At 33.3% G+C, this 116,819-nt stretch overlaps 1 protein-coding gene across 3 annotated transcripts; it reads right to left on the reverse strand.

Annotated features, from left to right (window-relative positions):
• Nucleotides 1-1,217: 1,217 nt before the first annotated feature.
• Nucleotides 1,218-87,203, reverse strand: LOC142323140 (F-box/LRR-repeat protein 20). Of its 3 annotated transcripts, XM_075362405.1 has the most exons (12): nucleotides 86,876-87,203; nucleotides 76,759-77,727; nucleotides 58,938-59,027; nucleotides 36,831-36,898; nucleotides 33,524-33,653; nucleotides 30,941-31,104; nucleotides 23,024-23,181; nucleotides 18,855-18,994; nucleotides 13,584-13,775; nucleotides 8,993-9,094; nucleotides 3,529-3,741; nucleotides 1,218-1,622 (listed from the first exon to the last, which is right to left on the reverse strand). In XM_075362405.1, exons 3-12 carry the CDS (start codon nucleotides 58,956-58,958, stop codon nucleotides 1,515-1,517), a joined length of 1,296 nt encoding a protein of 431 aa, XP_075218520.1. In that variant the 5' UTR covers nucleotides 58,959-59,027; nucleotides 76,759-77,727; nucleotides 86,876-87,203; the 3' UTR covers nucleotides 1,218-1,514. The 3 variants fall into 3 exon arrangements, with proteins under 3 accessions (XP_075218520.1, XP_075218518.1, XP_075218519.1); XM_075362403.1 differs by lacking the exon at nucleotides 76,759-77,727; XM_075362404.1 differs by lacking the exons at nucleotides 58,938-59,027; nucleotides 76,759-77,727.
• Between the last annotated feature and the right edge of the window lie 29,616 nt (nucleotides 87,204-116,819).

A 116,819-nucleotide genomic window follows, 5' to 3' on the forward strand; every position in this document is an offset into this window, starting at 1 on the left:
AAAACTACTTAAAATGACTTATTCCTGTTTAAAATAATCAAAGCAAAGCATACCCAGTAGAGGGGCTGGTAAAATTTCATCTCTTCTAAGAAATTACACTAAAACCGAATCACAAATATATATTAAAAGATTAAATTTATTAGAATATGATTAAAATGTTAGGTATCATTTAAAAAAGTAATAAACAGAATTAAAATCAATTATATTATATTTTAATACAGTTCTCGTGCAGTACTTTTAAGTCAGGATGTTATTTTACTACAGAAAACTATTGCTACTGTATTATAAAGACAAAATTTTACTAAAAAATGATTTAGAAAGTACAAAAAAATTATTTCTATTTAAGTTTGATCCATTTCTTTCCTGGAAACAAAACTTATTGAACAGATGTACAGTACAGCTGTGTCCACCAAACTGCACAAATATTAAGGATGCAATAACTCGATCAGGTCTCCTTGTCTTCAGCATGAATTTTAATGTGCAGCAAAGGCAACCCATATAACAACCTGAAATCTGGGGAAAAAGGAACACAGGATATAGAAAATCTGTGCATAGAAAGGAAGGAGCAAAGTATCTATCTACCTAAAAGGGTAAAGTATGTCACTGAATCATTGGTGTATACTACTCTTTTATAGTTATTTTTTTTTTTTTTTTATTGAGACAACAGAGAATTCACTACAAGTAAATATAGAACTATGCGTATTACTTGTAGATGATTTCCGATAATTGTTATTACATTATGAACCTACAAAAAACTTTTTTAAGAATTTATATTTAACTGCATCAACTTGTAATATACACATATATGCAACACATTACATGCACATTATTGTACATATATGCAAATAAAAAAGTATGTATGACTGAAGCAAGAAAATTAGAAAAAACTCTTATAACATGCGATAACAGCAATATGATATTATGTGTATACAATAACATAATCCATCTAGCAAAATAAAGAAACAATAAATAAATAAATAAAGGAAAATTTTATAACAAAATAAAACTAATGAATTAAAAATATCATGCAAAAGATAATAATAATCATCACCTAAAAAATTCTACTAATAAAATATAAACACAAAATATACGTTTAAATAGTAAAAATATATCAATTTAAGACATAAACAGAAAATCTTAAAACCTATTTCAATTTTTTTAAAAACAAAATATATATATATATATATATATATATATATATATATATAATAGCTTCTTATCGCAGTTAAAACCCATTAAATAATTTTACTTTAATTCATGCTTTCATTTTGTTATAATTTATGCACATATACGATTAATTTTAAAAACATACTATTTGTTATTTTTACATTCTTATATTTCCGAATGTAAATTATATTTAATGTTATTATAAATAATAATTATATCACACTGAAAACCACTGGCCTGCATCATATAATGAATATAACATTATCATTACTGGTACAAGATTTATTAGGTTTATTATCGATATGAAATAAATGAGAGAAAAAGATAAACAATAAAAAACACAAGGTTCACAATATCACACAGCAGCGACAATATCGTTGTCTAGAACCTCCTGTCGATGGTGGTGGAGTCACTGGTGCAAAATAAGCATGCACTTTGATGTTTGGTAAGTGATTCTGAAAAAAAAATTAAAGACAGAATAAGCAACAATGAAATACTTAAAGTAACAATAATTATTAATCTTCTTTATTCAACCACATATGACCATATGTAATGAAAATTCACTGATAATGTGGTTCCGCCTCTTGTTAATAACAGTCCTGAGCATGTCTCATATTATAAGAATGAAGATCACTATTGCAGTAGGAGTTTTCACTCTAATTTAGTACATAATCCCTACAGTATGAGTCATAAAACAAGAGGTTTGTTTTATAAGCTATAGAATCACCTTATTGAAAAAAACCATTTCTGAGTTATTTTTGGGAGTTTTATTTTATTTGAAGAAAATTTATCAGAATTATGATAATTTATTAATAAAAGGTACCCCATTTTCATCTGTTTTTCTGGTAATGGAATTTCAAATTTCCATAACTTTGTTAAGAGGCTAAAATTAATACAAAAATATATTTATAACAATCTTATCTGTAATTTAAGAATTAAAAAATTTTTTTTCTGATTTTTTTTGTTTTAAATGTGGCCAATTAAAAACAATTGCCATTTATCTTTCAGTAAAGGTAGGTTCTCATTTAAACATACAACATAGTACAGACCTTGCATTTGTATAATATTACAGCTGCTTCAGTGTGAAGCAATGTGAAATGAGTAAGTATTCTTCTAAAACCGTGAGCAGAAATTCCAACCAGTTTTAAAAGAACTTGTTTCCTTCAGTCTGTTTTCCATCACTTTGTTCATTTAAGTTATGAAATTATGTATGTACTGTAACAGTATTATTAAAATATATAACTCAGTGCAAGTAATACACATGTGTGTGTATGTGAATAAATATATAACACAAACATTAACACACTCATAAATATAGTATGAGTAATATTTATATAAACTTCCAATGTGTCTATTCAAAATTTTTCACTATGAGGTTTCATAAAAAAAATAGGCAGAATTCTATTTAGTTTTTCTCAAAAAATCTTTATTTATTCATCGATATTGATTTTGTCACCTTCAAAATTACTCCTTCTTTTCAGATATAATACATTTGTGTTAGTGCTTTTTCCAATCTCTGAAGCACTTCTAGAACGTAATTTCTGGTATGGCATTTAGCTCCTTCAGAGATTTTATGTTTATCTTTTTAATATCAGCAAAACATCATCTTTCACAGTTCTTTTCAGCTTGAGGAATAGGAAGAAGTCACAGAGGGCCATATCTGGTGAATATAGAAGCTGAGACATCATAATGGTTTTGTTTTGGCCAAAAATTCATAAACAAGCACTGAAGTGATATATGTACTTTTGCAAGATCCTGCATCCTCAGTCATGATTGAATTCATTTAATTAAACTGTATATTAAATAAAGATATCAAAAATGTTAAAAGTTAAAAATACTAAAATAAACCATGCACATGGTGTAATAATGTATGCAACAAATGTTACACCAGTACAGTGAGTACAGTTGAGTTATAGTTAATATAGTGAGTTTTCAAAATGGAGTATATCTGAAAAACGTCAACGTATGATTTAATTATGACAAAGCTAAGAAAGGTATTTGAAAGGTAATTGTATTCAAAAAATTACATTATGTGCATGGTTTATTCTATGTTAATATAATGTTTGTAACAAGCAATACACCATTTGCACGCTTTATTTTAGTATTTTTTAATTTTTAACATCTTTATTTAATATGCAGTTTAATTAAACTAATTAATCATGACTGAGGATGCAGGATCTCACAAAAGTATTTTAATGATAAAATTAAGGTAAGATATGTCTTATCTCAATACTCTGTACTAGCTGGTGGTTTATATTAATAGAATTTAAAATATAATTATCTGAACAGTTTGAATATAATACCTATTTATAGTTAGATAGTGATTAGAAAAAAAATTAAAATGTATGGAAAACTTCTTACTCTAAGTCTACGAATACCAGCTCTTGTAATCAACTGACAGTCATATAATTCTACACGTTGAAGATTATGGCAGGATATAAGATGTTCCAAAGAAGCATCAGTAATTAGGGGACAGTTGTCTAGTTCCAATACAGTCAGATGCTCTGCAGCACAAGGAGATGTACCTAACTGGCGAATGCCTTCATCTGTGATTAACTCACAGTGTGATAAAGACTGCAAAAAAAAATTTTCAATTATTAAACAAATACAAATTTTGCATCTTAACTTGATCATTTTGTATCCACTTTCAATAGGGTGAATGACATGATATAGTAAGGTTTATTTATAAGTGTGAGTCATCTTTTTTTTAATAAAAAATGTATAAAAAATCACATTACAGTAACATAATTAATTAATCCATTTTATGAACAAATTTTGACAACATAATAGACTGATACTGTTTGAAACAGAAACTTAAATGATATATTTGGTAGGAATGGTTTGAGAATTAATTTCAAGATAATCAAACTAATGGTATTTTACACAGAGAATGATTTTTATTCTGACCTCAAGATTAACAATGTGGTTATAGAAAGAGCTTTAAATGTAAATATTTGGTTAACTGTGCTTGATATCAGTCCCTTTAAATACACAAGTGTGTAGAAACTGCTAGAACTTGTTTTATAAAACTAATAGAAGATTAATATTGCAACAGCAATATTAACTTTGTCGTCGAATGGCTTCTACGGCACGTGGCACTTTATAACATTATAGTAGCCCTGAGAAGGGCTGTTGTTGTCAATTGGCTTTGATGGTTCATTGTAATTTATTATAACCTTGTGGTAGCCCTGTCCGTTTTTTGTATTAGCTCTGAGAAGAGTTGATGATGGGTCCAAAAACTGGTTTAAGTCGACTTGACTGTAGTCAGGGAGTTGTGGCTCGTCAATCAGACCAGGCTTCCCCTCAGCAGCAGGTGGGTCCCCACTAAAGCGTGGCCCCCAGAGCCTGCAGTGTTGGGTCAGCGTCGGTTGTCTTTTGCTGGCGTGGCCAAGGCGGTTCTTCCCAAGAAATCCCATACAGGGCTGGCTCCTGCTGCTGAGTCTGCCCACCAGGGCAAATGAAGCGGGAAGGTAGTGTCTGCATCCAGTGGCTCTCTTGGTGGGTTGGCCAGGCCTGCTGCTCCGGTGGGGATCTTAGCATCTGCTGGGAGGTCCCATGTTGAGGCAGCCAGAAAACTGCTTCTGTCTTCTTCCACCTTCTTCTTCTTGGTCTTCTCCAGGTGGTGGTCGATGATGAATTAAAAATTCACTCTCGTGCATGCTCTTTTATTGGAGCCTGAGAGTGGTGGGGCTGTAGCACTGCTATGGTAGGAGAACTGCGTGGCCATCTGCGTGGTGGAAGTGATGCTTGTTGCCAGCGTATACGTGTACTGTACTCCTGCTGACATCTGAGCTGCTGCTGTTGCCATCTGCTGATATTAAGTTAGGCATATATGTAGTCACAGTTTATAGATGTGAATTAAACACTATAACAACAAGAAATGAAAACATTGGACATTTTTGAAATGTGAACTCATTGTTGGACAGTTTGGGCAGAAAGGGCACGCAATAATGGTGTTTTAGAGAGGAATTTAGAGAGAATTTATATAGGAATCTAACTGTTTAGCCAAAAAAACTGAATCAAGCTGATTTTGAGAGAAGAGAATATTCTCTTCTTTATTATAAATTCAGAAGTTAAATGGTAAAAGAAGTACCAGGATGAGGAGGAAGAGATTATATCTTGGAAATTTGAGACAGGAGGGTGGTTTCAAAGTTCAACTACATGATTATTTAAAGCAACAATTAATAAAGTTGTGATTATCAGGATTATAATTAACCTTCAATAGTAAATGACATGTAAAATAAAAGAATAGACTTCATTACTTTATGCTGTTATAATAATGCTTAAATATTTATATCTTAATAACTAAATTAAAAAAGATTCAATTCCACAATTAAATTTCAACTGACGCTTTATTAGACTATTCTCATGTAAAAATACTTCCTATAAAATTAAAATATGCAAGGTTGATTTTCATTCTGCATTTTACAGTACAATATAAGTTGATACAGCTATCTCTTATTTTTAAAAACTTCTAAGAATTAAACAAAAATTACCAATAATGCTGATCAACTTCCTAGAAATTATATACAGTTAAACAATTTTTAATCTCTCTGCAAAACTGTACAATTAAACCTGTGCTACATTTTATTTATTGAAAATGGTGTAAAATTATAGTAGATAATAGTAGCCCTTATTGCATTAAAAATAAGTTTTTACTATTACATACAATGACAGAGAAAAAAAAGAATCACATTATTCTAGCAAATGGTTCACAAAATAAAAAATAAGATTTAACAATATTATCTTAAACAATAAATAGTAGACTTCTGAAGATCACAGTCTGTGGTACAGACAAGTCTAATTTTTAATTGTAAAAAACCTATTCCTGATTTTTAACATTTAATACAGTAAAAAGATACAAAAAAAATAATAATTCAACAAATTAAAACAGTAAAAAGTTAGAAATAGTAATAAAAATCCAATTTTGAATTGGAATACTTTTTCAAAAAAATTAAAATGTGTTACTTCCAAAAATATTACTCTTTTATAAATTAAAAATCATTGTCAGAGTAAAATTTATAACCAATCTCTTGGGAGATATCAGACCTTTTCAAAAATTTATTAACTCCATTACTATTTACCAAAATATAAAGAAAAAAGTCCCAACCTAAACATATATAAGAAGAATTTTAGAATCAAAATCTTTTGCATTTTTGGGTTCATGGTATATCAAGACATTGAAAAATTATGAAAGATCTATGGACCATTTGTTTAACTGATAAAGATATGACCCCACTGCTATAGTTTTACCAGCTGGGAAAGTAAAGATTTCTATTTAAGAACAATATGCTAGATTGAATAATACGCTGAAAATTACTGTCCCAATAATCTAAAACAAAACCATCTAAAAGTTTTAAATATGTGCATCAATACTGTATATAATTAGGTTTATTGCTTTAAGAAATGATATCATGCTACAGTATTAAATATTTAAATATTATTTAATAAATATCCATATAAATATTATGGAATCAGAAAAAATGTCAACTGAATGGAAATATACCCTAATTCATTTTTGCATAATAAAGGAGATAAAAAAAATATTAACTGCAAAGGATTTCAAATTTTTCTATCGCATATAAAATATTATAAAAATTAATTTTAAATCTGCTGGATAAAATGTTTGATCCACAGTTAGATGAAAATCAGGATGGATTCAGAAAAGCTTGATCCAGTTTTGAACAATTTACAACACTAAAATGGATTTTAGATGGAATTGGTAAAATAAATAGAAGAATAATCAAAATTTTGTTGATTTTAAAAAGCATATGATTCTGTTGATTGGGACTTTTATTTAACGTTTTGAAAAATTATAAAACAAATAAAAAACGTCTAAACCTAATTAAAGAAATAACTAATGAACATTTTCATTAGTAAAATTTATGTGAGAAATCTAAACCTTTTGAGATTAAAACAGGAAAACTTAACACAAGGAGATGGACTACATCCACTTCTCTTTAACCTAGTTTTAGACTAAACTATAAAAATTTGATAATCAGAATTGAATGAAAGTAAAATAAATTTGACACTGGAAAAATAGTATTGATAATTATTTTGCCTTTGCGGATAATCTTGCAATTTTAAAAACAATGAAAATTCAAATCAATATTTTAAAATAAAATGCAGAGCAAACAGGATTATAAATATAATTAGAAAAACTGAACTTTTCTCTATCAAAAAAGATTTACCATATTACACAAAATATGGAAAGATTTAAAAGGTAAACCGTTTTAAATCATTTTAAATATCTGTGAGAAATAACTCAACTATGATAAAGGCGAAAAAGCTAATAAAATGGAAAATGCATACTTGTTAAAAATGTATTCACAACAAATATTTTTCATCAATTAACAAAATTTAAGGCATTATAACTGTAATAAAATCGGAGAGTTTGTATGCATCTGAATGTTTAATTCTACATAAAGCTGGGCAATTAGAAAATCAAAGATGGGATTTGACTGATGTAATTTACAAAAAAAATATGCTTTTAAGGATATATTTTTCAATCAAATATTAACAAAATGAATGACTAAAAATGCTTTTGATTTCTACAGCACTAAAAGTGTTAAACCGAACTCATTCATAGTAACAAAAAAAGACTGGAAGAATTAAATATTTCTGCTGATGATATTTTACAGAGTTATTTAGGAAAAAGGAGTATAAATTTGAATTCAGTAAAACTGAAAGAAAGAAAATCACAGAACATCAAAAGAAGAAAGACTGAGAATTAAAAACTCAGAAATGCACAGAAAACACTGGAATAAGAAATCATAAATGTATGATTTGATCCAAATTATGGTCCGTTGGCCATAATGTAAAAAAAATGTACATCGAACAAAAGTGAGATTCTATTATCTAAATAAATACTGTACAGCTTATAGTGTACTCTCACCACCTAAAAAATGTTACAAAAAAATAATACAGAATGTCTATGAGAAACACAAAATTAAAAAACTTATATACCAAAATTTATGTCTTGAAGATCACTTTGTGCAAGAGCCCTCCAGCTATGTTTAGACATTCATGGATTTCTTAGGAGCAATTAGTACGAATTGTCATAAAATTTAACCAGAAATTCTGATAATTACTCTTCAAGTCAACTAAAATACACTTTTACTTACGAGATTGCACATTATTAAATGAAAAATCTTGATGTCCAAGGAATTCAACTGTATTCAGATTTACATAAATATATTCAGATGTACACACACACTTTTACAGCAAATTTTTTTTCAACCAGAATGTAAAATTTTTTCAAATTTTAAACACTGCAATATTAAAAATCTACCATATTAATATTATTTCTGCTCAAATTAAAAAATAAATAAATAAAAAGAAATTAAAGCATTACACCAGAACTTAACAATACAAGTCTTGACCATTTATTAGTTATTACAAACAAATCAAAGACATGGAACATTTGAGGGAGATAATACACACTTTGAAAATAATATACTATTTAAATGTTCGCTCTTTTATAGTTGATTATTCACATATCATTTAATTTAATATATGTGTCAAAACAGCTTACTGAATAATAAAATATTAATCATTGTAAAATTTTTAAATGCTAGTTGTGTCACAATAAAACTAGCATTTAAAATGAGAGCTACATTAATACTAAACAAATGTAAAAAGACTGATAGTAATGTAAAACATATTCATGTTTAAGGCAATACAGGGAAGATTGAAATTTGCACAATCATAATCATAAGGTGAAAGTAGTTACTTTTGAATGTAACAGGATAGTAAAAACAGTGTACAAAAAAAAGGCAAAATAACATATAACACTTCTTACACATTATCAATTTAACCTACTCACCAATTTTTCCAGACGAGGACATCCCATTGCTAAATGTATTAAGGTTGCATCCGTTATCAGGACACATTCTTCTAAATCCATTTTTTCTAATAAACGACAGCTCTGTAATAGATATAAAATAATTATTTACATTAAAAAAATCATATATATAAAATTTATTTATTAATTTTTTTTATGACGAACATGCCTGATTTATCTATGTACTGTAATGCTTGATCTTCCATCCAATAATACATTAATCACTGAAGATTTTGTTTTTTCATATATGAGGGGTGTCCAGAAAATAACTTACGTTTTGAAATAAAAAAACAACCAAATAAAAAAAAGAAATTTTATTATATACATTTGAAAGGAACTATCTTAAACTATTTTTCTACAAAGTTGCCATTTAAATTGAGGCACCTACCATAATGATGCACTAGCTTTTCAATTCCTTCTCTGTAGAAATCTACTACCTTAGATTTTTGGCACCCATCTTGCACAAAACTTGTGATAACTAAGCTTGCCCGAAACAATTTCGTGCAGTAAACTTTGTGAAATTTGGGGGAAATGAAATGAGAGTTCCATAATCGTAATGTGGCGATTTTCATGAATTTTATTGTTGATTTGTGTCATCAGTTCATCAGTCACAAGGCTAGGCCGACCATTGCAGCCCTCATCTTGAACACTGGTGCGGCCATTTTTAAATTGAATGCACTACTGCCTCACTCCACCTTCAATTATTATTCCACTCTGTACACCTCACAAAATTGCAGATGAATTCCAATTGGTTTGAGGTTTTTTGCCAGTAAAAACCTAAATACTGAACGCACCTCATAACTCACGGAATTTTCTATTGAAGCACACATTTCTATAATTCACAACGAACAAAGTAGAAAAGTCACAGTACACACACTATGAAAGCTTGATGCGTACTGAGTGTAGAAATGTTTTGACACCAAGATGGGGGCTCTATCCTCACCCATCTCCATGTCAGGCACAAACGTAAGTTACTTTCTGGACTGCTGTCACAGATACATATCATGCAATTTTTGTTTTTGCTTGGTACAATTAAGATTTTAATCAACACAGCAAATTATTTACTAAAAACGAGATAAGTATTTAAATTAACATTTTAATGTTTCACGTTAACATGAAACATTGAACAGATTTAATTCTAGCCCTAAATAATAGTGAAAAAGTAACCAGCAGCCTCTTCAGTTCAATTTTACAGTTGTTTTTTTTTTTTTATTAAAATTAATCTACAAAAAATAGGCAAAATATAATTAAAATTTTTGTTAACATAAAACATCTTCTAAGGGAATCTTGGAGATTGTAAGCTTCCGAGTTCATTAAATCAAATATCAAATTATAAACTCTTTTTTAAAAAAAACATCAAATTTAATAACACAAAAAATTTTAAATTTATATTTTTATTAAAATTTACAAAAATGTACTTACTATGTCAGGATTTGCGAAATAATGTACTAGGACTATGCTGCATATGTTGTTCTCACAAAAATTACAAAAAAAAAAAAAAATATAAAACTCAAAAATAAAGATTAATAATTGTGAAGAATGATACATATAATATCAAAGAAAGTGATAATAAACACATTTGACTCAAAAGTCCCAAAATTTGTCTACTTAGGTTTGTTCGTAGAACCGCTATTGCATAACTACTTGTACACATCAAAAATTAACAAAGTATCTTACTAATATATATAATACTAATGAGTTGGCCAATCCAAGATTAATTTTATTTATAATTTTACACATAATTTTGCCATTTTAACATGTTATAATTTTAATAATAATATTATTTGTTATATATATAAATTTTTTTTTTTAAATCGACAAGTAAAAAATCTAATAACTGAGCGAAGAATGTTCCTTATGGAGTAGCCTTTAATTTAAAGTTTTCATACCTGTGTTCCTTACAGTTCATGATTAGTAAAATTTTATGACCAGTTTTTTTTTCTTTTTTTATATTCACTAACACAATTTATTACAATGAAATCCCGCACAAAACTGACGCTTCTTGATGGTGTCACAGGTCTAACCCCACCACTCTTTCTTCAAATTGTCAAAGTCCGTGTGAGTATGTGTACTCACACAAACGTTACGCTGTTTGTATAGAAAATGTTAGTACATTTTCATGATGTCATGCTTCTTAAAATTCTATTTTAAGAAAGAATTCAATAACAAATGAATCACGCAGCAAATAATTTAACTTTTATGTTTTAATAAATATATCATAAATTGACATATTAAAATATCCTTATAACAAAAATAGTTTAATATAAAATGAATTTCAAATTTTTTTTTTTGTCTTCAGTCATTTGACTGGTTTGATGCAGCTCTCAAAGATTCCCTATCTAGTGCTAGTCGTTTCATTTCAGTATACCCTCTACATCCTACATCCCCAACAATTTGTTTTACATACTCCAAACATGGCCTGCCTACACAATTTTTCCCTTCTACCTGTCCTTCCAATATTAAAGCGACTATTCCAGGATGCCTTAGTATGTGGCCTATAAGTCTGTCTCTTCTTTTAACTATATTTTTCCAAATGCTTCTTTCTTCATCTATTTGCCGCAATACCTCTTCGTTTGTCACTTTATCCACCCATCTGATTTTTAACATTCTCCTATAGCACCACATTTCAAAAGCTTCTAATCTTTTCTTCTCAGATACTCCGATTGTCCAAGTTTCACTTCCATATAAAGCGACACTCCAAACATACACTTTCAAAAATCAAAATTTCAAATATATTCACAAATTTAAATACCTCAATTTAATTTAAATTTAGGTCAGAATTTATAGTGGTTACAAGATCTGCATCAAACCAGTCAAATGATTGAAGACAAAAAAAGACATTTTATCTGTCTTAAAGAACTCTATTACAGTAAATGTGTCAGAAGGGCATATTTCCTTAGTTAATTTGAAAACATACTCAAAAACCCAGTTTTTTTTGGCTCTAACTCTGGCCCGTGTGAATCAATTCACTTGAAAATCAATAGGGTTTTATTCCTGATAGGTTTACATCACCCTATCGATTTTATTAAAATCGCTTAATATTTATGTCTAGTAGAGTGGATGAAAAAATCTTATAAATACATATGTTTATATTATAAAATCGTGTTCAGGAGACTGCAAAATGTAAAGAAATGTTGGTCTCCCTCTCCCCCAACAACCCCTTGTAAAATCTGACCGAGTGCAGTAGCAATTTCTACAAATTCTTTGGAAATCTGCTAAAAAAAACCTCTATTTGGAAAATGGCTTATAACCAATAAGTATAAGAAAACACAACTTTCTACAAATCAGCTCAATTTTTATATATATATATATACTGGACATCTGTTCGTATGAAAACAATAAAATATTAACATTTTTCCTTCTAAATATTATTTAAATTATTACTCATTTCCCTACCTTCAATTAAGAGTGAATAAATCTTCTTGCTTGAGTAAATAGCATTTCTTTATTAAATTTTTGATCTACTTGTAGTTTGTATTTCACTTAACTGACTATTAACTTTCACATTCTAATTAAGACAAGCATGAATTTGTTACAGTAATTTCAGGTAAATCAACATTGAAGTTTTTTCCATGATAGGCTTAACTGATGAAAAAGTCTAACTCTCAGATTCTTTCCCTGCTCCCAATAAGACCTAAGTTTCTGAATGTAATTAAATTGTTTAAAAATCCTAGATAAAATACAATTCAAATAAGAACATAATAAACGTAGTTGGTTTTCAATTATATTACAAAGTAGTCTGTAAGAATGGAAAATCATATAAAATTACAACAATCAGAATAATAGGTAAGAATATCTTCTGAATCATTACCTCTAAGAATGCTACAATCAAAAGAAAAACTACAAACAATTTTAAAATACAATGCTGCATAGCATTATACTACAATTCTAATGTAAATCCACACAATACAATCTTTATCTAGCTAGAGTTGGACCAGTCACAATTTTAAGAAACAGAAAATTCAAGTCACATAAATTCCTAACTCATGTTACTAGCCTTGTGTTGACAACTTAATATTTTCAATCAGAAAACAGATTTATGTGAACGATATATGTATTTGTTATTGTTTTCTTGGTTATATCATCAATTTTGTAATCACTATGGCTGATGGTAATCTCTATAAAATTGATTATTTCTAGATATTTTTAGTAAAAACAGCATATCTGTGCAGATATCTGAAATATTTTAACTGCGTGAAGTGAAAACAAAAATGATGAACACACAAATAACAGCCACTGATGTGTGCACCTATTCCAACAGCAATTAGGTATTTTTATGAAAATCAATAATGGATTCTGAAATTAATGTATTACAACTGTTGACATAATAGAAATATTTATTACTGTAAGTACTAAATAACAAAGCTGATGCCTATTAAGTTCACATCAAATATTTATGTATCTCATATACCATTAATATTTTTCTTTTCAAAAATAACTGAAATCATAATTTTATTTTTAAATTCAAACCACAGAAAATCTTGAAAAAGTCAATTTTTAACTATATTTATACTACATAATAGTGCTGCATCATTTTTTCCCACAGTATTATAAAGAATAAAGATTATTATACCCTTGCTAGAGCCTGAAACCCAGTGTCGGTGAACTGTGAACATCCAGCTACTTCTAATGTGCTGAGTAAGTGGCACTGCTGAGCAAGAACTATTAAAGATGTATCGGTCAGATGTGAACAACCAGACAAACAGAGATAATGTAATTGTGTACAGCGCTCTGCAAGTTTTGTTACAGCTTCATCCTCTAGGTTCTGGAAATTTATCAACAAGAATAGAGAGAATTATCTTTCAGCAAATTTTGATTTACATAAAAATAATTTCAAAGCTTGAATTTGAAAAGAAAACTTGTATTAAATAAAACAATGCTTTAATAATGTATTCTTCTTTGAAAATCATTTAATTAGTTTTTATACAGTGAACAAACAAAGAAACAAAAAAAAAATAAATAAATAAATAAACATCAGAACTAGACTAAGTTGATGTTAACAGTAGAACAGAATGAAATTTCTAATGATTAATGCACAGGAACAACTGGAATTCAACTTACAGGAACCCTTCAACTTACGTGCCACAACTTTGGGGATTAGAAACTGTTTTCCTAACATAACTCTGCGCCTTGTTCTCACATGTTTTTTTTTTTTTTTTAATACTTGGAGGAAAATATATTTATTGTGGAATATATTTTAGCTTGCAAATGCAATAGCTCTGAACATCAATATGGTACACTGATACTGAGTAAAGATCTCCTGTGGAATAGTAGGTAGAATGTGCAGACGTTAGCTAGAGGGACCTCAAGAAGTTCTTTGGGTGGATTTTATCAATTCCTAAGTGGGAAGATCTCCCTGCATGAATCATGAGACCTTACTGTTGGTGAGGGAGCTTGAGTGCTCAGTGATACAGAATAGCTGGACTGAAGGTGCAACCATATCAGAGAGGTATCTGTTGAGAGCCAGACTAAGGAATGATTCCTGAAAGAGGGCAGCAACTCTTTCAGTAGTTGTTAAGAGCATAGGTCAGGACGACTTAAACGGACATATCAACATCACTCAAACCTCTGAGTACTGCGGAGATGAAAGCAATGGAAAACTACAACTGCTATTTTTCCAAGAAAATGTAGCTCTCTGCATTTTCATATAACAATGATGGAGGCACCTTGGTAAAATATTCCGGAGGTAAACTAGTCCCTCGTTTGGATCTCCAGGTGGGGACTACTATGGAAGGGGTCACTAGAAAATTTAAAAATAACGTTCTACGAGTCAGAGCGTGGAATGTTAGAAGTCTAAAAAAGGTTGGTAGGTTAGAAAATTTAAAAAGGGAAATGGATAGGATAAATGTAGATGAAGTAGGAATTAGTGAGGTTCGGTGGGAAGAGGAAAACGACTTTTGGTCAGGTGATTTTAGAATTATTAACTTAGCTTCAAATAATGGGCAGGCTGGAGTAGGTTTCGTAATGAACAAGAAGATAAGGAAGAGAGTAGAGTATTTCAAAATGCATAGCGATAGAATCATTGTAATACGGATAATATCGAAACTTAAACCGACAAGGATTGTTAACGTCTATATGCCTACAAGTGCCCATGATGATGATGAGGTAGAGTGTGTATATGAAGAAATTGACAAAGCAATTAAACATATCATATAAAAGGAGATGAAAATTTAATAATCGTTGGAGGTTGGAATGCAAGCATTGGAAAAGGCAAGGAAGGAAATATAGTGGGTGAATATGGGCTGGGCAAAAGGAATGAAAGAGGGGACCAACTTATATAGTTTTGCACAAAGCATAATTTAGTAATTGCCAATACCCAGTATAAAAATCATAATAGAAGAATATACAAATGGAAAAAACCAGGTAATACTGCAAGGTATCAGATAGATTATCTTTAAGCAAAGATTTAGAAATCAACTCGTCAACTGCAAAACTTACCCTGGAGCAGACATTGATAGCGACCATAATTTGGTGTTAATGAAATGTAGATTGGGGTTTAAAAACCTGAAGAAAAAGTGTCAGATGAATCGGTGGAATTTAGAGAAGCTTGAGGAAGAGGAGGTAAAGAAGATTTTTGAAGAGGACATCTGAGTAAAAATTATAAGGTAGAAAATGTAGAAGAAGAATGTTTTTAAAAGGAAATTCTTAAATCAGCAGAAGTGAACTTAGGCAGAACAAAGAAAAATGGTAGAAAACCTTGGATTTCAGTCGATGTATTGCAGCTGATGGATGAACGTAGAAAATATAAGAATGCTAGCAACGAAGAAAGTAAAAGAAACTATCAACAATTAAGAAATACTATTAACAGGAAGTGCAAACTAGCGAAAGAAGAGTGGATTAAAGAAAAGTGTTCAGAAGTGGAAAGAGAAATGAACATTGGTAAAACAGACTGAGCATACAGGAAAGTTAAGGAAAATTTTGGAGTACATAAATTAAAATCTGATAATGTGTTAAACAAAGATAGTACACCGATTTATAATACGAAAGGCAAAGTCAATAGGTGGGTGGAATATACTGAAGAGTTATACAGAGGAAATGAATTAGAAAATGGTGTTATAGACGAAGAAGAGGAAGTCAAACAGGATGAAAGGGGAGAAACAATACTGAGGTCTGAATTTAAGAGAGCACTAAAAGATTTGAATGGCTCATGGAATAGACGGAATACCTGTAGAATTACTGCTCAATGCAGGTGAGGAAGCGATTAATAGATTATACAAATTGGTGTGTAATATTTATGATAAAGGGGAAATTCTGTCAGACTTCAAAAAGAGTGTTATAGTCATGATACCAAAGAAAGCAGGAGCAGATAAATGTGAAGAATACAGAACAATTGGCTTAACTAACCATGCATCAAAAATCTTAACTAGAATTTTGTACAGAAGAATTGAAAGGAGAGTGGAAGAAGTGTTAGGGGAAGACCAATTTGGTTTCAGGAAAAGTATAGGGCAAGAGAAGCAATTTTTAGAGTTCAGATTAATAGTAGTAGGAAGATTAAGGAAAAACAAACCAACATACTTGGCATTTATAGACCTAGAAAAGGCATTCGATAACGTAGACTGGAATAAAATGTTCAGCATTTTAATTTGCTTACATCAAAAATTAATTTATACATCAGGAAAAAATTTTTGAAAGTATATGTTTAGAGCATAGCTTTAATGGAAGTGAAACTTGGATGATCGGAGTACCTGAAAAGAAAAGATTAGAAGCTTTTGAAATGTGGTGCTACAGGAGAGTGTTAAAAATCAGATGGGTGGATAAAGTGACAAATGAAGAGGTGTTGTGGCAAATCGATGAAGAAAGAAGCATTTGGAAAAATATAGTTAAAAGAAGAGACAGATTTAAACGACATATATTAAGGCATCCTGGAATGGTTGCTTTAATATTGGAGGGACAGGTAGAAGGAAAAAATTGTGCAGGCAGGTAACGTTTGGAATATGTAAAACAAATTGTTAGGGATGTAGGATGTAGGGGATATACTGAAATGAAACAACTAGCACTAGATAGGGAATCTTGGAGAGCTGCATTAAACAGTCAAATGACTGAAGAAAAAAAGTGGGAAGATAGTTCCTTTTCTCTATCCATTTCTTTTCTTTTTCCTCGATACCTTCTACTCTGGGGTGTTCAGTGAGTTTTGGAAGGATGCCCAATGGCTCTGAGCAAAGAATGTGGGGGAGATGTAGATTTTCTGCACACTTTGTATTTGTGTAGTTTGATGGGGCACCTTGACCTACAGAACTGCTACATAGGAATCTATTTTCTACATAGTAGCTGCTCAAAAAGCATAACCTGGTACCGACGTGCTTTTCAGGCAAAGCTGGATCTGGTAGTCCCTCCTAATACATTTAATTATTAAATTACAAAATATGGCTACTGCTAATCAAATGGATATTTTGTATTAATACACAAGTATAATCTTAAATAGAATAAAATGTTTAAATCTATTTTATGATGGGTTCTATCTTGCTTTAATTGGGACACTGCTGTTCTGCACATTCAAATTGTTGAACAAATAAAATCTTTTATGGTTTTAATTTTTACCATTAAAAGATTAAATTAAATTTTTTAGTTTTCAAAAATATTAATAAACAGAAAATTGCAATGTAATATATATATATATTATACTTACGTATAATTCTATTAACAACAACGACACTTTCATGGATGTCCTCCTTAGATAATAAGCTATTACTAAGAAGGGACTTATTAATCACTAATTCCTAAGGGCTGAAAGGGGTAAATATTGATCATGGAAAACATAAGCTTGAAATTCAGCACAAATAACAACTCCAACATTTTATAAAAAAGATCTTGGGGTTTCCTTTTAGATCACCCTAAAAAAGTAAGGCTGGATTCTACAGTTTTTGTACAATTTGCAATCAAATATGATTAAAGCTGTAACTCTGTTTTGAAAGCAACTCCAACAACATCTGAAAAAAAAAAACAATGAACCACCTCTGAGAGGGTCATTTGTAAATCTATGGATCAAATACTTGTTAAGGTTATTAATAAGTTTATTGATTCTGACTTTGGTGACCACTTAAATTTTTTAAGGAATTAAACCCCTGAAGATAAAAAAAATATTCAGTAGTTACACAAGAAACCTGTTTGAGGAAGAACATAAACATTTTATAAGTTTTCTTTACAGGCCTGTAGCAAATTGTAGGACATGCCTCTTCCCAAGGAGCAAACAGAAGATAGTTTTGTATTTCTGAGGACTTGAAATGAAATTGCAAAAGCCAAAGAGTTTAGAGTACATACAGATGAATTCTATATGATTGATTTTGAAATGCAGAAAGCAGCAGCATAAAGTTAAGTAAAACTGGGTACACAATTAAAATAAATACGTGCAAAGTAAGTGGAGAGAATATCATAATAACCATAATAATTGAAATTGTACAAAAAGGGCAATCAAATCAGGAATTAGGCTTCTGTGTTCAATTTTTAAAAGTGTAATAAGAAAGGAGAAGGAGAGAATTTCTAATAACTGAGGATATTTACATGTTCAATAGAAATAAAAAAATTTGGTCCAGACTAACAAGAATTTGGCCTACTATGAAATTTCATGACAATGTATTTAAATTAGTATTTCCACTAGTAAAGGATGGCTATTTCATCTAGTAAGTATATAAAACACTTATTTATATATGAAATAGTGATCATTAATTAAATTTTTAACTAATGAGAAATGTAATTGCAATTTTGCAATTTCATAAAATGGACTTACATTTTAGAGAACATGGTTAGAATTTTTAAGATAATTATATCTCAACACCCAACTCATTAAAAAGGATCTTACATCAAAGAAGTGGAATAAAAAAGAGGGAAAATAATTAGAATTACTTACATTACACCCATGTAGGTTTATTATTTCCAGTTTAGTACAAAATTCCGCTAAACAACTAACTGCTTTATCTGTAATTTGGAGGCAACCTTTAGATATAAACGACTTTAATTTTTTACATCCTCTTGCAAGAGCCTCTACTCCTGTAAAAATAATTTTAAAAAATTTGCTTTTGAATCATAATATAGAAAACAAAATAAATAAATATAAAAAGATTATCTACTACTTATGGAGTGAAGTTTTTGTAATAAATTAGACAATCAATATAATTCTCAAAATATTATTTAAAGTAAAATAAATAATAACTGAGTGAAATTATTACCAATGATAATATAAGAAAAAAGAATATTTAACATAAAACAAAATGAATCATTAAAAAATAAAAAAAATAAACTAGGTTGTAGAAACTTGGAAGCTCAGCAATTGAAGAAAAGAACAAGTAGAAAAATCTCTGTAGTGATTTATATAAAATCATAGTTACAAGGCTGTATCAAAATGTCTTTACAGTAACTTAACTGTCAACAATAAGAATTCATTTTTTATAAAAATGAAATACTATTTTAATAGTTCAAAAGTGAATAAAAATAAAAAAAAACTTTTGGAAAGAGATAAACAAGAAATAAGATCAATATTTATTTTAAACTGCATTATAATATGATAATTAGAAATAGCTACAATCAGGAAACAATTATAAAATAAAAAGAAATTATTATTGAAAGTTTTACGTAAGTTTACAAAATGTTTACTGAAAGAAATAAAATACATTTATACACCAAATAAATCTTTCTCTATGATTTAATAGTTCATAGTTAAAAATATGAGTTATTAAGAAAACCATCAATATTATGACATTTTAAACAACTAAACAAAACAAACAGTTAGTGAATATGAAATAAATGAAAGCACAATATAAGGAAGTTTAAAAATTTAACTCAGATAACTGGTTATCCTAGATAGTATCAAGTGAAGAAGTTATCTTATAATTGATTTAAGTTTACAAATGAGTGTGGCAAGCTTGATTTAACTTTAAGCTAAGACATTTAAATAACAATTCTTAAACAGTGGTTCATGCTTGATCTAGAATTGAATTCTAAGTGTGAATAAGCTTGGGAAAGTAAATAAAAATGCAGTATATATAAATCAACTTGAGTAAGATGGTAAATAATCCTTATCATAGTCAGTCTTCCACTAAAGGTCAGCTGTTTGTTATCTCTACCTTCTCTTTTTCTTAGGTAGATACTATAGAAAATGTGTCAGCTCCCACCCTGAATGTATCAGTGACCAAATTCATAGAACCAACTCTGAGAGACGAGCACATCAGCTGCTTATTTACAGTGACTTAATGGGATTGTATTGATAAAAGGTGTTAAAAAAAAGGAGGACTGGTAGCTCATTTAAATCCAGACCTACTATTACTTCTAAAATCTAAATTTAATTGATAAATATAATTTAAAATAATCTCCCACAATTTAACATCATTAATAATTACTGATGAATAGCAAAATAATTATTAAATGTAACAGAAAAACTTACTGATAAAAAGAAGTTCAGAAAATAAAATAAAGTTATAAATCTGAATTAATACCTAAGTGAGAACTTGAAGGTTTTTGTTTGCTTAGGGAACAGATCAAAAAGAAAACTTTAAAAAAAATTTATTAAGATAATTTAATTTCAGTAATAATTAATACTAATACAGAGACATAAATCTATTTCAGCAAAAGCATGATCATATTTATTTTCAAGATGATTAGTATAAACCTTATTATATAAAAGTCCCCAGAATCTGCAACTTCTATAAGAAATAGAAGGGAAGTAGTGTTTCATAAGTTGGTGGTGTTCATGCTATCAGAATACAACTGATGTATTCTTGTTTCCTCCCTAATAACTGAGTGTTTTATGTGATACGTATATAATATCATCACAGTTCAAAATAGCTGTCTTGAAGAGTACAAAAGTAAAACTTAATATACGGTTTAAGAATAAAAACTGTCATCAGAGACATTAATGTTACTTGAAAAAGAAAAAAATTGAAATGACATGAAAAATACACAAGTTAATAAGAGGCAGAAACTGTTCTGTGAGGGTTGTATTAATGATAATTTGATGATAAGAATTTATCTATAAAAAAAATTAGACTAAAGAGTGATAAGTGATAAAAAGTATCTGTTGAGGAAATAGCATCAGAAGAATATCTAAAAGAGGTGCCCAAAGAATTCTCCACATTGATCTGAAACGCATTGTATCTGTCAATACTCAACTCCAAAATTGTTTTCTGCAGATAGAAACACAAACGACACTGGCAGGAGTCCTTATTACAATGGCTAATCATGAAAAATGTTTCTGAACAAAGTAATCACATGAAGCAAGACAATTTTTTTTTTAATGATTTACAGGCATAACACCAGTTAGAATAGAAATCAATATCATGTTGGACAAAGCAAGGAGAAGTTATGTTAAATTTTTTTTATTCATCTATAAATCTAATTCACTATAAAATCACTCTGGAAGGCCGAGCAGCAAACAAGAAAATGTAGATTGATATTCTTCTCTTCTGTAGTGCAGGAAGTCATCACAAAGTAAAATACTGAAAAATGAAAAAAAAAAAACTGGTTATTTTGCATTCCCAATGAGCTTTCTCTGAAGCATCCTCAATATTCTTCCATTTCACATAACCTGAATTTTCTTTTCTTAAAACTGTATAATCTCTAAGGAAAGTGACATGAGAATGTCAGTGATGTCATTACTGATGAAATGAAGTAGCTGAAATAGATTTCTAAAAATGAGTTCCAGGAATCATTAAGAAAATGTTATTTACATTTGAGTGTAAATACATTACATACAATTGAGTGTAAATGGAAAAATCCATTTTAGAGATGTTGAGTCTATTACAGATTAATTAGTCTATTACAGATTAAAAGTTTATGTTTTATTTGTTCCTAATTGCCTAAAATATATTTAATGTTTATATTATTATATATTAAAAATCACTTAAATCAATTAAAAATGCATGAGTATGCTACATTATTTTATAAATGCAAGTACTGACAAAATTGTATTATTGATTCCCTTAGATAATTTACAAGTAGAGTAGCACAGGTCTCTTGTATCTTTTATGATAAAAATTACCCCATTAGATTTTCTAATGAAAACAAACACCTTGATTTCAGTTACTGTAATTTTTAAAACCAGATTGGTGGGAAAGGCTTTTCCAATATGGCAGTAGTCTCATAGGAGTATATTACAATTATATCAGTGATTCAAGTAGGACTCTTGGCCAGGCATTGTAAATTTTGAATAAGAATTCTGTTCTGATCCTACCAGCATTTCCATATTGCAGCTATGTATGGTTATCATGCTCTTGAAGATTCACTTATAGACCATCCCAAAGCTGTCTGAAGACAATTCTTCTCTGTATCTTACTATGATTGCATTTACCACAACCTGCTTAACATGATTATTAAATGGTTATTTATCTTTATCACTGAGCAGCTAAGGTACTTAATGACTTTGACTTCACTAATCATGAAAATATTATATGGAGATTCCAACTAAAACTTAAATTTGACATGACTTTTAGAAGAGTTTACTTCCTTTTAAATATAATACATTCAAATTTTGGCAACACTACGATGGATAATGCTGTCTACATCTTTTAACCATTGGATGAGTTATTATGCACTATAAATAAATGCTCATCTGTGAAAGCTTGAAAGGTGATACACTCACCTCGTGTAGGAGCCACAAGAAGCAGCTACCAGGTTCCAGATCAAAGGATCCAGAATGAAAACCCTGTGGATTTCCCTGGTGATAGGACTTATTTACAGTTGAGAATGCAGTACTAAAAATTTACTTTGTGATCTGAAGACAATTAAATTCAAGATAAAGGAAAAGCTATATTGTTGCCAATTTTTTTTACACACCTAAATTTGAAATGCAAGAGACTAAGAAAAGATGTTAACATGATCACAGAATTACAACAAAAAAAGAGCACTAAGAGGTAGATAAAATGATTGTAAAAGTTATATTATAATACAAAAACTATGCTATAAAAAGGAAAATTAAATAAATTCAATAACAAATAGAACTGAAGAATAAAGGCCCAATATTAAACAATACATTAGATTATCAGTCGAATTAAATGAAATTAAAAATAAATACCGTGTATAAATTACCATTTTCAGTAACATTATCACACCACGATATATTTATATGTGTTAATTGTCGACAGCCATCAGAAAGTGCTTTTAACGAGAGATCAGTTATTGCACAACATGATCCAAGATCTAATCGCTGCAATTTTTGGCAGTTTTCGCTTAAAGACTGACAAGTGCTGCAATAAAATAAATAAAATATCACTTAAAAAAATATTTAAAATGTATATTTTATAAATATATATACATATACAGTAACTAGATAAGTTAAACTTACCATATTAATTTCCAAGAATCAATTTTCAGGGGATCCCGCATCTTCAGTTAGTGTTGAATTCTACAATTAATTACATTATATATAATTCTTAAAAGATTTTTTATTTATTTTAGATTGTTCTCAGTTAAAAATTTTTTTTTAATATTATTATTATACATATGCAACTTTTGCTGTCCAGTACTGTAATGATGTAATCTTTAAAACTTAGTATTTTTATAAATACAGTGGTTAATATGTTAATGAATTATTTGAATTTTCAAAAAAATTATATGTATATGTATTTTTTTTTTTTTTTTGTCTTCAGTCATTTGACTGGTTTGATGCAGCTCTCCAAGATTCCCTATCTAGTGCTAGTCGTTTCATTTCAGTATACCCTCTACACCCTACATCCCCAACAATTTGTTTTCCATACTCCAAACGTGGCCTGCCTACACAATTTTTCCCTTCTACCTGTCCTTCCAATATTAAAGCGACTATTCCAGGATGCCTTAGTATGTGGCCTATAAGTCTGTCTCTTCTTTTAACTATATTCTTCCAAATGCTTCTTTCTTCATCTATTTGCCGCAATACCTCTTCATTTGTCACTTTATCCACCCATCTGATTTTTAACATTCTCCTATAGCACCACATTTCAAAAGCTTCTAATCTTTTCTTCTCAGATACTCCGATTGTCCAAGTTTCACTTCCATATAAAGCGACACTCCAAACATACACTTTCAAAAATCTTTTCCTGACATTTAAATTCATTTTTGATGTAAACAAATTATATTTCTTACTGAAGGCTCGTTTAGCTTGTGCTATTCGGCATTTTATATCGCTCCTGCTTCGTCCATCTTTAGTAATTTTACTTCCCAAATAACAAAATTCTTCTACCTCCATAATCTTTTCTCCTCCTATTTTCACATTCAGGGGTCCATCTTTGTTATTTCTACTACATTTCATTACTTTTGTTTTGTTCTTGTTTATTTTCATGCGATAGTTCTTGCGTAGGACTTCATCTATGCCATTCATTGTTTCTTCTAAATCCTTTTTACTCTCGGCTAGAATTACTATATCATCAGCAAATCGTAGCATCTTTATCTTTTCACCTTGTACTGTTACTCCGAATCTAAATTGTTCTTTAATATCATTAACTGCTAGTTCCATGTAAAGATTAAAAAGTAACGGAGATAGGGAACATCCTTGTCGGACTCCCTTTCTTATTAGGGCTTCTTTCTTATGTTCTTCAATTGTTATTGTTGCTGTTTGGTTCCTGTACATGTTAGCAATTGTTCTTCTATCTCTGTATTTGAACCCTAATTTTTTTAAAATGCTGAACATTTTATTCCAATCTACGTTATCGAAAGCCTTTTCTAGGTCTATAAACGCCAAGTATGTTGGTTTGTTTTTCTTTAATCTTCCTTCTACTATTAATCTGAGGCCTAAAATTGCTTCCCTTGTCCCTATACTTTTCCTGAAACCAAATTGGTCTTCTCCTAACACTTCTTCCACTCTCCTCTCAATTCTTCTGTATAAAATTCTAGTTAAGATTTTTGATGCATGACTAGTTAAACTAATTGTTCTGTATTCTTCACATTTATCTGCCCCTGCTTTCTTTGGTATCATAACTATAACACTTTTTTTGAAGTCTGACGGAAATTCCCCTTTTTCATAAATATTACACACCAGTTTGTATAATCTATCAATCGCTTCCTCACCTGCACTGCGCAGTAATTCTACAGGTATTCCGTCTATTCCAGGAGCCTTTCTGCCATTTAAATCTTTTAATGCTCTCTTAAATTCAGATCTCAGTATTGTTTCTCCCATTTCATCCTCCTCAACTTCCTCTTCTTCCTCTATAACACCATTTTCTAATTCATTTCCTCCGTATAACTCTTCAATATATTCCACCCATCTATCGACTTTACCTTTCGTATTATATATTGGTGTACCATCTTTGTTTAACACATTATTAGATTTTAATTTATGTACCCCAAAATTTTCCTTAACTTTCCTGTATGCTCCGTCAATTTTACCAATGTTCATTTCTCTTTCCACTTCTGAACACTTTTCTTTAATCCACTCTTCTTTCGCCAGTTTGCATTTCCTATTTATAGCATTTCTTAATTGCCGATAGTTCCTTTTACTTTCTTCATCATTAGCATTCTTATATTTTCTACGTTCATCCATCAGCTGCAATATATCGTCTGAAACCCAAGGTTTTCTACCAGTTCTCTTTATTCCGCCTAAGTTTGCTTCAGCTGATTTAAGAATTTCCTTTTTAACATTCTCCCATTCTTCTTCTACATTTTCTACCATATCTTTTTTACTCAGACCTCTTGCGATGTCCTCCTCAAAAATCTTCTTTACCTCCTCTTCCTCAAGCTTCTCTAAATTCCACCGATTCATCTGACAACTTTTCTTCAGGTTTTTAAACCCCAATCTACATTTCATTATCACCAAATTATGGTCGCTATCAATGTCTGCTCCAGGGTAAGTTTTGCAGTCAACGAGTTGATTTCTAAATCTTTGCTTAACCATGATATAATCTATCTGATACCTTCCAGTATCGCCTGGCTTTTTCCAAGTGTATATTCTTCTATTATGATTTTTAAATTGGGTGTTGGCAATTACTAAATTATACTTCGTGCAAAATTCTATAAGTCGGTCCCCTCTTTCATTCCTTTTGCCCAGCCCATATTCACCCACTATATTTCCTTCCTTGCCTTTTCCAATGCTTGCATTCCAATCTCCAACTATTATTAAATTTTCATCTCCCTTTACGTGTTTAATTGCTTCATCAATCTCTTCGTATACACACTCTACCTCATCATCATCATGGGCGCTTGTAGGCATATAAACGTTAACAATCGTTGTCGGTTTAGGTTTTGATTTTATCCTTATTACAATGATTCTATCGCTATGCGTTTTGAAATACTCCACTCTCCTCCCTATCTTCTTGTTCATCACGAAACCTACTCCTGCCTGCCCATTATTTGACGCTGAGTTAATTACTCTAAAATCACCTGACCAAAAGTCGCCTTCCTCTTCCCACCGAACCTCACTAATTCCTACTATATCCACATTCACCCTATCCATTTCCCTTTTTAAATTTTCTAGCCTACCAACCTTTTTTAAGCTTCTAACATTCCACGCTCCGACTCGTAGAATGTTATTTTTTAATTTTCTGGTGACCCCTTCCTTAGTAGTCCCCACCCGGAGATCCGAATGGGGGACTATTTTACCTCCGGAATATTTTACCAAGGAAGGCGCCTCCATTGTTGCTATGTGAAAATGCAGAGAGCCACATTTTCTTGGAAAAAAAGCAGCTGTAGTTTTCCATTGCTTTCAGCTGCGCAGTACTCAGAGGACTGAGTGATGTTGATACGGCCGTTTAAGTCATTGTGACTCACGCCCCTAACAACTACTGAAAGAGCTGCTGCCCTCTTTCAGGAATCATTCCTTAGTCTGGCTCTCAACAGATACCTCTCCGATATGGTTGCACCTTCGGTCCAGCTACTCTGTATCCCTGAGCACTCAAGCCCCCTCACCAACAGCAAGGTCTCATGATTCATAGAGGAGGTATATGTATATATATATATATATTTTTTTTTTTAATATTCAAATAATTTATTGACATATTGACTGACCACTGTATTAATAAAATTTAGTAAGTTTTATGAAATACAAACCACTAAAACACAGTAATTAGATAAGTTAAACTTACCAAATTAATTTCAATAATAGATTTCAATAATCACATGACTCGAACCTTCAATTAGTATCAAATTCTACTGTCAAATTTTAAATATTATAAACATACACATATTTGTGCTGTCCAGTGCTGCAATAATTGAATCTTTAAAATACGTAGCATTTTCCTTTATTGTATTGTCATTATTACCAACTATTAGATTGTATTTTTATTATATTGTTAATCAAATCATCACTGAATGTGATCTGATGGTTAATCATTTCATATTTTTGTTTATATTTATAAATGTAATATTTCTCGAGTACATTTTTTATCATTATCATAAATCTCCAAAATCTCTAAATCATTTCTGCAATTGGTAAATAATACTATGTTGGCATTCTAACAGATAGTTAGCTTTAGATAGCATTAGATATTCCTCTTTTTTATATATGTATGTTGTCTAATGTTCTACAAATCTTCTTTTAAATGATCTATTGGTTTTACGTACATAGATATTGTTACATTCGTTGTATTTAATTTTTATCATATACACTAATAGGGAATCTTGGAGAGCTGCATCAAACCAGTCAAATGACTGAAGACAAAAAAAAATACACTAATAATTTTTTATATTATTTTATTTGTGTAATTGTATTTTAGGTAAACTATTATTAATCTTTGTGTTATTTTTTGTTTTTGTACTTTGGTGAAAATTATCTTCGCATTTCTCATTCTGTTTTTTATAAATTTTTTTTCTATAATTTCTCCATTAAATAATGCTAGTTGTTTTACTTTGTATAATCAACAATTAATTATTTTTTATAATATAATATCAATCTAAGAAACATAAAACATATTTCAAATTTTTAAATCAACTAACAATAAAAAGTTATTTTATAAATGCATTTTTTAAATACATTTATACATTCCTGTTTCATTCTAAATTCTCAAAAAATAATTTCAGATATGTTACTTTAATAAAAAAGCAGATAATTCATGTCAGGGATAGCAAAATATTGAATTAAAAAAAAACAATGTATTATTGAAAATAATTGCAATTAAAAAAGTATTATTGTTTCATTTAACAAATATAGATTACAAACATAACAAAACATATAGGAAACAAATTAACTGGAACTATTAAAGAAATTTAGCATGAAGGCTAAAATTGCAAAAAGAAAATTAGGATTTCATTTGAAATATATGGATGTTTGTATATATGAGTGTCAACTTTCAGTATAACTCTGGTACCAGTGAATACATACTCATGAAATTTGGTTAACAATTTCCGCAAAGAAGAAATTAATGAAATTAAATTTTTATCAAAATCAGACAAAAGGTTGGGCTAACTCCCCTTTAACCAATGGCTATGTTCTCACAGCTGGTGTGTTTTGTTAAAAATTTCTTTACGAAACTATTGAAATATGAACTATAAATATAAATATAAATATTGAACTATTTTCCAGGATGTTATTTCCTGAAATGTTCCAGTTTTTGTGGAACCAACAGGTCATAACAGGGTTGTTACTAGTTAAAAATTATAACATTAACTGCTTCCAAACTACAATTCATTTCATCTCAAGCTGTAATACCAGAACATTACATGTCAAGAAAGCAATAATTATATCAATAAATAGCAACAGTGAACAAATTATGTTAGTTTTTGTAGAACCACTTTACTAAGTCTGTTCTTAAACATAAAACATGTTTGAGAAGTTCTGAAACTTTTTATTTACATCAAAACTGAAGTTACTTAAATTGTAAACCTATTAAAAAAAAGTTACAGAAAAGTGCAGTAATTATTTGTAAGAAAACATATGTATAAACTAAGAAATTTCTGACTGAGTTAAACAAGCAGTGCTACCTTTCAGAAAAGGTTGATGAATTTTCAAAAATAGTCAACTCCAAACATATATAAGGATATTGTTTTTATAAAAAATTTAACATAAAAATATAATCCGGCCTGAACTGGAGTGGAATGGTGATCTCAATGCACCGGTTCTAAATTTCAAACAGTTGCCCATCTCCTGCCTACGGAGGAGGCTTTACAGCCTCGCGATGGAATCATGGCAGCAAGAATGGCATGCCACAACTAAGGGAAGGTCCTTGTATAGATTTATAAAGGGTCTGGGGAGATGATATGCCTCTCCTTCGTTTTTAAGGGCAACGAGAGCCCGAGTGCTCTCCAACCATGTAAATTTAAATCAATATTTGTTTCGGTTCCACCTGGCAGCTGATGAGCTGTGCGTCTGTGGGGAGGTCCAATCGAACGAACACATGATGTTCAATTGCCCAGCTCTTGGGGGGGCCAGAATTCAAGCCACTCTGGTCAAGGGGAAAATTGGTCGCTCACAAGCGGCGAGTCAATGTGGCGAGAGCCGCATTGTTGTACCGTGTGGGAGTTCCTTGATGCGACTGCTTTGTTCAACCGACATCAGTAATTTACCTAAGGGAAAAGACTCCTACCGCGCTGCTGTAGGAAACTAACCAAGAGATATGACTGGCTACCACGCAGATTAAGGCTCTAAGCGCTTTAATGGTGGACAGGTACTTGCTGGCATTCAGTGGCCTAGGCATGGCAGCGAATTGTTGTCTTTGACAAGATAAATTAATTATTGATAGTCATATATGTTTTAGTAGTTGACGGGGTGCGCGTACCCATTTTAGTGATAAATGACAAGTGGGTGGTGGGACACGCAAGTGAGTGGTGTATGGTACCACGCTTATTCCGCTCACGCTTTTAGGTTAGTTCTAGGAGCTAGTTAGGACACTGGTTGCTAAACTGTTTCGTGGCTCAGTAGCTGTTTGTGGCATAGACATTCGGTCTTATGCTTTAGGGCGACTCATAGGGTGGTGGCTTTTAGGCCACCACCCTATGCTTTAGAGTGGTGGCAGGAGAAATGCCAAGCAAACCAATCAATCAAAATAAAATAAATACAGAAACTAGAAACTTACATCCAAGTGTTATGTGTAGTTAAAAAAAAGAAAAAAGAAAAAAAAGGAAATACCCAGTTTTGATACATGACTGTGGCATAATGAACAAGTTAAAAAATACTTATTTAAACCACTGAAAAGATTATCTACTCCTCATTAGCTTCACAAATTGTACATTAGCTTACTATGATTTTATCTCTTTCTTTAATATTATATATATTTTGGTCTCCAATATGGGATTTTTCATTTAAGTTAAAAGTAACAGATTTAAAAAAAAATACCAACACTAGCAAACCAGGACCAAAGTAGAGTGTTTATAAATAAAAAGATTTACAATTAGTAGAAAAATGAAAACATAATTAAAAAATTGATTCATAGCAATTAAATAAAATAAAAGACTATCGATTTAAAATTGACAATTTTTTTCTGTTTTTAGAAAAATAAATATTTTACATAAATAGATTTAAAAGAAAATATCCTGGTTCAAACTGTGACAACGGGTGCTGTAATATATAAGCATTATAATCAATTACTTAGCCGATGAGGATTTTTAATGGAGAAGAGTAAAATATTCAACTTGGGTATTAATCATAGAAAGAGAAGTATTTTACCTATAATAATGTACTTTGTTTAAATTAATTCTTGGTGAACAACTTACTTTGAACCAAAATATTCATAAAACTGAACAAAATTTCATAATTATTGGATGAACTGCTCCGTAAATATCAGTATACTTACCAATTCTATAGTGCATTCAATTATAATAAAAATAAACACTCATTAAAAGAAAAATTTATTAAATTTAAAATTAAAAAGAGCTGACACCTTCTAACTTAACCTAGTATCTACTAGATACTACTAGTAGTAGTATCTAGTAGTATCTAGTAGTATCTAGGTACTAGATTAATCTAGTACCTAGTATTAATCTTCCATAATCTCTATGGAAACAGCTTTTTTGAATGATGTTTAAAATAAAGGAATAAATTAAATAAAAACATAATTATGAATACTTAACTAGCTTTGTACATCACATTATTACAAATAAACTGACCTGTCTGTAATTTTTTTACAACCATTAAGGTTAAGGTCTTCTACATTAACACAAAGTTGAGCTAATGTTTTCATAGAGCCATCTGCTATTGACTGGCAACCTCGAAGGCTTAATTTTCTTAAAAATCCACCACATCGCTTAGATAAATTTTCTATCACCGATCCCTAAGATAAAAAAAAACAAAAACAAGTTATTATTCCTCTCTCTAGAGTAAAAAACCCACTCTGTATTAAGTCAGACATCTAAAAATAAATACAAAAAATATAAATCTATACAAAGAATATTAATCTATTAAAAAAATCTGCTGCTACATATCTACAGCAGCAGCATTTTTTTTAAAAGCTACAATCCCAAAAATTTAAAGAATGTGATGTTAAATATTAAGCACCTAGGAAATTTTAAAAAAAAACTATTAGTATTCAATTTTAGGAAATACAGTCTGTCATGTATATTTATATTTTGAACTAGCTCAAAATCAGCTGTATAAATTTTCAATATGCAATTATCTTAACCCAAGTTAAATGAATTTAATGTCAAGAAGAAAAAAGTAACAAAATTTGAATAAAAAAAAGAAAAGATGCACCATTTGATCAAAATTATGGGGACTGAATAATAAAAAAATATAATTCATAGAGTTGAGGCATCATATAGCTGAGCTGTTTTACAACAGAAACGGGTAAATTAATATGTTAGGGGTTACAGTATCTGTCACAGTCTTTCTTACAATCAATGTAGCTGAGGTACAAGAGGCAGTAGTCAGAATAGCTTTTTCTGAGAGTAATGATGTTCATTATACATTCAACCACAGTGAAGGTGCTACAAATAGAATAGAATATAAACTACATTTTAGTGAACTTGGCCTGCTGATATATAATACAATAGCACATTTGACTCTGATCAGAGCAGTTGAGAAACCACTTTACTCATACACTGTTTTTTTTTACAAAATGGGTATGGTGTTTTTGAGAGTATTTTATAACTCATGTCAGATGGTCTACAACCATTAAAGTTAATATACAATATTATACACTTTTAATCATCTAAGACAGATATTCTACTCATATTTTACAGAATACAACATAAGTTTATTAGAATACCTAAAAAAATCAAAATGTATGATTTACATGAAATATAAAGCTGCAAACAAAACTAATATACTGTAATTAAATTTTTATTTCAAATTTCTACGTAAGTCTAAATTTAATATAAGTACTAGTTAAATAATGTTAAACGGTAGTATACTTTTGCATTAGAATTTTCCTGGGGCTGCACTCTTGTCTTGGTAAAGGATTGTTTTATAAAAAATTTTCTTATTCAGGAACTTTTACGGAGCAACATACAAGGCAAAAATTAAAGCCTGTAAGTTTTTATCAATTCTTATATAAATATAAGTATTCAAAAAGTAAAAATACAAGGAAAGAAATAAGAAAATAAATTTCTTCACAGCTGACATTAACACTGTGTTCTTCAGGGTTTTACATAAAGAGTGTACCTGGATTCAATTGAAAGAACATTGTGCTTGCAATGAATTTTTAAAGTGGAAGTGACTATTTTAAATTCCACAGAGTGATTCTTTTGCAAGAAAGAATGAAAAACTAATGAAGTGAACTGCCATCTTGTTCCTCTTTTCGGTAAACAGATTATGAATAGGCAAATGCATGAATCGTAAATTTGTTTGAAAAACTTTCTTCATATTTTTTAAAAACCTTTTCTCAAATTTATCTGTGAAAATATTTAGTACTGCTGACGATATACATAAGACAGAATTTTACTGATGTTATGCTGCCAATGCCTAGACTGTGATAAGTATAAGAATATTTTTTTATGGCTACAAAGGGGGGGGGGGAAACATACTGCGATAAAAAATAAACATATAAAGCATTAATAACAGTTCAAAGTGACATATGAGTAGAGTAATGTAACTCAATATATTAGCATAACTATTATTATGATACATTACAATTAGAGAAGTAAGTGAACTACAGACCACAAAAAATTAACAAGTGTGACAAGACCAATTAATGGCAGTTTTATCCATACAGATCAAGGTGGTCATTAGAAGAGGTTTTATAATATATAAATCTGATGTGAATAAAAAAGTCTCTAACCTTGAAAATAAATGCAGACATCATTTTCATAATGTAAAGGGTATGGTATTGACAAATACCATACCCTACCATACCATACCATACAAGGGTATGGTATAAAGTAAATTCAAAAGACCATTGTAGCTAAATCAAAACAAAAACAACCCAGAAATGGAAAATATTTAAATAAAACTGCATTAAAAAAGATAACAATAGACATTTTTCAATTAACATAAACTATTCACTGAAAGATAAAAAATGTTAATTTTGAACCCATTTCATACTGAAACTTATCGCAAGAAAAAAATATTTGCTAAGAAATAAAGACACATGTGGTATGAAGAAAAAAACAGAACACACAGTGAAGCCTAGTGTTACAATTACAGAAAAATCCATTCCAGACTGAATAAAAACAAAAATCATCTGGAAATAAAACTAATCTAGAAATTACAATTTTGTAAATGGAAGAGACTTTTAATAAAAAATATAATTTTACCTCAACATCTCTTTGGAAATCAAAAAGGTCAATTCGCTGCCAATTGCTTCCATCAAGTGCAAGAACATTCCACGCACGGGATACTTGGGCACATCGACAAAGTGATACCACATCCAAATATGAAAATATCCTGGAATTGCAAAAATATGTATTGTTACGTACCTACAAAGGATATCTCTAAAGTAAAGACCACTGGGAAATTTTTATCCTTACGGTTGATGAACCTGTGTCATTCATGGACATGCTAGTAATGTACACACTGCATTGTTGTCTACAAGTTGTCGTGTTGTAGTATCTTTGATTACGTGTAGGTTACTATGTTATAAAATGAATAGGAAAATCGATGTTGCCACTGACTGTGAAATATGTGGAGTCATACGTTTTTTAAACCATCAAAGCATTAAGCCAGCTGAAATACATAGGCAGTTTGGTTTCTGTATATGATGATAATGTAATGAATGACAGAAACTTCCGAAAATGGTGTGAAAGGTTTAGAAATAACAGAATTAATGTGCATGAAGAAGAATGTTCGGGGGCCTTCGATAATCAACGAGGACTTGTTGAAAAATGTTGATGATGAAATCAGAAAAGATTGTCACTCAACGATTTCCAACCTGGCCTTATTTTCCTGATGTTTCAAGAGCTGTTATTGGTTGCATTGTTCATGACCATTTAGGTCTCACAAAGTTTTGTGCTGCACATCTTAACGGAACGTCACAAAAAAATCTGAATTGGATCTGCTTTGGAATTTTTGATGTGCTACACAGAAAAAGGTGATGAGTTCCTTAATTCAGTTGTTACCGGCGATGAAACATGGATTTTGTATTACACGTCAGAGAGGAAATGGCAGTCAAATGAATGGCATCATCCTCAATCACCAACCAGACCAACAAAGGTCAAGCCATTTGGACGCTAACTGATGGTCACAGTCTTTTGGGATCGGTTTGGCATACTGCTGATCAATTTTATGCCACGTGGAACAACTATAAATGCAGAAGCCTACTGCGAAACTCTACGTAAGTTAAGATGCACCATTCAAAACTGGCGACATGAGCGAATGATCGATGGCACCGTCCTGCTGCACGATAATGCACGTCCACATGTTACGGATCCAACACGTGATTTACTGAGAACATTTGGATGGGAAATTTATGTTCACTCACCATATAATCCAGACTTAGCTCCTCCAGATTACCATTTGTTTGGGAAATTGAAAGAATTTTTGAGTGGAATTCGCAGGTGACGATGAACTTAAAAGTGCTGTTAATCAGCGGCTAAATGGACTGGTGGCAAAAGATTATGACAAGGGTATATTGAAGCTGGTGTATCACTACGATAAATCTCTTAATTCATGTGACGATTATATAAAGAAGTAGTATAAGGTATATAATTTAAGAGAAATAAAAAAAATATTTATTAAGTTTTCAGAATATACTTTTTATAATGAAACGTTCTTTACTTTAGAGATAACCTCTCATACATGAATCATAATTTGAAAAGAACACATGTAAAGTACAATTTACTTTAATCGACATCACAGTTTGTCTACTTCAAATGATTCAACTAATGTTCTGGGATGTTGATGCAAAGATGTACATTTAACAATCAGTAACAAGTCAAAATTAATTAAATAATACACATTTAATAAACAAAAACTTTCCTTCTGCAGTTTTTCTGATTTTACAAAGAGATTAACTTCATATCTACCATTATTTCATGTTGAAAAACTCAATAATTCATTGTGTAGTAAATGAATAAAAGTATTTCTGACATCTAACACTATTTATGTTATGTTGTAAAAATAGGTTGGAATTACATGAATAGAATGTTTTATCTTTGCCAGTTTTTGCCCATGACAAGACAACGATGAAAAGTAAAACTATCACTATTTAAACAAAATACCAAACCAGATTTAATACACAGTTTTTAAAAGTCACATCATAATTCTTTCTGTCACTATTGTGTCCATCTTCAATGACTTATTTGTCATCAACAGTGATTGAAAGTGTTATGATGTGTTTTAAAAAACTCTGTAATTAACAAATTTGGTTTGTTGTTTAATTAATAGTTTTAAAGAATTTTTCTGTAAAAAAATATAACACCTAAAGTAAAATTTATAATAGTGTATACTATTAAATGTATAGCGAACCATGCACATCATGAACATTAAGTTACACAATGCTAAAGACTTCAACTGCTCATGTATATCCCTCTAAAATTTCCCATTATACATTTATTTATAGGCAATTCATCACTTTTTGATATGCAGCTGCCGCCTCATAGACATAATCCTTAGAACAACTTTACACTTTAGAATATTCAAAACATCTGAACCAACACTCCAATTTCAGACCATCAGAGTTTTATTTGTTTGGTCCTCTTAGAGTTTTCCACGACCCCAAGTTTGGCAACAATGGGTGGGGTCAAAAATGTGGTAAAAGAATGGCTCAGACACCAAAGTGAACAATTATTTAAAACTGGAATAAGAGAGCTCACAGAAAGATGGGGCAAGTGCCAAAATGTAGCTGAGGATATGTTGAAAAGTACCATTAGTTTCATAATAGTTTGAATAAATAATTTTTTCTAATCATTTCTCTTTAATTATTGAATGACCCTCATAATTGCATAAAACTGTTTTTTGCTTTTTTTTTTGGAAAAAATTTTAGTTTTACAAGCTGCAATATTTTTCCGGACGCCAGTCAAATTGCAAACGATAATCATTGTAAATAATAAAAATCAGTCTACGACGTTATCATCTTCTGGGTTCTGCCTGTCAGGTCCCTTACGCCAATGCTGTCTCCATCTATTTCTGTTCCAAGCCTAATCATTTATCTGAGATGATAAATCATTACATATAAATGACATTATATGTCTTATACAGTTATAAAAAAACAATTGCTAATTAGAGAAATTGTAATTTAAGTAAACATTTTTTTCTTTATATTTATCAATAAATTCAAACAAATTAACAATTCTTAATACTAACTTAATTAAAGCATTTAAGATATTTTTATTAGTCATCAACAAAATGTCATTAATTTTTATCACATACATAAATATTATCATGAATTTTAATTATTTCATATTTATATCCGTAATGAAATAATGAATAAAAAGGTAAATTACACATAAAGGTCAAAGATATCTCAATATGCAGTAATTTTTAATTAATTTTGTGTGATTTAATGTACATATGTACTAGTACATTTCTTAACATTAAAATACTTAAATTTCTTAATTATTAATTGCTTAAAAATAATTTACCAAATTATACACATATATATAAATTATAAAATGATTTTCATACCTAAGCAACAGTTCTTTTGGTAATTTTTTATTAATCTGAGCATCGTCTTCTAGTAATACTCTTGTTAACTGAAACAGACAAAACTGAATGTTACTTTGTAATTGTAATTATTAAATAATATGACGTCCTATCAATACTATAAAGAGAGGGGAGTTTTGAGGGCTGCAACTTCTTGTTAAGACTGATAAATTGCAACTTGTACAGAAAAGTTTTACAATGCAATGAACAAAATCCCACTCTGAAGAGAAGTTCTTGGTACAGCTCTGTTACTGAAAAGTAAATATGATATGCCTATTTAACATTTTTAATCCTAAGTTGAAAGAGATGATTTCGTTTCAGTATTAAAATAACAACTAACTTCACTCTTCTGATATTGAAACAAGATTATTTAACAAGTTGAAGAATATGAAGTAAGAATGCACCGTTAACAATCAAAATTACATTTAATAAACTACTTCCAGTAGACCATTGAAGTTGAACAATGTTGGGTACAGTTTCACTGAATGCAATCAGCATTCACTGGTAATTACAATAGTAATTGATGCCACTTAAAATTTATAAAATAAAAAAGCATTTTAAACATGACATAGAACTTCTGCATTTTGAACTATGAGGGAAGAACAAATTTTTATAAACTGACTACAGAAAGAAGTTTTTTTAAATAAAATAAGAAAAAGGATTTTTATTTTTATTTTCCTAGTCAAAAATATAGATTTTGAAATTTGGAAACTCCTGGAATTATATATGTTCTTCATCATTTAAATAATTCTATTAAACACTTATCAGTATCAGAAAATCTATGGGTTTTTTTCTTATGATCTAAATTTCCTAAAAATTTTGAGAAAAAATCAAATTATCATTTGTTAATATCAAGGAAAGAGGATTAATTTGCAGAATGAAATAAAAAATTATTTACATGAATTGCTTTTTAATAAGAATGAACGAGTTTGTTTTATGAGAAATAATTACACCTTTTTTACAGTCATTGTAGTACATAAGAATACAGTAGAAACAATTTTAAAAATTTAATACATTACAAAAAAAGTAGAAATTTCAAAGTAATAAAATGTAAATATTGCATGTAAAACAATTAAGTCTCTATCCAGAAATCTATACACAAACAAGTTAATAAATTACACAAAACAAAATTTTAAAACATAAACTTTGCTGATTTTTTTTCTTTTGTTAATATAAGGTAACTGATCAATCAGTTATAATTACACGTCAACAGTCTGGGTAAGTGTAAAAAACATAATTTTTATGAAGAATTCATTAACAGAAAATTTTATTGCTTGAAGTGTAAAGGTGAAATTTATGAATAAGCAGTGTAAAGCTTTCTGAGCATTACTTGTGAAGAGTATATTTTTATGGCATCTAATTTTGCTGAAAACCTTAATTTTATTTTAAAAATATTATGGTAAATTTTTAGAAAAGTTTAATTGAAGCATTAAAATTCTAATAAATGAAAATACTAAACTTAAAAGCCACTAATTCAAGACTGAGAAATGTATTCGTACAAACTGAATTAAAAAAAAAATTCACATGAGTTTATAGATAATGAGTTTGCTGGAATATCTAATGGATATTATAATAGATCCTCAATGTAAATACAAAGCGAGAGAATTCATTGAATGAATGTTATTGTCCAGAAAGAATTCTTCTAAACGTAAATTTTAGCCTCTTTTCTAGTTCCTTTGATAGTCTGTTAATTTTTAAACTGATCAATTACTGACAAGAGGTTTTTGTTGAGTATATTCTATATATTAAACTGTAATAATAATTAAATTGTTGTTTAACTTAATTTTATATACAGTGTATCATAAAATTCTCTTAGAATTTTCATAACCTATTCTACTTGCGAAAATAATGGAAAATCTTCATATAAACGTGTCCTAAAATACTTCATTTGGTTGTTACGACTAGTGAAAGATTTTGCTTGGATTTCAGCTATGCTGGTGAAATGACGTTGTACTGAAACTTTTAGTTTGTTAACTACGTAAGGAACAGAATTAGTGATTTCTTAAGATTTTGACCTGAAAAATGGAATAAAATAGGTCACAGAACCGTACATGCAATAGTTTTTCAGAATTCTGGGATAAAAACAAATAAATCGGGGTAAATAACCCTGTTTTTTTATGTTGATGTACAATAACTTTGTTAAATAGGTGATAACACATAAAACATTTAAACAAAACCTGTAGAAAATATAATTCTAACCAAAATGGTATAAGATAAGTTGAATTTCTTGACGTGCCAAGAAATGTGTTGAAAATGGCAGGCTCATTTTTGAACGTTTATTATAAACTGGTATGTGATCACTTTTGTCTAGTGTACTGTTTTTAAATAAAATTCAAATTTTTCTAACTTTTCTTTGTTTTATTAAATTTATACTATATTGTTGAGAATTCAATTCTCTACAAGATTTGTTTAAAAGTTTTATGTGTTTATTACCTATTTAAGAAATTATTGCACATCAAACATGAAAAACAAGGTCTTTAACCCCAATTTATTTGTTTTCACTACAAATTTCTAACAAACTACTGTAGATATGGTTCTGGGACATATTTTATTCAATTTTTCAGGCCAAATACCATAAGAAATCACTAATTTTGTTCCTTAATTAACATCCTAAAATTTAAGTATGACCTTGTCTACCAAGGTTGCTAAAATCCGAGCGAAATCTTTCACTAGCCATAACTCGCAAAGGAAGCATTTTAAGGATACATGTTTATATGAACATTTTCCATTATTTTCATAAGCAGAATAGGTTATGAAAATCCTGGGATTACTTCGTGATACACCTGGATTTGTTAGATGTTTCAGACAAGAGTAAAAAAAAATTCAACGTTCAATAAAAATGAATTAAAAATATGTTTAAAAAAAAATTATATATATATATATATATATATATAAAACTGAACTATTCTCCTGCTTATTTTCAATTATTAGAAGTTTTTTTTTTTTTTAAGGAAAGCTGATTAAATTTTGAATCTAACAGCTTTTCAAAACTTCTTTAAGGTTTTACTACATATAAAAGGCCAATGCTGTAAACATGGACAATGTGTAGCTAATATTTCTGTTATAAAAACTAAATTGTCACCAATTTAAATCTTGCTTATCTATCCAGTGCTTAATAAGAGAAATTAAAAAAAAATTAAAAACATAAAGATTATTCAGAAGTGTTAGCATATTTATTATTGTAACAAGTGCTTGTGTGTAAAAAGTCAGGGTGTGCACATTATTTTAGGAATTTGTGAAGAAAAGGAAAATCCACATCATCATAATTATATACTTTTACAGTTGCAAGCAGAAATGGTTTCATAAATAAAACCAGATGATAATGATAAAAATTAAGCTGAAACTGTTTACTGCACACCAATACCAACTATGTGATGTCAGTATGGTAATGACTTATCAAACCAACCACCCAGCCAATATGGCATTGGCTGGGTGGTTGGTTTTTTGTAATTACCACCCAGCCAATATGGCATTGGCTGGGTGGGGTAATTACAAAAAAAAAATATATATAACTGATAAAAGATGTGACTAATTGTCACCTTTAAGATCGTTGACTATTCACTCCCGTTAGTACTTACTAGCCAACAAACACCTTACATTAACATACATTAAGATGTGAGAATTTTTATTTTTTTTTCTGTTTAGCCTCCAGAACCACCGTCAGGATTACTTCACAGGAAGAGTGAAGATGATATGTATGTGAGTGTACAGTCTCCAGTCGACCATTTCTGACATGTGTGGTTAATTAAAACCCAACAACCAAAGAACATCGATCTAGTATTCAAATCCGCCTTTACTAGGATTTGAACCATAGAACTCTTGATTTTGAAATCAGCTGATTTGCAAAGAAAAATTCACCACTAGACCAACCCGGTGGGTTAAGATGTGAGAGTTAAGATAGAATAAGCCCACTGCAGAATTATTCCTATCATATCCTTATGATGCTACCACTATAGTCTGAGACTATTTTCTTGGTGAAACCAAATTTGCAGCTAATCTCCATATTTAGGGATCACTTGCTAACCACCAACTGTGATCCTCCTGTTAGCTGAAACTCACTTTGGATAAATATTATAAAACTTGGTCGTTTTACATTTGTTAATAACATTAATAATATTGCAGTATTTTATAATAAAATAAAGTATTTTATATTTTTAACTTTCCATGAACTGTTACGGAAGTAGAGATAAAATACACAAAGCAAAAAACATACTACCGTTTTAATGTTATAATTTTGTTGGACATGCTTGTATGTTTCTTTCGCTGTACTTCGATTACAAGGAATGAGATTAGCTGTAACTGTACTGTTATTTGATTCAAAAAATAGTCTCACAATGTTCTAAAATGTAATAATTGACTACAAAGTATTTAATAAATAATTAAGAATAATTTCATTAATTAAAACTGAAAAGTTAAAAGCAACTAATTTTATTAATTAAAACTGAAAAGGTAAAAGCAACCCACATACATATTGCTTGAACAACATAATGTTTTGAAATGCTACCTATTCCAAAATTCCCATTGAAACAATGCCCATATCAAACTGAATATTTCTGCTGATTCTTGCAATATTAAATTATAGTAAATGAAGTAAAAAGTAAATTATAGTAATCAGTAGAATTTTCTCTTATCCCAAATGATATACATGTATATACAACTAAAAAAATACAATATCCTTTTAAAAAGATAGGAAATACAAAGATTTTACACCATATAGCTTTACATCTTTAGAATGAACCAATACTTATATTAATCTGTAAGATGTCTAACTTAATCAGTTGGGATTATATACATTATGTAGTGGACACCAATGTTATATATATAATTCTTTCCTCATGAATCAGTATTATCATTTCACAAAGTTCTAAAAAAGTTGAACTATTAATAATAATTATTATTTAGCCATTAATACTCTACCTTAAAAAATAAAAACCAAAATTCATAACCATTAAAATAAACAGAATTAGTTTTCAAAAATCTAGATAGCACTTAAATAATAATCACTTACTTTATCTCAAAACTTCATTTCATTAAACAATCTTACACAGCCCTCAAATAATTTTTTAATATAAAGTTTTTATTAATAAAACAATATTTTTCATATTTCTGGAATACTCAATATATTTCTGCCTATCTCAATATTGAGACTTATAGCGTAATTTTAAAAAATGCTGGGTTTATTAAAGAAATACATAATGATAACTTATAATTAATTTTTCAGTAAGCAAGTATGCAATAAATTGTAAAGAATATTGATAGATACATTTAATTGTGAAGGGACTATAGAATTAAACATTTCATTTCTTTTATTTATGTATGCGATATATAAAACAATAACAAGGTTCACTTTCAAATTATTAAGTACTGTGTTTCTTCCCAGATGCATTTTTTTACATTTTGCTCAGTGAAGATATCTTATAATTTCTGAATCTGGCATCTCTAAACAGAGTTATTTGAATGTTAAGAGATTTCAATAATTTTTATGTTTTCAGAATTAGTTAACTGAGATTATATTCATTACGTAGTGGGCATCAAACTTTTATGTATATATATATTTTAAACACTAAAACACACCAAATAGATAAGTTAAATTTAACAAATTATACAAGAATTGATTTTCGCAGAATCACTCATTTTCAATTGGTATTTAATTCTACTAAAAAAAATTGTTTAAAAATTTAGAAATTGCTACTGTTTAATCTTGGATTTTTGTTACGGCAAACATGCAACTCTGCTGCCCACTACAGGGATGATGTCTACTAATGGAATGTATCATTACAGTAGTGGGCAGCAGAGTTTGGTTTAAATTTTCATTTAATATATATATATCTGAACATAAGGTTGAGAATCATACTTTGTAACTGTTCTCCATAATAACAACTTTATCAAAGGTCAGATTGAGTCTCTATGAGGTGCACCTGGATATATCCGAAACAAATAGGAGAAATTTGTCCAGTGAACTGAATCTAAACAAACTTCACAGCTTCATTTATCATCAAACCACACCTCACTACATCACAACTAGAGTTGTAACTCGGAACCTAGTCCCATCACAGGTTACCACTTGACAGTCAACCATGAAAGATCTTTTTAGTAATATTCCACTGGCTGAATCAAGCATCACCAGAGTTCAGAGAAGTCAGCAGTTGGATACGGTGGGCTGCCACTAAGACGATAACATGCAATCGTAAGCATTGGAATGCTTCTGATTGCATGATGCTTCCGATTGCGGAATTATACACATGAACAAGAAAAATAAAAATTTCAAAATCAAATGAAAGCAAATCACCTACATTTACACACAATGTACTTGCTCAAGCAGACTGGTAAACTGCTCAAACAATAATAACTGGCCTAATGGACCAATACAAAATTCTCATCATGGGTCTGCAGGAAATAAGGAATAACAACCAAGATACCATGGAATCTCAAGGCTCTACAAAGGTATACCTGGGAAGACAGTAATGAAAAATGTCCCACAATTTGGAACAGGCTTTTTAGTCAACCTCAAAATAATAAACTCCACACAAGAATTCAAATCACAATCCCCAAGAATCTCAACACACTCTAAAAGCATCTAATAAAATCTACACTACAATAAATGTCCATGCACCCACTAATAAAATTAACTCTCCCAGAGACCAGTAAAGAAACAGAAAAGTTCTGGTTCTATGTCAGGTTGCTGACCTGACTATAAATAACATCCCCAAAAACCATGTTTAACAATTAATTGGAGACTTCAATGCTCAACTAAGCAGAGAAAGAAGATACTACGACACCATTGGAAATTGGCCTCAAGAGAAAACCAACAAAAATGGACAGAGACTCGTTGATCTCTGCAGAAACCCCAACCAAATATCAAAATTCATATATTTCAAGAGGAAACCTCAAAAACTGGAAGCATCCTCACTACACTAAAGGAGAATGGCAACCAGACCATGTCTTCATGGACAAACATAACCACAAGATCTAAAACGTAAAAGTCCTCCTAGGAGTAGACACTGGCTCAGATCTCTATGTAGTCAAAATTAAAATTAAATTTACTACCCAAAGAAAGCAACAAAATCAAGCTCCTAAAACTAAAAGAAAAATAGATCCTACCCAACTAATCAAGAATGAAAATTACCAAAAAGCAACTGAAAAATAACAATCACGGATAAACTCGAAGATCCAGTCAACAACCTTAAACAAATTGCAGAATTAGCCCCAATAAAATACCGTAAATACATCAATGGTGGAAAAGTGAATGTGACAAAACAGTGGAAAAAAGTCATCAAGCATGGCTATTTAAGCAATCCCAAAAAAACAGAAACATCCTTTCCGAATCTAGTAACACAAAGAAAAAACCACCTGAACCCTAAGGGGAATAAAAAGACAACTCCATAAAGACACACTGAAGTCAACAGAAAAAGAATTCACTAAAACAATGTCAAGAGACTACAACAAAACCTTAAAAAATCAGCTCCAACAACAGGAACCCCCAACCCTACTAATAAAAAATGAAAATGGTAAACTAGTCCATAAAAGTAAAGATGATGCGGAAATCCTAGCTAAATATTTCAACAAATTCCCAAATTTCAAAGAACTGACAGAATTCCTAAATTTCAACACCAACAACCCAATAACAACACCACCAGAAAACATCAGCCCTCCTACAATAAAGAAGTCTACCAAACAGTGGGCGAGATGAAGAATTACAAAGCAACACGAGAAGATTAGACTTCTGTAGAGATCTGGAAACATGCAGTAAGATCAGAAAAAACTGCCCTTCATCAACAGCTTGTCAAGATCTGAATCAAAGAACTACCAGAACACTGGATGACAGTCCTGATCCATCCGCTACACAAAAAAGAGGACAAAACAGATCCTAAAAATTACAGGCAAATCTCATTCCTAGACACAACATACAAAATTCTTTCAAGAATCATCCTTAACAGGATTGCTCCACAACTTGAGAGAGAACTAGGAGAATACCAGGAAGGTTTCAGACCTTGGAAGAGCTGTCCAGACCAGATCATGAGTTTCAAGCTAATAATGGAATACAACAGGAAAAGAAACAGAGACATGGTGATAACTTTTGTAGAATTCAATAAAGCTTATGACTGCATCCACAGAGAATCCCTACAAATAATTCTAAGACACCTTGGATTACATATCAAATTAATAAACATGATAAAACTGGCCCTCACAAACAGTGTCAAAAATAAAATTCATATGCAAGTTCTTGGAACCTTTTGAGATCAAAATACGATTCTGCCAAGACGATGGGCTCTCACTGCTATTATTCAACTGCGCACTAGAAATGGTAATGATGGAATAGCTCAAAAAATATCTCCCAAAAGTAAAAATAGTCTGAAAAATCAAAACAAACTATCTTGGTTTTGCTGATCTGACACTGCTAGCAAAAGACATCGGTGATGCTAAATCACAGATATTAGAACTTCAAAACACTGAGAATAAAATTGGCCTCAGAATTTTATTCACAAAGATAGAAATTATGCCCCAAAAACCAACATGATTAAAAGAAGGAAACATAAACGGTAATAAAATCAAAATAGTAACCCAATTTAAATACTTCAGAGAAATAGTAACAAACAACCTCAATGAAAAGTACCTTGATTCAAATTAGAAGGAACAAACCAGCTAAAGCTCAAAAATTAACCTGGTACAATAAAAAATTCCTATCAATGAACGCAAAAATAAGACACTACAACACAGTTATAAAATCAGAAGCTACTTCTGATCAGTTATAAAATCACACAGTTATAAAATTAAAAGACAGGCAGTGGTGGATTGTGTCCGACAAAGTCATGTACCAACAGTTAGAACCCATCATGGATACAATGCGTACGAGAAGACTGGGATTTTTTGGACATATCATGAAGATGCAAGATTCAAGACTTCTGAAACAGCTAGCATAGTACAATCTTGACTTGAAAAACATCAAAACAGGCAGATGGATCAGAGAAATAAGAGGATCTGAAGGAAATTGGCCTTACACCAGTAAACACCACAGATAAGACAAAATTAAACAAGAAAATCACGAACAAAAACACTCCCTTCACACTCACAAGAAAAAACTCACAACATGAACATTTTCAACACTAGAAAGAACACAACAATCAAAATGTATGGAAAAGTACTGGGAGGAATGCAAGGCCCAAATAGTCCCATCAAAGAGACTTTGATAACAGACTGACTAAAGTGATCCTATGCAGTCATAAAAGATAATAATGATATATATTATTCTCTAAGAATGTAGTGGATCTTGCTTTCAACTACCAATTTTTAACGAGATTATTTTTTTTTAATAGAATTTATAATATACTTTAAATCAGCTAAACCTCATTTATAAACAAACCTTATCAGCATGCATTCCATGTAACTATAAGACTGCACATTTAGTAATTGATAACATTGGACTTCCACTGCATATTTTTAGAAGTTTTACTTTTTTTCTGTATTGTGCTAAACTTTTATACAAATACATTTGCTACATAATACATCTTCAATTATCTATTTTCTGTATGTTAATTTTCATCTTTCTTTAGAGTATTTATCACAACACAACTATTACAAGCATATGTTATGCGGCATTGCACAGTAAATTTAAATTACAGAGAAACATTCATCAAATTCTGGGCAATAATAAGAAAGTTTTAGACCAGGTGTTGCTATTTCTAGTGTTAATATTTTACACAAAATTTAAAATTGTAATTTATGTTTTTGTTCTAGTGTTGAAGAATTATTTTAATGTGTTTGTTTTTCTTTTCATTTAATTGTTATGATTTTTATTTTTTTTATTCTGTATCCGAGAAGGGACCTTTTACACCTCTCTGACTTTATTGATATTTTATTTAAATTTTTAAAGTTTAGAAATACAATGGTTCATTTCTTATGTTTTGTTTAAATTTGAATGTATGTATTTTGTAGCTCAAACAATTTAATGAAAATATAAAAATGAACCATTGAATTTCAAAGAAAAAAATTATTCAAAGAGCTGCTGCACTGTTGGCATTATAAAGGTTTAACAATAATTCTGAAGACAATTATGTCTTTATCTTATTTTATTAATGAGTTTTTATCTATATCTTCTGATGTTTGGAGATACCCTTTAGATAACTGATAAAGCTTAACAACAGCAGCTAAAAGATTAAATAAAGGCAAACATACGTTCATTTTTTTGACACAACCTTCATCAGTTATCTAAATGGTGTATGTATATATATATATATATATATATATATATATATATATATATATATATATATATATATATATAATTTATATATATAACATAACAATTTATATATAACATATATATATATGTGTGTGTGTGTGTGTGTGTGTCAAAAAAATGAACGTATGTTTGCCTTTATTTTTTCTTTTAGCTGCTGTTGTTTAGCTTTATCAGTTATATATAGCATAGTATTATATATATGTATATAGTATAGTATGGTTTATATACAGTTATAAATAAATATATATATTATTTGTATTATTACTAATATACCAGCTACAGAACTGGACTGAAGATATCTCTTGCCATACTATTTCCAGAATCATTTTCGTGGGATTTTGCATCAATTCACATTCTTCATTTTTATATTTGCATAACTAAAACTTCCAGAATAATGAATAAAATATTATGGATTCCTTCTTTTTTCAAAATTATTTTAGAAACTATATACGTGTTATTAATGTCAATACTGTACTAAATAAATTTGTCAATACTGCTACACTAAAATACTGATATTAGTAAAATATATATGGCTTTTAAATCTCATACTTTTCATGATATCCAACGTAAAATAAAAATTTGGTAATGAAAAGCATTTTTTATGTTTGAAGTACAATAACTTTGTCAAATGATTAATAAATGCATAAATTTTATTATCAAAACCTTTAGAGAATTTAATTCTGAAAAAATTGATGTAATAAAGTCTATAAAAAACAAAAACATAAAAGCAACTTTTATTATTAAAAAAAACAGAAAAATGTTATGGATATGTCAAAATTAAAAACGGTTATCTTTAATACAATAAATTTAGAGTTTTGAAAAATTAAAGTACTTTAAATTTACTTTAAAAAATACTCACTTTACTGTATTAATTTACAATAAATGTTCAAAAATTTCGCTTTTGACATCGATGCACTTTTCAACTCATATCTTTACATTTTCTGTCACCAAAATATACTTTATGTTCTTTGATGAGGGTAGAAGCACTGAAAATGTGAGTGATAATGTCCCGAAAGTTCAACACCTTCAGCTTGGTAACCATGTCACATGAATGCAGTTTTGTCAATGAGTTAACAATAATTACCACTTAATTCCGCACATACTATTTTGGAATGAAGTTACTTTTATCTGCAATGGCATAAATAACACATGGAATTCACATAGGTGATCTGATGAAACCTACATGCTGTGGTTGAATCAAGATTCCAGCAAAGAATTTCGGTGAATGTTTAACGTGGAAAATCAATAACCAATTAATAAACTCTTTCACACTAGAATGTGTCACAGGTAGAAATAATCTGGGATTTTTAAACAATGAATTTCTTACAATGCTTGAAAATTCTTCACTGGCAAAATAAATTGAAATATACAATCAACCTGATGGAGCAACACATTTCATGAATGAAGTAAGAGAATTCTTAGATGAAAAATTTATAGGTAAATAGATAGGACATAGAGGGCAAAAAACGGCAAATTGGCCACTATATCACCAGACCTTCAACAAGTAACATTGAGAAGCGTCCAAAAGTGCATCAGTGTCAATGGTGAAATTTTTTGTAAATTAATAAAGTATAAAATACAATGAGCATTTTTTTTTTGTAAAAATATTTTTATTTTTTAAAGGTTTAAATTTATTTTACTAAAAAGAGCTGTTTTAATTTTTACAAATTCATAACATTTTTCTATTAAGTTTTGTTTTTAATAACAAATGTTGATTTTTTTATAAATTTTATCTCAGAATTAAAGTCTCTACAAGTTGTGATAATAAAATTTATGTATTTACTAGCGGTAGGGCGTCCTACGGCACGCCTCCGCAGCTAGGCCTTCCGGGTGGGCGGCCTCTCGGCATGGGATTATTAGGTGTCCAAAACTTATTAGCTCTTGGGTAAAAATATTTTTTTTTTTGAATGATGAAAATTGATATAATGAAAGTTAAATTAGAAATTTAATTCTACAAATTGATACAAAGCGGGATTTTCCGCTAGTGATCGGTATATTTCGGTGCTTACTTTTTGGTTACGTTCATTATTTTACGAAGAAAAACAATCATATAAATAAATAAAATATATGAAAAAAAAATTAAAACGCCATTATTAAATTAAACGCACTAAAAGGTAAAAAAATAATTTCAGGACGGTATCTCAGAATGGATTTGACAAACTGTAGATGGTAATATGCAAGATTATGTGAAAGTCATAGCTTCAAAGTAAAAATTTGATGTTTTTACCAATTTTTTATTATACGTGTTGCACCCAATTCTTTAGGCCATTTACCATGCATAAGAAAAAAATTGGTAAAACATCACATTTTAAATCTGAAGTTAAGACTTTCACATAATCTTGCATATTACCATCTACAGCTTGTCAAATCCATTCTGAGATACCGTCCTAAAATTATTTTTTACCTTTCAGTGCGTTTAATTTAGGAGTGGTGCTTTAACATTTTTTTTTATTTTCTACTTTTTAGTGCATTTAAAACGAGTGGTTTTTAAAACTTTTTTTTATATATTTTTATTCTATACTTTTTAGTCTTCATAAGTTTATACTTTACAGCTGCGCTAGCGCACAGGTCTGAGCGTATTTAGCGAAAGATCGGATCAGTACGTTTTACAGTGCGTAAGTGCAATCAAAAGATAGGGCAAAACGATTTAATTTCCGGATAACCAAGATTGTACCCGATGGGTTAAACAGTTAGCGTTTGACCTGCTGATATATACGCCGTTTGAATCGTGAAAATCGGACGGATGGTTGCCGAGGTATTATGGTGGAACCCCATCGCACTCCTCCCCAATTTCCGAACGGCGCACCGGGGGCACTTGAAAATACTATCATCCGACGGGTACCACTGGGAGCGGAAGAGTTCCTATGGAGGTGGTCGAAAAACTTTTTCAGAATCTCTTCAGTTGATAATACAATGCTTGTTATTACGGAATTCAAGGTAAACTCCAGCTTCGCAAAAATTCAAGAAAATAGAAACTGAGGTAAATGCTATGATTTTGTGAGGGAAAATGCTTTTACCAATGTTGTGAACCAGTCACTGTGATGGTAAAATCACGCACTTGGTGCGTCAAGTTACTTTTAAATTGTGTTTTGTGGAATCATCTAATTGTTTGAGATCTATGTAATACATTTTTTTCTTATATCATCAATTAACTGTGTAACTGTTTTTGAATGTTTATAATTTTTATTTGAATATAAAGTGTAATGTGGTTTTTATTGATGGCGTAATTAAATACATACTGCAGAGAAATTGTAAAATAAATTTTTCAAGCTAGTGTAATAATTGTTCCTTTTTGAAAAAGCAAAAATCTCTTGGACAGGTTTTCAAAAGCAAAGAGAATAAAATTACAAAACATTACAAATTACTTTGGTATGAATTGTCTAAATTAGAACATTAACTTTATTTTTAATAAACTGATAAAAAACAACTTTTATGTTCATTACAATTTGGTAAATAACAAGCAACACAACCTTGGCCAACAAGTCTCTAAAACGCTAGTATAAATATAAATAAACAAACGATTTCTCTCTATTAATGTGGCAGTGCCTATAAAATAACAAATCTATTCGAGGATGATTTATTCAGTGATCCAGGACGATCCCACTCAATTCGAAATAATATTCAATTTAATTTCCTTTTCATTGGTGTTTTTTTTATAAACACCATCAAATCACCTTTACAACTTGAAAAATTATATACAAAGACAAAAATATGTTTTCAATGTTACAAGTTGTTTTCATAAACCTTGCTTCATAACTTTAAAATATATGTTTATCACAATTCACAGTAATTAAATATCAATGAGGTGATAAGTAGTTCTGCTGTCATTTAAATATCCTATCATTAATGTTTCATGTCTATGAGAAATGTTACAGATCCCATTTTAAACTATATTAACCCAAATTTAATTTTTTTTTTAAATAGGACAAATTTGACATAAAACAAAATTGTACATCCAAATCAATTCAATTGGTTTGTCATTAAATTTAATAATAAAATATCATTATCAATTCTTATACTTAATTATGAAGCATTCAAGCTTCTACATATATGGGAACTATGTTAAAGACCTACGAAAATAGACCTTCTGCATTTGAATGCAGTAGATAAAATCTATAGAGGCTTAATCTAATTAACTTGAACAGAACCTTGCCATGTTCCTAGAAGAGTATGATTAGAAGAAATGGCAGCAAAAAACTGCCTGATAAGCACGTCAAACACTTACTGGGTTCTCAGGACTACTCCTACATTGGAGATGAAGTCTGTGGGCAACCCAAGGGTGTAGCTGTCACGCCAAGAATTAGCCTGCCGGCTAATGGCTCGCTAACAGAAGAAATACAACCAACTTCCATTGTATCTATACAGCAAAAAAGGGATAAAGAATAATCAGAAGGGCTTCGAGATAGCGGATAACTAACCAAAAGGTACTACAGTGTGTTGAAAGAAATCATGGTAGTTTACTGGCTTTAGGCAGAATAATTAATTAAAAATAATATTTCAAAACAAAATTACAGTAATATTAAATAAACATAATCATAACTACGAGGGTAAGTCAATTATTATTATATTTTTGTTTATATTGGTAGTACTATCGTGTTACGTAGATGACGCATGCGTGGTTTAATTATTGTTATGTCTGTGCAGGTTTGATGCTGCTAGGTTAGTTCTATTAACCCACCGGGTTAGTCTAGTGGTGAACGCGTCTTCCCAAATCAGCTGATTTGGAAGTCGAGAGTTCCAGCGTTCAAGTCCTAGTAAAGTCAGTTATTTTTACACGGATTTGAATACTAGATCGTGGATACCGGTGTTCTTTGGTGGTTGGGTTTCAATTAACCACACACGAGACTGTACAAGACTACACTCATACACATCATCCTCTGAAGAATTATCTAAACGGTAGTTACCGGAGGCTAAACAGGAAAATGAAACGTTAGTTCCATTATCGCTGCCTTGCCGTTAACCATGGCCGCTCCGCTTTCTGTTGGCACCAAAGAAGAGCAACGTTTAGTGATCCGTTTTTTGTGATCGGAAGGTGTATCAGTATACGAAATTCATCGAAGACTTTCGGTACAGTACAGGAACAGTGTGTTGCCGCAACGGAGTGTCTACGAATAGACTGAAAAATTAAAAAATGGTCGCACAAGTGTTACGCACGACGAAGGTGCCGGACGACCGTTTACCGCCACAAATGAGGAAAACATTGGGCGTGCACGTGAAATGGTTTTCTTAGACAGACTAGTAACTATTGATGAAGTGGCACATCGTCTGCAAATTAATCACGGTTCTGCCTACGAAATCATCCACAACAGACTTGGGTACAAGATGGGTCCCAAAACAACTCGCACAGTTCCATAAACAAACGCGCTTCGACATCTGCCATAAAACACTTGGATCGCTACGGTAGCAAACGGGACATCTTCTTAGACAAAATCATCACTGGTGACGAAACATGGATCCATCATTACGAGCCGGACAGTAAACGACAGAGTATGGAATGGAAACATCCAAATTCGCCCTGCAAAAAAAGTTCAAGACCTAACCATCCGCAGGAAAACTGAAGCTTACGGTTTTTCAGGACTCACAAGGCCCAGTACTGGAACATTATGAGGAAAGGAGCACGACAATACACAACAGTACGCGTTACAGTGAGATGCTTACTGCCAAGCTGAAGCCTGCAATTCGAAGCAAACGCCGAGGACTGCTGTCAAAAGGTGTTGTTGCACGACGATGCCCGTCCACATACTGCTGCCCACATTGCTGAAACGCTCCAGAAATTCAACTTTGAAGTACCGGCTCATCCTTCGTATAGTCCTGATCTTGCCCCTTCTGACTACCACTTGTTTGGTCGACTGAAATAGGCATTACGGGGCCGTCGATTTACCTTGGACGAAACAGTGAAAGAAGCGGTGCGTTCCTGGCTCGCAGCTCAACCGAAAACCTTCTTTTATGAGGGCATCAGGAAGCTTGTGCAACTATGGACCAAGTGTGTTGAAATACAAGGGGACTATGTTGAAAAATGATGTACATGCAAGTTTCCCATTTGTATTACAATAAAATTTATAACTACATTGGGGATAATAATTGACTTACCCTCGTAGTTATAATACTAATTAGTACCTGTAATATCCTACTACATTCATGTGGTAATTAAACTGCAGCTTTTTTGTTTTAAAGTATTTTTAAAATAAGTATGAAAGAAAAATTTCAGTAATTTTCTTGCAAAATTCCTGATAAACACATGATGTTAACAAAGGCCAATCCCTAAGCAATTACTGTGTAGTAAATTTAACTATTATTCCATTCAGAGAATTTGGAGAGTCATAAGTCAAATCTTAATTAGAAAGACCTGCCATCAGACTGGGTATACGTTTTTCTATTAGAAACTGCATTTTATGTTCTCCTGAAATTTTTAATGAATTGGCTGAAATGAAATGACATTTTCAATGCAGTTTACTCTGTTATTCTCTAAGGATCTATTTAGCTATTTAAATACCCAGAATTTTTTATTTGTATTGAATTGATTTTTTACATGATCAAATTTTGTTTGAAGTTCTATATGCCATTCAGAACATTAAAAAAAATCAGTAACAACATCTGAAAATAAGCAATAAGTTATTTTACCTATTGATAAAAGAAAAAGTAATATGTGATAGTTTCCTATCAAACTTCTATAAGTGTAAAACTGTAAAAGTGCTAAAATTAGCATAAGACCTCAACAAATCTTATGACAACAGATATTATTTCATACCTATATCAGAAAAAAATTCAAAATATCACTATTTTTGTACAGAAACTGAAAACGTAACACTACTTATGATGATAGTGTCATTTTAATAAAGAAAATTGCTGCTTAATCTTTCACCCTCAATGAATTTATATACACTGGTTCCATTTTTGACAAGAAAAAAATCAAGTTTCTCATAAGGATGCTGTAAGAACTTTTAAAATCAACAATGTTTAAAATAAAATTATAAGGAATTGTTTTGATTTTCATTATGGGTACAGATTGTAATTCTTATTATTTAAAAAAGGGATTCATTCAAAAAAAAATTATGGAAAGCTGAAAAAACAGTGAAAAAAGAAAATCTATATTTTTTTTTAAATAGAGGACTTATGTTATAATTTAATCAGATTTTGAAATATGGGGTGATGGAAGGGGGACTTGTCCTTAAGAAGGGAGATTGAATGTAACTAATTTTTCAAGAGGTTAAAGCTAGCTGGAATTTGATTGTCAATAAAAGCAGTAAAAACACATTACAAGTCATCTACTATAAATTATGGAGCATATAAATCAAAGTAGATTTTGATGAAAATTCTGGAAGTTTCTTATGTTCGAGATGCAATAGTAGCAGTAGCATGCTCAAACGACTACTAAAAACATTCTGAATATAGTCATTGTTAAAATCTCTTTACATAACTGATTAGGTAAGCTTTTAAAGGAATAACAGGTATGGCTTTATCTAGTAGATATCTCAGCTGCTTTTTTGGGTTTTGTGAAATGCCTGGAAGGAAATACACTCCTTGGGTAGTTCCACAGGCACAGAGGATCACAGACTTGCAGAATTCCAAAAAAGAAATAGCTATCCTGACATCACAGATAAATTGGCTTGACCAATTCTCAATATATACAACCACGGAAGAAGGAATAAAGGATACGTAAAGGGGTGAGAAGAGGAAGGAGACAACCAACTGACAAAGGGACTGCCTCAGATCAGGAAACTGACTTGCCCAGGATACTCCTAAGTCAATAGTATGTTATTGATATTTTATTTTTAAATCATTTTTAAAAAAATAATCTATGTGTAATTATTAAACAATGAGCAAGTTTTGCAGTTTTTATTGACATAGAGGCAGCATTTCCTTCCTTGTGTTTGAGTTCTGTCCTCTATGAGTTGGAATGCCGCAATGTTCCCGTAGTCCTGTAGGCTGAGTATGACTACTTGTCTGATTGCACGGCTCTGTTTAAGGATGCGCACCTAGTTGTGGAAAAGTCCGTCACCAGGAGAAGCCTGCAGGGTTCCATTCTCAGTCCCTTGCTGTGGAACCTGATATTCTATGGATTTTTGGGACTGACATTACTGGGTTACTGGTCCGGCTTTTGCTGATGACTGTCTCCTGTTAGTTCATCGTAATTCACGACCGCAGCTAGAAGACTGAGCGCAGGCAGCTTTGTCAACAGCAGAGGGCTGGATGGACATTCAAAATTTAAATCTGCTAATTTAAAATTTAAGTGTCTGAATTATCTAATAGTTATATTTAATGCACCAACAAGCCCAGCAAATATCTTGTAATTTACAAACAAAATTGTAATATTCAGTCCAATTCCTGCAGTACTTATCCAGAAAAGAGGGAATAAAGGAAGTTGACAGGAGTGACCAAATTATAGGATTATAACCCTTTTGGAAGGTGGAGTAGTTTACTGATTTGTAAGGACTACAGTTGGGCATATAATAACATCAAAAGCATACAAAATAAAGAGAGATGTAACTTAGAAGTAAAATACACATGTGTTTGCAAAATAAAAAATACAGGGCGATTCAAAGAAACGGGAAATTTTGAAAGTTGTGTTGGTAGTCGTGAGCGATTGGTATCACTTGATAAGTGGCGCCAGCCTCTCCAACCTAAACTGCCATTTAGTTGTCATGGATCCTTGGAGTGGTGCGCAACGTGCATTTGCTATCAAAGCGTTTTACAAAAATAATGACAGTGTGGAGGGAGCGCGTAGAGAATTTCGCCGTCATTTTAATCTGGGACGGCACGACCGTATTCCATCAGCACATGCAATTAAATCATGGATACCTAATTTTGAGGAAACCGGTTCGGCAATGAAAAAGAAACCTCCAGGCCGTGAGCGAACCGTCCCTACACCACAGAATGTTCAAGCTTTACAAGATGCTGTCACACGAAGTCCACGTCGGTCGATCCGTCGTCTCTCAGCATCTTTACAATTGCACAGTTCAAGTGTTCGAAGAATGTTAGTGAAGGACTTGCAATACCATCCATACAAGTTTCAGATCGTCCAGGAACTGAAACCGAACGATGCAGTTGTGCGAGCACAATTCTGTAATGTAATGCTTCAGAAGATAAATTATAACGAAGAGTTTGTTCACGAACTGTGGATGTCAGACGAAGCGCATTTCCACCTCAGTGGATTTGTTAACAAGCAAAATTTCAGATACTGGGCACAAGAAAATCCTACGCAGCTACACCAGCGTCCGTTGCACAGCCAGAAAGTGACCGTGTGGTGTGCTATGTCATCTTACGGTGTTATAGGCCCTTATTTTTTTGAGGATGACAACGGTCTTGCGATTACAGTGACGTCGGCTCGTTACGTAGCCGTGCTTGAAACCATTGTTGTGGAAAAACAAAAGAGATTTCCACCGATTCTTAACACAGCCTGGTTTCAACAAGACGGAGCAACGTCACATACTGCACGAATATCGATGGCAGCTGTACGCCGATTGTTTGGACAACGTGTCATTTCACGAAATGGTGACATTAGATGGCCTCCCAGATCGCCTGATCTCTCAGCTTGAGATTACTTTTTGTGGGGTTACCTTAAAAGCAAAGTGTTCCACAATAGACCTGCTACAACGGAAGAACTGAAGGCAAAGATCCGAGAAGCAATTGTGGAAATTCCAGTTGAGATGTTACGTCAAACCACGAACAATTTAACGAAGAGACTCGTGAGTGTTTACGTAGAAGAGGAAGTCACCTGCAAGATGTCATCTTTAAAAAATAAACTAAAATGTATGTATCCAAAAATGATAACATTTGTACAATTACATGAAATATAATTCATTTTCTAAAAAAAATTTTTCATTAACGTTATTTAATTGTAAAAATGTCCCGTTTCTTTGAATCATTCTGTATAAAGAATTTGAAAAGATTAATTATTCTTAATGTAGTGAGAACAATGTAAAAAAAATATTGGAATGACTGCGAAGGTAACAACTGAAAAAATCAAACTATGGTATTAATATAGAGAAGGGCACTGCTGTTGTTTTGTTTATAACATGCGATAGAGAAAGAGAGAGACAGTCTTATAAAAGTGGTAGTAACTTTTATTGTCAGTGCCCAATTATATAATGAATTGTTACATACATTGAAAAATCTCAAAATCACTGCAATAAAATCTTTATTTTTCTTTCAAAATGTATTTATATTCTACACTAACAAGTTATTGCTTATTAATTTGAACTAATAATTAATAAATTGTTACTAGCTATTATTTCATAATAAAGTACATATTATATGTAATGGAATGATTTTAAAAACATGGTAATTGTGTCAACATTAAAAAAAGAGAAAACATCAAATGTTATATAATACAATATGTAATAGTTCTGAAAATAACAAATATAATGAAACAAATTAAAAATTATGAAATAATACTGAATGACAGGACAAACAAAACGTTTTTTGTGATCTACTTACCACAAAAAGATATTGTATTCTAGTATGATTTATGAAAGATGAGTTATCTTTAAGAGTTTAAATTTTTTAAGACAACCTTTATGAATTATAGAAAATTATTATGTGCACAGCTTTTTGGGATAGAGTAATTTCAATGTTCCATAATTCTGTAAAATAGATTATATAAAAAGTTAATATTTAAGGGTATTTAAAAATAAAGAACATTTCATCCATCAAAACATTTAAAAGAATTTTTCTGATTGCGAGTTTCAATGTGATGCACATCTAGAAAATCTGTTCTGGATGAAAGACAGGGAAATCATATGTTTCAACAACATTATCAGTGTAAAAGAGAAGATGAATTTCTATTAGAATTGCTCGCAACCTCAATTTCCTCTTCATGAAAAAAAATATAAACACCTGCTGTACAAGCTACACAGCAAAACAACTGTACCATACAAGTAGTGCAATTAATATTTCACTGGATTATATGCTTATACAAAGCACATGTACTCTTTCTTAACATGCTGCTGAGATTCCTGTTAAATTTAATGCAAGTCATTTGCCCTCTTAAACCTTTAACAATTTTATTTTTAATTGAAATATACTATGTATTTATTCATAACTTGATGAAAAATAAACTTTCTTCTCTACAAATTGCCAAATAATGATTTTTTTAAATGGCTGACATATTAAAATCAACAATCAGAAAAACATATAACATCAGATAAAGCTGTGTTCTTAAATTTATTAAAATTTTTTATAAATCTATTAACAAAGTAACGGAATACAGATTGCAATAATGGGAACAGGTGAAAAACATTGTACTCTTATTTGTGGATAATTTTCTGCAATTTTTACAAGTTTTCTGAAATAAATTTCTATTCACAAGAATAATCCAGAAAAGAGCAAGATTAAAAACTGTATAAAGATAAATTTTTTATCTGAAGCAGTTTGGAAGACATTAATCTTCAAAGACAAGTTTTCTAGTTTGTGATGAATACAATAATACTGTTATCATAACAGATATAAAAACAGTACTAGACTAATTTTTCTATAGAAAGTCAATTCATTTTAAAATAATTGGATCTTGACATTTATAATGTAAGTACTAAAAGCCAAACTACTAACAGAGATAACCAAATTCATTAATAAATAATACTAGTGGTAACAGCATTTTATAATTTAATAATGGCCGGTAATAACTTTTTTACAATTTAATACAACTAGAAACTGCTAATATAATAAAAACCTACACACTACAAATAAAGGGTATAAATAAATGTACACAAATAAAAATGTATTATCAATGTATGTGTATGGTGTGAGTGGTGTAATAACACATTTTGCTAACAGTAATAATAACTTAACAAAAATATTGTAAATTAGAAAAGCTGAATTCCCATATTCTTATTCTCCCTTCAATTTTGTACCTGGATATAGCTTTGCTTCATTGTAGAAACAGAAAAATTTTGATGATCTTTCTTGCAGTTTACAGGGGCTGCCCACCAGTGCTTGTCATCCTGTGCAGAGATATTCTGTATTTTAGAGGCATGCATTTTTTTTTCTATAATAACCTCAAAAGAGTTTTTAACATTTAATTTAATTACTAAATATTATGATATATTATTTATAAAAGAAAGAAAAATTAATTTAACATTATATTAAGACCATGAACATATTACAAAATAACACAATGAAATCCAACACCTAGAAAACTTTTGTACAAGTGTATATAAATTATAAATCTGATGAAGTGCAATGTAAAGTCTAATTTGACTCGTATATTTATGCATTATACAGCTACAGATTGTTGGATAGTGTGTTTCACCAACTAATTATCATAAACCAAATGAGATTACCATCCAAATCATAAACTTGATATTGAAATGTTCATAAAAAAATAAATTTTTGAAAGGGCGTCATTTTTTAAATGAAACTCCACGATGTATTAGTTAACTACTTAACATAAAAAATCTGTATATTTAAAAATCAGAAAGATAATTTTTTTTTGAGAGACTATGTTTGCACGATTGATGTTTAATGTGGACTAGTAAATCAACAAATGATAGAATGATTACCTAGTTCACTCTCATTCAAGAAAACATAATTATTGTCCCAGAGGGAAGTACAGAAACTAACAGTTATTATTTTCCAAAAAGATGAGAGGGCAGGGTTACTTCACCAAACAACAGAAGGGCAAGTAGATAGAACTCGTTTGTAAAACTTATACACATATATTTAGCATTACATGAAATATAAACCACCAAAACGCAGTAATTAGATAAGTTAAACTTACCTTATTAATTTCCAATAATGGGTTTTCACGGTATCCCACATCTTCAGTCGGTATTAAATTCTATTTTTATTACATTAAAAGTTATTCTTTTTAATGATTTGCTGTTTTTTCAGAAATTATAATAGTTTCTATTGCCAAATTTTAAATGATATTAAACATATACAAGAGTATTTGGGAGGTCTAGTACTGGAATAATTTAATTTTTAAAACGTAGTATTTTCCTTTGTTCTATTGTCATAATTGCCAACTATTAGATTGTATTTTTATTATATTGTTAATTAAATCATCATCCTTGAATGTGATCTGGTGGTTAATCATTTTATATTTTTCTTTATATTTATAATGTAAATTTCTTGAGTACATTCATTTTTTTCACTATCACAAATTTCCAAAATATCTAAGTTGTTTTTGCAATCTGTAATACTATGTTTGCGTTCTAACAGATGGTTAGCTGTATCAGATATACCTCTCTCTTATTTTTGTATGCTCTGTAATGTTTTGTACATTTTTTTAAAATGTCTATTGGTTTTACAAATATTAATATTGTGACACTCGTAGCATTTAACTTTATACATTCCTCTTAATTCCTATCATTTTTATTTTTTCAATATTCTAAAATGTGATTATTTGGTTTATATGTTTTTTATATTTATTTTTATCATATATGTTAATAAATGTTTTCTATTATTTTATTTGTGTAATTGTATTTTTGGTACACACTGTTAATTATTGTGTTATTTTTTTGTTGCATTGGTATAATTATCTTTGTGTTTTTTATTCTGCTTAAATTGTTTTTATAATTTCACCAATGAAATCATTAAATACTACATTTGTTTTATTTAGTATATTTCGTTTTTAAGTTTTTTTTAATGTTTTTAGTATAATGCTCTAAATATCATGTTTTTATTATGTATTAATTTTTTGTGACCATGGGTGATTAGAATTTAAATGTATTATAATATTAATTGTTGTGGATTTTCTATAAACTAATGCTTCTATTTCATTGTTTATGTTTATTTAAATGATCAAATGTTCATTATTTATAGTTGGGTTATAGATGATTAAAATATCATCCGTATATCTTACCCACAATAATATTTAGTGTGTTGTTGTTATTAAGATAATAATTATTATTATATTTTCTGCTAAGAACACTATAATTTCTATGTTTAGTACTGTTTACCTTTCTTAGTTTCATTCTTTTATTATATACACCAGTACAATAAGTTTTGACAATAGAGTTATTCTGAAACATGTCAGCATATAATAAAAAAACAAAACAAATGAAGCTAAGAAAGGTAAACATTACTCAACATAGAAATTATTTGGTGTGTTTTTAATATGCTATTAACTATTTTATTTTCAGTCTCGTGTAAATATCTAAGACATAACAACAGATGTAGGTGATCCCATTGGTAAGTCTTCAGTTTTTAAATAACAATTACTCCCATAATCAAAGTAATTTTGAAGATAAATATTTCTCACAATAGTGATAATTGCATTGGTGAATTCTGGGATTTCATTTCATCTATTTATTTTATATATATATAAATATATATATATGTAACAGATTTTTTGCAAGGGAAAACACTGTAAAATTGTTAAAGATGCAATTACCCAATGTAAAAAAAAACCACATGAACACTACCTGGGTGTTTCAATGTATCACAGGGATGCATGACAGAAATTGTATAATCTCTTTACACATTTTAAGAACAAAAGATATTTACATAGTTATCAATCTACCTTTAAAAATGTAGAAGTTTTTTTATAAATAAAGTTCATTAAAAAAATAATATGGTCATTAGTCACTAAAAATGTTAGCAGTATGCAAGGAAACAACTTCAATTGTTATTTAACATTAGTGACAAACCAGTTTATTAAACATAGCTTTAGATGTTCAACATAAACTATACACCCCTCAATTTTACCTTTGTGTGGTTTCAGATGAAAATATTGATAAGGCCTGGGAAGAGATGAAGAATTACATTATACAGGTGCTGCAGGATGAATTGGGAGAGAGGAAGGAGGAGAGGAACAGCGAATGGTTTGAAGAAGAATGCAGAGTAATAAACAGAAAGTCAAAGGAAAGAAATCTTTAAAGATTTAAGAGTTGCTAGTAACACCTGCAGAAGGAAAAAAGAGAATGGTAGCAAAATTACATCAAAGGCATAGAGGAGATGGGTATGCAAAACAATAGTGGAGAGATGTACAGGAGGATTAAAGCATTGGTGAGGGGTTACTAAGCTAGACTTAATCTGTAAAGATGAGAATGGACAGGTGTTGGGTAAAGACAGGATATTGGAAAAGTGGGCTGAATTTTATGAAGGAAAGCTCCACAATGAATTGGAAGCGGCAAATGAAACAGATATCACAGTGTCGGTAGAGCCGATTGTATAATCTCCTAGTATACAAGAGGTTGAAGAAGCAATAGCAAGATTGAGGCAGTTGATACATGAATTTGTAACTTGGATATGGAAACAAGCAAAGTTGCTGAGTGATTGGAAAATGGAAATTATTTTGTCCCATTTTTAAAAAAGAAGACAGATTAAATTGTGGTTGCTACAGAAGTATAACACTGTTCAACATTGCGTACAAGATATTCTCCTTAGTTGTTTTGAAAAGGTTGATGGTCTATGCTGAAGAAATAAGAAGTGAATCGCAATGTGGCTTCAGGAAAAACAGAGGAACCACAGACCAAATATTTGTCATGCGACAGCTAATAGAGAGGTACTACAAGTACAATGTTGAACTGCATTGCACATTTGTTGATTTTCAGAAGCTTTTGATAACATCAGTAGAAAATGCTTGCCTAAAATGGGATACCAAGTAAATTGGTAAAGCTTGTTATGATAATTGTGGAAAGTTCCACGGCTTGTCTAAAGGTAGGAAATAAAGTGAGTAAATTTTCTGAAGTTCACAATGGAGTGAGACAGGGTGATGCACTAGCTACAGTAATTTTCAATCTCGCCATTGATAAGGTTTTAAAAACTCTGCAGGCAGATGGAAATGTTTTCCAAAAAATGGAACAGATGTGTGTTTATACTATGATGTGGTTCTCATCTCAAGAAATGTGCAGACCATAATACAATGTTTAAGATATTGCAGGATGAGAGAAAGACAGTGAGTCTGGAAATTAATATCAAAAAGACAAATACTTTAAAATGGCAACAAAGGAAGGTAGAAGAGTAATTCAAGAAATATTATTTGATGATGTGACACTTGAAGCAGTAAAGGGGTTTAAATATTTAGGAAATATCCTGAATAATGAGAATAGGTTACAGGTTGAAATAGAAAACCGAATGGCAATTGGAAATAAAGTGTATTTTGGCAACTTGAAACTCTTCAGGTCAAAGTTTGTAACATACAATACAAAACTGAAGCTATACAGAATGCTTATAAAGCCTGTAGTAAGTTGCGGGTCACAAAGCTGTACATTAACTAAAAGATGAGACATCCTTACAAGTTTTTGAAAGAAAGATCATAAGAATAATTGTGGGACCTGTAAGAACTGAGGACAGGTGGCGTATAAGGAATAATGAAGAGATAACCCGCTGTATTGGTGAAGAGGATTTAGTGTGAGACATCAAGGCAACAGGATAAGATGGGTGGGATATATGGCAAGTATGGAGAGTGTTAGAATGCCTGACGCAGTTCTTAGAGGGAAAATGTTTGTAACAAGAAGACAAGGAAGACCTAGAAGAAGGTGAGCAGAGGATGTACAGAGTGATCTGTGAGTCCTTGGTGTCAGACAGTGGTAGATAAAAACAATAGACAGAGATGTTTGGAGGCGTATTGTATGGGAGGCCAAGATTCACATTGGACTGTAGCACTGGTGAAAGTAAAGTAAGTAATAATAACTACCAATAATTTTGACTTTTATGCCAACTTTTAATGACAATAAAAAAATCTTTACAACTGCCCTTAAAAAGAAAGAATTTTATTAATAAATAGTTTGAAAAACCATAAACATTTCTTGGAAAATTAATAATGATGACCTTAGGTGAGTTCATTCACTATTAATTTAAAACAAAAGTTATGTTTGACTGAAAATTCATAAAACAATATAAAATTAAATATAGATTCTAATGTTAATAAAAAAATCTCTGAAACATTAAAATTCTTTTTACAAAGCTAATTATTAATGAAACTAACAAATGTTACAAGAATAAATTATATTTAAATAAATAAGACACATAGATTACTTATTTAGCATCATATAACGCCGCTTCTTTTTCCAATATATCCTTGGCAAGATAGGTGATAATTATACTGAGAATATTGGTAACGACTGTTATCAGCAGGATTTATGTAATTAGCTCATAGCATCAGAGCCTGAAGAGTAAATGTATATTTATCAACTACTTCTGACTAATACATTATTGAAGTGTTAACAATGAAGTTATCATTCACAGAATAAAAGCAACCAGACAATGAATAGGCATTTAAATTTGTTTTAACTTTTCAATGTTTTTAATATAATTTTGGAAATTATTGCAAAATTCCTTCAGATTGAAAAAAGTAGTTGCAAATAAAGTGTAACAAAATAACTTCCTTCTTACATAAAATGAATATCTCCTCCTCCTTTTTTACAGGGAAAGGAATGTTGTCAATTAAATAATGAAACTACAAATAAAAGTGTTTGAGAAATATTTATGAGGAAGAAACAAATCATTTTATGACTTTTACAAATTGTTTCATTAACTCTCCTTTTTTTTTAATTACTATGTTCTTTTTTATAATTTAAAAACTGTTTCGCTATGCTGCAAGTTTACCAAATATAAAAAACTATAATTCACATGCAAATACACATAAGCATAACCAACATATGATGGTTTTACAAATGGACATTTCAAACAGTCAAAGTAAGAAGATAACATATATTTCATTTAATTTGTTTTACCAAATTTTCAATGTACAATTTCTAGGATGAACTATCATCTAACAATACCCACAAAAATTTACTGGCTTATTACATTTAACATAAATTCTTAAAACAGTACTGAATAGATTCATCAGCCTTTTTACGTCATGTACAAAAATCAGGAGTTCATTATCACTGAACTGTTCTTGCAGTCTACAAACCTCCTATATTTCCGGTCCCAATATAAAACAATTTGAATTTTAAACAAGCCAGATACATCATCTAAATATATAATCAGGACTTTATGTTTTAAAATTATGAGGTCTAGCTTAAGCAACAGGCAACTCATTTGCATAATTGTCTTTTCATATACAGGAAATAAATATCATTTGATGTCACAAGCAGAGCACCACCCCGCTAAGTATCAATAAAGAAGCAGCTGGCTACCCTAAAATGGCGTAATCCTGTCACAAAAAGATTCAGTGACAACTAAACACAATATCAGTGATACAAAAGAAAGAAGAAATGAAGAATGAGAGAAGGTAGAAGTAGATGACCAATCGGCAAAAGGTCTGCGTTTGATTAGGATAATTTACAGTTTTGTGACTCAAATTATAATTGTAATGTAGGTTTTTAATCTGAAAATTGTAAATAAAAACTTACTGTACACTGAAATGTTTGCACGGTCAAGAAATCTAACAATTATATAATCTTGCAACTAAAATTCTACAAATAGTAAATGCAAATTAAACACAGTGCGAGAGTAAATATCTCATTCAATAAATAAATAAATTTAATGTTACTTAATAAATGACTAAAAGAAAAACAAACATAAAAAGAATGAGAAGAAACTTTATCTAAAACCTAAATGAATAAAAAAATATGATTATATTATTAAACAAAGTAAATAAAACTTTATTAAGAAATTATTAAATATTGAAATAAATTATGTAATTCTTTCTGCAGTTAAATGATTCCCGTGATGGATATTATAATACAAATTAGAAGAATTTTAAACATCAAATACATACAAAAAAACAAATAAAGATAACAAATTTACCACTGTTTGCTCTAGTTTAAGTTACCATAAATGAATCATCTAAATGGTTAGAACAACATTTCCAAAATATTTATTCCTTTTTAGATAAATGTAATTACAAAATAATAAGATAGAAATTGTTTTAAATAATCCTCACCATAAAGAAAAGCGATTGTTTTTTTACAAAATGATGTAAAAACTGTAGTTTAATACATAATCCTAATATGACTTTACCGATATGATTTTTTTACTGGTCACTTTTGGGGAAGGTATTAAGAGTTTGTATTCCAGACAGAGCTTATAAAATGATCATTATATGAGAGGTTACCTCTAAAGTAAAGCCCATTTCATTGTAAAAAAATTATTCTTAAAACTTTATAAATATTTTTTTATTTCTCTAATTTACATACCTTATACTAATTCTCTATATAATCGCTACATGAGTTGACATTTATCATAGCGATACACAACTTCAATATACCCTCGTCGTAATCTTCTGCCGCTAGTCCATTTGGCCACTGATTAATAGCATTTTTAAGTTCATTGTCACCCTCGAATTGCTGCCACACAAAAATTATTTCAATTTCCCAAACAAATGGTAAACAGAAGGAACTAGTTCAGGACTATTTCCCATCCATATATTCTCGGTAAATCAAGTGGCGGACCCGCAACATGTAGATGTGCATTATCGTGCAGCAGGACGACGCCGTCGATTTTGAATGGTGCGCTGTAACTTACGTAGAGGTTCGCAGTAGGCTTCTGCATTTACAGTCGTTCCACGTGGCATGAAATCAATCAATAGTATGCTGCACCGATCCCAAAAGACTGTGCCATTAGTCAGCGTCCAAATGGCTGTGGCTTGACCTTTGTTGGTCTGGTTGGTGATTAAAAATGACGCCATTCAGTTGCTGCTGTTTTCTCTCTGGTGTGTAATACAAAATCCATGTTTATCGCCGGTAACAACTGAATTAAGGAACTCATCACCTTTTTCTGCATAAAAAATTCCAAACCAGATCCCATTCGCATTTTTTTGTGACGTTCCGTTAAGACGTGTGGCACCCAACGTGCACAAACCTTTGTGAGACCTAAACGGTCATGAACAATGCGACCGATATAAAACATCAGGAAAAAGAAAGGCCAGGTCGGAAATCGCTGAGCGACGATCTTTTCTGATTTCGTCGTCGACGCGTTATAACAAGTCCTCGGTGATTATCGAGGGTCTCCCCGAACGTTCTTCATCGTGCACATTAATTATAAACCTTTCACACCATTTTCGGACGTTTCTTTCATTCATTACATTATTATTATTTCATTAATTACAGAAACCAACTACCTATGAATTTCAGCCGGCTTAATATTTTGATGGTTTATAAAACGTATGACTCCACGTATTTCATATTCGGCGGCAACATCGATTTTCCTATTCATTTTATAACGTAATCAAAGATACTACAACGCGACAATTACAGACAACAATGCAACGTCTACATTATTAGCGTGGCCATGAACGACAGGTTCGCCAGCCTTAAGGAGAGAAATTTCCCAGCGGTCTTTACTTTAGAGATATTTCTCGTACACAGGAGGGTACTTATATGTCGTTTTCTATCCGGGTAAAACAGACTTGCACAATTCACTGACAATAAAAGCTACATTTTAAGATTACATTTACTATGTTTACAGAAGCTGGAAGAATAAAAATGTCAAGAAATATTTTTTTGTTATAAAATCTCCTTTTTTTTAAATTACACGTAACATTTTTTATTATACAGATAAGAATAGTTTAAAATTTTATACGATTGTTATAGCACTATGTTCAATTGTTATAACGAGACTAACTGGTGATTCTAAACCTTTTTAGAAGTCAAAAGAATGCGAGTGGTGCTCACAATTTCAAAAAAAAGAAATGATGTTTTTAGTGAGAATGAGGGAACCCATACATGACCGTGTATTTTTATTTACTTTGCCCCATTGAGGAGCCATGCTGATATTTGTCCCAAATACCCTGATATCAGTGAGGGGAAAAACACAAAAATACAAGCCGCTGAAAATTCTAAAATTCTAATGAACATAAACAAATCCTGGGTAAGACAGTAAAATACCTCGTCAATGGTAGTCTGTTTGTGAATTAATCGTTCCCTTCTTTTATCCTCCTCATTTCCTTGTTTTTGTACCTTTTGTCAAAGCAAGTTGTTTTAATAATGGGAACAGAGTCTAATTCAGTGTATAAATATTTTTAGAGATGGACGTAGAGAGTACACGTATTAACATTTCTATGCTGCTCTATGATAAGAAAAGACTGCAAAGGGCTAAAACAGCAGCTAGAATACTAAAAAAACAGCTTACTGAAGAAAATGCAACTAAAGAATTCTAGAACATGCTGTGGAGGATCACGGAACTCAGAATGCTTTGAATATAGTATGATAAACATTACTGAAATATTCTATTTTCAGATTTAGAAGCGAATTCTTGAAACGGTAGCTTTTCAGATAAAATGCACCTTCCTGAAGCAGAGAGAAAGTCAGTTCTAACATAACTGTAAATGATGAGAGAGCATGAATTTTTTTACAAGTTACTGAAATACCAGCCAAAATGTATTAAATTCTAATCGATAAATAAAATGCCTTTCAGAGTAAAGATAAATATCTTAATTTTCAAATAAATGAAAATTAAGTTTCTAACTGTAGCTGTAGACTCGAAGAAAAAGCAACAACGGCAAATTTAAAGTATTTCAAAGATTGTAAATTTAAATTAGCAGGATAGCTCCTACACATAATGAATTATACAGTATATTACATATTTATATATTCTGTAATTGATACATGGCTTTATTTAGAGAATGTTTATTTACACATTCATTTAAATATCGGAATGGAATATATATAATACTATATTTTCATTCTGTGCATTTTAAATTATAAATACTAACAAAAATGTTGTAAACATACTGTTGTGGCATAAACTCAACTTCCGCAAAATCCTTAAAACGCTTTTATAGAAATAAATTTAAAATAGCTGTTAAATATTTTTTGTAGGCTTTCACATCAATGTCTTGACAATCTATAAACTGATTTATCAAACAAAATGAGTTCAGTTGCAGCACTCACTGCTTAAACTGAATTATTATTTTTTCAATATGTTAAATAAAAAAGAGAAGACAGTTTAAAAGTCAATGTAAGAACACAAAAACCAAAATACATCAAAGCGAAAAGATTTTTTTTTGTATTTAAGTACAGCTTTATAATGAAATCTGATTCTATACAATGCTGCATTTTTCATAACATCATAACATTTCCTTAGGGCAAAGAAAGCAAAAGCAGGAAATAATATTTTCCTTTTTCCATTGTAATAAACCTGTAATCACTTCCAACAACCAGAAATTTCCAAGAAAAAGGTTTAGAATAAAAATTTAAAATTTTCGGCATAATTACAGAACTACTTACGATATATTTCCATGAATATCATCATTTCAACTTAACATTGACTTTTTTTAATTATTATTTTAGTAATGTTATATTTTATTAAATTTCAATTAAAAAAAAAAATCGTTTAAGAAAAATGTATTTACGATAAAGCGTAAAAAAAATCATACTACTACCTGACCTTGGAACAAACTAACTAAACTGATATTTTTTTCTGAATATACAAGTGAACATGTAGGTAAACGAAATAACCACTGAATTAACAATTACAAAGCCAAGAATGTTCTGTGAAGGAATAATAATGTACAAAAGAATGTACGAGGGCAAAAATAACAAAAACACGAATTTATGTCTATTTATAATCACACGGACTAAAAAAACAATGGACATTACAATTGCAGTAATATTTAACATTCATTCACAGACATAAACACGCTACGTTTATTGCTCCTATAATATATTTCACATGATAAATGTTCATAATAAAACAAATATCATTGAATACATACAACAAAAAACTGTTTTATTATTTTAAAATATAAATATTAAAAATAAATTAGAATTACACCCAAACAACTTTTCTTTTTTTAAATTTTTATTTGAAACAATTGTTATCTGGTGTGTAACAAAGGTATATTAGTTATTGTAATATGGATCAGGTAATATATTAATCACCTGATTATATATGCTACTAAAAGAAAGAAAATCGCTACTACCCCGTAAATCTTAGTAACTAAGGAAAAACAGCTTATAATAATAAATATCTCCAGTTTCCTTCTTTACTGAAAAAAACTAATGGATAACCGAAAATTCAAAACCGATTCATAATTTGATACAATGCATATAGTTAAAACAGATTAATTACACAAAGAATAAAAAAGGGTAGTCTGGTCTAATCACATATTTATATTAAATTGAATAATAAAATATTTCAGTACTCATGTATGTGTATGTGTATATGTATATGTATATATATATATATATATTCATGTATATAATTTTTTTTTAGCCTCCGCAAAGTACAGAATTAGACAGCATTCTCACCTTTACTTTTTTATGTTCAAAACGTTTTCGGGTCTAAGTCCATCTTCAGTGATATTTTTTAATAGTTCTTCATTTGTTTACATTTACACATTAAATTTTATCTTTTTACTTTTATTTTGTAAAAATTGTCATTAATAAAATTTAAAAACATTTTAAAAATTCAGAACAAATATTTGTATAGTCAAGAGATGAAAAAGTATTGCTTCAGTGTATTGATCACTATACAATTATTTTCTTTTGTTTTTTACTTTATATATATTTTTTTTAAAATTTGTTATTAAATTTTTATTATGAATAAATTTTTTTATCATTTTTATTTTTAAACTTATTAATTTTATTACTTATATCATTTTTTATTTACCTTTTTCTTCATTAGTACAATTAATTTTGCCAATATTATATTCTAAATCTATTACCGCGCTTTTTATAATTTTATCTATATTATTATTTGGTAAGTTAAATTTAAATGAATTTGCAATTATTAATTTTTCTTCATCTTCGAAAACAACCTGTGTTGGATTTACTAAATTATCATTTATATTAAATTTATCTGATTTTTTCTGTATATTATCAACATGTGTACAAACTATACTATATTTATTTATTTCATTGTTTGTTATTTGATTTATATTGTAAATGTTATCTGGTCTGCATATTGTATTTTTCTTACCGTTTTTTATTTCTATCAAATCGTGTATTTTTTTGTAACTTTTTTTATTATTTTTACATATATATATATATTAATGTTAATTTGTATAAAATCATATACATAATTGAAATGCAACATAATAGAAAAATAAATTATTTAGATGTAAATATTAAAATAAATAAAAACAATCAAATAATAACTGGAGTATATAAAAAATTTGCCTCAAATGAAATCATTGTAAACCTACAGTCCTGAAAAATCAATATCTTTAAAAACATTATTAATAGAGCAATAAAATAATTGTATAATGAAATAAATAATTTAAAAAATATAGTTATAAAAAATGGATATCGTACATCATCGATTGATAAAATATATATAAAAAATATAATCCAGAATTTTTCAATAACACAAACATTACATTAATACCCATAAATAAAAATAAAAAATTTTATTTAAAAAAAATTTTTAGTGAAAATAATTATATAAAGCACTCTTGTACAAATAAAATTATATAAAACTTGATTGGCGCATATAATGAAAAAAAAAATATAAGCCTGCTTATTAACCTGATAATCATATAATAAAATATTAAAAATATTATAATAAAAAAATAAAAGATAAATATGATTCTTTTGGTATTTATAAAATAAAATACAATTGCAAAAATATATATATTGGTAAAACAAATAGGTCCTTTAAGGATAGATTTCATCATTTAAAAATAATAATATAGGTTTCCCAGATGTAGCCGACCATTTAAAAAATAATAATCATAATATAACTAATTTAGAAATGATCGAAAGAGTAAATATTGAACGTGAAAATAGTAATAAAAAATTAGAAATTTTAGAAAGATCGTATATAAATAGATATAAATGTAAATTTAGCCTTATAAATCTGCAAACAGAATTTGACGGGGGCATTCTCATAAAAATTATTTAATTTGGCATAGAAAGATAAGATATTGATAAACGAATAGTTATCGCAATACTTTTTCATTCTCTTTACTGTACAAATATTTGTTCTGAATTTTTAAAATGTTTTTAAATTTTATTAATGACAATTTTTACAAAATAAAAGTAAAAAGATAAAATTTATTGTGTAAATGTAAACAGATGAAGAACTATTAAAAAATATCACTGAAGATGGATTTAGACCCGAAAACGTTTTGAACATAAAAAAGTAAAGGTGAGAATGCTGTCTAATTCTGTACTTTGCGGAGGCTGAAAAAATATTATATTACATATAACATTTAACATACAGAGGAAAAAAATGGACTATAAAAAATTTAATATAAATAAATTAATGTTAATAATAGTAATTATAATATATAATTAATTTAATATTATATTATTAATATATATATATATATATATATATATATATATAATACTACAGATTTGAATTCCTAAAAAAAAATCAAAATGACTTGTCAAGATATAAAAATAGGCTAATATAAAAAAAGATACACATTATTGTTTGATGTTAGTAAATATAAACAATGTAAATTGACATTTTGTTAATTAAACTTAACACCTTTATGCACTTATATTTACAAATGAATATCTTTCAATTAAAAAGGAATTTGCTTAAAAAAAAATTAATAAAACAAAACAAAATTTTATTAATTATCGTTAATAAAAATATATTTTATTATATGAAAAATTTTCATTCACAGATTTATATCTAACTTTAAATATAAATTAAATAATGCAATATACTTCTCAGGTACATGTACCATTGCTAATCATAAAAATAATGTTGTAAGTAAAAACAGCGGAGAGCATGTGGTGAGAGGAAGTGGAATCTTGACAACTGTATCAGAAGGGTAGGAAGAAGGATAAAGAAAACAAGGAAGAAGGATGAAGTTAATAGATGAGGTGAAGAATGGAAACTACAAGGGGACGAAGGAGGTGACTTGAGACAGAAATGAATGAAAACAGTAGTGGCATAAAGGACCTGGCACTACAGGCAAAACATCAGATAATAGTGAAATGATAATAGTAGTATTTTTATATTCTAAAGCTATGTTTCAATGCTGAGTGACTACTGGTCTTTGCTACTAAATGCATGCAATGAAACTGCAACCAATGTTTTTTTAATTTTGTTGATATACTACAGCCGATTCAATTACTGATATCTTTGACCGTTAAAATTTTATTCTTACATTGCAAACTCGCAGAGTATTACACCCTGAGGTGTACCAGGTGTTGCAGAACCATCAGGCCATAAGGGATTAAATTTACTGTGACCCAGATTTTAGAAATTTCTCTACTGAGAATGCGAAATATTTTGGTACTTTTAAGATATAAGTTTCTCATGTGATGATCAAGTACATTCTGTTACGAACAAGACTACACAGTAGTGTTTTACTTTGAAGTGTCTTAATAAAATGTTAAAAAGTTTGTCATAACTGTTAAACATCGGTATCATATTTATGCATATTTCTATCTGTGGTAAAGTATTATACACCTTGGGGCTTGTTTAAACAAACATAATTTATATTACAGTTGTCAGAATATAAAAATTTACTATCAGATCTTTGTTTGATGCTGGGAAACATTGTTTAAATAATAAGTACCTCCATCAAACCAACAGCAGAAAACTGCTCACTTTCACACTATATACAAACTTTCATTTATAATAAAAAATCTCATTATACTTTTACTACCGTTTTTAATTAGCTAATAACATCTTCCGACCAAGTTCGAAAGAAAATAAAAAAATCTCATTTTACAAAACAATTTATACGTTACGATTATTACACTAATTAAAAATCTGGATTTTCGGCTTTCTAGAAAAGCATAAATCTTCTTTTGTTTATTAATAAGGACTACAAACCAGCTTTCTTTATATTAATTTTCTATTTTGTGATTGTGCTCTATGCAATTTTTTCATGGTTGTTACTGAACCTTCTACACAAGCACCAGAGTATTTTTTTTTTATACAAAGTGTCCCATGAAGAAACTGAGACACTTTCAGGATATGTTCTACTGGTGAAAATAATGAAAAAAATCTACATAAACATAAGTCTGTAAATTTTTTGTTTCCGAGTTACATATGTTTGTTTCCAGGTGAAATATTTCATCTGGATTTCAGCTCTTCTAATAAAAAGAAGCCCTACTGTAATTTAATAGAATTTTGCACGAAGTATAATTTAGTAATTGCCAACACCCAATTTAAAAATCATAATAGAAGTATATACACTTGGAAAAAGCCAGGCGATACTGGAAGGTATCAGATAGATTATATCATGGTTAAGCAAAGATTTAGAAATCAACTCGTTGACTGCAAAACTTACCCTGGAGCAGACATTGATAGCGACCATAATTTGGTGATAATGAAATGTAGATTGGGGTTTAAAAACCTTAAGAAAAGGTGTCAGATGAATCGGTGGAATTTAGAGAAGCTTGAGGAAGAGGAGGTAAAGAAGATTTTTGAGGAGGACATCGCAAGAGGTGTGAGTAAAAAAGATAAGGTAGAAAATGTAGAAGAAGAATGGGAGAATGTTAAAAAGGAAATTCTTAAATCAGCAGAAGCAAACTTAGGCGGAATAAAGAGAACCGGTAGAAAACCTTGGGTTTCAGACGATATATTGCAGCTGATGGATGAACGTAGAAAATATAAGAATGCTAGTGATGAAGAAAGTAAAAGGAACTATCGGAAATTAAGAAATGCTATAAACAGGAAGTGCAAACTGGTGAAAGAAGAGTGGATTAAAGAAAAGTGTTCAGAAGTGGAAAGAGAAATGAACATTGGTAAAATAGACGGAGCATACAGGAAAGTTAAGGAAAATTTTGGGGTACATAAATTAAAATCTAATAATGTGTTAAACAAAGATGGTACACCGATATATAATACGAAAGGTAAAGTCGATAGATGGGTGGAATATATTGAAGAGTTATACGGAGGAAATGAATTAGAAAATGGTGTTATAGAGGAAGAAGAGGAAGTTGAGGAGGATGAAATGGGAGAAACAATACTGAGATCTGAATTTAAGAGAGCATTAAAAGATTTAAATGGCAGAAAGGCTCCTGGAATAGACGGAATACCTGTAGAATTACTGCGCAGTGCAGGTGAGGAAGCGATTGATAGATTATACAAACTGGTTGTAATATTTATGAAAATGGGGAATTTCCATCAGACTTCAAAAAAAGTGTTATAGTTATGATACCAAAGAAAGCAGGGGCAGATAAATGTGAAGAATACAGAACAATTAGTTTAACTAGTCATGCATCAAAAATCTTAACTAGAATTTTATACAGAAGAATTGAGAGGAGAGTGGAAGAAGTGTTAGGAGAAGACCAATTTGGTTTCAGGAAAAGTATAGGGACAAGGGAAGCAATTTTAGGCCTCAGATTAATAGTAGAAGGAAGATTAAAGAAAAACAAACCAACATACTTGGCGTTTATAGACCTAGAAAAGGCTTTCGATAACGTAGACTGGAATAAAATGTTCAGCATTTTAAAAGAATTAGGGTTCAAATACAGAGATAGAAGAACAATTGCTAACATGTACAGGAACCAAACAGCAACAATAACAATTGAAGAACATAAGAAAGAAGCCCTAATAAGAAAGGGAGTCCGACAAGGATGTTCCCTATCTCAGTTACTTTTTAATCTTTACATGGAACTAGCAGTTAATGATGTTAAAGAACAATTTAGATTCGGAGTAACAGTACAAGGTGAAAAGATAAAGATGCTACGATTTGCTGATGATATAGTAATTCTAGCCGAGAGTAAAAAGGATTTAGAAGAAACAATGAACGGCATAGATGAAGTCCTACGCAAGAACTATCGCATGAAAATAAACAAGAACAAAACAAAAGTAATGAAATGTAGTAGAAATAACAAAGATGGACCACTGAATGTGAAAATAGGAGGAGAAAAGATTATGGAGGTAGAAGAATTTTGTTATTTGGGAAGTAAAATTACTAAAGATGGACGAAGCAGGAGCGATATAAAATGCCGAATAGCACAAGCTAAACGAGCCTTAGTAAGAAATATAATTTGTTTACATCAAAAATTATTTTAAATGTCAGGAAAAGATTTTTGAAAGTGTATGTTTGGAGTGTCGCTTTATATGGAAGTGAAACTGGACAATCGGAGTATCTGAGAAGAAAAGATTAGAAGCTTTTGAAATGTGGTGCTATAGGAGAATGTTAAAAATCAGATGGGTGGATAAAGTGACAAATGAAGAGGTATTGCGGCAAATAGAAGAAGAAAGAAGCATTTGGAAAAATATAGTTAAAAGAAGAGACAGACTTATAGGCCACATACTAAGGCATCCTGGAATAGTCGCTTTAATATTGGAAGGACAGGTAGAAGGGAAAAATTGTGTAGGCAGGTCACGTTTGGAGTATGTAAAACAAATTGTTGGGGATGTAGGATGTAGAGGGTATACTGAAATGAAACGACTAGCACTAGATAGGGAATCTTGGAGAGCTGCATCAAACCAGTCAAATCACTGAAGACAAAAAAAAAAAAAAAAAACTGTAATTTTTGGGACCCAAATTAAGGGGAGTAAAGCTGGAGGTTTCTTATGCAATTTCAACTGGGAAATAGGATAAAACAGGCCCCAGAATAGTAACTCCTGTACTTTTTAAGTATTTGATGTAAAGTGCAAAATTCAGTGACGTAAAACAAGTTTTTTTAGGTTTGTAGTACAATAGATTTGTTAAGTGACTAATAAATGTGAAAAATTAAGTAAAAGAACTTGTAGATAAATGAATTCTGAGAAAATTAAAGTAAATACAACCAATAAAAAGTAAATAAAAACTTTTAAAAACGGTCCTTTTTTTATTGAATTAAAAGACGAAAAAAAAAACAGAAAATTGTATTATTTTTTCTGTACCTAATAAACATTCTACATATTATTAATACAGCAAAACAAAAAAATAAAATACATCAAATGATAAATGGTAACAAAATAACAAACCTCAAGTTTCAGAAATTATTCAAAATTCCCTTCTTCACAATGCTCACAGGACTCTGCCTGAAGTAAAATATTTCCAGTGGCTTTCCATATCATCTCAAAATCGTTTCATAAATTCAATAACATTTCATATTTTAATGAGTAACTTTTCTTTAGTATTAACCTTTTGTTGGTATACTATCGTTTTCATAGCCCAAATGAAATCAGGTGACCATGGTGGCCATTTGATTAGTACACCATGACCAATCCAGTTTAAAAATTAGCATTTAAGTGATTTCTAGTTACTACAGAAAAATGTGGCATTGTACCATCATACTGGAAAATCTCTTGCAATCTAGTTTGTAAAGGTGCATCTTGCAAAAGAGCTGGCAAATTATTTTTCAAGAAATGAGCGTATTCATCTCCTGTAAGGTTTTTATTGAAAACAAATGGTTCTAGAATTTTATCATAAATAATCCCACACCAAACATTAATGTGACATCTATGTTGGAAACTAGTCTCCACAGTACCATGTGGATTGTCTTCACTCCATAAATGATTATTTTTAGAAGTGAAGACTCTGTTTCTCGTAAAAGTGGCTTAATCAGTAAATACAATTGAATTTACCTTACAGGGTTGTCTAAAACCCAATGACAAACATTTAACTGCTGGGGGTAATTTGTTGGCAGAAAATTTTGAACCTTCTGCAGGCAGAAAGAATAAAGATTTTCTATCCTTAGGATTTGCCACACTTTGTTTTTTGATAAACCAGTGAAACATTAAATTCGCTTTGTACTAGTACCAGGGCTATGTTGAATATGCTGAATTACATGATGTTCATCATTAACATGATTTACTTGGCATTCAACAGAAAATGAAAACGTTGGAAATAACCCTTTCATTTGTAAATGCTGATACACAGAAGTTTTCTTATTTGGAATCCGTCTTCCAGGAAATCTCTCCTGATATTCACATCAAGCAGCTTCAGAATTTCTGTTAAAAAAGCCATAAACAAAAATTATATCGGCATATTTCACAATAGAAATTTGAAACGGCATTTTTACGCTACTGTTTGATAACACTACACTTCCTGTATGAATTTATGACAACATATTTAAACAAAGTACACAATTTTCATCATTGATCAGTTGTTAATACTGCCAACCTATACAATAAACGGTTTTTTTTAAAATATTTCTAAAGTAACATACATTTCTACTTAGTTTTTTAAGTAATTATTTCATTTTACCTGTGTAAACTATTGAATATGCACAGTTAAATTATTGTTTAATAAATTTTGTATTAAAAAAAAATTTTATTAGGTACAGAAAGAATACATTGATTTTCTGTGTATTTTTTGTCTGTTTTACTTCAATAAAAAACAAGTTTTTAAAAGTTTTTATTTATTTTTTATTGGCTGTATTTACATTAATTTTTTCAGAAATAAATTCTCTATAAGTTCTGTTAGTAAATTTTCTGCATTCATTAGTCAGTTAACAAAGCTATTGTACTACAAACCTAAAAAAAACTTGTTTTTTGACACTGAATTTTGCGTTTTATGTAGGATATCTTAAAAACTACTGGAGTTACAGTTCTGGGACCTTTTGATTCTATTTACAAACTCAAATTACATTAGAAACCACCTCCTTTACTCCTTAATTTGGGTCCCAAAAATTACAGTAGGGCTTTTTTTATTAGAAAAGCTGAAATCCAGGCGAAATCTTTCACTAGCCATAACTCGAAAACAATGTGTTAACACATCTATGTTTATATGAACTTTTTTTATTATTTTCACCAGTGGAACATCTCTTAAAAGTTTCTCTGTTTCTTCATGGGACACCTGTATATGTGGAAAGGATACGCATCTTTACCAACATAAATGCAATGTTTAATTATATACTGATCTGTATAAAACATTTATCATTATTTTTTTTTTTTATAAATTTGAAGTGGGATCTACCGACCACAATGGTCACTGGTTACTAATAGATGCTAACAGCAAACAACTTACTCCATATATTTTACTGTTTACTTTTAGTCATTACTAAAATCAACTGATTAAAACAGACTTTGAACACTACTACAATTTATTTTTACTCTGTACCCATAATTTTCCAGGATACAATTCCTAGAGTTGCAGAACAATTAGGTTATAAGGATGTAAAATACTTTCTTTCCTTTTTTGATACATAGTATCAACTGCTATGATATTTAGCCATAAAATAAAGCATAATACTAGTTTATTTATTTTTTGTTAAATAACTGTTATTGATAATTCTGCTGAAACAGATTTCAGTAACATATCAGTGTTTAGTTCTAAAATATTAACTAGAATGTACATGATATGCTACAAAATAAAATTTCTAAAAATATTAAAAAGAATGTATTTTTGAATAATATTTACAACAGTAACACAACTTTAATTGCAAATAAAAATACTAACTCTTCAATTGAACAAAGTAGAATCAAGAACCCCCTCCATGTAAAAACAATAATTGCATGTAAATGGTATCACTGTTCAGAACAATACATATTGCTAACAAACACACAGTATGAAGATCTACTCTACAAGTAACAATTATGAGGAATTTCAATGAAAAATCAGCTAAAAAATAAATAATTACACAAATTGCTTTGCTTAATTTCTTTTCTTCTTTTTTTTTCAACATAAGCCACTGTGACAAATTATATTTATAGCTGCTGGGAGTTTGGATCTTTACCTAGTCAAAATTAACATTTGAATCTTCTCATCTAATGCTAAAATTATATCTCTAATTTTTACTTTAAATTAAAATTAAGCAATTATATCCTGGTTATTATAATTTATAATAGGAAAGTAATTATTGGGAAAAATATTGACCTCTTTAATTTTTATATTTTTTAAAATTTTCTAATCCTCTAACCGAAAATACTTAAATTTTCAGTTACTAATTCTGTATGTATGCAAATACAAATGGATTTAGATGAATAAAAACTTCTTATGACTGAATTCTATAATATTACAGTTTTTCGTGTTTTTTTTATCTTTTCCTTTTAGAGGGACTTTGAAGCCTGAGTTTATCTGATAGGCACTTCAGACATTAGTCTTGCTGTGCATCAGATAGGGAAAATAGTCCTTATATTGATCTGTAGGCACCCCCCCCCCACAACAGATATCAAGGATGCACAGACTCTTCAGGCCCCACCATCTTTAGCATGGAGAATCTAGCAGGATCAGACCTATACAACGGAACTGGTTATGGTGTAAAGAAGAGATTGAGGAAAATAAAAAGGAAGGGTGGTGAGAAAGAACTACCTATCTAATAGGGTAGATTACTATCTTGTCTAAGGCCTTACTGAATGTTAAACTGCTTAGGAAATTGAGTCCTAGAAGCAGTATATAATTATTTTGACACAATAATCTGGTATCATCTAATGCTTTTTCAATCCATTATTTCCAACTGGTACTTCTGCAGAGGTATTTGGTTCTTTGGAACAGATGTTACTACATAAAAGTAATTGAGAAAAGAATTTAAAAAATGTAGATATATATGTTAAGTATGGTATTTAAATTGCAGATTACAGATATAAAAACAGTAATAAGTGATAATTAATTACGTTCAATGAAATTATTTGTACTACCATAGTGTCATTATAGTTGTATAAAGACTTCTATCTATTGTTTAATATATTTATCTATTGGATTTATTCATTATTATACAAGTATTTATTGTAATTAATTAATTACTGACATTTCATGTAAAGTAGCAGTTACCACGTTCATCAATTTGTAGTCATCAAAAATACAGCGTATTCAACTTAAAAGAGTACAACATTAAACAGTAGTTCATACTAAATGCATACATTAGTGTGAGATGGGTAAAATAATGTGGAAAATGTTGGTACGACTGGAGCTGGAGTGGGGAAGACTCTTTATTGCTTTCAGATTTGAGTATTACCAATCTGTGTTGAGCAATGGCCTTTGAACAAGGTTGACCACATAATCATGTGGTTAACTGTTGACGGACATGTATTTGTGATTAAAACTTATTTAGAGAAGAAATCTCATGGGTGTTGCCGACAGCTTATAGAGAAATTTGAAAAAGAAGCACCAGTGAAATTGTTATTCAGAAATTAGTTTAAAAAATTTTGTGAAACAGGGTCAGTGTTAGACCAGAAATGTGTCTAATACAGTTTGTACAGGCCATTAAAGCAGCCCACACTACAGCAAGGAGAATGCTGAAATGCTATTCGTATTGAATATAATTTTTTCCATGAGCAAATTAATGCAGATTATGCTAAAAGGGTTCACTACTGTTAATGGTTCATAGAGGTAATACTGGCATTTTAGATTAATTGTTTTTCATAGATGAAGTGTGGTTCCACCTTGGTAAGTATATTAATAGTCAGAACTACCAAACCTTAGGCATTGAAAACCTGCACATTTTCTTTGAATCCCTCCTAAAATCACAAAAAAATGGGCGTACAGTTGCAGTTTCAAGGCAATAAATAATAAGACCCTTATTTTTTTAAAAACTGTGGCTGCTGCCATCACCAAGAAATTATACAACAGTTCATACTTTACTGCAAGAGGATGAGTGTGACTGCTGGTTACAACAGGACAGTGCAACTTGCCATACAGCTTGCTCTACTATGGAGATGTTACAGGATTTTTTCGATGGAAGAATCATTTCTTAACAATTGTGGCTACCAAGATCGCCTGACTTGACTAGTCCAGACTTCTTTCTGTGGGGTTACTTAAAAAAAATTCTTTATAGAAGCATTCCAGACACCCTGAAGGAATTGAAGACAAAGATTATCAATATCAATACCACCCAGAAAACAGACAGGGTACAGCTAACAAGTGTAGCTAGGAACATGGTCAAACGTACTGACAAGTGCATAGAAGTGGGTGGACAACATTTTCAACACCTTCTGTGAATTATTATGCGTTTGCCAATTACTAAGTAAACTAAGTGATGGGGCCTCTTTGCCAATAAAGTTTTATTTATGGACTAAACTAACTGATGGGGCTTCTTTTAATTTGAACATTTGTAGAAAAATCTCATTAATATATATTAAGAATAGTTATAGATTTCATAAATTTTGGTACACTGACAACTGAGATTAAATAACATGAGGCAAGGTGTAACATGATTTTACAAGGAACGACCAAAATTATATTTACTTCACCCTGTAATCTTCTCCCTTTTTTAGTCTATATACATTTTGTAGATGAATTATGATCAGTTGTATGCTTGCTTCTACTTGACTTCGTATCTCAATTTTAAACTAAATTAGTTAATTGGCATCTTTTGAATTAAAGGACAAAGAAACCAGCCAGGTGCTAACAAGTGAAAAGAACACACAATTTAATAAGTACTGCTCATGTGTGCGATTTTCTTTTACCTTATAAAAAATAATATAATCGGAAAACTTACAAAAAAAATTGGACAAAAGTAATCGCTGCTAAAAATTCAAGTTTTATCAATTTTGCTAACTTTTAACTTTATAAATTTACAAACAACAGGCATTTTTAAACATAATTTTACTTAAATTTAACAAAACAATGCAAAAATATCAAGCACCTTGAATGCACCCAAAAATAAATTGCATAGAGATAGTGAAGAAAAAGTACAGAAATCTAGGGAAAAATTAGAAAAAAAAATTACTTTAAGAAATAAGGTAACTACAGTACTATATCATAAGTTACACGATATATGTCTGTATCTTCACTAAAAAAAGGTACTAATAAATAGCTGTATGGGAAGGAAAAAATTAATCCTAAATACAGATATACGCATTTCATCTGGGTGACTGAATAGCAGCATTAATAGACATGATTTCTTTTTATCCCTGGCTCACAACTAACATCCAATTCACAAACACAATAGTACCTAGACAAAAACATGATGTATCATACATACTAATCTACCTCATTCAACATATCTGTCTACAGAATTTAATAAATTTGATTTAATTCCTTATAATTGTTAATATATATTTATTTAAGTCAAAGAACAAGAGTTTATTACATTATAAAAAAACAAACTGATTTATATACAAATGTTTAATGATAATAAAATTGCATCACTAAATATACTTGTACGAATATAATGTATAAATAATAAAGTTGCAATTTAATGAGATTACATATATTTATACGCAATATTAAATACATATATTTAAACCTAATAGTATAAAGATGGGAGGTGTTTCTTACTTCTTTGTTTCTATAATGTTACTTCATAATATCAGAACTATGTATCTATACAATATTTGATTAGAATTATCATGTAAATTAAATCTTGCTTTGCTTTAACTCATGAATGCATCATTCTCTGAACTAGCTGCCTACAATTGTTGATTTAATGAGAATAAATAACAATGACATATTATGCTGTATGTTTCTTAGTTACATAAATATTGCAGTTTTAATAGAAATATCATTATATTATTTTTAATGTGTAAGTGTACAAATTTTGTTTAAACTTTTACTTTCTTACTTTTAAATAAAGCATTATTTTAGCGACAGGTATTCTAAAATTTCAAAGCTTGAAGGAAGTAATATTTTTTACTGTTAATGTGAAATAGAGGCTGTAGTAAATTAGTTGATAGTAATGAGAATTTTGAAGAAAATAAATTTAGTGACTACAGCAGTGAAGAAAACAAAGATAGAATTGAGAATTTATGATTTCATATATATTACTTTTATTTTATTGGAGGATTACAAAGCCTGGCTTTATCAGATTGGCACTTCAACAATTAGTACTGAACACAACCAGTCAAGAAACAAGATTCCCCGAGTCAATCAACAGGCAGTCTCCCACCATATATATATATATATACCTTGTGTCAGTTCAAGGCAGCCCCATTATCATGTAGCAAGGATATACGGGCTCTTCAGGTTCCAGCATCCTCAGCATGGTCAGACCTGTACTTTAAGACTGATAATGAGGAAGGGAAAAGAAAAAGGGGTGAGATAATGAGAAAGGACTACTGACATCAGATCAGATTAAAATTATCTAAGTACATATAGTAAAATATATTTTTATTTTACAAGTTTTTAACATCCTCGATAATAAAACACAAATAACTGGAATACTATTAACATAATTAGCATATTAACACAGTTGGTGAAGAAAATAGTATATGAATTTGAGTTAAAAAAAATTGCAGATGACCTGAGGAATCGGTGAATTGACATCAACCAGGCCAGGATTATTGCTATAGACTGAATGTAAAGCATGAAAAAGTGTTGTGAGCAAAGTTTGGAATCCTATGGAACCCAGATCAGCCATAGTATATTAGTTTAGTATATAACTGATATACTACTTCCTGGACTTTTAATGCAGTAAGTGATACAAATCTTAATGAAGAGAACTTAGAAAAAGCATTCATTTTATAATCTCATGAGTAATGTTAAGTTACATTGGTGGACATATTATTAAAAATCAACAAATAAACATTAAGCTAATGAATAAAAATATGTATTTAATTTCACTACCATCAATCTTTATTTATTACACAATGTTAATCCATACCAGTCCTTAACCATACACATATATCAGAAAGCAATATATACTGAAAAGTTTTATCACACTGACAAAAGCAAATCAAAGCTGTTCTATGTATAAATAAAAATAAAATTTGAATGCACATTATGCAATTTAACAAATTATTAATTAATCAAAAAATAACTAAATATAAAAAGTATCAATGAGATTTCATGAATATGTGAAAACATTTTATCCTACAACTATTTTTTCTTCTTCTAAGAATTAATTAAACAGCTCATTTTGTAGAAATTAGACAGTTTTAATTATAATTTATAAAACTTTTAAGTTAATTATATAAATTAGCAGCAGGGGAAATTTGAAATTAACATAAGATACTCATTACTTGCTTTCTATAAACAAAAAAAAGAAGAAAAAAAAGATAAATATCTCTGGCATGTTTAATTTACTAAACTGGGTCCTAGGTGAGACACTAAACTACAGCCCTTACAAGCTGATTCCGCCTTGTTAATATCATCCAGGAAACTGAAATTAAAAAAAATAAATGTTGGGCATACATTTGAAGGATGTACTTAAAAAGTGAAAAATGGACATCTATTTTTGAACTAAATGATGAATATTCAAATAAAAGATTGTTAATTAAGCAAATATAATTAAATACATTTAATTCAAAATAAGTGAACAGTTTTAATAAAAAGAAAATAACAATAAACACATGGAATGTGGTTTAGAAGTCAAGCAATTATGTGTGCATACAGCAGTCAATATGCTAAGCTAAATAACAATGTTCTACATTAATGTTGTGAAAAATATACTTTTTCAGATTATACTTCCTTATAACAGTCTGTAAGCCTAATTACAATTCAGCAGTTAATACTGTCAAATTTTATGCCAACAAATTCTGAGACAGAACAATTAATTGAACCTCAATAACATATAAACAAGTTCAGATTCAACTACAAGTGACTGAACTCCAACTATAGCCCTATAGTGAGAATGCCTGATCACTGCTGATCCTAATCACACAACTAATGGATCACATATACATAATTTATACCAACTATAAACTATAGTGAATTTCAATTAATCTTGGAATGTGACTGTACTAACTCTTAGCACATTATTATGAGAAAATTTTATCATCACTGGATAAACCCTAGGGGAATGAATGGATGATATATATAATAAATTTACAAACTCTGCATTGATTTTTTGGGTACAGAAAAACAAATCTCTCCTTTCATCAAATATACTACATTTTACCCGATTATTTAACTGATTTCTGATAAAATTAAATGCCTACAAAAATATTTAACTGTACTTTTTCATATCTAATACAATACACATAAATGTATATTTTCTTCTATTAAGAGGAGAAAGTGTATACAATACGTTTTTTGCAATGACAGTGGGTACAATAACTTATTTCTTCACGCTATCAGTGCAGTCTTTTTATAGTTGTGTTGCATGTAAAATTTTTAAATTACAAGCAGCACTAATAAAACCTAATTAAAGTGTACATTGTATTAAAAAAAAAAGCACAATTACTTATTTAACAAAATTATATTTTAACTGTAAATTACAAAAATTGGGAAAAAAGTATTCCTTGAAAAAAAACAAAACACATTTTATTATAAGTACTTAAATTTAAAGTTATTCTAAACAAAATAATAGGAAACATCTAAATACTAAAATTTTTATGGACTAATTGAATATTAATATTAAATTGTGAATTTCCATTAAGCTAAAAAGTTCTGAATAAACATTTTATAAATTAATAAATATTACCAGCAAAAATGTTGGAGTCAATTTTCTGGTAGTTATTACAGAAAAAATGCTAATGCTATCTCTGTTAGCTAAAGCTGTACTTTTAGCTGTATTATTATTCAATAAAAATGACAACAAATTTTAAAAATAATTTTTTTCTTCAGACATGTAAGGCTACACAAATTACAAGATTCTCTTCAGTGATTTTATACATTTATATAGATATCAAACAACTTTTATACACACTTAAAATTTATGTTGAAAAAATTAATAACTTTTAATAACACTATTACATGGGCAATTGTTTTATCAAAACTTAAATTTATACACAAACAAGCAAATCAATAAAGAATTGCAATTTATTAATCGTTCACCAGAAACTAATAAAATTTCTTGCATAATGATTAAAAAAATTTGAGAATTTATAATTTTTTTTTAAAAAGTAATGACAAAACAAATTTTGACAGAAATTTTACAACATAATCCTTTGAGTTGGCTTGATTACATGAAGTAACTCTATTAAATTAAACAAAAAATTGTTTATAAATAAATGTGGGCTGCAGTATTTAACTTTAATTCAAGGTTTTCTTCCTTAGTGCCACTGATATTGCAGAACAAAGAAAATTAACAAATGATTGAAAAAAAGACAATATATTTAAATGAATCACACACTTTATTAAGGCTTAACTAGGGCGGTCTGACTTTTAAACAAAAATCAATGATGAAATATTTTTTCTTTAATTTTAAAAAGTTAATTAACATTTTCAAGAGGCCAGTCAACCTTGGCAACGAACAATCAGCTGTTTCGTTTTCTGCTAGCTAATCGATGTAAAGAAATAAATATATCGTCATTAAACCAAATATTAATAAAAACTTACCTCGATTTTATGTCTACTATTATGCAGCATTCTACTATGAATTCAATCTTTAAGTTTCACAGAAAGGCATATACAAATTAATTCATGAATCCGAGGCCCATAATGGAAATAGATGAGTAAGATCATACATATACAGTAAATACAGCTTTGATCCAAATGATTAAAATTAACATCCGAACCATTAGTAAAAATATGTACTGCTAGCTCAAGTAACTCTATAATTAACTATTGGGACAGAGGCATCGAACAGCAATAAAATTATTTACAAACAAAAACACCTGAAAGACGACACGTTCACTAGTTCTTATTTTTCTCACAAAGTGCAGCGCTGTTTACGACTGACTGCTAAGCTGTAGTAATTTTAATAAGTGTATGTAAATGTCATCAACAGAATGTAAAGTTGTGGATATTTTTGCTTTGTAACTCCATTTAATAAAAAAAAATCTAATCTTTTATGGTATTAAAAATAGATAAAAAATTTCATATCTACATATACTTCACCGAAAGTTTTGCTGATTTTATAATTACGAATATAAAATAAATAATACCAGAAGCGTAAATATGTTTTATTTAAATGAATTCAGAGATAGAATTAATTAAAAATATTTGCGATTGCAAATGATATTACAATATCAAGTTTTAAAAATTAATTATATTGTGGGTTGTTACCACTGAAATTCAACTAAAGCAAGATTAGATAACGCCACTTCGAAATGCAGCGCGTTAATAGTACAAGTAATTTTCAAAACCGAAAATGATGAAAAACATTTGTTTTTGAAAATAATAAAATCAGATTGGTTTTTTATTTATTAAATCAATCAGTTTATTTAATTTAACCTTTTCAGAGCTTTTATCATAACACTTTTAGTTCATTTTCTCCTTTCACCTGTAACTGGTATTTCTGGATCCACTCTGACATCAGCTGATGTAATTGTTGGTGATTTTCTACTTCTTTGTACGAAGTAAAGGAAGTATTATGATCGTGAAAAATTTCGATTTTCAGATTTCAAAGGAAATATCCATTTTGACTAGTTTCGGCGTGACGTTTGTACGTACATATGTGTATCTTGCATAACTCAAAAACGATTAGCCGTAGGATGTTAAAATTTTGGATTTAGTTGTAACATTTTTTGATTTTGTTTTGGTTTTGTTGTAACATCTAGTTGTGCACCTCCCCTTTTGATTGCTGAACGAAAAGTGTCCAAAATCCCCAAAAAATTGGATTTTGGACTTTTTCTTTACTGTATTAATAAGCCCTCATTAAGAGTTTTTCAATGATATATCATAAGTGGTACTTATTTTCATTTGTTCCAAAGTTATACCCAAATGAAATTTTAATTAATGAAATATTTGGATCTTACAAGGGGAAGGCACATCAGTTCAAATCTGACTTCAACTCCTTTTTTAACCTTTTTTTTTTTTAAATTTAAACATATTGATTTATTAATGATTATTAACCTCTGATTGTAAAAAAAATTACAATAAATAATAATTCAATAACAATAAAAAAAATATATCAGAAGCTATTAATGAAATAAAATTTTATGTACTTTTCATTAAAAAAAATGTGTAAATGTAATTTAATAGTGTACAAGGAAGTCATGTGGTGTCCACATCAGGTTTTTTTTTAGCTGAGATATGTGTTTAGTAAAAATTTATGGTAGATTTCAATTGTGTGTATTTTTTTAATATAACATTATGTACACAATTTCCAGAGAGTTGATTGACGATTGATTGGTATTTTATTAACAATTCCCAATATTCATTCATTATAAATTGCTGTATATTGTACATTTCATAATATTTGAATGTGTAAAGGTGTAGTTATCCTTATGAATGTGTGGAATATCAAGTCTGTGATTAATATAGGTAGATTTTTGATTTGCATCAATGAAATGTTCGTCAAATGTTGACTATGTGGTAAGTGTTTTTGCATTTTATTAAGCTTGATCCTGACTGTTCAATGTAAGGTTTGTTCATTCAGAGCAGTTCAGTTTATAATTCCATGTATATTGTGTATGTTTACTGATTGTATTATAGTATGTATTTTTTTTTCTGACTACTGAAATAAATCCAGCTTTTTTAAATTTGTGAGCAATTATTTATGTATGATTATGTTAATGTGATGTACTTTTTTATTTTGATAATATTTGTTTTTATTTTGCATAGGAGTATGTTATACCACTCTGCTCTTATATTCAGGATTATTGTAAAAGAATAATCCTGTATATAAGGAATGAATAAAATAAAAACAAGAATACTTAGAGTTAGATAGTTTATTTGTCAAATTTTCCATCTCAAATAATTTTTTATATAATCAACATATTTCAATATATCTGTTCTTTCTTGTTCAGTAATGTCTAATTGATATTTAGTTTCTACCCATAATGAGCAACATATCTTCTTTTATGAAGTGCTTTTTAATTCTTATTTTTTTCTTCTTTAATTCTTCTTTCTTGCTCTTCATTTGTTGTAATTGCTTTGTTAATTCTTTCTTTTATGTGATTCAGATCATATCATTTTTGTGAGTAAAAATTGTTTTTGATACATCCCTAGAAGAAAAAAAATCACAAAGAGTTAGGTCCAGACTTCTTGGCTGCTAGAGAATTGGGCCTTCACAGTTTATCTACCTATCTGCAAAGTTTTCATTCAAAGCCTGATTAAAAAATGTACTCAATTGTGAAATTAAATAAAGTATAAATAAATTTTATGTGTATTTTCAAGTTCATCCAGTTCAGTAAACAAGAGTCATTTAATAAATCATGATAAACATTTCCATTAATAATCTTTTCAGCAATGAAAACAGCCCCAATTACACAATTTTTCATTAAACCACTCCAGATCTTAACTTTATGTGTGTTATGTGCTTTCTCAAAAATTACATGTCAATTTTCAGATCAATATATTCATGAATTTTGTCTATTAATACATCCATTAATGTGAAAAGTAGTTTCATCTGTAAAAATTATATAATTTAAAAATAGTTTGTTTTCACTCTTCTAAAATTTCAACAGCAACCTGGAGATGTTTTTCTGCACCAGATGGTTTTATTTCTTGCAGTAGCTGAATTTTGTGTGGATACAAGTGTAACCTTTTATGCAGAACTTTATAAATGGTTGTTTTTGGAATCTGTAACTCAAGACATTCTCAAATGATTGATTTATTAGTACTTCTGATTGCAGATTATCTAATTCTTTCAACATTGTCTTTTGATACTGGCGGCCTTCCAGGTAGTCTATGCTTGAGAATAAATCCTGTTTTTTGAACAGACTGGACCAGCATTACATGTTTTTATGGCTCCTTTTCATACTATGTCAAAATGCACATTGAATTAAAATTATTATTGATTTTAGTTCAACGTGCTACAAAATTCACTGTGCTTTCTCTTGAATAGAATATATAGTAAACAGAGAAACACATCTCAGTAACAATACAGAGACTGATGCAGTGGTTAAAATGGGTGTTATACAATCATTTCAGGTAATCTTTCAGTGCTACTAACATAATTTCTCAAAATGCCCCTGTCGTGTGCTTCCGCCTCCTTTGCGATCAGGGAAGTCAAGTTCCACCTCCACGATGATGGGTAGCAGCCCAACCACAACAACAGGTTAAACAGCCCGGCGAGCAGGTCATTAAGCCCAGCTACACCAAACAGCATCTCGCGTCTCACGCCTTCCGGGCCAGCCGCCTCACGCTTCTTGGCCCGCTTAAGGCGAGAGCGAACCTCAGCCGACGACACCGGGCTGCAGGCTGGAGAGCCCTGAGAGTGCGGAAGCACGACATCACACAAACCAGGGTCACCTTAAAGCGCCTCGTAGGCAGCACACACACCACAGCCGACGGCGGGGAAGCGCAGTCATTCGGGAGCATTTCGCTGAGGCAGCCCGTCGGACCAGGTCGCCAAGCTTCGACGGGCAGGCACAAAACAACTCCTGCGTGATGGCGTACCGCCTGCGTTTCACACCCGTCTTTCCAAGCGCGGAGGAGCGTCGCGGCCGTACCGAGCGGGCATCGGAAGCGGTACCCGCTCGAGAGCCGGCCAAGACCGAAGACGTCACACGATCAACGAAGGCGTCGATCCATGCACGTGTCGGGTACGGATCAGCAGCCCACACCTCAGCCAGCTCCACAGCCAAGGGGTAGACATGATCGCACCCGAACCAATACTGCCGTGGGCACTCCGACCAGGCATTGCGAGGAGAGGCAGGGAGATCCTGCAACAAGGGCAGCCCAGAGACCTCAACACTGTCGGCAAAGTCCGTCGACTCCACCGAAGACGACGAAGAACGCCCATCAGTAGTAGCAGGGGCAACAACACCTGCGAACGCAGCAGGGCAACCTTGTCACGGATCTGTTTGGCCGACTTCAAAGGCAACGCAGGGTGCAAGGACGAGGTGTAGCAGGACGCATCCAAGCCAGAGTCGAAAAACCCGATAAGAACAGCCACCTCCTCGTCTGACCAGACTGTGCCACGGGACGGGGCGGACAACCGAGTCCGGAGTCTTTCCTCCACACGCAGCGCCGGATGCTTGTGACGACAGTGGGTCGACAAGCCCCGCTGTGACCGGAAGGAGGCCGGACACAGCGTGCACGGAAACGGAAAAGGTCCCTCTGGAGGACCCCGACCCTTCGACAGGTGACACAGCACTGCGTGTGGGCAACCAAACCCCTTGGAGCACAAACTGCACTCAAAAGTAAGAGGCACCCCAGCGTGCACCAACCGATGGTGCCGATCCAGGTCTCCCGGCTTCTGGAACCAATATTGGCAGACCGCGCAACCTGAAGGCCGCCAGGGCACCGGGTGGGAAACCCCAGTAAGGCCGGAGCGAGAGCCGACCGGATTAACGGCCATAATCCGTGCGCTTAACCGCCAGTTCCAGAGCCCGGACGTAGGCCGGGCAGTTCCGGCTGGTAACCGTGTGTTCTAAGCGCTTGCCAAATTTCAGGCAGGCCGGGCACGGGAACTTCTTGTTCTTGCTAGGGCAAGTCTTGAAGGCGTGCTGGCCACCATAGTGACCACACGTCTCTTTCTCGTAGCAGTATTTCCCTACGTGTCCGTACCGCTGGCACCGGAAACACCTGGTAGCCGCCCCGTAGTCTTTCACCCGGCAGCAGTTCCAATCCACAAAAATCTTGTCTCTGGCCTTAAGCCAGGAGCAAACCACAGCTGAGCATCCTACCAGCCAGTGGGTCTCACCCCTGGGCGTCCGGATAACCTTAAGTACTGAAAACTCCTTCTTGAAAACGTCTTCAGCAGGCCGTCCAGCCTCATTCTGGGAGAAGATGCAGTCTAGTACCGTCTCCCTGGAAAGGTCATCCGGTATATCATAGATCATCACCCTCAGTTGCAAAGACCGAGAGCGGGAAACAATAATGCCCTCTTCCTTTAGGGCCGGACACACCGCAATCAGGTCCAGGCCCTTATCGTCCTCGACCTCGACTAGGACGTCCTCCCGTCGCAGGCCACGAAGGCTGCGGATCCCAAACCGCTCGCGGCTGGGGTGCACAGCCTTCTTTAGGGCCGTAATCGCCGCCCCAGAGTCTTTAAGGGGGGCGCCCGACAAGTCCTTCGCCGAACTTATAAGAGCTACCTTCCTCGCGGAGGAGGCCCGGGGCAACCGTACTGCCGACGCAAAGCTTAGAGGGGGTTCGCAGGGCTTAGCGAATCAATCACAGGCGCCTGAGGAGGGACGGCGGAGGAGACAATGCGCCGCAGGTCCTCCTGGGCGTGCAGCCTCCCCAGCAGAAATGAGCGGGCTGCAACAGAGCGCGTGACACCGTCACGCATATTGTTGATGAGCCCTTCCAGCTCCAGCAGCGTGGTCCCCCGCTCGCGGGCGGCCTTCCGCTGCGCCCAGTCGGAGATGGCGTTGCAGGATTCCTGCAACAAGGCCAAACCAGCTTCATATAGCCACTGGGGTTCCCTCCCAGTCACAGCGTGGAGGAGACCTCTTCTTCGCCCGAGGGGAGAGCCCTGTGCCCGCAGAATGGCCTGCAGGGCCCCCAGAGGCGGCCTCATCACAAAGCCGCCTTAACTCCGCACAGCGTTCTTTCAGCTGCCGCAGCTCCTCCACCCGAGACGCTTGGATTGCGCCAGGCAACGGCGGGAACTCTCGATCCATCGAGGACCCCGGAGAACAGCTACCAGAGACAGACAGTGTCGCTCAATAGAGGTGAAAGTATGAGCACTAGAAGAACAAGGGGATACAAAAGGTCAGCCCAGACACAACCTAGAAGAGATCTTGGGACAAAACCACCAAGCTGAGGTAGCGGGAGGGGGCAGGAAACAATAAAGAAAGAGTAACTACCGTAGCGTTGCTACGGTAGGCTAGGCAAACACAGAAGTTCACTAGTCGCTCGAGGAGCACCCAGAGCGACCCCGCAACCAAAGCACGCAACTACCCGAAGGCACAAAATGTCGAAATTGTCCAAAAACAGTAAGGAAACGCCTAAATTAAAGCACAAAAAAAAATGTAAAGAAATAATAAATAAGCCTTAGCAACGAGAGAAATTAAAAAAAAAAAAAATGTCCAGGAGGGACCTAGAACAACAAAAAACGTATTAAAGTCTGAAGGAGGCGAAAAATAAAGGTCCTGTACGGGGCAAAGACACCCGGCAGACCAAGAAAGGAAACAACAAAGATACTTGCCTAACCTAAAATAGGCTAGGCAAGAATCCTAACTTAAAAAGCTAAAATTAGTCTAAATTAAGCCAAACTTAATTAACACTAGGCAAGAACACAATAAACAAAACACAAATAAAATAAGATTGAAAATAAAGGGCGCTTTGTGAGATCGACTGCACTTATAGAATTCACTTAAGAGAGTCCTTATATTCACTTAAGATTTCAGGTTTTACTGGCCACTATAAAAAAGGGTTTGGACTTAATTCTCAATATTATTGACCAGCTTTGTTATATCCAAATTTTCTAAAGAATTTAAAAAAAACTCTTACTAACTTAATCGTGGAAAAAATTGTCTACTAACAACCATTTCCCAAGTTTTAAAAAAAATATTTTAATAGCATTGAAAATAAACAAAAATTAATTTCACAATTTTTTTTTAATCAATAAAGCAATCAATTTAGTTCTGCATTTCTTACAGATGTAAAAACTTGTTTACTATAGTATTGTAGAAAAACTCATTGTATCTGTTAGTCATACATTACTGAGTGAATACAGACATTTGGAATTACATCTTTCAATAAGAATACACTTATAAAAAAATAGGGGTTCTCACTTCAAGATATAGATGCAGAATGCCACAGAGAAGTGTTCTCAGTGCCTTGGTCTTCCAATTATTTATTAATGACCTACTTCAAATTCTTGAACTATTCATTTTTAAACCTTTTCCTAAATGGCCTAAGTGTAACTATAGTTGAAGATTATTATTTAAAAGGGCTAGAAAAACTTATGTTAGAAGTTCAAACATTTGTCAAACGATGGGCTGTAACAATTTAAATTTAACTATGAATAAAACCGTAGTATTGTGGTTTGCAGGTGATATAACAGGGGTAATCATAAATTTAGGATTCCCATTAATGATGACGATAATATTTGTGTTGCTTATACTGGGAAATTTCTGGGTGTTTAGCTAAATAACTTATTCTTGGTGCAATCAAAGTGTCTTATTTCATTACAATCAACCCTTACTGTTTTTAAGATACAAAAATGGCATACCTGATAACTGGATCCACAAATATTATTCATGTAGACTAATATTTAGTGAATTAAAAATGTTAACGTATACATATACTTACATTTATGAATGTATAATATTTGTTAAAAACTTAAAGAATAACAGTATCTACCTCTGTCAACGGAACAGATTCTCTATAATTTAACCCAATACTTTGCCTTGCAAGAAAGGACCTTATTATTTTTCTATTGCAATTTGCAATAATTTACTGACCAATTTAAAAGATCTCCCCACCAATTTATCTATACTATTATATCGCTTGTCGGCCTCTGGCCCCGTGCTGTAAAACTTGTATTTATTGCTACCGGTAGCGATATGTTGCTTCAACAAGTACAGCGTGCCTACGTTCACGTCGTCGGGGGCTGACAACGATCAGTGGCTGTCAGTCAACCTGCGTTGCTGTGGTGTTTAGGCAACAGCTGCCTAGTGTGTTGCAGAAGTGCCACTGTCGGCTAAATAAGGACGTTTCCTTTGTTTTAATCGTGTCCCCATTTTCATAGGTTCGTGAAGCCAGTAATTTTTTCTGATCCTCTGCCAGGTTCGGGAAGCGATTTCGCTCCGACCTCGCCGGTGGTCTATATTAGGAGCTTTTAAGCTTTGATTTTTTCGGGCGGGGTTGCATGAGAACAGGTACCCTTGCTCGGAATAACTAAGCCGAACGCTCACCTGTCTTGTGGTAGGTGTTAGGTTCATTCAAACTGCTGCAGCTGTAGTGCCTGGCAGTGCAGTTGTTGTATTGTTTTAATAAGCTGCGATGGAGCAATCCGGGGAAGGTTGCCTCGAGGACTTGGTTGGTTTAGCCAATGACTAGGTTACCGGTGACCCCTTCCTGCCGAGAAGGTCACTAGGCAGTTCTCCACCGTGGCCTCGGTCCTCTGTTAAGGAGGTCACGGAGGTCTCCACGAGAGGGGAGCCCCTACCCTCTTGTGCACAGGCGGATTGCACGAAAAATCCGGCCAAGACCTCTGCGTCGAGCTGTGCGGGAAAGACTTCGGTCGGAACCGTGTAGGGAGAGCAAGGCAGTGTAGGGCGAGCCAAAGCTGAGATGCAGCTCCTTGCAAAGGAGGATGGTGGATCGAGGATGGTGGAGTACAGCGGTGCGGTGGTTGGCTCTGTCCCGGAGGACTCCGGGGCGAAGCCTCACTTGAAGGGGTCTAGGTCGGGATCTGAAGGGATAAGGCGGATCGAGGGTATGCGGTCCGCATGGGCCAAAATATCCTCAAGAAAGAAGTCAAGGATTTCGGTCGAGTTTAGACAGTTGGTCTACTCGTACCTTTCTGAATGTTCCTTGATGATTGCGGAACTGGCGTTGAAAAACACAAACCTCCAGGGCGCAAACCGAGCCCTTGATTCGGTCGTTTCTCGATTGTCGGGCAAGGTGGATCAGGTGGTGGAAGGAGTTAAGGACTTCAAACCGGAAACGGAGAGGATCCTTGGCGAGATTCACACTTCTCTGAAACGGGTGGAGGAGAAGGTAAAAAAACCTCCTTCGCTGCGGTAACAGCCGCGCCGGGGCCTAAAAGGATTAGTCCCCCCCCCCGCCAATCTAGGCGCCAGCTATCAAAATTAAGCGGGCCACTGTCAAGTTGGTCCCTGTGACGCCTGGTCCGAGGGCTTCGTTTGCGATGACAGAGCTGACCCTGAAGAACGTTCTGGAGCCGCAGAGGAAAGGTTCCAGATTTCCCGGCTCACAAAAACAAGGGACCATGGAGTCGTCTTAGAGGTTGTTAACGAGCGGTAGGCGAAGCGGCTGCTGGAGGCCGACGTTCTTAGGAAGAACGAGCTGAAGGCTCAGTTGCTAGCCGAGCGGAGGCTCAGTCTACGACTTGCCAAGGACAACAAGGGTAGAGGAGCCCGACATCCTCAGGGCTATACACAGCCAAAATCCTGTATTGGATATGGCTGTCGTGAACTTTCTAAAAGGTACCAGGGTGGTCCGGCAGTTGGGGCGGAAAGAGGCCCTCAAAAGCCACTGGATAATTGAGACCTTGCCAAAGATCCAGCAGGTGTTGGTGGCCAGTCGTCGGCTGTTCCTTGGGTGGACCTCTTACAAGGTTGTCGACCATACAGAAATACCCTGGTGCTTCAAATGTCAAGGCTTTGGGCACACCTCTCTCCGCTGTGGTCATTGCGCCCTTGCTGGGTACAGGGCAGTTAACTGCCCTAATAAGACTTTTTTTTTTTTTTGTCTTCAGTCATTTGACTGGTTTGATGCAGCTCTCCAAGATTCCCTATCTAGTGCTAGTCGTTTCATTTCAGTATACCCTCTACATCCTACATCCCCAAAAATTTGTTTTACATACTCCAAACGTGGCCTGCCTACACAATTTTTCCCTTCTACCTGTCCTTCCAATATTAAAGCGACTATTCCAGGATGCCTTAGTATGTGGCCTATAAGTCTGTCTCTTCTTTTAACTATATTTTTCCAAATGCTTCTTCTTCATCTATTTGCCGCAATACCTCTTCATTTGTCACTTTATCCACCCATCTGATTTTTAACATTCTCCTATAGCACCACATTTCAAAAGCTTCTAATCTTTTCTTCTCAGATACTCCGATTGTCCAAGTTTCACTTCCATATAAAGCGACACTCCAAACATACACTTTCAAAAATCTTTTCCTGACATTTAAATTAATTTTTGATGTAAACAAATTATATTTCTTACTGAAGGCTCGTTTAGCTTGTGCTATTCGGCATTTTATATCGCTCCTGCTTCGTCCATCTTTAGTAATTTTACTTCCCAAATAACAAAATTCTTCTACCTCTATAATCTTTTTTCCTCCTATTTTCACATTCAGCGGTCCATCTTTGTTATTTCTACTACATTTCTTTACTTTTGTTTTGTTCTTGTTTATTTTCATGCGATAGTTCTTGCGTAGGACTTCATCTATGCCGTTCATTGTTTCTTCTAAATCCTTTTTACTCTCGGCTAGAATTACTATATCATCAGCAAATCGTAGCATCTTTATCTTTTCACCTTGTACTGTTACTCCGAATCTAAATTGTTCTTTAACATCATTAACTGCTAGTTCCATGTAAAGATTAAAAAGTAACGGAGATAGGGAACATCCTTGTCGGACTCCCTTTCTTATTAGGGCTTCTTTCTTATGTTCTTCAATTGTTATTGTTGCTGTTTGGTTCCTGTACATGTTAGCAATTGTTCTTCTATCTCTGTATTTGAACCCTAATTTTTTTAAAATGCTGAACATTTTATTCCAGTCTACGTTATCGAAAGCCTTTTCTAGGTCTATAAACGCCAAGTATGTTGGTTTGTTTTTCTTTAATCTTCCTTCTACTATTAATCTGAGGCCTAAAATTGCTTCCCTTGTCCCTATATTTTTCCTGAAACCAAATTGGTCTTCTCCTAACACTTCTTCCACACTCCTCTTAATTCTTCTGTATAAAATTCTAGTTAAGATTTTTGATGCATGACTAGTTAAAGTAATTGTTCTGTATTGTTCACATTTATCTGCCCCTGCTTTCTTTGGTATCATAACTATAACACTTTTTTTGAAGTCTAATGGAAATTCCCCATTTTCATAAATATTACACACCAGTTTGTATAATCTATCAATCGCTTCCTCACCTGCACTGCGCAGTAACTCTACAGGTATTCCGTCTATTCCAGGAGCCTCTCTGCCATTTAAATCTTTTAATGCTCTCTTAAATTCAGATCTCAGTATTGTTTCTTCCATTTCATCCTTCTCAACTTCCTCTTCTTCCTCTATAACACCATTTTCTAATTCATTTCCTCCGTATAACTCTTCAATATATTCCACCCAACTATCGACTTTACCTTTCGTATTATATATTGGTGTACCATCTTTGTTTAACACATTATTAGATTTTAATTTATGTACCCCAAAATTTTCCTTAACTTTCCTGTATGCTCCGTCTATTTTACCAATGTTCATTTCTCTTTCCACTTCTGAACACTTTTCTTTAATCCACTCTTCTTTCACCAGTTTGCACTTCCTGTTTATAGCATTTCTTAATTTCCGATAGTTCCTTTTACTTTCTTCATCAGTAGCATTCTTATATTTTCTACGTTCATCCATCAGCTACAATATATCGTCTGAAACCCAAGGTTTTCTACCGGTTCTCTTTATTCCGCCTAAGTTTGCTTCTGCTGATTTAAGAATTTCCTTTTTAACATTCTCCCATTCTTCTTCTACATTTTCTACCTTATCTTTTTTACTCAGACCTCTTGCGATGTCCTCCTCAAAAATCTTCTTTACCTCCTCTTCCTCAAGCTTCTCTAAATTCCACCGATTCATCTGACACCTTTTCTGCAGGTTTTTAAACCCCAATTTACATTTCATTATCACCAAATTATGGTCGCTATCAATGTCTGCTCCAGGGTAAGTTTTGCAGTCAACGAGTTGATTTCTAAATCTTTGCTTAACCATGATATAATCTATCTGATACCTTCCAGTATCGCCTGGCTTTTTCCAAGTGTATATTCTTCTATTATGATTTTTAAATTGGGTGTTGGCAATTACTAAATTATACTTCGTGCAAAATTCTATAAGTCGGTCCCCTCTTTCATTCCTTTTGCCCAGCCCGTATTCACCCACTATATTTCCTTCCTTTCCTTTTCCAATGCTTGCATTCCAATCTCCAACTATTATTAAATTTTCATCTCCTTTTACGTGTTTAATTGCTTCATCAATCTCTTTGTATACACACTCTACCTCATCATCATCATGGGCGCTTGTAGGCATATAGACGTTAACAATCGTTGTCGGTTTAGGTTTTTGATTTTATCCTTATTACAATGATTCTATCGCTATGCGTTTTGAAATACTCCACTCTCCTCCCTATCTTCTTGTTCATCACGAAACCTACTCCTGCCTGCCCATTATTTGACGCTGAGTTAATTACTCTAAAATCACCTGACCAAAAGTCGCCTTCCTCTTCCCACCGAACCTCACTAATTCCTACTATATCCACATTTGTCCTACCCATTTCCCTTTTTAAATTTTCTAGCCTACCAACCTTTTTCAAGCTTCTACCATTCCATGCTCCGACTCGTAGAATGTTATTTTTTAATTTTCTGGTGACCCCTTCCTTAGTAGTCCCCACCCGAAGATCCGAACGGGGGACTATTTTACCTCCGGAATATTTTACCAAGGAAGGCGCCTCCATTATTGCTATGTGAAAATGCAGAGAGCCACATTTTCTTGGAAAAAAAGCAGCTGTAGTTTTGCATTGCTTTCAGCTGCGCAGTACTCAGAGGACTGAGTGATGTTGATACGGCCGTTTAAGTCGTCCTGACTCACGCCCCTAACAACTACTGAAAGAGCTGCTGCCCTCTTTCAGGAATCATTCCTTAGTCTGGCTCTCAACAGATACCTCTCCGATATGGTTGCACCTTCGGTCCAGCTACTCTGTATCCCTGAGCACTCAAGCCCCCTCACCAACGGCAAGGTCTCATGATTCATAGAGGAGGCTAATAAGACTAATAAAGACTAATAAAGCGCGCTTGCAAAGTGCGCTCCCTGTGCCTTGGTGAAAGGCTTTGATGCCGGACACCGGATCGCGGGCAAACAATACAGATCGCATGACATAGCCCGGGTGAAGATCGTAAACGATACAGCGTATGGCGATGCCTGAATTGGGGGAAGCTTTAGGAAAGCCGTAACCATGTCTAACTCTTACGACTGTGACAGTTAAACCTGCATCATTCCCGGGCGGCCACCAATGAAGCCATGAGGATTCTTGAGGAGTATGACCTCGAGATCCTCGTGGTCCAAGAGTCGTACACGGTCCGGGATAGGGTGGTCGGCTTCCACGGGGTTGATGTAATTCATTCTCGTGGGGAACGGCCGCTCTCTGCGATCGTGGTCGGCTCGCTCTCGTTGGGTGTCTTCTGGATGCCTCAGTTTTCTGATGAGCAATTCACCGTCGTGCGAGTCACGAGGGATACGCTCGATGTTATACTGTTGTCGGGATACTTCCAGCTTGGTTGGAGTATTGATGACTTGTTGGCGAAGTTAGGGCGGATTCTGGACGGTCTCCCAGGCATCAAATGTTGGTTACTCTGGACACTAACGCCAAGTCATTCGCAGGGAGTTCACCACTCACTGACTCCAGAGGCTCCCCCTAGGGGGCGGATGCAGTCCCTATGCGGGGTGTATGGTGCTCAAATTGAGCACTACGGGTTTTGTTGGGTTTGTATCCGTCCTGGCGGACCTTGGCCGTAGGCTCGGGGGCCCGAGTTGTGTCAGTAAGTCGGCCTGCACACTTGTGTGTAGTGTGTCGCAGCAGGGGCACAACTCGCTAATACCGCCTTAAGTGGGACAGTGGAAGAGCGGTGAACGCTGGGGCTGCAGAAACTCGTTTGACTGCAGCTCTGTAAAAACACGCGGTGAAACTTTGGTGGCTGGGAAACCTTCTGCCATTGCAATAGTCTCTGGTTTACACCTCCTGAAAAGTTACTTGCCGGCGGGATTTTAAAAACACGCAATCTTGGTCGCCTGTCCGGTGACGGGTAGGAGATCTGAGTCCGAGTGTAGGCGGACGAACTCGAGGGGCCCTCTGTGTGTACAGACTGCCCCTCAGCGTAGAAGTGGGTCCCAAAGGTGAGTGCTTGGATGGAGTACCCGCACTACGACGGGTTCCATGCTCGGGTGTCCTCCTGGCGGTCTGTGGTGTGTGGGCAGCGGGGCGGGACGAGAGCCGACCACTACAAGGAGTGTCGGTACGGGTACGGCCCTCGTAAAGACTTCGGTCAGAGGAGCTGGCGGTCGCTAGGCCGGCGGTGTCCAGGCGTCCTTCTCTCCCCATTCATGGGTCGCGCTGTAACCCGGGAGGGAGCAGTTGCTGCCATGTCTTGCGGTAATGAGCGGGTTAGCGGCTGGTCATGCGCATTCAGATGGCGAGCTCTGCGTACGTTGGACTCACCCGTCCTATTCCGGTAGGGGGCCCCGAGATTTTGGGCGCGTGTACGGTGCACCCTTTTCAGGATAACATAGAGCCAGGTCTGACTTCTCTCGCATGCAGTCGTTAGGCTTTTCTTCAGTTTAGTGACCCCTCTCGGGTGACAGTCCTAGAAGAAATTCGAAGACCGGAGCCCGAGTGTGGTAGGCTGGCGAGTATACGGCGTCCGGGGAGATCTGTGAGGGGCCTATCCCTCCTAGAACGACCTCACTTACTCTCTGCGCACGCTTTCTAATTTCACGAGCGTTCAAGGGCAAAATCATGATAAGTACGCCCTTTGATATTTCTTGTTTGACAGCCTTTGCTATCAAACTTATTCATATATACACCAGTATATATATTTTTTTCTACTCTACTTTTTATTTTCTATACTACACGATGTCAGAGACTAGTGAAAGTGCGAGTGTGGCCCCTCTGTCGGGGCAAGATGATGTTGTGTGAGGTGGGCCGGTAGCCGGCACCTCGTCACAGCGTGGAGAGCCTCCCCTGCTCGCTGAGCGGGACAGGTTGGAGCGCCTCTGCGCTGAAGTGTTCGTCGCCTTGGACACGGACAAGGCGAGGAAGGTGAGCAAGGAGACGATGGGTAAGATCGATGGCTCCTTGCGCGCCATTCGATTGTTGTTCGAGGACGTGCGCCTCGAACACGCTAGGCTGGAGGGGCAGGTGACTGGCATCCAGCAGGCCTCGAAGGAGGCAGTGGGTGGCGTCCGAGCTCTGTTTACAGAGCTCAAGGCGGCAGTTTTGGCTGAGGTAACTTCAGCCAGTGCATCGTCCGTCACAGGGACGATGCAGCAGGAGATGGTGACTATGCGGAAGGAGGCGAAAGCGCCTTCCTTCCCTGACGTTGCCAAGAAGGTGCCACCTGTCATTAGGGCGAATCGGAGCGTCCCTTCTGCCGTGCAGAAGAGGCCTCCCAGGGCTAGCCCAGCTGTCCTCTTGTTTCCCGAGGAGGGGAACAAGCCCAAGATGACGACAGCGGACATTGAGAAGAAGGCCAAGGAAGTGCTGAGGCCGATTGTGGCACGTTGCAGGTGCGCCGTGTCAAGCGCATCTCCGGTGGAGTTGTGCTGGAGGTGGCCAACAGGGCTCAATTGAGCCTTGTTTTAAACCAAGAGTGGGCCAAGGCTGGTATTAAAGCCATGGCCTCGGTCAAGAAAGGTCCGAGGGTGCTGATTTATGACGTGCCGTCGGACATCGACAAGAAAGACTTGCCGGCGGCCTTGTTAAGGCAGAATGCCCAGTATCTACAGGGCATTACAGAGGAGGACTTCTCTAAGGAGTTCTCTGAGAGGTTCCGTCGCCTCAGTCGGGCGCGCGATGCGTACACTGTGGAGGTGGAATGCTCGTCCCGCATGAGAGACCTCATGCGCAGTCGGGACCGGTGGTTCATCGGTTTCGGCTGCTGTCGGGTTGTGGACCATGTGGCGTCGTTGCACTGTTTTAAGTGCTTCGCGTTTGGTCATGTGGCCAAACGCTGTTCGAGTGAGCCTCTCTGCCGCACCTGCGGTAAGGAGGGTCACAAGATGTTTGACTGTCCTGCTACGCAGGAGATTCAACTGACGTGCATAACTGTACTAGGGCTGGCAAGTCAGCCGAGGAGATAAAACACGTCTCCATCAGCGTGGACTGCCCGGTCAGGAAGCGGGCCTATGCCAGGGAGCTGCACCGCACCTCCTATGAGTAGGTTGAAGATAGGCCAGGTGAACGTGGCCCGTTCCAGGACTTCCCTGGACAACTGCGTTCGGATCGCGGAGAAGCTTAAATTGGACATCGTGTTAATTCAGGAGCCATATTGTATACGGGGCCGGGTCCCAGGACCGCGAGGAGCCAAAATCCTACATTTGAGCGGAGCTGACCACGTGTGGGCTGCCACCTTTGTGGCGAACCCTGGTCTAGGAGCTCTGGTGGTGTCACAGTTCTCGACTGCGCACTACGTCTGTAGTGAAATCAAAATTGGGAGGGAGAGCATCTTTGTCTTCAATATTTATTGTCAGTATCGTGACCAGCCAAGGAGATACATTGACGTGCTGCGGCTGATTGCCCGTACGTACGGAAATGCGAACCTTGTCATTGGAGGAGATTTAAATGCGCACTCGGCGCTTTGGTATAGTGATAGCGTGACTGACAAAGGCAGGGCATACGAGGAAGCAATCATTGAGTCCGGACTCAATGTGCTAAATCAGCCTTCTAGGTTTCGAATCTTCGAGACCTTGCGAGGTAGTGCCAATATAGATGTAACTTTGAGTAATAATGTAGCGTTGGGCAAAATCAATAACTGGAGGATATATCCTGAACAGTTCAGCGATCATCGGATGATCATGTTTGACTATTCCTGGACCTGGTGTGAGGGTCGCTCCCGCTGTTGAGGGACGGCTTCTCACTCGTAAAGCGGATTGGAGAAAGTTTGACGAGCTTTTACAAGCCACTATTTGGGATGAGGGCGGTATTCTCCCGAACTCGGTGTCGCGCATTCAGCGGCGGCTGATAGAGATAGCTGAGGCCTCGATGCCGCGTGCACGAGGGGCTGTGAAGTCCTTCGCCTGGTGGTCTAACGACTTAGATAGACTACGGCGAACGATGTATAAGGACCGAAAGCGGTACCAGAGATGTAGGAACCCTGATAGGCGGGCTGTCCTTCTCGATGTGTATAAGAACAGTAGGAGGCGATTTGTAAATACAGTATATACGAAGAAACGTGCGGCTTGGCACAAGTTCGTATCGGACAATAGAGGGGATCCCTGGGGCGCAGTCTATCGGATTGTCATGAGTAGGAAAATTAACGCGGAAGTGTGTACTACCCTCCGGGAGGGTGAAGAATATACAGCAGATGCAAGTAGCACTACGTCCTACGCGCTTCGAGCCTTGCTGCCAGCGGACGCAGAGCTAACGGATGGGAATTACCATCGTGAGCTCGGAGTGGCGGTTCGGAATTCGGATCGCTGTTCTGACCCTGTCGGGGATTGGAGTTTAGATGAGGTGAAGCGGGCGGTTTTTGCCTTACCAAATAAGAAAGCCCCTGGAATAGACGGTATTACCGGTGAGCTAATGAAAAGGTCGTGGGGTAGATTGCGGGACCACTTGGTCCGGCTTTATAACGAATGCTTTCGTCGGGGTGTTTTTCCTACGGAATAGAAAATAGGTGATATAAGGCTTGTTCTTAAGTCTCTTGACTTGGATAGAGCAGTTGTAAAGTCATATAGACCGATAACGCTCTTCCCAGTGCTTGGAAAAGTACTCGAGCGACTGATTTCCAGCCGTCTCGATGAGCTCTTCCGGGCTCGAGGGGCGTTCAGTGATCGGCAATTTGGGTTTAGGCGTGGTGTTGGGACAGCGGACGCAATCAGCTTCGTTGTTACAAAAGTTCGGGGTAGTCGAAGCAGAATGGTGCTCGGCATTAGTTTAGATATAAGGGGCGCGTTCAAAAACGCCTGGTGGCCGTCCATTCTGGACGGCTTGCTGGGCGTTGGATGTCCGCGAGACATCTATGAGCTGATTGTGGACTACTTTCGTGGTAGGGAGGTCCGATTGACCATCGGGGGCGAAACTCTGAAACTCTAACTAAATAGCAAACAAAGGGTTGTCCGCAGAGGTCTGTCCTCGGGCCGTTGTTTTGAAATGTTATTATTAATAAACTACTAACTTCGGATCTGGGTGAGGGATGCACAAGCATCGCGTACGCAGACGATATACTGCTGCTTGTTAAAGGCGATACTAAAGCCGAAATTGAGGCCAGGGCATGTACTACCCTAGATGTAGTCTCGAACTGGGGCCACGAGGCTAAGCTCCAGTTCTCACCCGAGAAAAGTAATTTGATTTGCCTAAAGAAAACGAAATACCTTTCGGTGCGACGGGTTGTCAAAATGGATGGTATTGCGATACCATACGCGACTAGAATTAAGTACCTAGGTATCTGGATTGGGGAAGAATGTAGCTTCTCCCTCAATGTAGAATATCTTTGTAATAATGCGGTTAGTTCCCTTGCAAAATTGAAGAGTGTGTGCAACAGAGAGTGGGGCCTGGGAGTCCGGGCGTGCCGGGTAATTTACCGTGCGGTGTTTGAGGCGATCTTGACATATACGTCACATTGCTGGAGTGATTTGGCGGAAAAAAGAAGCTTTTGCGAGCCCAGCGCCTCGCTCTCATCACAGTCTGCAAGTCATATAAAACGACTTCGACGGCTGTATTGCCAGTTCTTTCGGGGGTGATCCCTGCTGATCTATTAGTTATTGAACGCGCGGAGATTTATCGTAAAGTCAAAAATGGTGAGGATAAGCGCTCGGTTCGTACGGAACAGCGGGAGTTGACGCTGCAAAACTGGCAGGCTCGCTGAGTCGTTGCGAACACCGGTCGAGTGACATATGGTTTTTTCCCGAACGTAACGGAAAGAATGAAGTTGAAGTGGCAGGATTGGGATCATTATACTTCCCAATTCCTGACCGGCCATGGAGATTTCAATAAGAAATTATTCGACCTCGGTTTAAAGGAGAGTCCGCTCTGCGACTAGTGCGGAGTTGATGAGTCTAGCGCTCACGTGCTAACGTGCTATTTGACTGTTTAAAATATGTGGTGGTGAAAGATTTCACTCGGAGAAAATATCGCGATATAGGAGTAAATTTTGGGCAGACCCGTGAAATGGTGGGCAGTAAGGCAGCGTGTAGGATTTTCACCGAGTTCGTACGCGAATTAGGTATCCTACGCAGTTGAGGGGCGAACCTGGCCTGTCTTCTTTAGTACGTAAGTTAGGTTAAGTAACTAATTTTATAGATCTTTTAGTTTTAGCACTACCGCTGAGGCATGCGGGACGCAGGATGCTCCGAAGTGGACGACAGGTTGGGTGTCCGCACTACAGACGACTTCTGGCCCTGGACGCTGAGGTGGTAATACATACCCACGCGGAATACACACCTGCACTAACTACACTAGTCGGGCTAGTTCGCTAGTCCGATGATACTCCGTGTGGCTAACATTACACTCTTCCCCAGGCCGGAACAACACACCGAAAAAAACCAAAAAAAAACCAAATATTATTAGTTATAACTTGCATGTACATCTAAATACACTTTACCGGCCTGGTAACACTTACACATATTCTATCTATCTTTTCTATTTTTTCTTCCTTCCTGTCTGAGACACCGAAGGTATCCGTGCTCGTTCTCGAGCGGGCTCGGCTAGTAAGGAGCCCCTGGGGAAGTTTTTCCAAGTCTCTGGTCATGCTGAGAGGTACCTCCACGTGGTCTCCGCTGGGCAACGGCGTCTCTCTTCCTAGAGTAAAGTTAGGGCTCTATCTTTGTTTTGTTGAGTTAGGCTGGCTACCTCTTTCCAAGCCAGCCACGCAAATGTAGATTCATTTAGTTTTTGGTGGCGAGTATATCTTGCATTTTGTTCGAGACGACGGCTAAACTTTGATGAAGTACGACCGGCGAATTGGTAGTGGCGTTCGCTGGATGGGGTGCCATACTTTCGGCCCAACGCGGGAAATGAGTTTCGTATTCAGGTACCCGGGAGTCGGGAGTGCACACCGTGGTCGTATGACTTGACTCCAGAGGCTTTGTGAACACTGTGTTCACCAAGAAACGTGCTGCATGGCACAAGTTTGTCATGGATAACAGAGGTGATCCTTTGGGCGCGGTATATAAAGTCGCGCTTACGAAGAAAATCAGTTCGGAGGTTTCTTCTACCCTTCGTGCGGGTGATGAGTACACTACGGACGCAAGTAGTACTGCGTTCTACGCGCTTCGGGCCTTGCTGCCAGCGGATATTGGTCTCTCGGACGATGTCTCTCATCGCGAGATACGAGCCGGAACTCGGGATCTTGGGAGATGCTCGGACCCTGTTGGGGATTGGTGTGAGCAGCAGGTTAAGACTGTGGTCTTTTCCCTGCCAAACAAGAAGGCGCCAGGTGTCGATGAAATTTCGGGCGAGCTTGTTAAGCGAGCATGGGGTAGACTGAAAGACCCCTTGGTTAGACTCTATAATGCGTGTCTGGCTCGGGGTGTCTTCCCTGATCAGTGGAAGGTCGGTGATCTCCGACTAATTCTCAAATCTGCTGACTTGGACAAAACGGTTGTGAAGTCTTATAGGCCGATTGCGTTGCTTCCCGTTCTCGGAAATATTTTGGAAAAACTGATTTCGTTTCGCCTCGATAAGCTCTTTCGGGCTGGTGAGGATATCAGTAATAGACAATTCGGTTTCACGTGCGGTGTGGGCACGATTGTTGCGATTGACTTTGTGGCGAGTAAAGTCAAGAATAGTAGGTGCAAAATGGTGTTGGGAATTAGCTTAGATATCAAAGGGGCCGGTAACTATCAAACGGGGGTAGGGGATAATGCTTGGTGGCCTTACATCCTTAACGGTTTGCTGGATCTAGGATGTCCTCGAGATATATACAGCTTAATGGTAAGCTATTTTAAAAACAGGCGAGTCCAACTGAGTATAGGTGGTCACACGCTTATGCAGGAGCCGTCGAAGGGCTGTCCGCAGGGGTCTGTTCTCGGTCCGGTATTTTGGAATTTAATCGTGAATACGTTGCTCACCTCGGTTCTAGGTGACGGGTGTACCTGCATCGCGTATGCAGATGATATAATGGTAATTGTGGAAGGTGAGAATAAGGTTCAGATCGAGGCCAGGGCCTGCACGGCCTTAGATGTGATCTCGACATGGGGAAAAGAGGCAAAACTACAGTTTTCGCCTGATAAAAGTAAAATTATTAGCCTCCGGAATACGAAATCGCTTTCGGTACGGAGAAATGTGAAAATGGACGGGGTCTCCATCCCATATGCGGATAAAACGAAATATTTAGGCGTTTGGATCGGTGAAGAATTCAATTGTTCCACAACGTTAGCTATCTCTGCGATAATGCGTTGTGCTCGCTCATCAATTTGTAATAGGGAGTGCGGCCTGGGTGTCCGAGCATGTAAAGTAATATATCGGCCGGTGTTTGAGGCTATTTTGACTTACGCGTCTCATAGCTGAGGAGGACTTGTTGCGAGAAGGACGATTCGTGAGAAGGTGTTGCGCACCCAGCGCCATGCGCTCATCACAGTATGTAAGTCGTATAAAACGACATCTACTGCGGCTTTGCCTGTGTTGTTGGGGGTAATTTCGATGGATCTCCTTATAACTGAGCGTTCGGAAATCGGCCACGGGAATTTTAACAAAACGTTATACGACCTGGGGCTTAAACAGAGTCCGCTCTGTGGCGAGTGTGGAGTCGATGAGACAAACTTTCACGTGTTATTTGACTGCGGGAAATATGATGTAGTTCGTGCATCAGCGCGGGAGAAATATAGAAACATTAGGGTGAATTTTGGACAGGCCCGCAACATGGTGGGCAGTAAGGCAGCGTGTAGGATTTTCACTGAGTTCGTCCGCGAACTGGGTATTCTGCGCAGTTGAAGGGGGTTAACCGTGGCCTGTCTTCCTTAGTTTTAAGCTTAGATTAAGGTATTAATATTATTAAATTTTAGTTTTAGCAGTACCGCTAAGGCAAGCAGAACATAGGACGATTCGGAATGGTCGACAGGTCGGGTTGCCACGCTATAGAAGACTTCTGGCCCTGGACGCTGAGGTGGTATAATATACCTGTGCGGAACATAACACACTGTACACGGGCACGCATATACAACACCAGTCGGACTAGCCCGCTAGTCCGAAGAAACTCCGAGTGACTGTCATTACATTCTTCCCCAAGCTAAACTACGACAAAAAAAAATTGGATGGTATACAACTAAATACATTTAACTGGCTTGGTCACATTTACACACCATTCTATCTTTTCTATTCTCTCTGTTTTCCTTCCTATCTAGGACTCAGACGCTATACAAGTTCGTTCTTGAACGAGCTCGGCTAGTTAAGAGCCCTCGGGGAAGTTTTTCCAAGCTTCTGGTCATGCTGAGAGGTACCTCCACGTGGTCTCCGCTGGGCAACGGCGTCTCTCTTGTTAGAGTAAAATTTGGGCTCTGTCTCTGGTTTGTATTTCGGCTAGCTACCTTTCTTAGCTAGGGAAGTAAATGTAAATTCATGTAGTTTTTGTGGCAAGAAATTTCTTGCATTTGTGTTGAGACGACGGCAAAACTTTGATGAAGCATGGCCAGCGAATTTCCAGTGGCGTTCGCTAGATGGGGTGCCAAAATTTCGGCCCAACGCAGGAGATGAATTTCGCACTCAGGTACCGGGGGGTCGGGAGTGCGCACCGGGTCGGAACAAGTGACTCCAGAGGCGCTGGTCTCGTACAGTCCGTTGAAGCCAGGAACCTCTACTTGCTTAACGTGGCAGAACAACCGCCTTACTCTTCCAAACTGGGGGAAAGTTGCATCGACGTCACGTTGGTGACGGGCGATCTGCTTAGGTGTACAAGTAGTTGGACTGTCTGGCCAGAGGCCAGTGTGAGTGATCATAGGCTTATAACCTATGAGATCGCTTACGGTGGCGGTCCAACAGCTCCAGATCAGATTCGGGTCGCTATAACCTAAGGGACCTGGATCAGCACAGGCTGCGGCGCGAGTGTGTGGCTGCTTTACAGGAGTTGGATTGGCGCATGGAGCACAGGCAGGAGGTGGAATTGATGGCTGAACAATTCGGCCGGGCCGTCAAGACTGGCTGCAATAGGATCCTACGGCGGCCTCGGCCAATGAAAGGACCCTAAGGTAGTGGCAGTTTGCTGATCGGAGAGTGCCTGGAGCCGTCATGACTGCTGCTTCCGGGGAGCCGTCTGTTTAACGCAGGCGGAAACCCGGGAAAAAGTGGTAGTCCTCTGATCTTAGCGTGCTGCACGCAAGAGCTAGATCCGCTAGGAGAAGATACCAGCGTCACCCCCTAATGGGGATTATCGTTGATCTCGTGGGCGCTGAGGGTCTGCGGATCTACTGGCGCGCCCGTAATGAGTATGTTCATGCCATCAACAAAGCCAAATTCACGTTTTGGCAAGACTCCATGCGTGAGTTGCAGCGCAATCCCTGGCAGCTCGCGAAGTCATGTTACCGGCCAAAGCCATTGCAAGTGCTGTCCAGTGTTCGATGCGGGTTTGGTGGTCTTAACCATACTTTAACATCAGTGGCGACTTACCAGGCATTACTGGATAGTCTGTTTCCAGATGCTCCGTAGGGTGAAGCAGAAGTCGGCGTCAAAGCGGGTGAGACACCATTCCCTGGCTACGGGCTGTGGAACCCGTAGATATAGACCGAGTGGTTTCTTGAATGGCACTGAGAAAGGCACCGGGGATTGAACAACTTGATCCAGATATTTTCTATCATCTGCTGCCTGTCATAAGAGAGCCGCTTGGCAGACTGTTCTCGGGGTACTTAAACTGGGGTTGCTTTCCGACTTGTTGGAAGAAGGCTTTGGAGAGGGTGCTCTTAAAATCAGGAAATGATCTGAGTGAGGTCGGCAGTTATCAACTCATCAGCTTCCTGCCGGTAATCGGCAAGTTGCTTGAAAACGAAGGAAAGGCATACCATCCTCCCAGATCCTGTATAAATCTGTACAAGGACTTTCCCTTAGTCGTGTCGTGCCATTCTTGTTGCCATGCTTCCATTGCGAGGCAGTAAAGCTTCCTCCGCAGGTGGGAGATGGGTAACTGTTCGAAATTTAGAACCGCTGCATTGCGATCGCCGTTCCGCTCCGGTACTGGCCCGGCTCGAAACCGCATCATAAATGCCTCGGCCTCACTACCTCATCACAACTTCCACATGGTTGCCCGAACTTTCACTACTAACTCGATTGGGAGAGCCTTTCCCATTACAGTGGTAGCGTCAGAGGAGGTTGTTTTAAAAACACCAGTGCATATAATTAAGGCTCTGCGCTGAACACTCATTAAATTTTCAATAAGTTCTCGATTTCTTTCCAATCTATGCGCCCAAACGGACTCCACGTAAGAGTTCATGCTTTCGAAGACACCTCGGAACACCATGTACAAATGACGGCCCGACAGTCCGTAATCGTTTCGACCAATCCTCTTAAGCTAGTGGATCACAGAGACGGCGTCCACCGCTACTTGCCTAATGTGGTTGCTAAACAACAACTTCTCATAAAAAAAAAACACCTAGGTACTCATGAACTCGAACTCAGCTGTTACGCACTCTTTATAATTAATACGGGTGTTACGACTTTAAAATAATTTATCTGCACCCTTGATAAGCATAAACTTCGTCTTGGGCACAGAAATGTTTAAATTTTGAATATCCATCCAGCCCTCTTCGGTTGACAAAGCTTCCTGTGCTCGGTCTATTAGCTGCGGTCGTGAGTTATTACAAACTAACAGGGGACAGTCATCTGCGAAAGCCTAGGCCATGACACATTCCGGGAATCAGTCCCAATAATTTGTCGAATAAGAGGTTTCACAGCAAGTGACCAAGAACATAGCCCTGCGGGCTTTCCCTAGTGGGCTGTGATAAACTATTTTACATCAAGAAAGTAAATTTTTAATAACATAAGGCACTTTTTTACTCTAATACAATCACTTATTACAACTGAATGAAAATGTTTTAAATAGGTTAACAGAAACAACCCACCGGGTTGGTCTAGTGGTGAACAGGTCTTCCCAAATCAGCTGATTTGGAAGTCGAGAGTTCCAGCGTTCAAGTCCTAGTAAAGCCAGCTATTTTTACACGGACTTGAATACTAGATCGTGGATACCGGTGTTCTTTGGTGGTTGGGTTTCAATTAACCACACATCTCAGGTATGGTCGAACTGAGAATGTACAAGACTACACTTCATTCACACTCATATGTATCATCCTCTGAAGTATTATCTAAACGGTAGTTACCGGAGGCTAAACAGGAAAAAGAAAGGTTAACAGAAACAAATGGCTCAATAACCTGGTCTTCAGTTAGGGCATCTAACATGATATGACTCGTCTGTTTGTAAGTAATATTTTATTATCGTTTTTTTATAAATTATGTTGGATAATATCAATAAATGACATAATTTTAAAAGCAACTGAATGATTATTGTGTATGTATTTGGTCATATAAAAGTAGAATCAATTAAAAATTAATTAACTAATTAGACATTTGCATGATATTTACTGATTAAAATTTATTTAATAAACACATCACATAGTTATCTGCCTCTGCCCTGAAGCATGTCCCTTGTATCATGTCCTTCTAACTCCTTTATTCCCTTTATTATTTTATAAAGAAGGAATTCTTCTTTATAAGGGATTTTTCTCTATACTCAACTAAACTTCTTGATTTACTTTTAGATTATCTATAATCTTTGTTCTTTCAGCCTCCCTGTTTTGCTCCTTCTACTAATCCATTTAGCACTGTTTTATTCAATCCTTCTTCTTTCATGATATGTTTTAGCCAGTTAGCTTTCCTATTCTTAATTGTTCTGAAAAAGCTTTTCTTCTAGTTCACTCTCTGTTTATTTAATCTTCTCTAATCTCTACCATGCTTGTATTCAAATACATCTAGTCATTCCTCTTCCTCTTTTGCTTATTGCCAATATTTCACATCCATACTGAAGTAAGCAAAAATTTAAAAACTTCACAAGTTGCTTCTTCAACTGTGTATCTTTCTATATAATGTGCCAGTTAGATGGAAAGATACTTCTTGTTAAATATGAAAACCATCCAAAGAATAAAAATTAAAAAGCCTCTTAAATTAAATATCAAAGTGAACTGAAATAAAAGTAATCAGAGAAAAACATAAGCAAGTATTATAAGATTAAAATTATTTTGCAAGATCAGATAATAAAAAAAAAATTGAAATTTCATTTATTATTTTCCTAATAATGAAATCAAGTTGAAATCTAAGAATGAAATAAAATAATCAAGAATAACAATGTAGATGTTGTTGTAAATAAAGAACCTTTTTATCACACAAATATTTTCAATAATTATTTTTTGTAACATAGGATAAGGTTTAACAGATAACATTGGTCGACTGCAGTCAGTTGATTTACCTGAATGGCCATGGAACACAAGATGAATATCTTCTAACTACTTATTCTGAGATTTTTTAAGACATTTGGTCCATATTACTAATAACTGGGGCATGGGATCTGATAGTACTAGTGTAAAAATATTTAATTCAATCAATATTTGTATATATATAAGCCCTTAACCTTTATATTTAAATTAAGCTTAGGGGAAGACATTTTTCCAACAGTTTTTAAGGACATTCTTATATGCCCTGTTTATAAAAGAGTGATAAAATGCTGACTGAAAAACTATATAAAAAAATTTCAAAATACCAATACGTTTATCATTAGTATCACAAGATGCCATAGAAACATTGATTTCTGACATTTTGGTGGCTATGGAGCAATATATATTGCTATTTTCTTGGATTTGATGAAGGCTTTTGATAGTTTCACTTAGACTGCTAACAAAACTGAAGAGGGAATCTGGAATTATTTGAGTAATTAATTAATTAGTATCACAAGATGCCATAGAAACATTGATTTCTGACATTTTGGTGGCTATGGAGCAATATATATTGCTATTTTCTTGGATTTGATGAAGGCTTTTGATAGTTTCACTTAGACTGCTAACAAAACTGAAGAGGGAATCTGGAATTATTTGAGTTCCTCTTCTACAGTTTCAAAGTTATTCCACTGATAGAAAACAAAAGTTAGATTAGCTAATGAAGTAAGTAAATCTTGTTGCCTACAGTTTTATATATCCTAGAGAAATTTTAAATTTTGAACATGTAATGTGTTAGCTTTTGGTGATGATACTGTACTTTATGTTAGAGAAGATACTTGGGAAAGAGCTAAGTTAATTGTAAAAAAACAAAACAAAAAATGTATGAAAATCTGGTTAGATATAAATCTGTTGGTAGTCTGTTTTAATAAAATTTATTTAATTTTTTATCAAATGTGTATTTGGTCAGCCATTAGGTGATATAAAACTCAATCCTTTTATTGTAATAAAAACTGATTCAAGTCAGAACTGCAAGAAAATAATAGACTTTAGTTTATGAGTTAGGAGTAACAATCTATCAAAGGTGAGATGAGCATAAAATTAAAATTATTCCTTAAGTAAATTACGATGCAACTGCCACTTGACTGTGCACTACATCCTTGTCGATTGCATTTGTTATGCGACCTTGCATTGTTAATTTATATTGACCAGGAACATTCGTCAAATCCTGGGCAATGATAAAGAAGTTTTGAACCGGGTACTTTTATATCTTAGAAGTATTAGTATTTTACATACCTTTTAATAGTGTTATATGATTTTTTACTGCTATGTGTTTGATGTTTTAATTATATTTTCTTCTGTTTTCCGAGAAGGAGCCTTTTACATTCCACTCAGAATTGATTAAATTTATTTCATTTTTATTTTATATATATATATATATAGTTGTAATTAATTGTTAAGTTTTAGCTTTTTAATATTTTAGTTTTTAACCCAGGTTAGTTTTTTATTTTAATATTTTAATCTTCCCGTTATCCGAGTTGGGGTCCTTTACACGCCTCTTGAACTTTTAAAAATTTTTTTAGTTTTAGTTACATTTTACGTTTTTAGTCTTATGGCTATGATACTAGTTTTAAGTCTTTTTTAAAAAGAAATTTTAGTTGTGATATTAGTTGTAAGTCTTTGTTTAATTTTTTAGTTTTAAGGTTTTGATTTTTTTTAGCTATTTATTTATTTTTTTCTTCAGTAAAATTTAATTCTGGGGGATGATAATGCCAAGGCATTTTTCGCCCAAAGAAAAAACTATTCTACCAGTAACACTTTACTTTTATTTTCAGCCAATGAGAATGTATTAAACAGTCTTTAACCAATTCAATATAGAATATGTAAGATAATTGTGGATTAAGGTAGGTTTTATTCCATATTTGAATAATATGAAAATTTTAAAGTCTTTGCCATTATATTAAATGAATTTTTTGCTGTAGTCAGCTATAGATTATATTAATACAATACATTATTATATTAGACAGCTGTATATTAAAACTTTTCTATTGCACTTAGTTAAAAATCAAAGTAAATAATTTTTGGACGAACAAAATAGATGGCTGTTCAATTGGTGGTCGAACAGAAAATGAAAATTTCATTGGAAGAGAGTTATAATCTCATGCTAAAAGAATTTAGTTTCTTACCTGGCATGTTCTATTTGAAAACTGAAATGAAAAGTTTCAAATTAAGTTTAAAAAATTATTCATTAAGTGCTGATATGATAAACAAAAATGTGCGAGGTATTTAATCTGAATTTAATTATTGGTATCTGTTGTGAAGCAGACTGCAATTCTTCACATTTATTTTTATACTTCACTATTTTCATTTGTTTTTTCATTCTTTCTTTGTTTTTGCATTATTTTATGGAGGTAATTTTGTTTAAATGTTGGTTGTAGAATTTAGTCAACAACCTAAAGTAATCTTATGTTATTGTTCTTCTTCCCTAAGCATGGGCTCTTGCCAATTTAAGGAAATAGTTTCCTTTTTATATCTTTTTTTTTTTTTTGTCTTCAGTGATTTGACTGGTTTGATGCAGCTCTCCAAGATTCCCTATCTAGTGCTAGTCGTTTCATTTCAGTATACCCTCTACATCCTACATCTCCAACAATTTGTTTTACATACTCCAAACGTGGCCTGCCTACACAATATTTCCCTTCTACCTGTCCTTCCAATATTAAAGCGACTATTCCAGGATGCCTTAGTATGTGGCCTATAAGTTTGTCCCTTCTTTTAACTATATTTTTCCAAAAGCTTCTTTCTTCTTCTATTTGCCGCAATACCTCTTCATTTGTCACCTTATCCACCCATCTGATTTTTAACATTCTCCTATAGCACCACATTTCAAAAGCTTCTAATCTTTTCTTCTCAGATACTCCGATTGTCCAAGTTTCACTTCCATATAAAGCTACACTCCAAACATACACTTTCAAAAATCTTTTCCTGACATTTAAAATAATTTTTGATGTAAACAAATTATATTTCTTACTGAAGGCTCGTTTAGCTTGTGCTATTCGGCATTTTATATCGCTCCTGCTTCGTCCATCTTTAGTAATTTTACTTCCCAAATAACAAAATTCTTCTACCTCCATAATCTTTTCTCCTCCTATTTTCACATTCAGTGGTCCATCTTTGTTATTTCTACTACATTTCATTACTTTTGTTTTGTTCTTGTTTATTTTCATGCGATAGTTCTTGAGTAGGACTTCATCTATGCCGTTCATTGTTTCTTCTAAATCCTTTTTACTCTCGGCTAGAATTACTATATCATCAGCAAATCGTAGCATCTTTATCTTTTCACCTTGTACTGTTACTCCGAATCTAAATTGTTCTTTAACATCATTAACTGCTAGTTCCATGTAAAGATTAAAAAGTAACGGAGATAGGGAACATCCTTG

Source organism: Lycorma delicatula, chromosome 4 (assembly GCF_047948215.1).
Source record: "Lycorma delicatula isolate Av1 chromosome 4, ASM4794821v1, whole genome shotgun sequence".
NCBI classification, from domain to species: Eukaryota; Metazoa; Arthropoda; class Insecta; order Hemiptera; family Fulgoridae; genus Lycorma; species Lycorma delicatula.

What these genes read in the sequence shown, in the direction of transcription:
- LOC142323140 (XM_075362403.1), bottom strand. Translation starts at nt 86,905, where the DNA reads ATGCTGCATAATAGTAGACATAAAATCGAG. An exon ending in TGATAATGTTACTGAAAATG is followed by an intron (nt 18,995 to 23,023) that starts GTAATTTATACA and finishes TTATTTTTACAG; the next exon opens with GAGTAGAGGCTCTTGCAAGA. An exon ending in GTCCTCGTCTGGAAAAATTG is followed by an intron (nt 3,742 to 8,992) that starts GTGAGTAGGTTA and finishes TTTTTTTTGCAG; the next exon opens with TCTTTATCACACTGTGAGTT.